This window comes from Macrotis lagotis, chromosome X, assembly GCF_037893015.1.
Source record: "Macrotis lagotis isolate mMagLag1 chromosome X, bilby.v1.9.chrom.fasta, whole genome shotgun sequence".
In the NCBI taxonomy this organism is placed as follows: domain Eukaryota; kingdom Metazoa; phylum Chordata; class Mammalia; order Peramelemorphia; family Peramelidae; genus Macrotis; species Macrotis lagotis.
This window is the reverse complement of record NC_133666.1, coordinates 249,855,680-249,996,469: the sequence shown is the minus strand read 5'-3', so window position 1 is coordinate 249,996,469 and position 140,790 is coordinate 249,855,680. Positions and strand designations below refer to the sequence as shown.

Genomic DNA, 140,790 nt, shown 5'->3' with positions numbered 1-140,790 from the left:
CGTTTCTTTGCTTCAAACAACCAAAGGAGGTAATTTGTAGTTCAAGTTTTTCATTTAGTTTTTAACTAGCTAAAAGCTGAATTCTAAATTTTACACTGAACTATCCTCTTCCAGTCTGCAAAGAGGGCCTCCTTATGGAGGAGTACTATCCTCACTTTGTGCACTTTTGAAGCAGAGCCCAAGGTAAGTCCTATGAAGAAGAGACAGCACGTCTTGAAAAGGAAGTAAGAAGCAAGAAGTAAAAAAGTTTTAGGATGGTGACTATAATCACTCTTTTTCAATATACCTATTTGTCCATTAATTTTCACCATTTTTTATTTGGTGCTCATTCACTAATTCCTTGTTATTCAGTAGTTTCTGACTCTCTGTGACTCTATTTGGGTTTTATTGGCAAAGACACTAGAGTGGTTTACTATTTGCTTCTCCAGTTCATTTGACAATGGAAGAAACTGAGGTAAAGATGGTCAAGTGACTGACACAGGATCATATAGCTACTACGTGGTTGAGGCTGAATTTGAACTTAGGTCCTGACTCCAGGCCCAGTACTCTACCCATTTGCCACCTAACTGCCTTTATTTAACTCCTCAGTTTTTAAAATTACATATTCAGGACATTAATCCTTACTTTGTCAATGGAGGTTTTTCAGGGATAAGTTTTTCCTCTGAGGACTGTTTTAGCAGCATCTCAAAAATTATGTTTTCATCTTATAATAGTTATCTTTCAAAATTACTTTATTTTAACATTTTATTTCTTTATTTTTTGGGGGGGAAGGGGGGGTTTGCAAGGCCATAGGATTAAGTTACTTGCCCAAGATTACATAGATAATTACTAAGTGTTTGAGACCACATTTGAACTCAGGTCCTTCTGACTCCAGGGCTGGGACTCTATCCAGTATACCACCTAGCTGCTCCTCACTTTCAAAGAACTTTTAATTGTTTCTATTTGTTTTTCTGTTTACCTTTGTTATTCATTCAGTTCATAAAGAGAAATATTAAAGTCCCCTACAATTATTGTTATTGGCTAGATTTTTTTTTTTTTTTTTTTTTAGGTTTTTGCAAGGCAAATGGAGTTAAGTGGCTTGCCCAAGGCCACACAGCTAGGTAATTATTAAGTGTCTGAGAGCGGATCTGAACCCAGGTACTGCTTTATCCACTACACTACGTAGCTGCCCCTGGCTAGATTCTTTTTGCAATTCAGCTAACTTCTAACTTAGGAATTAAGATGTTATGCATTTGCTGCATATATTTAACACTAGTTTTATTTAATTGTTTTCAGTATATTCAGGCATAAATACTTTTCCTAATTCTCCTTTGACTTCATGGATTTATTTTTCTTTGCCTTATAACACAACTGTTAACTCTAGATTGTTTGGCATCATTTGATACATAGTAATTTGATTTCAGTTTGTCATATTTATTCCATACATGGGCTTCAGTTTTCTTATGTAATTTCAGGATTCAACAAATTACTGGATTTTATTTTTGTATCCTTTCCTACTATGTTTTATCTTTTTTATTAGATTGAGGATTATTATTAATAATTTATTAATATTGCTTAACTAGCAGTTCAAAGCTGCTCCAGGGAGGCCTGAATCCCACCTGGTGCTTAGTTTTCATTCCCTCAGGTCTTGTTTTGGATCTATCCAAAATTCAAGTTCTGAAAGTTTTTCAAATTAGATTAACATACTGCTTAAATAGATCTCAAACTGCCCTTTTCTTGGAGACCATTTACTGCCTGTAAATGGTGGCCCATCAGGAAAATGCTCTTCTTGGCTGAAATTTATACAATGAATTCTCACAAAGTCTTGTAGGAATCACCCCTTCTTTCTGGCTCTCTTTCTCTACCAAGTGAAAGTTCTTTCTAAAACTATTTTGGGGTTCATTCTCCTGAACAAGTGTTCCTTTCACATTTAATATTATAATTTGAGAGAAATGGTTATTTCTCTCATATTAATAACTGACTCATATGAGGGATCCAGGTTTTTTCCCTATTTCCTCATTCAAAGGTCAGTAAGCCACCTTATCTAGGTGGAATTCTTTCCTCACCATTGTTCATTTTCTTTGACTATACAGAAGATAGATCTTGTAGAGATTTCAAGGTGGGAGTGATCTGACTTAAAATGAATCTATGTCCAAGAGACAAGATCAGAATGTCTCCCTACATTAGAATAAGTCTCATTCAAATTAATTTTCATTCTTTCATTAATTCTTAATAAGAGTTAATTGCTGACTGTTTGGAACACCCATTTTCCAAAGGTTTTATAAACATTTAATGTCTGTCAAGGTTTGTCTTTGGTCTCTGAGAGTGCCACTGACCTCTTTTATTATTTGCTAGTTGTAATTAATAAAATGCTCTGTAGTTAACTCAGAAATTGTCTCAGACTTCTCATATATAACAGATTGTTGTAAGAATATTTTTCCTTCTTTTGTATTGATTTTTATCATTCCTTCTATGCAAACACCTTGATGCTAATTTATTCCCATAGACTTCCCTTCTTTCTCATCTATTTACTTGTTCCATTAAAAGTTCCTAGATTAAACTGTTCATTTTCCTTATCTGTTGCTTCCTTTACCATTTTGATACTTTCTTTTGCCCATCCATATAAAATTGTGATTCAAAATCCATCTTCTCTCATCCTGTCTACTCCTAAATTAGCTTCTGTAGCTTTTTATATTATTTCTTCACACAGGATGTTCATTTATCTTGTCTCCTACCTTATTTCTATTTCCTAGTTTTGTCTAAATTCCATCCTTCTATTTATGAGTTAAATTCTTTTTTTTTTTATTTTTCAAGGTAATGGGGTTAAGTGGCTTGCTCAAGGCCACACAGCTAGGTCATTATTAAGTGTCTGAAACCGGATTTGAACGCAGGTACTTCTGACTCCAAGGCCAGTACTCTATCCACTGCGCCACCTAGCCACCCCATGAGTTAAATTCTTATGTTACTTTTTTTTATGCTTTTCACATGCCTCATAAAAGATAGGATACTGAATCTCAGCTCCAGTTCTTTTCATGTTACTATTTTTCTCCATGTATATTTATTCATTTAAATTTTTGTTTGGTGAGTTACCCTACCCTTTGTTGTGTTTCACTCTTGGAAATACCACTTCATGAAACAAGCGGTGGCATGAGGCCCTATTCAACTTTCTGCCCACTGCTTTTACCTTCCTCTCAAATATCCACTTGCCACTCTTATTGAGAAAATAAAAAATTTATAATCCTTTTTCTGTTTACCTCCAGGATGGGTGAGTTTATATATCTTTTAAAAAAATTTTATTTATTTAAGGCAATGGGGTTAAGTGACTTGCCCAAGGTCACACAGCTAGGTAATTATTAAGTGTCTGAGGTCACATTTGAACTCAGGTCCTCCTGACTCCAGGGCTGGTGCTCTATCCACTGCACCACCGAGCTGCCCTGGTGAGTTTATATTTCTTCTCTTATGTAATTCTTGTTTTTTCTTAAATGGGAAATTTCTTACCAGATTATTCCCATCTTGTCCCACCTCCAAAGGTATTTATCTATTTATAAGGAAGTATGGGATTTAGTTCCCAGAAAAAAATATTAGTTTAGATCTTATTCAATCTCTTCTCCTGATTCTTTAAGATCACCTTAAATTGTCTAAAAAAAGAATTGATTCCATTGCCTTACTGTTTTCTTTTTTTAATTTGTACTTATTCACTTTTCTTGCATTTTTTTTTGTAACAAGAGTATTTGCAAGGCAAATATTCTGTTCATCTTTTTTTGTTAGAAACATCCCAAGTACTTTTCTTTTGTTAAAAGTTCACCATTTTTTTTATTGTTTTAGGTTTGTGGGACATGTTATTTTGAGTTGCAATTTGAACTCCTTTGACCTTTGAAATATCCTATGCCATTACTTTATCTGATTTTTTCTGGTTTGGGATTAATCCTGGATTATGTGACTTGATATTTTTTCAGTGTTGAAGACTATTCCACTGATTGCTTGTGAAGTTTGATGCTGGAATTGAAATACTGAAATTTAACAATTTGGGGTATCAAGAAATTTTTTTTTTCTGGAGAGAATCTGTAGATTGGATTAATCAGTGATTTTTTTTTTCACTAGTCTTTAAGCTACCCTTGTGTGTCTTGTTGCCAAGGTTCAATTACTTTGGCTTATATAGAAAGAATTTATGTATTCTTTCAAAGTTTTTGCCTCTCCCCCCCACTCCAATAAATTTTCTTCCATGTCTGTAATTCTTCAAATCTGTCATTCTCTTTAGTTAGTGACTTTCTTACTTTGGAGACATTGTCTATTATATGTTCTAAATTGTCTGCTCTATGGCTTGTCTTTATTAAAACAGCTGGAGTTCCTTGTTCTTGTTCCAGGATCTTTGGGGAGTCCACAGAATTTTTTTACTGGCATAAAATCTTGGGGGAAATCATTTTCCTTCAGAGTAGATGAGGAAAAGAATAAGCATTTATATTGCACCTACTAAATATCTAGCACTATATTAAGCTCTTTTACAAATATTATCTCCTTTGATCCTCACATTTCCCTGAGGGATAAGTCCTATTATTTTTATCCCATTTTACAGTTGAAGAAACTGAGGCAAGGAGATTAAATGACTTGCTCAATGTCACAAGTCTGTGTCTGAGGTCAGATTTGACCTCAAGTCTTCCTGACTGCAGGTCCAGAACTGTCCATTCTGCCACAAGTTGCCTCCTGAATATAATTTCATACTTGTTTAAATATAGCCTTTGGGGAAATTTTTTCAAAAACTTTTCTTGGTTTGTTTACATGAGTCTTTTGCTTGGTTACAGGCTTGTATTCCAATTTCTTTTTCTTGTCTTGCTGATTTTGTCTGGCCGTTCTAATGGTTTATATCTGGCTTCTCTCCTTCCTTCTGGTTATTAGTTCCTTGCTTCAGCCCCTTTCTCCTACACAAATATTCCACAGATTGGGCATTCTTATTCTTCTTGAATTGGGGTAGGTATAAAATGGAATGACTCAGCTCAGTCACTAGTTAATTTTCCCAGTCATCACCCAGGTTGACAGCCTTTCCTTCATATTCCTGGAAAGATGTTTAGGATCCTTTTGGAGTATGTGAATGTGAAGAAGTCAGATTGTGTTTCTTATCTGGGGAAATCTGGAAAAAAAATTATGTTAAGCCCCTGAAATACACTGCTTATAAAAATTACTTATGTTAGCTTCAAACAGCCCATAAAATGAGACAGGGAAGAGGACATAGTAACTCTAAACACTGGTGTTCTTAGTTGTTATTCATGAGGTTTTTACTTTATCAAGTATTTGTCTTTTTATTTGGTAAATTTAGCTATACTGGGAATACACAGCCTCTTCTTTTGAGGTTTTAGGATAGACAGAAATGCAGAAAGAGCTATTCTACCATCTTCCTTGCCACACTACCAAAGAAATGCTGGTACTTTAATCACTGAACCACCTAGCTACTCTGTTGGTATTGTTTAAATGAAGGTGAACTCTAGGATGCATAACCTTTCTCCCAAATTGTATTCGAATGGACTAAACTCATGAGTTTGAGAGGACATGATATCATCTACCTAGAAGTTCACAAATATGCAGTTAATATGATGGAAAACCCATGGACTTGGGTCCAAAATATGAATATTTTTCTATGCAAACTTCTCCTATACAATAGAAAGCCCAGAAGTCTCCCAAAGTCAAATAGATTATTAACTGTTTTATGGGAGTAGTACTATAAAAGCATAGTAACTATCATTTTACTTGTGTTTCCTCTACAAATCAGTTTTATGGGCACACAACTTGTTGTAACCCATAAGTAGAAATTGGCCAATCTCCTTCCCCAACATCCCTTGATCTTTAAAGTCTTCAAAAAAAACCCTATTGTCTCTGCCTTACTGTGGACTGACCCAGATCTTGCCCATGGGAGATGGAAAGCTACCTTTTCCATATTTTTTTAACTTTCCAAAGCCTCAAAATCTGAATATCTCACAGTTACTTTCTAAAGGCTATTGTTTGTTTTAAAATTATGTTTATTGATAATATGGGTGATCTCTCATTTGCCTTGATAATAGATTTTATTCAAAGTATGTTCAGTTATTTCAGTTATTTTTTTTAAATGGCCCTTAATGTTTTTCAGGTTGACTCACATCTAGAGGTGGATAGAGTGCCAGTTATCCATAGTAGAGAAAACACCCAGCCGAAGATTGCAGAAATCCTCCTTTTGCTTTTGGACTACCGCATTCGATTTCTTCCCACCCATAACTAGCAGGCTTAGTTTCTTCATTGTGTTTCATTTAAACTAAAATTAGTTTTATTTTCCTTGGGCAGACACAGCTGAGAAGCACGATTAAATAGCTTGAGTATGACTGAGCAAGGGAAGAGAATAGAAAGGTGTATGACTGGAATTAAAAATCGACTGAACGTAATACATAAAGTGGACATGGGAATAATTTCCATTGGCTCATTTTTCTTCATGATTGCATGGCAATAACAGCACCACTTTGAATATCATCTTGGGTTTAGAATTGTCTTGTGTCATGAAAAATCCCAGTGTAACCAATTGGATGACAAATATTTGTCCTATGAAATGTAAGCATTAAGGTGTCAAGTGGTATAGAGGTAGATAGACATGGACACAAACAACAGATGTGGACACAAACTGTCTCCGTGTCTATCCATCTCTACCGTCTGACATTGTGGTGAGTATTAAATATAAAATTAAACAACAGATGATGACTGATGAAGTAAGCTTAATCATCTAATTTCTCCTAGTAGCCTTCATTTCTTTTAAATTTTATTTTCCCCCAGTTACATATAAAAACAAGTTTTAACATTCATTTCCAAAACTTTGAGTTCTGAATTCTCACCCTTCTTCCTACCCCAGAATTCCTTATTAAGAAAGCAAGTTAACATTCTTCATTTCTTTCCTATATCAAATAGATTAGAAACAAGGCTGAGGAAGGTGTTGCTAGAATCTCTACATTCCTGATATATCACTATAAAGACAGACAGAAATAAAGATAGATAGATGTAGATAGATCTCAAATTTTAATTCAATATTATTTGATAACTTTTTTATTTAGAAAGAGGATGGGAAGGATCAAATGATTTGGTCATGAGTGTGAATTCATTCAATCACTAGGGAATTCATTCCATTTTGATTATAAAATAAGTTTTAAAGCTCAGGTTGCCCCATTTTTGTGCCTGCCTTTCTTCATCTCTTCAGCTTTTTTTGTTGTCTTACCTGTCCAAGAGGGGTTCTTTATAAATTCTAGGTGGTTAAGGCACCTTAAAGAATGAGTTCCAATATATTAAATACAGATTTGATCAGCCTCCAGGTACTGAATATTGTGGTATTCTCTGACATTTAAGGAAACATTTTGGATATTGGAATCATCTGGATAACTGAAATATATAGTAAATATTAAGTATAGTAATTTAGATATTTCCTCAGAAGCTATTGAGAATACACAAAATTAATTATTCACCTCTACAAAAAAATATACATTATTGTGCTCAAATAACATATTTGTTCTGTCTTTCCTGTTTACTATGATAAACTATTATTTCTCCCTATCATCAGAGGGTCTGATTCTAGCAGCACTTTTCATCTGGCCTGTTTCTAATCTATCCATTGCTACCCAGGGAAGAAATGAAGGCTGCCAGGAGAAACTGGTAATCAAGTTTGTTTCATTAAGTCATCATTCTTTGATTTATATTCAGTACTACCCAGTAGATTCTTGTTCTACAAAATAAAATGCATAGGCTTTGTGGCATCTGTTTTTCACATATCTCAAGAGATCTTTTCTTTTTCTTCAGAACAGTATTTCAGTTGCTTGTCATCCACCGAAGTCTGACTGCCAGCTAAGTGAGAGTGTTACTCTGTTTTCCTAGTGTTTTCCTAATGGTTTTCCTACAGGTTTGGTCATGATTTTCCCCATTTTTTCAGACTTGGTCACTGATCCATAGTAATCATAGGCTGCATGGTGTGTTGGAAAGAGCACTGGATTTGGGTTAGAAGACCTGGGTTCAAATCTTGATACTGTAACTAACTCACAGTGAATTTAGGTAAGTCACTTCTCTCTGGGCTTCAATTTCTTTATTGGTAAAATTGCAGGGAAGAGTAGTTGGACTGTTTCAGGGATTCTTAATTTAGGGGTTTAAAAATATTTTTATAACTATTTAAAAATAATTTTTTTCATTTGTATTCTTATGTACTTGGTTTTATGCATTTAAAAATATTCCCAAAAAGGGCATTTTTTTTTAGATTTTTTGCAAGGCAATGGGGTTAAGTGACTTGCCCAAGGCCACACAGCTATGTAATTATTAAGTGTCTGAGGCCAGATTTGAACTCAGGTACTCCTGACTCCAGGGCTGGTGCTCTATCCACTGCGCCACCTAACCACCCCAAAGGGCACTCTTGATTTCCCTAAGTATGCCACAATTTGGCCATGACACAAAAGAAGGTTAAAAATCCCTTGGATTAGGTGATCTCAAAAGTCCTTTCTAGATCTAACTTGTATGATCCTATATTAATGCCCTTCTCTTAACAATGACATTCACAAATAGAAATAATTCAAGAAAGATTTTTTTCTCAGCCATCCTCTAGAAGAACAATCTTTTATAGAAGTATTTTAAGTTCTAATATTGCATATATCAATACCTGGTCATTTACTGGGGTCTCATTGTTTAACACCATCCTGGTTGGTTTCAGAGTTAGGAAGATGTGGGTTCAAGTCTTGCCTCTGGTGGATCTTGACTGTGTGACTCTGGGCATGTTAAGCTATCAATGATCAGTCACTCTCAGTAATACAAGGAGTTTTATCACTAGGAGTTCCCTACATTGATGTGATCACAAGTCCAAGTCAAAAAAAAATATCACTTAAACCTCCCTTAGACTGGTTCTTTACCTGTCAGATGAAGGGAATGGAAGAGATGTTCAGCCAGTTCTTCAACTACTAACATTTCAATTCTAAGTTTAAATATCACATTCTAGTGAGATAGTGACAGAAATTTCATCCTATGGCCCATTAATCCCTTGTTCATATGGAATGGGCATGTTTGTGGATTTTTATGAACTTGATCACCATTGTACCAGAACTGTCAACCAGGGCTTTACTTTGATGGTCAGAGCATCACCTTCTCAGATCATCTCATACCCAGGTCAAGATGTTCAATCAATTAATCAAGATTCATCAGGCACCTCCTGTTGAGTCAGGGAGGAAAGAGTTTGAGAGAATATCCAAAGCAACAAATCCTGAAGAAGTGAGTACCTGACTCACAAGTTGGGGGTTTCTTGGAGTTATTTGTACTTACCAGTTCACTGCTGGTGTTTCACCGATTAATTGTATCTGACTCTTTTTGACTCCATGTGGGGTTTTCTAGTCAGAAATACTGGAGAGTTTTACCATTTCCTATTCCAGCTCATTTGAGTTGATGAAATTGAGGAAACCAGGGTTAAGTGACTTGCCCAAGCTCACACAGTAAATATCTGAGGCTGGATTTGAATTCAGGTCCTTCTGACTCCAGGGCAAGTAAGCTATCCACTGTGCCACATAATTACAGCCACCCAGATCTTGGGCAGGATAAGTGTTATCATTATTGATGAACCCATATAATAGTCAAGCAGGATTGTCGCCAGATGACTGGCACTATGCCAGAGCTTGTACTCCAAGCAGGAGCCTGGTTCTGCCTGTCAGTTATGCACCACCTCCTCCCCAGCTCTACAGACCAGCCATTGAGCTAGCATGAGTACATAGCTAACATAGCAAGGTACAAGCAGAGCCATTCATCATCATTTTGACCTTTTCCACTTTCCTTCAATGGCACTTAACAATTTTACTTGAACTGACAGGGTTTTTCCATCATTCTTTTTTTATTTTTTGTTAAATTCTCCCTCCCTCCCTCCAGCTCCTTCCTATCCATTGAAAAATCAAGCATAACGATGCCCAACATTTCCTTTTTTATAAAAAAATTTATTTTTCTCCAATTATGTGTAAAAGCAACTTTTAAACATTTTTTTAAAAAAATTTTGAGTCTCAAATTCCCTCCCTTCCTTCTCCCTTTTCTGAGAAAACAAATAATTTGATATAGGTTATAATATGTACAAAGCATTTCTTATTAGCCATATTGCTTTTAAAAAAGACAAGAAAAGTAGAGTGAAAAAATATGCTTCAGCCTGTTGTCAGTGTTCATCAGTTCTCTGGAGGTCGAAAGCATTTTTCATCATGGGTCATTTGGAACTGTCATAAATCATTGTACTGATCAGAATAACTAAGATCACAAGTTGGTCATTACAATATTGCTGTTACTATATATAGTGTTGTCATTTCCCTTTGCATTAGGTCATATAAGTCTTCCCAGGGTTTTCTGTAACCATCCGCTTCATCATTTTTATAGCACAATAGTCTTCCATCACAATCATATGCCACCACTTATTCAACCATTGCCCAATTGATAGGCATCCCTAGATGGCAAACTTTCTAAGTCCAGTCTTAAGGAAATTATGGATTACATAAAACATAAGTACTAAACCTCAGAAAAGAGATGTGGAAAAAGATTTACCATTAGGATCCTTGGCATCCCCGACTGTCCAGTATGGTTTTACCCTCCCCAGCTCTCCAGTATGGTTTGACCCTACTTTCATTTAAGATCAAATGTCACACTCCTCTCTTTGGCCAAGCATTGAACCATTAAGTCAAGATGTCTGGAACCCAGTAATCCTAATAAATGCCTCAAGTTCTCTCCTGTATGCTCGGAACAGAAAGATGAGAGTTATGTTATTTGGTAAAGGCTTATAGCCTCTTTTTCATTTCTGGTACAAAATAAATAATCTTGACTTTGGAATGAGATGGAGCAAGTCTACAGACAGAGCCAGCCACCAGTAAAACAATGTTAGAGATGATCACAATCTCTGGACCGCAGTTTCTAGGGGAGTTTCTGTCCCTGTTATGTATCCTCGATTGAGATGGAGACTCTGCTATGACTACCAGATTGTTGGGGGGGGCAGCTTGATACAATGATAAGAATGCAGGCTTTAGAAACAGAACCTTGGGACAACTAGGAGGTGTTGTGAAGGGAACACTGACCCTGGAGTCAGCAGGGTCTGAATTCAGATCCTCAGACACTTGATACATTCTAGCTGTGTGACCCTGGGCAAGTCACTTAACCCTGATTGCCTCAAAAAAAATCGCAAAAGAAAAAAAAACAAGACCTGGGTTCACATGCTGGCTCTGCCAGAATTTTGGTTTCCAGCAAACTTTGACCATCAGTTTTCTTCTCTAGAAAATAAGAAGAATGGAATAGAGACCTCTGAGGCCCTAAATCTAGACTCATAGCTATAGAAGCATTAGGCTGTAGAGTTTTCCATGACCTAGATGGTGAGAGACATTAAAAGGACAAAATAAAAACCCTCACCTGGCTCTAAACGTTGAATTTGGTTCCATATTTCCAGGCCACATCCTGGAATCTTGGTAGACCTTGTCTTGCTCAGACATCTCCAGCCATGCCCCCACATGTCTTTCCCTGCCCTCATTTAGGTCCCTTTTGTCTTTTTCTGCTATACATATGAAGTAGCTTGAAGGCAAGGCCTGTCTAATTTACTTATCTTTGTAATCCCAACTCCTAGATCAGGACACATCATGACAGTAAACATCCGATAAGGGTCCATATAGCTACCTATCATTTTTGTTGTTCGGTGGTTTCAGTCATGTCCAATTATGAACCTATTTGGGGTTTTCTTTGCAAAGATACTGGAGTAGTTTCTTATTTCCTTCTCCAACTCATTTTACAGTTGAGGAAACTGAGCAAACAGGATGAAGTGACATGCCCAAGGTCACACAGCTAGTCAATGAATGAGACCAGATTTGAATGAGACCAGATTTCAGTTCAAGAAAATGAGACTTCCTGACTCTATATTCTGTGACTGCTCCCACCTGTCCTTGGTTTATGATAGTTTCATGGACTTCCTTACTCCACTTTCAGCCTTCAGTAGAGGTGTTAATTGGGGAGAAAAGGGGAGTAATGGGGCAAAGTTAAGAATAGACCCCCTATCCCACCCCCAACCCTAAAATATTCCAGTGAGATCATAGGCCTGGGAAAACTACTGAGGATACACATGAAAGATTCCCATGGACTAATCTCCAGAATTCTTTCAACATGTCTCACATGGTAGTTTTCTTAGCCACTATACTGGAGTGATTTGCCTTTCCCTTCTCCAGTTCATTTGGAAGATGAGGAAACAAAGGCAAACAAGGCCAAGTGGCTTGCCCAGGGTCACACAGCTGATGAACATCTGAGATCAAAGTTGAACTCTGGAAGAGGAGTCTGATTCCAGGCCTGGCAGGTCTATCTACTGTTCCATCTTGCTGTCACAATAGCATCCTAGCAGAGAAGATTTTGAGATGAGTTTTGTTGGGTTTAGAGGCTCAAGGAGAAAAGAGCTTGCCAAGTAAAGAAACGGATGAGATTTATAGACCGAACATGGAATGAGATCACTGTCAATATGTTTAACTGACAACTCAGATTCAGTAAGGGAAAGATATGACTAAATTAAAAGAAAGGGCCTAAATTACAGGCTGTTTGGATTTGATAGAATGGGCAATTTTATGATATCAATTTCTTTTACCTATTTCAATAAATTGGTGATCCATAATTTCATCTAGTGCTGTCTTCCATTTATATAGTTGGTGATGTCCCTCTAAATTTGGAAGGGTGGTCTTCAGGGGTTGCTCTGGCCAAAAAATAATCTATACCCAATCTGCAAATTTAATTCAGCCAATCATCAATCACCATTTGGTAGCACTGTGTGCCAGTCACCTACCCTGCAGGAGTTTACCTTCTCATGGAGTCACCGTACACACACACACACACACAGACACACACGCGCGCGCGCGTGCGCGCGCCCATACAGAATATTGGAGAAGGAAGGCACTCACACTTAGTGAATTAAGAAAGGCTTATATGAAGCTTTAGTCTTAAAGGAAAACAGGGCTTCTGACTCTTCACCAGGTCTTGACTCAAAGTTTTTCGAGCATAGGAGAACCTTCCATAGCTCCACTGACAGCCTCTTAAGGCTTCTTAAAGCCAGGATCACCTCCCTGTCACAAGGAAGTTTCATTAGTCAAAAGTCAATACAATTGATTAAACAACCCCTATTAAGTGCCAGTTGTATGCTAAGTGTTGGAGTAGAAATACAAATAAAAAGAAAGACAATCCCTACCTTCCAGGAGCTTTCAATCTAATGAAGAAAGGCCACAAGTCATAAAGAAACCAATGGACAGGTAGGTACAGAGCTTGGGAACCTAGAGACTGAAGAGTGGGGCTAGAAGATCACAAGAAGTCCAGGAATGATGGGCTGTTCATGAAAATTCTCCCTTCTGTTCTTTAGAAGTCAGTAATTTGGAGCTTAATGAGTGAAATAGGAGCTAGAAATAGATTCTAATAGTTCCTAGGTGGGTACCAGGCATGAGGACATAATGCTGTCCAAACCAAAGGCAGGATAAATAGTGGAAAATAAGATGATTGTCCTGGGCCACCTCCTTAAATTTTTAAGTTCATGGTTCCATCTTCTGCCCACAGGGGCAGAGGGTAGTGATGAAATATGAGTTCCAAGGCTGATTTGATCCTGTAGGATGATGAGTTTTTCCAATGATGAGATTCCTAGGCTATGATGGAGAATTCAAAAAAAAAATCCCAAAGCAATACAGCTGGTGGGAAGTGAGGAATTAATGGGTTAAATCTAGTCTCCCCGCCCCCCCCAAGAATATTATTTAGTATTTAGTGACTTTTTTTGGTTTAACGAAATAAGAATTTTTTTTTTTTGGATTAGACCAAAGCTTTCTTTCACTCTCAGTGAGAAAACCTTCCAGATGTAGATCTGTACCTATTCTACAATTTCTAGTTTTTGAGACCCTGACAACATAAAGGATTTATGGAGAGTCATTCAGCCAGCTCGTATTGGAACTCGAGGCTTCCTCATTCGAGACCAGATCTCAATCCAATCTGCCACACTGCCTGTCACTTTTGAAGAAATGTTCTTCTGGCTGGAGATGTATCCTGTTCTTTTTTCAGTCCAACAAGATTTCAAGTATTTGTGATCAATTCATTCAGGTGTAAAAAGTAAATAAAACTCAAGCCACTTTCCTCTGCAATTTCCTTGTAAAATGCAGTGGCTGGACAAAACACTGCCAGGCTTTGATAATCCCTGCAGAAAGGCACTGATCCAGATCTCCAGAGCAGGTTGAAAATAAGGCAGCTTGGAATCTCTATGTAGTTGGAGCTCCCTCAGCTGGGGCTGAGCCCTCTAAAAAGATGCAGTAACTATGGACTGCAGCGAGAGAAAAACAGTCTGGGAAGGAGGTTAAATACTCCTCTACTCTCTGCCCAGAGATGAGCAAGGATTCCTCTCTTGGACATTGCTCGAGAGAACTTGTCCAGGGGGGTTGCTAGGTGGATGGAGCACTGACCCTGGAGTCAGGAGGACTTGAGTTCAAATGTGGCCATCTGGCCTCAGATACTTTATAATTACATAGTTGTGTGACCTCGGGCAAGTCACTTAACCCCATTACCTTGCAAAAAAGAGAGATATATAGAGAACGAATTTGTCCTGTGCTGTAGAGACTCAATAAGTGAAACAAGGATAATGGAGCAGATGGTCATCTACCTTGCTTTGGTATATATATATATATATATATATATATATATATATATATATATATTCCAAATCATATTTGAAGCCAGCATCTCAGATGTCAGTATCTGCTCTGGCCTAGGAGAATAGGAACAGCGGTAGCACAATTAGGGTACAACGGGCCCACAGAGTCAGGGAGAAGACAGCACTGATGTTTTCTGTAGACTGGTCCCAGTTCAGTTGCAAAGGCCCTACAGATCTTGGGGACTTAGAGGCTGAAGTGGGGATGTCCAGGAATGATGGTTTATTCATGAAAATTCTCCCTTCTGTTCTTTAGAAGTCAGTAATCTGGAGCTGAATGAGTAAAATAGGAGCCAGAAATAGATTCTAATAGTTTCATCTACAATCATCCACCTTGAATGCATCCAATTCAGTCTGATCTAGAAATCTAAGCGGGGGGGGGGGGGGGGGGGGGCAGCTAGGTGGCACAGTAAATAGAGCACTGGCCTTGGAGTCAAGAGTACCTGAGTTCAAATCCGGCCTCGGGCACTTAATAATTACCTAGCCGTGTGGCCTTGGGCAAGCCACTTAACTCATTGCCTTAAAAAAAAATCTAAAAGGGTCAGGCTTGGTTTGTATTTGGATGGGAGACCAACTGGAATACTTTGGAATAACTTAGTTGGCCACGGTGGGATGGTGTTGCTGCATGGAGTCAGGAAAAGTTCACTTCCTGAATTCAAATCTAATCTCAGACACTTAGCTCTCTCTATGATCCCTGATTGCCTTAGTTTCCTTAACTGTCAAATAAGCAGGATAAAGACAGTGGCAAACCACTCCAGTATCTTTGCCAAGAAAATCTCAAATGGGATCATGAAGCATTGGTATAACTGAAAAATGACTGAACAAATAATATTAATTCATATAAATCTTTCAGTTTTGCACAGCAGCTTACATGTATTCTTGCATTTGGTATTCACAATACTCCTGTGAGGTAGGTGCTAGAATAATCCTTATTTTACAGATAAGAAAACTGAGGCTGAAACAGGTTGTTTCTTGCCCAGTATTACATAGTCCGTGAGTGTTTGAGGATTTTAACTAAAAATGTTGCCTTCAACTTCTAAGGTCTCCCTTCTTGTTACACATTCATACTCTTCAACCAATAAGAAATTCCCGAATATTTGTGATTCTCTTCACCTTCCATGTTTGAAGGTTGTAAACACACACATACATACACACACACACACACGCTCGTGTATGTGTTTATAGAAAGAACATGGGAACCTAGAAATTAGTCTACTTGTTCCTTTTTGACATTTGTATAAAGGTAGAAGCTCAAGGATCTTTCAGAATATCTCAGTAATTAAGAATACGTATACATCCTTTAATGTATAAAAGCAGCTAGGAAAGCTCATTTACATTCCTGGTTCAACTTCATCTACAAATGGTAAAAACAGTGGCAATAGACAGATGCTTGTACTCTGGGCAGACCCTCAGCTGCCTTTGTGAAAGCTGACAAGCTTATAAAGGTGACATTCAACATTTTGCTTGATATTGAGATTTTCTTAAACTTACAAGGCTGCTCAAAAAATTTCTGAAATTTTGCTTTAGCACTTTTCTTCTTTTTAATCCAAATGAGAAAGGAAAAAAAAAAAGACCAAGTGAGTTAGCCAGACTTAACCTAAAAAATGTTCCCCTTTTTTGAGAGACAACAACAAGATTTTCTTTCTCTTCAAAGATTCTGGCCAATTACTGTCAAGTAACATTTTTCTCTTTTAACTACACCCTTTCCTTTTTTCTGCTGTTGCAGTGCTGAAATTGCCAGAGAATAATGCTGCTTCAGAATTGAGAACTAAAGAAATAGAAAATTAAACAATTTGGGGAGCATTTCCCTTCCCACATTGTACCCTGTGCCCAGGATGAACACAGAAACCTGAGATTTATAGACCAAAATATCATGCATTGTACCCAGCAGGGTAGCAGATTGCCAAAAAAAATAGTATTTTAAAAAAAATATTTAAATAAGAGTAGTTCATTGAGTTGTGCCATGTGGCATAGTGGATAAAGTGCCAAGCCTGGCATACAGAAGACCTGAGTTCAAATCTGGATTCAGATACTTAGAAGCTGTGTGACCCTAAGAAAGTCACTTAACCCTGTTTGCCTTAGTTCCTCATCTGTAAAATGAGCTGGAAAAGGAAGTGGCAAATCATTCCAGAATCTTTGCCAAGCAAACCCCACATGGAGTCATGGAGAGTTGGACATGACTGAAAAACTGCTCAAGAGCAACAATTTTTTTTTCTGAGTTTTTGCTTGATTTTTCTTTTGGGAGGGATGGAACCATGAATTCATTGATATAGAGTTACTAGCAAGGAAACTCACTACTCAAGCAATTCAATATCTGCTGCACAAGTTAGATTTTTGAAGAGTTGCATTTTTAGGTACTGAGAAGTTAAAGGACTTGCCCAAGCTTATCCAGGACAGGGTTTGATTTTCCTGACACTGAGGCCAGCTTTTTAGCCACTCTGTCACAGTGTTTCCTGAGATATTTTTCATCAATACAAAAGCAATGTGGTATTAATGGTGGGAGTTGGGAATTCAGAAGTGGGTTGTTAGAGTTTTGACACTAGGATTTCCCCACATAGATGAAATCAGATGTTCTAACTAAACAGACCAGCAGAAACAAAAAAGAAAAAGAAAACTACAGTTCTCACAGTTATTTGGGAAGGAGGAAAGGGAGTATGTTTAATATCTGAGTTGATACTTTTCTTATTCTTTAGCAGAAAAATTCCTAGAAGCAGTTAATTGCCTCAGTGGATCGAACATTGGGCCTGGAGTCAGGAAGACCTGAGTTCAAATCCAGCCTTAAGATACTTACTAGCTGTATCACCCTGGGCAAGTCACTTAAACTTTGTTTACCCCAATTGTTTCCTCAATTGTAAATGGTGATAATAATAGCACCCACCTCCCAAGATTGTTGTGAGGATCCAATAGGGTCATAATTGTGCAGTGCAATATATAAATGCTTATTTCTTTCCCCTTACTTGGAGATTTTTATTGTGCCCCTTCTTGTAGAGATTAGAATAGGATAGTCTAAGTACCCACTCAGTTCAGAGGACATGCATCAAACTGGAAGAAACTAGATCAGACCTTTCATAATTCATGGAGGAATTATTTATTATTATTATTATTATTATTTTGTTTTTTACAAGATGATAGGGTTAAATGACTTGCCCAAGATCATACAACCAATAAGTATCAAATGTCTGAAGTCAAATTTGAACTCAGGTCCTCCTGACTCCAGAGTCTGTGCTCTATCCAAGCCTCCTAAATGCCCCCATGGAAAAATTCTTCAAAAGCAAGAGATGCAACTTTCTGAAAGGAATGAACCCAAAGAAAGGCAACACCTGGATCTCTTCCTAGTGGTATTATTGAGTGTAATGGATAGCATAGGTTCTAGTAAAACTCAAAGGGGAAAAACAAGGCCAGTCAACTAGTATCAAAAACACTACTAGAAACTACATTAGAGGACATACAGAGCATATCTATTTTGGCATTGTTACAAAATACTTTAGAAATATCTGATTATGATGAATATATCAATGAGTATTTCTATAAAAAATAAGCACTACAGTTGTAGGACAATGGAAAGAAACCTTCGAGCTGAGAGTTCTGGTTTCAGATTCTAGCTCTGACACTGATCATGGATGAGTTTTTAAACCTCTCATATCTTGAGTTTCCTCATCTGCAAGACAGATTGTATCGTATTATCTACCTCATAAAGATTTTATGAGAAAAGTATTTTGTAACATTGCTTGAGAATTCCAAGCTATGATTATTTGAATGATTCAAGTCAAAATAACAACTTTGATAAAAAAAATCCTGAAAATTAAGGTAATTTCTATTTATGAATTAAATTAATAATTGCCTTAATTCCTCTTTTATTTGGTACATAGGGCAGTTTTTTTGTTTTTCTAAAAGAGAGGAAAACAAAAAGTCAGCCTGCCCGAAGGTCATAAACCTATAAATTGAGTAGATCTAGATAATGAAAGTTTTTGGTTTAATGTATTTTTGGTTATTGCTTGTGTAATTGAATATTTGTGGGTTTTGATGGCGGTTAAGTTCATAATAAAAATGCAGTGATTTTCAAAAATTTACTGGAGATGTTAAGGAATTTAGTAAAAAGTCATTGCAATTAAACTTTTATTTTTCTTCTCATTAACATTCTTACATTATTTGTTCTTTGAGGACAGGGTCTTTCTTATTCTTTAAATCTATATTCCAATCTAGACAGAGGAATTCAGTTACAGTTGAGAAATACCTAATTAGGTGCCTGGCAACATTTTAACAAGATAATAGGGTAATAATTTCCAAACATTTTTATTACCCTCCCCCCCCAAAAGCAAACTATGCAAATTTTCATAGTTCATAATTCGTTCAAATAAAATTCAGTGACAATTTTTATAATATACTTATCTTACCTATGTGATAAAAATATAACATGCTTAAATATTCATTGATAAACTTCTTTAAAATTTCATTTTTGCAGCTTATTAATAAGTAACTATAATAATAATAATAATGTGGCTTGTTTTTCAAAAGGTAATATCACTGATAATGTGCTATTCATTCTTGTTTGTCCAATAATCCCAATTGATGTTTTGTCTGGTACTACAGAAAACTCCATTCATGCAAATAAGATAAATGGTAGTAAAATATTTAGTTATTTGGTAGATAAACTGGAGAATTTTTTGTTTACTCACAGCCAAAACATAATGAAATTTTTGGGGTTCAAATACTTATTGTACTGTCATAGTGCAGGTCTATCAAACTGTTCATGTTCAGTAAGACCAAATGTATTTTTTGTTCACTACAAAAAAAAATTCATAACCTTGGATATTTTAAAGCATATAATTCCTTAAAATAAAAATGAGTGCCTCTGTAGATTGGTAAAGTGATTAATAAGTGGTTCTATGATTTAATTTTCAAAGCATGTGTTTTCTAAATTGGTAAATATAAAGAAATATTTTATAATTTTATTATCTAAAGCTCTTTTTCATAAATGCAATGACTTTCTCTTTCTGGATCAGAATCTGAATTCAACCTTGCATTGATTTATTTTGAATACGCAGTTGTTCAAAAGTCTGCAAACGCCCAGAGGAAATTTTTGCAATAAAATCTGTTTGCTTCATCATTATTATTGTCTCTATAAGAAATGACAATTTCTTCTTTTAGTTCAAACCTCCTTCAGAATATTTTGGCATAAAAATATAGAATTTCTTGCAACAATATCGAATTCCTGTGCTTTAGCCCTACATCCTGTCACTATTTGACAAAGAAGCTTCTCTTTAAAAGTTTGCTTTTATAAAGGATGATTAATAACAACCTGGCAAAGATGGGTGAGCAGCAAGCACCTGGATGAGTTTAGGTCTTGATGCAGCTCACATGGCCAACTGGTAGAAAGGATGACAAATATGTTTCTGGAAATACCCTGGGGAACTGGGCAGCTCCTTGAATAATTCAGAATTGCACTGCAATGTTCATGGACGAGAACATGGATGCCTAGAGCACAATGTCCTGAGTTTCAACTCTAGATTGTAGTGGGTGTGAGCAAACTGTGTTGCAAATGATTGTCCCCCTTTCCCAGAGTGAACACTTCCTTATCTTCGTCCCTTCTAAAAAAGCACTTTGAGACTGAAAGGAAGAGAGTGTCTGTAATTCATTGAGATTTGACTTTTTCCTCAAACTACCAGTGATTCCCACTCACTTCTTAGAACATGAATGAAAGTCCTATTTGGGGGGTAGAGTGAGGGAGGGATAATAACTGTTTTAGCATCCCATTTGAGATCCTACCAGTGAGCTCTACAAGTGCAAAACTCTCCCATTTTGTTATATTTGAAAAGCTACCAATTAGATTAACATTTTCTCCTGATATTGTATTGCTATCAGTGGACTTGAAAAGTAACAAGTCATTTCTAACATCCCTAATAGATCAGCAACATATGGTGCATATAAGCTCTAGTAAAAACTAAAAGGGGAAAGACAAGGCCAGCCAACTAGTATCACAAGGGCACCACTAGAAACTACATTAGAGGACACATAGAACATATCTATTTTGGTATTGTTACTAAATACTTTAGAAATATATATACCATCTTTATATATGAAACCATCTTTAGTTACTTCTAGTTCATCTATTTGTAATGCAAATAAGATTTTTGTTTCTTAATTTACAGAATCCATTCTGATTCAATAGACATTGAAACCAAATTGTTTCTCTTTTTCCTATTATGAAGAAGCCTAGAATTATATATTACCATCTACAAGTGACCCACATCCTACAAATTCCAATCTTATTCTGTCAAACATATTGATGAGCTATATTGGGATCAGGAGTTAATGTGTGGCCTGTGTACTACTCCTCTAGGAATGATGCTATAGATTTTAGATCATATTTGCTTATATTTGGGAGATAGCTACTGCTCACCGATATTGACTGGTGTTTTGGAGTCTCCAAAAGATGGAGATGGTTCAAGAACTCAAAATCAACACATCTTTCAGCTGAAAAAGAAGATAGAAGTCAACCAGATAACCATGACTTCAATTCAGGGAAGTTGTGACAAAAACAAATTATCCTGCAATGTCAATGTCAGATGACATCTTCAAGACTTCCCACAAGGAGACAGTTTATTGATGTGTGGGTATAAATAATATACATATAAATGTGTGTAAATATATATATTTGTATATACGGATATATACTATAGGTATATATGCATATTTGTATTTGGTGTTTATAAAGGACCTACAAGTTAGCAGACCAATGGTAATTTAACCCTAATATAGTTTTTTATTTTTATTTTTATTAAAGATATTATTTGAGTTTTACAATTTTCCCCCAATCTTGCTTCCCTCCCCCCGGCCCACAGTAGCACTCTGTCAGTCTTTACTTTCTTTCCATGTTGTACCTTGATCCAAATTGGGTGTGATGAGAGAGAAATCATATCCTTAAAGAGAAGAGAAGTCTAAGAGGTAACAAGATCAGACAATAAGATGTTTTTTTTTCTAAATTAAGGGGAATAGTCCTTGCACTTTGCTCAAACTCCACAGCTCCTTATCTGGATACAGATGGCACTCTCCTTTGCAGACAGCCCAAAATTGTTCCCGATTGTGGCACTGATGGAATGAGCAAGTCCTTCAAGGTTGAACATTACTCCCATGTTGCTGTTAGGGTGTACAGTGTTTTTCTGGTTCTGCTCATCTCACTCAACATCAGTTCATGCAAATCCCTCCAGGTTTCCCTGAAATCCGGTCCCTCCTGGTTTCTAATAGAACAATAGTGTTCCATGACATACATATACCACAGTTTGCTAAGCCATTTCCCCAATTGAAGGACATTTACTTGATTTCCAATTCTTTGCCACCACAAACATGGCTGCTATAAATATTTTTGTACAAGTAATGTTTTTACCCTTTTTCCTCATCTCTTCAGGGTATAGACCCAGTAGTGGTATTGCTGGGTCAAAGGGTATGCACATTTTTGTTGCCCTTTGGGCATAGTTCTAAATAGCTCTTCAGAAGGGTTGGATAAGTTCACAGCTCCACCAACAGTGTAATAGTGTCCCAGATTTCCCACATCCCTTCCAACAATGATCATTATCCTTCCTGGTCATACTGGCCAATCTGAGAGGTGTGAGGTGGTACCTCAGAGAAGCTTTAATTTGCATTTCTCTAATAATTAATGATTTAGAGCATTTTTTCATATGCCTATGGATTACTTTGATCTCCTCATCTGTAAATTGCCTTTGCATATCCTTTGACCATTTGTCAATTTGGGAATGGCTTTTTGTTTTACCTAATATAGTTTTGGGGAGGCTGGGTAACTTTTATGTACAGAGTAGTCTGTGTTGGTGGGGGAGGGTCTAATAAAGACAATTCATCACATTTTATTGCCTTTAGTTAGTTGGACTCCTTGGTGAGGAAAGGGGAGAAAAGTGATGGGCATTTTCATAAGATAGACTTCAAGCAAAAGAAACTACCTATCTACTTCAACTTTTTTTCTTGCTAAAATTTCTACTATAGAAATTTCTGCTGTTCAGAGACATTGATGTTCAGAGAGCATAGCACTATAGATATTTAGCCTGACTTTTCTACAAGTTCAGGTTTAAAGAATCAGACATATCATCATCATCATCATATCATACAGTCAACCAACTCAGATGTAGAGACACAGAGGTCAACAGGTCATATCAGACCAATGGGTAGCCACCAGTGGATGGCCATCAGACCAATAACCAGACTAATTTGGGATATTTCCAGGTGAACTAAAAAGTAGTTACAAATATAACCAGATAACCAAAAATTATCTATAAATTATGCCTTACATGTAATTTGCATATTCATTGATGAACATGCTATTTGCTGTATTTTGAGTTTTGCCTTTATCATTTTATCATATTCATTATTATAAAGATTATAGCATAGTAGCATCTGTTTATTAGTTTTGCCCTGTCTTGCTCATTGTTTATTTATATATGCTACTGGTTATATTATAAAGAACTATTGATTTTGTTATTGCTTTATTATTGCTTATGATTATTTACTTCTATCTTATTGCTATGCATGTACTTGTGTACAGATTGTATTCTGCTCATGATTCAGATATTTAAGGGATCAAAGCATCTAATCAAGTCCTATTAGTGTAGCTCAGCTATTTCCAGTCTATGTGTTGCTAATGTTCATTTGTCTTCAATGCTTCTGTGGTATGATTGCCAGTGCCAGGGTAATCACCCTTGTTAGGTGATGCACATGTTGTATCATTATAGACTTCAAGTTTATCACAGAGATAAGGGACTGCAATAATTGCCAACAGTGTATAGAAAGAACTGGAGTGGGGAGAGACTGGAGGCAGGGGGACAAATTCAGGAGGCTGATGTAAGAATTTAGGTGAGAATTGATGAGGACTGGAAAAAAAAGGCAGTAGTTATTTGAGTAGAGCAAAGGACCCAGATGAGAAAGATGTTAAAAGATAAAGAGCAAGGTTTAGTAACTGATTGGATATGTGTGATAAGAGTGAGTGAGACCAGGATAATGCCAGTTACAAACCTAGGAGACTGGAGGGATAGTGGTAGCTCTGATAGAAATAGGGAAATTTGTAAGAAGGGTCAGTTTAAGGGTTAAATATTGAATATTATAAAAAGATCCTGTAGTTAGGAGGACCTGAGTTCAAATCCAATCTCAGATACTTAATACTTAGCTTTGTGTGGGCAGCTAGGTGGTGCCTAGTTCGAATCTGGATTCAGACACATTAGCTGTGTAACCTTGAGCAAGACACTTAACCCTGATTGCCTCGCATTCTTCTCCAGTTGTCCTGATTACTATCTGGCCACTGGACCTAGATGGAGGTAAAAGTGGGGCTGGTGACTTAGCACAACTCCCCCTTACTTAAATACAATTCACATGCTTGTCATGGCATCACCTCCCTGATGTCATGGGCTTCTTCAAAAATGAAGGACAAACATTGCTGATTGTTGATTACTTAGCTTTGTGACCTTGGGCAAGTCATTTAACCCCACTGCCTTGCAAAAGCCAAAAAAAGCGGGGGGGGGGGGTACCTTGGATAGCATTTCACTGGAGAAGATTCATGTTTAATAGGACAAAAAAGGTTCACGTCTAAGCAATGGCATGATAACTTCCCCTTTCCCAGATTTTGGTTTGGCCTCAACAATTTACCTCTCTTAAGTCTTGGGAATCAATTCTCTGTAACAATAAAATCACAGGTTTAGTCCTTGTCCCTATGGGAGTGGGAGAAAGTAAAATAATAGCATAGAAATTCAATAAACAATGAAGGAAACAGTTCACTATTTTTACCTCTAATTTTCTCTGGAAAATAATCTTTCCTTGGTTTCAAATTCTACATTTATGCTTTTTTTTCTTCTTGCTCTCTCTCCCCCCACCTTGTTCCCCTCTTCCCTTTCCCTCCTCCTTTTTCTCCTTTTCTTCAGGCTGGAAGAGTAGTGACACGGGGATATGGTGTGCCCCAAGTTTAGAAACTGTCTTAAGATAGTCTACTAATCGTTGTTCATTTATGAATGTCTTTTTTCCTTTTGACCTCATTTAACTTTATTAAGCCTCTGTCATATTCTTCCTTGCATTTAAGTGACACTTGGCTCTGGAAGCCTATGCCAGTGGAACTCAGAGTCCAAATTCTGCCAAGATGGTAAGTCTCAGAGCACATCCTAGCAATGGGATAGGAAAAAACCTAGCTAAGTTTGGAGACATCCATCGACTGCTGGGCATGCATTTTTCAGTCATTGCAACTCACAAGACCTTGGAAGGCTCATGCTCTGGGTTAACAGAAGGAAGACCCACACTGATAATAACCCAGTTTGCTGGAGGATTGCTGCTTCATTTTCAAGGTACCATGGGCAATATCAGGGCTTTCAGGAGCTAACTCATACTGACTTGAGGGCCAGTTGTTAAAATTAAGGTGGGAGCAATTTAGAAATCAATAAACATATCAGGGATTGATTTATTGTTCTGTTGAATTCTAGTCTTAAGAAAGTGATTGAGAAAATAATGATGCACATTAAACTTCAAAGTGTGTCCTGTTTGCATTTTTTCAGAGAGCTGGTTGTTAAATGTTTACTAGCACACCACTGGCTATTCAAACTCCCCCAAAGGGGAAGAAATAGCTTGCACAGTAATAACTGTGTTTTAAAGTTTGCAAAGTACTTAACAAATATTTTCTCATGTGATCCTCACACCATCCTGAGAGGTAAGCACTATTATGGTCATCTTCAAAATGAGTGCCTTGGTTACATAGTGATTAAGTGCCTGAGGTCAGATATGACCTCAGAATCTCCCTGTCTCCAGGTCCAGCATTGGACCACCTAAGTGCCTAGATAAGATGGACAAGAAAAGACAATAAGAAAATTTCAACTGACTAGCAATAAATGTTCAGGAGTTGAGATCCATGTGAGGTAGAGAGATCAGGAAGGCTTCATAATGGACCAAAGGAGAAGTCATAGTCACTTGGGGTGAGCGAGCATAAATAAAGGCATTAAACTTAGGTCACACAGGAAAAAAGAAATGAATTGGCCTGTGAATATTTGTATGAGTATAGGGAAGTGGCTAGTAGGAATGAGTATTAGAAAAGCAGATTTACTGATTCAGGTCTGCTAACTGATCAATTATAAATGGTTAGAAATATTTAAGAATAGGAGTCATTCTTCAACAATTCAAGTCATTAAGCATTTATCAAGTAATTATTATATGCCAAGTACCCAAAGTATATGAACAGGAAGATTATAAAAGAAGAAATGTTATAATCCTGTAATAGTATTTCTCTATAGGTATGTTTATATGTGTTCATGTGTGTGTGTGTGTGTATATATATACATACATACATATATATGAATTGTGTGAAAGTTTTCCAAATGGCTCACAGTAAGAGACATGCAAATGAAAACAGTTGTAAGGTTTTCACAATGATCAGATTAGTAAAGGTGACAAAAGTTAAAAATGGTAAATGTTGGAAGAACTATAGGAAGACAGCCATAGTAGGGTACTGTTAGTAAATCAAAGAATTGGCCCCCAAATTCAGGAAAATAGTTGCTAACTCTACTAGAAAAGTTGCTGTATATACCTTTTGATCCAAAATGCCATTGTTGCTCATGTATCCCAGGAGAATAATAAAGGAAAAAGTCTCACAAGTTGGTTTCTTTGGGGTAGCATAAAACTAGAGCTGAAGCAGGTGTCCATAAACTAGGGAATACTCTAGGCTAGGGCCTCCTGTTATCACTAGGATAATGTTCAAACTCTTTTTGTCATTGAAAATCTGTCAGAATCTGACTCCAACCTAACTTTGTAGATCAATTGTGTCTCATTAATCTTTCATACTTTGATCTAGCCCTTGTACATGATGTTGCAGTTCCTATCTATCTTTACAACACTATCTCCCATGCCTAGTGGAGAGTCCTTGGAATTCTTAGCTTCCTTCAAAGTTCAGCTCAGGCTTTTCCTCCTATGTGAGGTCTTTTCCTGGCACAACTCCCCCCCCCCCCTTCACATTCCCCTAGTGCCCCTTCTTGAAATTGCTTTGGGGTTTACTTTGTACACGTTTTGTATTCATATCCCTCTCCTAGAGAGGGGAGGGAATACTTAATTTCAGTTTTTATAGCCAAGGTACCTAACACTCTGGTACATAAGTTTAATAACAGCTTGCTAAATAAATGAAAAAACTGTGGCCAGAGAGAAGGGTACAGAATGAGGTATATGTTACCATACCCTTTATTGCTACATTTTGTTTAATGATACTTTGCTATTTTCATGGCTGAGGGTGAGGGGGTCAGTTCACTGAAAGTGAACACTATGTAATTGTAGAAAAAAAGATACTAAAATCATAACACAGGGTATAGGTCAGGGAAAATATTTTTAGGTCAAAATGTGAACTACCTTGAATGGTAAACAAAGGAATTTAAATTTAATACCATAGGCAATAGGGATCCATAGATAGAATATGCCTCAGCTTCAGCATGACTTTTTATAGCTTCTCAAGACAAGATTATTCTGGATAACAATAATGCAAGGTGACTTCAGGACTAACGGAACATCCAGATCCAAAGAAGAGTGAGAGGTGCAAATCTGTAGCAAAGTATTTAATGGAAAGTCAGTGTTCTATCTGGGGGTCCTGTTTAAAATCTTATTAGTAAGCTGAAGTTTTCTTTTCCTATTCCTTTTTTCTTGTTTTTTGCTTAAACTTAGGTTTTCAATGACGATGCTTATCAAATTTTCAGATGACAAAGGTAGAAGAGACAGTTAATGCATTTGAATGACTGTTTTGGAATCCTAAAAGACTGATGAATTGGAAGGTTAGAATCTAATAAGAAATGTAAGAGTATTATATTGTTATTTTCTAATATTTTTTCTTCCATTTGGATTTGATTCTTCTTTTACAACATGATTAATTATGGATCAATGTTTAGCATAATTACACATGTAGAGCCTATATTCGATTGCTTTCTGATAGGGAAGGGGAAGGGAGAGAGAAAAAGGCAAAACTCTAAACCTTGTAAAAAAATGATTGGTGAAAGCTACCATTGCATGTTGTTGGTAAAACAAATTTTAAAACCATTTAAAAAAGAAAAAAAGAAATGTAATGGAGATGAATGTAAAACCATATACATACATACATACATATATATAAATATATATATATATATATATATGTATGTATGTATATATATATGTCCCCAAAATCAATTAATCAGAGAGAGTATGACAGAGCCTTGGCTACATAACATATGAAAAATATGTTGCCTTTAAATTCAATGTGACTTAATAGCTTGACATGACACCCACAAATTGAGTTCATTCTTCATGAGGGTATTGGTAGGAAACAAGATTTTTGGAAATAAAATTCAAGAATTGACCAGCTCTTTACCATGTTACAATTGGCTGTAAAATGTAGCTAGAAGATCTCATTGTATTTATTGGTTGCTAATTACACACTCAGATTAAACTCCAGTAGCTCCCTATTCTCTCCAGGATCAAGTAGAGAATCATCTGGTTGGCACTTAAAGTCCTTCATCTTCTTAGACTTTATTCCTCTCCATGAACTCTATTTTCTTTTTCTTGAACTTGAAATTCCATCTCCTGGTTCTGTGCTTTGGATTGACTGTCCAACATGCCTGGAATGCTCTCCTTCCTCATATCCAACTCTGATTCCCTGGCTTCCTTTAAGACTAACCTCTGTGAGGGCTGCTAGGTGGCACAGTGAATAGAGCACTGGCCTTGGAGTCAGGAGTACCTGAGTTAAATCCGGCCTCAGACACTTAATAATTACCTAGCTGTGTGGCCTTGGGCAAGCTGCTTAACCCCATTGCCTTACAAAAACTAAAAAAACAAAACAAAAAACTAACCTCTGTGAACACAGGTTCAATGAAAAAAAATTGCACTCATCTGATCACTATTTCCATTTCTGTCTCAGCAACCACGACTCATCTCATCAAAATTTTGGACATCTTGTTGGATTTATGTATTGCTGTATGATGCACTCTTTGAGTGAAGTGGGTCATCCATTCTCCTTGCTTTGAGGCTGGGCCTCATGAGACTCATGGACTATATAAACACTTACTACAAATGTATTTTACAAACATAGTTTTTTAATATGTGGTATCCCCAATTGGAATATAAGATATTTGAGGGTTGATGGTGTTTTTTCCTTCTTTTATGAAACATTTAGCAAAATATCTGGGAAATATGGTAAACCCTTTATAAATCCTTATTGACACTCATTGACACTGAATGAGTGTAATCACAGTCAAAATTTTCTGGCTATGTTTTTTCCTTTTTTTATTACTTCATAAAGATTTTCCCAGGCTCTGAGTGTTCTTTATATTTTTCCATGTTAATTTCATTGAGTGCATTATTCCATTACATTAATGGACCATGGTTTATTTAACTTTTTCCCTTAATGTTGGGCTTATAGGTTGCTTCCATTTTATTTTATATTACATATAATTTTCCTATGACTATCTTTGAACAGTTTTTGAAATTATATTTCCAAGCATATTCTCAACAATAAAGGTCAAAATATATTCTACAAGTATGCCATTTTCCCACCAGGGAACAAATGTACTCTTTTTCTATAATCTACCAACACTAAATTTTCATTGTTTTATATACTTTTGCTAATTTTCTAGGTGCAAAGATATACCTCAAACTTATTTTTCTAACGATTATTAACAAGATAATTACTTTTTTGAAAATAGTCTGTGGAGCGGCCAGGTGGTTCAGTGGATAGAGCACCAGCCCTGGAGTCAGGAATACCTGAGTTCAAATCCTGTCTGAGACACTTAATAATTACCTAGTTATGTGGCCTTGGGCAAGCCACTTAACCCCATTTGCCTTGCAAAAACCTAAAAAAAAATAGTCTGCATATCTCTATTTGACAAGAACTATAGGGAAAATTTAGAAAGTATTTTGATAGAAATTTGATTTAGACCAACAGTTTACACATTATAGCATAATAAATTCAAAATGGATCCGCTAACTAAATATGGGAAATTACACTTAAAAATGAAAAAAACAACAAAATCAGCAGTTATGGCTATGACCAAGAGGCACTTTTTTGTTTTTAGTTTTGATTTTTTAGTTTTTACAAAGCAGTGGGGTTAAGTGACTTGCTCAAGGTCACACAGCTAGGCAATTATGTGTCTGAGATCAACTTTGAACTCAGGCCCTCCTGACTCCAGGGCTGGTGCTCTATCCACTGAGCCACCTGGCTGCCCCAAGAGGCAAAAAATTTTTTTAGCTTTTTTTTTTGCAAGGCAATGGGTTTAAGTGGCTTGCCCAAGGCCACACAGCTAGGTAATTATTAAGTGTCTGAGACTAGATTTGAACTCAGGTACTCCTGGCTCCAGGGTCAGTGCTCTATCCACTGTGCAACCTAGCCACCCCTAAAACTTTTTTTTTTGAGGCAAATTCTTAAAGAAAAAAAAATGTCAAAAAAAGATAAACTAGATAATTTCATTTACATGAAATTGAAAAGTTTTTGCATAAACAAAATCAATGCTATTAGGATAAAAAGGAAAGCTATTGATTGAGGAAAATATTTCAGAAAAGTGTAAGATATCCAAAGAAAATAAGGAATTAAGGCAGCTATAAAAGAACCTTGTCCCTATGTATAAGTGGTCAAAAGCTATGAACAGACAACTTTCAAAAGAATTGCAAACTATTAATAACCACATGAAACTGATTCAAATCACTCATTGGAAGAGAAATGCAAGTCAAAATAACTCTGAATTTCTACCTTATAGCAGTATATTGACAAAGAAGACAGGAAAGAGGAAAATAGTCAGTGGTGGAAGGTCTATACTGAGAATTGGTCAAATTGTTCTGAAAAATAATTTGGAATTATATCCCCCCCACACACCTCAAAGTGACTAAATGGCCATATTTTTCAACCCAATACTACAAGAAAGATAAAGACAGAAAGAGCCTATACGTTTTTTTTTAATGTTTTTATTGAAGATATTATTTGAGTTTTACAATTTCCCCCCAATTTTGCTTCCCTCCCCCGCCACGGAAAGCACTCTGTCAGTCTTTACTTTCTTTCCATGTTGTACCTTGATCCAAATTGGGTGTGATGAGAGAGAAATCATATCCTTAAAGAAGAGAAGTCTAAGAGGTAACAAGATCAGACAATAAGATATGTTTTTTTTTCTAAATTAAAGGGAATAGTCCTTGAACTTTGTTCAAACTCCACAGCTCCTTATCTGGATACAGATGACACTCTCCTTTGCTGACAGCCCAAAATTGTTCCCGATTGTTGCACTGATGGAATGAGCAAGTCCTTCAAGGTTGAACTTCACTCCCCTGTTGCTGTTAGGGTGTACAGTGTTTTTCTGGTTCTGCTCATCTCACTCAGCATCAGTTCATGCAAATCCCTCCAGGCTTCCCTGAAATCCCGTCCCTCCTGGTTTCTAATAGAACAATAGTGTTCCATGACATACATATACCACAGTTTGCTAAGACATTCCCCAATTGAAGGACATTTACTTGATTTCCAATTCTTTGCCACCACAAACAGGGCTGCTATAAATATTTTTGTACAAGTAATGTTTTTACCCTTTTTCCTCATCTCTTCAGGGTATAGACCCAGTAGTGGTATTGCTGGGTCAAAGGATATGCACATTTTTGTTGCCCTTTGGGCATAGTTCTAAATAGTTCTCCAGAAGGGTTGGATAAGTTCACAGCTCCACCAACAGTGTAATAGTGTCCCAGATTTCCCACAACCCTTCCAACAATGATCATTATCCTTTCTGGTCATATTGGACAATCTGAGAGGTGTGAGGAGGTACCTCAGAGAAGCTTTAATTTGCATTTCTCTAATAATGATTTAGAGCATTTTTTCATATGCCTATGGATTACTTTGATCTCCTCATCTGTAAATTGCCTTTGCATATCCTTTGACCATTTGTCAGTTAGGGAATGGCTTTTTGTTTTAAAAATATGACTCAGTTCTCTGTATATTTTAGAAATGAGTCCTTTGTCAGAATCATTAGTTGTAAAGATTGTTTCCCAATTTACTACATTTCTTTTGATCTTGGTTACACTGGTTTTATCTGTGCAAAAGCTTTTTAATTTAATGTAATAGAAATCATCTAATTGGTTTTTGGTGATGTTCTCCAACTCTTCTTTAGTCATAAACTGCTCCCCTTTCCATAGATCTGACAGGTAGACTAGTCCTTGATCTTCTAATTTGCTTATAGTATTTTTTATTTCTATGTCCTGTAACCATTTGGATCTTATCTTGGTAAAGGGTGTGAGGTGTTGGTCTAATCTAAGTTTCTTCCATACTAACTTCCAATTATCCCAACTCAAAGAGGGAGTTTTTATCCCAATGAGCCTATACATTTTCAAAATAATAACAGAAGTACATTTGTATTAGCAAAGAACTGGAAACAAAGTAGATAACCAATATTGAGGAGAGGGGGAAATGGCAAAATGAATTGCAGTACATTAAAATAATGGAATAGTAGTATACTTTAGGAGATGACAAACACAAAGAATAAAGAAAACTATAAAAAATGTATTTGACATGATGCAGAATGAAATAACTAGAACCAAGAAAACACATAAGATTACAATGAAAATGAAAAGAACATCATCATCAAACACACCCCAGAACTCTGTGTATGTTGATCAAACTTGACCCTGAAGTAGACTTAAGAGACTGCACAGTCCTTTCCTTTTTGCCCAAATGGGAGTCTATGGGTTTATAATGTATATATTATTAGACACATTTAATGTGTTGGTTGGCTTCAATGAAATGCTTTTGCATTGTTTCTGCTTTTAAAATCTTTGGTTATCTAAAATGACTCACAAATAAGACAAAGGAAAGGAATATGTACAGAAATTATGATATAAAAAAAGGAATTTTTAAAAATGCTCTGTTTATATGTACGGTACTCTCCATTTAGAGCATAAATCTTGCCAGAGATAATTTGTTTATTAAAATATTCTAATTGTAAGCATCTCAGCTGAGAGAAAAATCCAAAGGGACAGAAATCTTTCTAAAACAAGACATTTCTAATTGCAATTTATAACATACCAAAGCAGGACAAAATTTCACAAAAAGGTACAAGGTTACAGCATTCAAGTGAAAGCTCACTGAATGGCTTTTATTCCAAACATAACATTATCACCTTTTGCTGCACCATTCAAAAATTTTCTAAAGCCATTCAATCTCTAATCAATTCCTTTAATGAGTGTCTTTTTCACCCTGTCAAAGGTGAATTTAACCTATCACACTGACAATGTTAGCAAAAAAAAGAAAAATGAGAATTGCTGGCAGGGTTGTGGAGAAATTAATATATTAATGTATTGATGAAGCTGTTATGTGGATCACCCATACCAAGATGTTACTAGCTTGAGCATATATAATCTCTGACCCAGAGATGTTTGTTATACCTATTAGAGAAAAGGAAAAGATTGTGTGTGTATATATACAAAAATAGCTAAGTGACAAAATAACTGGAGGAATGTCTGGACGAATGATGGTATATGAATGTAATAGAATATTGTTTTGCCACAAGAATGACAGAATTGGATTCCAAAAAGCCTGGGAAGACTTGTGAAATGAGTGAAAGTGTGGGAGCCTGATTTCCATAACAACATAGTGAAGACAAACATCTTTGAAAGATCAATGAAAACTGATCAGCATGACCCCATGATTCCAGAGAACTGATGACCTATGACATCCACCTCCTGAGAAAGATGTGATGGATTCAAGATGCTGAACAAGATATACTTTTTTAAGACATGGATAATATAGGGATTTGTTTTTCTTAAGTATGCCTATTACAAGGATTTTTTCTTTTCAGTGAAGGGGTGAAGAGAGAAAATGCTGATTAGTTGAAAAATAATGAAATTTAAAAATTACATTTATCATTAGTAATTTGGAGCATGTTTTCATGTGAATTTGAATTACAAAACTTTTATCAGCTTATTGGAGAATTCACAAAACTATCTTGGAGAATTGCTTTTGGTATCATATGTTCTTACTAGACTTTGAGAGGGAAGCTGGATGCAAATGTTTTGAACTACTCTATTTCTTTTCATTTTATTCAAGCAAAAGCATTTTAATTTACATGCTCTCAATTTTCGATTCTTTTATAATCTCAATGCCCTGTTAAGAATTCTGTCCCTAGTAATATCTGGGAAAGGCACTTGTTTTAATTTTCTAAATTTTTCATGGTGTGAACTTGTCAGGTCACATATCTATTTTGAACTTGTGGTATATGGTTTAAAATATTGCTTTATAATCTAATTTCTATCGAACTTCATTTCCCCTATTTCTAGCAGTTCTTATCAAAAGAGATAGCCAGCCTCCAGTAATTTATGTTCTTAGGCTTAAATGAATTATTTTGATTATCTCCATCTTACTTTAGTCCATTCACTGATCTACTTTTGTGTTTTAATCAATACCAATAATTTTGTTTTGTAATGTAGTTTGAATCTGATAATGCTTTATCTACTCACACTTTCCCTTGAGAGTTTAGATCTTTTGTTCTAAATGATTTTTTTGTTACCTCATCTAGTTAGGAAAAAATACAACTATATATTAAAGTAGTGACACTTTTCATATTAGTTTGACACAATCATGAACAACCACTCTCTTTCCACTTATTTAAATGCCTATTTTTGTCAAATATTTCGTGTTGGCATTTATATAACTCTTGTATGTGTGTTGGTGTCATACATTTTTTAAGTTATTTTGAATAGAGAATCTGTTACTAAGCAACAAGCATTTATTAATATGTGCCAGGCACTTTACTAGGCCCTCTTTCCCAAGAAACGAAAAGATATCAGAGAAGGCAGCATGTACATGTCAGAGGGTGGGGAGACTCTAGAGATCAGGAAATATTTTGTGAATAAAGTAACACCTGAAATAAGCACTGAAATGTGGGGTTGATGAGGAAGTGTACTCCAGACATGAATGACAACCAGGAAGTCACAAAGAAAAGAAATGGGGCATTGAGTAAGGCTAGTTTGACTGGACGGCAGAACGTTTAAGAGCCATTTGTAAGACCAGAAAGACAAATTGTGCTAAATTGTGAAAGATCTTAAATGCCATGGAATTATACTTGATTCTAGAAGAGTTTGCTCTGGCAGCTTTCTGTATAGGTGTTGGTTCTAGGCTTTCAGTAAATCACTTAGGCAGCTATGTAAAAGATGGCTTGTTTATAATTTTTTTCCTTGTTTTAACTGTAAAGAAATGCTAGATTCTTGTGGATTGATTTTGTATCCTATAACTTTGTTGCAAATACTTATCATGTTTTTCTGGTGCTTTCTAAGTACGTACATAATCCAATCAGCAAATAGGGTTGTTTTGTCCCCTTTCTGTTTGACTTTGATTTGAAGCACTCTAACCTATTGGCTATTAGGTAGTTATATCAAATAAGAGAGGAAAAGGAGAATATTTTGCATTTTTGTATGGGAGGTTTTTATTTCTACATTACAAACAATATTATCTTAGTTTTCAATGTTTCTGGTTAAATTAAAATGTCATTTTCATGCCCTTTTTTTAGGAGAGTGCTTAATTTTGTCAAAAACCTTTTTGTACCTATTTAAGTAATTGCAGTTTTGGTGGTTGTATTTAATTTTGCTAATTGCTTTTACTAGTGGTCAGTCAATAAACATCAAATGCCTACCCTTTGCCAAATACTGTGCTAGGCATCAGTGGTGGGTGAATAATCTTTTCAAACCTGTAAAAATACTATTTGATTATAGAAAATTACTTTTTGGGTACACTGTTTACGAAGGGAAAGGGGAAGGCAAAGGAATAAGTAGTTATATAAGACCTATATACAATAGCTTTTTACAAATTTTTCATTTCATCTTAACAATACCCTTGGTAGGTGCTATGCCCCCCCATTTTACAGTTGAGGAAACTGAGGCAACACTTAAAAGTGATTTGCCTAAGGTCACAGCTAGCAAAGCATCCAAGACAGAATTTGTAGGTCTTCCCGATTCTAGATTCAGCAATCTTATCTACTGCCAACACCAGCTGCTATTTGTCATTTCCAATTTCCACTATTCATTATTGTATGTATACTAAAGGATTTCCTTTATTCCTTATCTCTTAATGATCATCTTTAGTGTTTGATGGACTAGGCTCTATTTTGAGAGCAGCAGCAGCAGCACATTCTTCTATGATACCATTCACTGAAAAATTATTTTTCTCTTTGGCAATATGTGGATTGCTGGATTCCTTTTTTGTTTTGGGTTAAGATCTTTCTGCATTAGTCATTTTATAGTTTTGTATATATTCATCAATTCCAATACTGTTATATTGGGTTTTTTGAAAAAAATTAAATGTTTTTTAAATGCTAACTTCAGTATCCTCCCTCTCCTCTCCATCTAGGTATTCAATCCACGCAACAATTTTTTTTTTAAAGGGAAAAAAAATGGGGGCGGCTAAGTGGCACAGTGGAGCACTGGCCTTGGAGTCAGGAGTACCTGAGTTCAAATCCAGCCTCAGACACTTAATAATTACCTTGTGTGTGGCCTTGGGCAAGCTACTTAACTCCATTGACTTGCAAAAAAAACTTAAAAAAAAAGAGGAAAAAAAAATCAGTGCAACAGATTAATACATTGTAAGTCTGGGAAAATGTACATAAGGCCTTAAATAATTGTGGACCACTCACCTCCTCTCATTCATCCTGCTTGACCTTTATGTTGTTTTCACTTTTTTTGCTTATGCATATGTTAACTTTTTTCAATCTACATTGTAGTTCTTGTCTTCTTAGATCTGTATACTCAGATCTTTTCATGCTTCTCAGTATTCATTACAAAATTTCTTACAGCACAGAAATAATTCCATTCATTCTTCATTTACCAGAATGTTTAGCCATTCCAACTGACGAGCATCAACAGTACTGACAGAACTATTTTGTTGTACGTACAAAGGGATTAAAAAATATCTATGCCTTCCTTGGAACATACAGTGAATGATAAAATCACTGGTCCAAAAGTTATGGCCATTTTTGTTGTATTAGTTTCCAAAATGTTTTTTCAGTTCCAATTATGTATTAACATGCCTATCTCACGAACCTCCCAACATTGCCTACTGTTATTTTATAGTTATCTACTGGAGAAAGGCTATTAACTATTATAAACATAATTTATATGTACCAAATTGCTATAAATTTGATATTTTCTTCTGTGAAATTTCATTTTATGCTGGTTTTTGTAAAAGCAGCTTTTGGTTTTATACTAATTTCAGCAAATTTCCATTATTTTTTTTTTTGTCTCATGGTAGGGAATTGATAGTCCACATTTAAAAAATTTTAATATTTAAATTTTTTCAGAGGGACAAATTTTCTTCTGAGGACTAACTTAGCTGCATCCTGAATGTTTTACCATACTGTTTTACTGTTATATTTAACATGATTGTCTATAATTTGTGGTTTCTTTTATTCTTCTCATTGCCAATCCAAAATGGTAGTCCATTTAGATGATTTTTTAAAAAATTAGTTAAGACACTTATTATTTGAAAGAAATGGAAGATTTAAGCTTTTTCCCCCCAAATTCAAACTAATAACATCGTCACATTCCTTGTAAAAGGTGGGATCTAGCACTTATCTTAAAAAATTTAAAAATCACCAAGCCAACCGTTTGTCCCCCCACTAGAAGACAAGATATTTCCACAAAATACTGTTATATCTTACACAAGATTTCCTCTTTGTATTGTGATCCAAGCAATGACTGCTATCATGAAGAGAAACTCAATATATTTTCTGGTTGTATCACTATTAATCTCTTGATTATCCTCCCCCCTACTCTCAATGCCTCTGGTCAATTAATGAAAATATTTTGCTTTGGAGGAAAATAAATACGAAAATTATATTCTATAGCATACTTGACAGGCAAAAATTACAAATCAATTGATGTCACCTAAAATGAAAAACACAAACATAAAGAAATCTTTTATGAGTAAGAAAAACCAAGTAATTCAAATAAATATTCTTTATTAAAGAAAAAAAGGAATATTGTTAAGCACCAAAACTGTATGTTGTTACACTGCATGTACAAGAAGAGAAAAATGACTGAAGTACTTGGTGTAGAATATTTTAACTCTGAAGTCGTGAGTGTAAAAAACATGAAATAAAAAGCAATACAATAATTACATTTGCAGAAAAGTTGCACTAAAGAAAAAGAAAAAGGCAACAGTCAAAACAATTATTGGAGATTTCAAAGTATTGCTCTAAATGCTTGGTTTTTTTCTTTACACTTTGTTACTTAATACTTTAGAACACTGAATATTATTTAGTATCGTAAAATTTGCAGAGTTGACATTTACAATACAATTGACAAATACAATGTGTATTTAAAATGTCCACTCAAATGCAACTGTTAAGGAACTTCTTAAAGCCAAGCTCATTGTGCTAGTGTTTTTTTTTCTTCTACTTTTATAATATTGCACAAAGCTAGTGAAGGGTGGATCAGTTTGCCATTTAAATTTTCATTTATCCAGACAGACTGAAAGGTGTTAGTTTAATTAACCCTAATGAATTGCACTCATGCAAAATGATCTGTAGCTTTCTATTTTTCATAAACTGAATATTGTAGTTTACACTTGGCAAGACAAAGTACAAGAGGCTGTGGAGATACTGTCAAAGGTAAAGAAGTCATCGTATGGGACAGTCTATTCTTGCTTCACGGGGGGGGGGGGGGGAGAGAAAGACTACTTCATAATTAAAGTGACTTCTTTGTGAGAAGATAGAACAGCAATTTAATAATCGACCAGGGATGTGTAACCTGCAGGTCTTCAAAAAATTAGCTTAAATCCTTTGCTTTGGGTATTAGGCTCATACCTTCTTAACAAATTATTAAGTGTGTATACTTGACATTTGTTCAGGGCTTTCTCCACTGTTAACTAAACCACTACTGCCTCACTATCCCCCTTCCCCACACAGAAAAATGCTGTTAGAATCAGGGTCACTCACTGTTAACATCAGAGATAGGTTCTGTGTAGCCACACTGCAGTAGCACTGTAAGGAGTGGGGGGGAGGGGGGGGAGAGAACATTTGTTCAGTGAATTTGGAATTCCTCAAAGTCAACGAAAAAGGATTTGTTTTGTCAGACTGGAATCAAAATTAAGTTCTAGAAGTGCCAAGGTGTAAACAGTGTGGGTCAAATTTAGGAATCTGGAATGAGCCAATTTTTAAAAATAATGCAATAGACAAGATAAACATTTATATGGAGGGTGCATGCAAACATATGTGCATACACCCGCACACAATACACATATACAAACATGTATAAAAATCAATCCAGAAAGTATACTGGCATCTCCCTCCCACCTTTAAAAATCTCTAAATGTTTACATACGTGACAGTTTAGGCAGCAATATAAACTCATTTTATAGGAAAACTTCTTAAATTATACTATATTTATAAGCTAGAAAATATCCATTGCTTCCTTTTATAGAGCAACTATTAGCAGTGACATTGGTCAGTGTGCTTTAGGTAGAGAGCACTTTGCAATAAAGTTCAAAATGTAACTACTATATTTGTCAGTAGTTCTAAATAAATGCAACATGCTCCAACAGTAAGGTGCTTCCACTTTTACCTCTTCTTTTTGAAATAACCCTCACTGCTTTGTAACACATCAATTCTCTAATGCTATCCAAACAGCTTTTTCTTTCATGCTTTTGGGAATTTACCAGAAATAACAGAATATTTAAAAGAAAATAAAATCTGTTTAAAAAGAATATAGAGCCTTATAAATTATAATCTTCTTAATTCAGTGCAACAAAGAGAACAAAGGTTAACAACAGTTAAGCTTAAGGTTCCTCTTATCAATTGGTTGCATTTTAATAATGCACCTGCCAGAGTTCTGAAATATTTTACTAAATGAAAAAAACATGTTAAAGGCAAAATGGCTCTTTACAAAGAGCCAGGTATAACATATGAAACCCCAAATCCCTGATATTGCCTCTAGTTCTTTACAAGTAAATAGCTGATGTTTAGCATGTTAGATTATAAAACTTTAAGAGGGTTTTGTATTTTATAAAAAAAACAATCACAACCAGAAAACTTTCCCCATAAGCTAAAAAAGCTACCTTTATCTTATGCCAACATAACAGATGAATAAAATGATTTTAAAATACATTTTTATGGACATTTATAAAAGCTTTTGTTGATTCTCAATTCCAAATCACTGATGTAGTCCTTCCATTTTGGTTTACTTTTGTTTTCTACTTAGAACTATTGAATTCCTAGACTCTGTGTGGCAGCAGTATGTTCATCATGTCTTAAGACTTTACAGTAAGTGGCCTCATATATCCCATCCCTTGGGTTATCTATTATCATTACACATCTCACTCAGTTTGTAATAAACAAGTGGATGCTTTCAGCTAGATAAAAGTAGAATGAATGATTATAATTTCATGTGATGGAAAGTTATGAAAGAATATAGTACATAGCATCTTATAGTTGGTCTGAGTCTCTTTTCAAAATGCATTTTATAAAAACATTTGTGCTCCAAAAATTTAAGGGATGGAACTTGGAATTATTATTTTATACTACTCACATGCTCATTAAGTCTGCAAAGATATTTCAAACAAGCAAGATAACAATCTTTTGTAAAGCCTCCTAAATCAGGCATCTTCCCATACTATGACAGCACCACCAAGATTGTGCAGCATTAGGAATACTTTTTCTATACACTGTACATGGCTATATATACACAAGTTCATTACTATTAATAGGAGAAATATGTGAAACTTGACTTTTAGGATACTGTAAGGTTAATCGTTTAATACCCTAAAGTCAATGCACACTTGTTTTCCTATTTAAATACATGGCAGCTTGAACTGGAATTGTATATTACCTTCTAATTTTCATTATGGAAACATGATAAATTAACAGTAATCAAACTGTCTGTCTGAATCACAGGTTTAATTGGAGGGAAGTAAATCAGACAACAAGTAGTTCATCAAACTTCTATAAATATAACTACAACATATGTATAAGGCCAGTACAATCAGTCTATATTTTAATGGGGAATGAATATCGAGTAAGGAAAAAAATATAATCTCGTTTTAACTTTTGCTGGGATCTAAAATTTTATGTTTATAAAAACCAAACAATAAATTATATTAGTAATTAATGGAATGAATCAATCATCTTAACATTGGAAGTCAACTTTATATAAGTAATGTAGTCTTGCTGTGACACCATCATTAGGATAATGGCAAACTCTTTAATTAAGACTGCCTTATAATGAAAAGTTTTTGGTACTTGAAAGCAGTGGAAGATGAATCTTCTGTAAGTCAAATTCTACTTTAAATGATATAATCTCACAATGAGATTCCAAGTACAGATTTCTGTCAATTTAAAAAGGGTCTGTTTTTGGTATTGATAAGAGAACAGGATAGGAAGTCCTAGGATGGGAAAACTTGTATCCAAAGGTATAGATGAAACAGGAATTCTTTGTTTTTTCACATATGTTGTTTACAAACCTACTAACTTTAAAAAGAGATAGTATCATTAAACCAAAACTTTTTTTAATTAAAAAGTTTTGTTTCATTGTTGTAGAATACTTTTTTGTTTAAATGTTCTAGGATAACTAAATTTCATATACTAAATTTGTATTACTTATCTGCCTAGGTAAGATATGAATCTGTAAAATGTTGCTTGAATAAAAACAATGCCACTTTGGAAAAAGGTTGTTCACAAGCACTTTTCAAATATTTCTTTAACCTCTTTGACAAACAATACAATTATTTAAATGAATAAGTTTTTTTTTAAAGCCAAGACATCAAAATAGCTTAAGACTTTAAAGATATTTTTCCAGCTCTCCCCAATTCCCCAAATGTTTTTTAAAGAAATGGGGTTGTATGACATTACCATTTTTCATTCATTAACACATGAGTAGTAGTCCACATATAGTGGGACTTTACTATAACACTGTTCTAAAGATCTTATAGGACTGGGTATTGTGATACCCCTTACTACTGTAATAGTTAATCTTTTTTTTTTGTACGGGGTCCAAGGTACATCTCCCTTCTTATAGAGTGAGATTCTACATACGTGTTCTAACTAACTTCAGTAGACTAACTAAAATTCATATTTAGTCTGAGATGCTTAATTATTCACAACTATGAATAGATTAATCTTTTAGTATCCTTTTAGTGCAGTAAAAAAATGCCTTTAAACTACTAGTTTTCAGTTGTGAATTGTTTTTCAGAATGCCAATAAAGAAGAGTACTCATTAAGTTTTACAGACAGTTCAAGTAGTGAATTGTCAGTTGAAGAGGATGTCTATTTTTTGATAGAAGTCACTGTGGAGCATATTTTGTTTTTAAACTGTGGAGCACAAAACCAAATTTATATAGTACACAGATTAAAGTACTGGGTCCCCATTATGTAATTTTCATATGTGATTCCAAATAGAATTTTCATGAATTACAGTAATCAAGTAACAGTTCAAATAGACTAAAAAGAATTTGAAGTTCTATCAAATTACAAAGTATTGCTTCACATAACAAAGTTACACATAAAATTCAAACTACTATAAACTCAGAATTATTAAGAGCTATTTAAAAGCGCATGGAAAGTTTTACTTCAAAAAACAGTATAAGACTGGCTTTCTAAAAATGTGCTGTGTTAAATATATAATGTCTTTGTAAATAAATATTAATATATGTATCTCCATAATTACTCTAATGTCTCTATTAAGATGTCACTTGACATCTTTATGTAATTTGGAGATGAATAAAAATGGAAGTTTAGGGTTAATTTTCCATCTGAATTTCTTATACTTCCTGTTATATGACTACTTGGGTAAACTAGAACTTTGTTTTTTTAAGATGATGTTTAACTGTTTGTAGAATAGACTGATGTGGAAGAAGCTGTTTTCCAAGCAGAAGATTTCTCAGTGTACTGGAAGGGCAGATTTCATAGCAGTCCTAATATAACTCACAGTTATATTATATATATATATATTCGTCTAACTTTAACTGGCCACTCTTATTGATGTAAATTAAAAAAAAGTGCTTTTAAAAGAACTGGAAGGATATCCTAGAGACATTCTCTTCATTATGATTACATACACTGCACAGCTAAAATTCACTTTGCTTATGTACTGGAATGGATAGAATCGTGAAGATGACCTATAAAACGACTTCCCTTTTCACACACTGAACTTATGCAGTTAAGACTGCAGAATCAAACTGCTTACAAATGTTCCCCAAAGGAGTAGGAAGATAATCTTCAACTGTGGGCATTATTTTTCCTCTCAGTGGCTGCTATGTCACCTGTTTTCAAAAACACAAAAACAAAATCACGTTAAAAAAAGAACCTCTCAGAGGAAATGTTTTACTGTCGAATGTTGCATTTATTATTAGATGTGGTCACTGTAATGGGCATTATTAATTGTTATTATTATGAAGGTGAACTGAACTGATTTGGGAAAGAAATTGTTTCCAGAATTTACTGTGATCAAATTAAAATTTTCTTTTCAAGTACAAAGTAGTGCTTTTGTGTGTGTCTGACTTGAGCCTAATAAATAGTCATTAATCCCTACAGGTGTGATTGTTATCACATATTTAAAACAGGACCAGATCTTTTTAAGGAATCATCTAAGCCAAACCCTGATTTTATAGATGAGGAAACTGAAGCCTAGAGCTTAAATGACTTGACTAAGGTTGCATGGATGGTAAGATTTAAACTTTACTCCAAATTCAGTATTCTTTCCATTGTACCATCCTGCCTCCTTGTGGACAGGTAGTGAAAAGATACATTTAAAAAATAAAATAAATCTGAATACATAGGATATTAAAAGCCTTAACACATTTAATTTTTTCTCAGTCAGCATTCTATATGACAGATATGTAATCATAAATGGTCTAAATGACAAAAATATGTACACTGTTTTAAACTTACTCATACAGGTACACTGTGATTAATTCATAACATGGGCTTTAAGGGACAGATCCATTATTTTTATATAATTATGTTTAAGGTTCATGATTTGACCTCTATTATAGTCAAATCTTGGATTTGGTTTTTTAAAGCCAAGATTCTCAATATACCATAAGTTATATTTCTATTATAGTGCACATCATATATAGTTTAACTTATATTTAGTTACTATTTTTTTTTAATGTCTAAGGTCTTTATTTCCTAAAATGGGCCTAGGACAATGCCTTTGCACACAGCACAAAATAGTTTTTTTTTTGAGAAAGAAATTAATGAAGTAAAATGAAGGTAATTTAAAACACCTTTGATAAATTTCTAAGTACTGCATACATGAGAGCTAGTCACATGAACACATATAGAATTATCTAAAAATTATGAATCATTTTGAAATTCAATTTCTAAAAGCAAAGCAAAGACAAAATCTATATGGCAACAGTCCTTCCTACTCAACAAGTAGGAATTATATAAATTACTTTAGGCATTAGCCCTAGGTTTCTTGTCCTGGTGGTACTGTGTTTTCCTCATCTATAAAACAATGTAATTGTATTAGAAAATCTTTAAGGTTCTTTTTAGTGACAAACTTCTAAGCATTTAAATCCAAAACACTATCAACCATCTGCCTGAGAAGCAACAAGATTAGTGGTAAAAGTTGGAAGATCTAGATTAAAGTTCTTGCAGTGCCATTATGTGACTTTGAGCATGTAACTGAACTTCTCAGTCTTAATTTCATTTCTCTGCAAAATAGGACACTAATAGCAACCTATTGATATGTTTTTTGTGAGACTCAAAGAAGAATCGATAGTCTGTCAACAATTCAGGGAAAAAAGTAAGTAAAATGACTTAAATGATAAAATTTGCAAGGAGTAAACTAGGAAACTATTCTTGAGTTAGTTGGTAAAGGAGAAGTTACTGATCAGATCTTTGGAAAATACCATATTATCTTTCCTGTTCCATCATGGAATGGAGGATGATATGAATATAGAATATTGCTGAAAAAGATAGATGCCAAGACCTGAGCCTAAAAAAGCAAATTCATTTAAGAGGATAGAAAAGCTCTTAAGGACTACAAACAAAATGAGGACACCTTACTTGTAATTTTGTTTTCTCAATCAAGAGTAAAATTTGAGATTGAAGAGAACAGAACAAAAATGTTTCAAAGTGAAAGAACACTGGATTTCTAAGAATATTGGGATATGTATCTAATGACTTTCAAATATCTAACAAAGTTTAAGTTTCAATGTCCTCATCTATAAAATAAGAGACCTGAACTTTATTAACTCAAAAACCCTTTCTTTTTCTTTAAGTGTTTTTTTTTTTTTTTTGCAAGGCAGCAAATGGGGTTAAGTGGCTTGCCCAAGGACACATAGCTAGGTAATTATTAAGTGTCTGAGATCAGATTTGAACCCAGGTACTCCTGACTCCAGGGCCGGTGCTTTATCCACTGCGTCACCTAGCCGCCCCCTCAAAAACCCTTTCTATCTCAGTCTATGATGTTATGGGCCCAAGATAATATGGAATTGAAACCCTAAGGGGATTAAGAATTTCTTGTTCTAAATGAATTCAAATCATTTGATACAACCCTAACCAATTAATGCTAAGAATATTTAAAAATTTTATTCTGCTAAGTGACTATGGGTGATTATGGAGAATGGGGCAGGTAACTTTTCTCATCAAAATGTTTATAAAGGATTAACCTAAATGTACTACTACATTCATCTATTATGACTCAACATCTACCTAGAATAAGGAATCCTAAAGGTGAAACCTAGAGGGTTCTGTACTTGGCCCTGTTTTGATCAACATTTTTAACCAAAATCCTCGATAAAGAAAAAGGTATACCATCTATTAAATTTGTGAATAACAAGAGTTTTAAAAAAGGAAGGGATAAAAAGGATATCCTTATTTATTCTCAGTGATTATGTCAAAAAGTTTGTTAATAATACCAAGTAAAATGCATGGGTAACATTAATATTTTAAACAGTGTACAATAAAGTACACTAATTTTCCTCACATCCCTACTACCTCCATCACCACTAAACATTTTTTTTATTTGTAATTACACTCCACCTACAAATCTCTGTGGAAAATGCAGAAGAAGCTATTATTTATTGACTTTGTTTCCACAATCTGTTAAAGATAAACTACTAGGAAAATGACTCTTTGTGAAGGTATTGTTAAAGGTTCAATGCACATAGGAAGTCCTTTTTTCTGATTTCTGAGTGACTGTCAATTTCTTCAAAGTCAGAAACACTGAAAAATTAAAAAAAGAGACAAACCATGCACACATTTGCAATGTGTTGATGACTTAATTTGTAAAATGTTTTTTTCACTTTAAAAAGGGATATCACTAGGGGCGGCTAGGTGGTGCAGTGGATAAAGCACCAACCCTTCAGTCAGTAGTACCTGAGTTCAAATCTGGCCTCAGAGTATTAAAAGGGATATCACTAAAGACAGCATTAATGTAGGGATCATTCAACCTCTGATAGAAAGGTGTTTAAATATCTCAAACTTATTTCTCTGATCCATGGATTTAAGGAATGCATAAATGTAAAAGTTTATGATTCATGACACAATGTAGTGAGAATATAGTAAACAATGTGATTAAACCAAATAATTACCCATCTTTAATTAGCATCATCCTTGCCCCTCAAATAGAAAAAAATAATTGAAAATACTTTAAACAAAGACAAAACCATTTACATGTTAGTTTTCCCAATCTGTGCAAGGCAAACTCTCTTCTTCATCCTCAGATTCTGGTGATGCTTCTTTAATTCTTCGAAGTGCTTCATGAATGCTACGTGTTAGTGGGTCTGTATCAGGCAAAAGTGTAAAGGACTCTCTCAAAACTTCCCTCTGTACCTTCTTCAGTTTCACCCCTTTCCTTATCTGTGCCAAGATGTTATTACTATCATCTTCATCAGGAAAAGGAGGCAGAGTTCGTTGTTCAACCTTTTTCAGATGAAAACTACCACGTTTCAAGGAAGCCAGTACCTCATCCATTGGTGAACTCACTTGGATAAACAAAAACAAAAGAGATAATTAGAATATTCCTAGTCAAATTTTGTAATTTCTAGGATTTCTAAAGATTTTTAATTTTTAAGTTGGCCAATTTGGTCTCTAGTCATACAATTTCTATTGAAGAGCAGCTCCTAATAACTTTCATGGGAAAAACACGAATTCTACTTTGGCTTGTCCATTGCAAAGTAAAGAGAATTAAAGGTTAGAAAACTGTTGTCTTTAGTATGATTATGTCTTAATGATGTCTAATGCATTCCCAAGACAAAGCTTCACATTCTTAAAAGGCTTTCCAGGGGCAGCTAGGTGACACAGTGAATAGAGCACTGGCCTGGAGTCAGAAAGACCTGAATTCAAATCTGGCTTCAGACACCTAGCTGTGTGACCTTGGGCAAATCGCTGCCTTTCAAAAACCAAAATAAATAGATAAAAGAATGAATGAATGAATGAATGAATAAATGAGCAAGTGAATGAGGCTTTCTGAAGTTTACAAAAATCTTTTTCTCAAAAAAAGCTCTTAAGCTAAAGGTGAATAGAATAAATAGCATTATCTTCCTTTTACAGAGAAGAAAACTAAGGCCCTGAAGTTTAATGACTTGCCCAAGTAAAAGTTTATGTAAGACCTAGGACTCAAATGCAGACCTTGTAATTTTAAGAACCATGTCTTTTTCATTATACCACTGATAATGGCTTCTTTCTATAACTGCCCTAAAAATACCTCTCCTTCAGATTGTCATTTTTGTCCCTAACTAATTTAAGGGTAAAACACAATCACCACCTATAATTCAAATTCTTCAGCTATAGAGAACCAAATTCCCTCCCCCTTTTAACTAAAGCAGTAACTACACAGAAAAAACAAAACTTTAACATTAAAGTATATACTGCAGTTATAATCAATTAAGACTCTTTTAAAAGTTCCTCTCAATTTTTCCCATGAATGCAGCCCACATTCTAGCCAAATTTTTACAATTATGGGCAAGAACATGTGAGGGAAAAAGGATTTGGCATTAAAAATGGTAAGAATTGGGGACAATGGCCACATGTAAAGTTAAGTATCATGTTCCTATATCATTTAATGAAACATTTTATAGAAAGGGAAAATGAGGTGAACAAAGAAGCTGCTTTTCTAAGGCTGAAATATCCCCACATCTAGATCTGATCTGGTTACAAACTGAACAAATATTACTTTTTGTTCAGTTTAATGAATGATATTCCTTAACTCAGATAATTTACATGTTCAGTTCTAATCTGTATTTCTTATTGCATCTTCTCTGATCATGTAAACTTTCTATATTTTTGTATCTGTCCTTAATACACTGTTAACATTTCAAAAATATTTGCTAATGGTTGATTAAAGATATCTCTCATTTGTTGAAATAATTGTTTCTCTAGTTATTATTTGTATTATCAATTCTTACCAAACTTATCCTAAGTGAGATTTCTTCTTATGATCATGCTCAAACTCTGTATCTTTCATTTACTAAAATAACTATTTTTCATTCCCAAACTGCTCAAGAATCACTAATCTCTTTCATAAAAAGTAAGAGGAAAATGGAGAACTGTTAATGGCAGTAAGCAATTCCTAAATTTCATGAATCTGACATGAAGGTTTTTTTTTTTAAGATTTAGGAGGAGCTATAAAAAAAAAGTACAAAAGGAATACATTGTTTTAAACAACAGTTTAACTATACTTTTAATGAAAATTACCTCTTCTCCGTTGCAAACCTTCAGCAGTTTTTTTAAGCTTCTTCCTGGCACTGACCAGCTGATTGCTGTCAAAGAAATGTGCTGAAGGGGCACTGGCAGACTTTGGGATTCTCTTTTCTTCACCCTCTACTTTAGAAAGGCCCTTCTCCAGGGATTCTGTGGGACCATCCTTAGTGGTAGGTAGAGGGGGTGGTGGTGGTGGTGGTGGTGGTGGAGGTGGTGGCGGCGGTGGAGGAGTTGGAGGAAGAGGTGGTGGGAGTGGGACAACAGTAATAGTACCTGGTGTCAGGTCATTATCAGTAAGAAGTGGAAGAGGTGCAACATGAGGCAGTTCAGAGGTAACACCACTGGGAGGTAATGAAGTGGCTTCAAGTTGTGCTAATGAAGGCTCTTCAAGATGTGCCAGTCTCTGGGGTTCCTTGGTTTGTAAAGATTGAAGCACCTCTTTACCTTGTTCTCCCTCTTCAGTCTTCTCTTCTGTCCTTAGGGTTACTGGTAGGGACTGGGGCTGATCTACACTGGACACTGGACTAGCAACACTTTTTCTCCTTGCATGAGCAAGTCGAAGTCTTGTTGACTTAAGTATGACTTGTCCAGGGTACCTCTAAAAGAAAATAGTTAAATTGGTTAAATCATGTAAAAGAGAAAATGCTTTAAGTTAAATTATTATTATTATTATTATTATTATTATTATTATTATATTTTCCTGCAAAATGAATCACACTGCTATTTTAGTTACTTGAGCTTGGTTACCCAGATTTCCATTTTAATATTTTCCATTTAAAATCCAACAAAAAATATGAAAATACAAGGAGTAAAAAAAAGAAACAAAATGTATTTACTTAAATTAGCCAACAAAGAACACATAACTATTTTTAGCTCCATTAACATATCCATCACATGACTGTAATTTTAAAATGGAGGAGTATTTGTTTTTTCTGTTTTGCTTTGTTGTAGAAAAGAATGTTTGGAGTTAAAGAGCTCTAATTACATTACAGCTTATTGGATCCTTGCTAAGCAAATATTTGGTTATTTTTCCCAGGAATAACTACAAGGGAATCTTTTTATATAAGCATACTTGTTTTAGAGTACAAACCACTATAAAGATAGGAAACCATCAAGAAGTTCTAGTCACTCAATTACTAAAAAGACTTTATAAGAAGATAATCCCATTTATAATATATAACACTAAGGCTCAAGAGTATTTAAAATTGATATCTATGTCATCAGATTTTTGCTATCTTCATAGATATTTCAAATACCAATATAACCATTTGTCTATGTTTTAGTTTGGCTAAAAAGAGATGCATAAAATTAGTATCTCTGGGACCCATTAGTCCATATCATAATCAGCTTGTTAAACCTGGCATACTGATGTAGGATAACTTCTCTAACAGGACAAGAAGAAAGTGAGACTTATCACTCCAGTCAGGCCATTTCCTTGCCCTCCTGTTGGACTTGTAGGATAAGGTATAAACAGAACAATGGAAAAGTGGAAACAAGAAGATTGAAGAATGTGTTGTGATAATAAGGTAAATATTGACTCTAGAACAATGCAAGGAAAAGAATATACATTTATAATCAAAATAATGAAAAATTATTTATATAGTTCAATTTCACTTGTAATTTTCTAATCACTTAAAAAACCAAGTCTCTCTCTTTTTTTTTGGTAAGGCAATGAGGTTAAGTGACTTGCCCAAGGACACACAGCTAGATATTATTAAGTATCTGAGGCCAGATTTGAACTCATGTCCTTCTATCTCCACTGTGCCACCTAACAACCCTTTAAGAACCAAGTCTACAGAAATCCTAGGAGTATGCATATAATTTTCTTTGCACTCTTATAAAAAACTGTAAAAGATATAAAAGAACTGTAAATAAGATTTTATTACCTGCTTAAATGTGCGAAGTCTGTCTAGTGTCTTCTGTCTTTCTTGGCTAACCCAGGTGCTTTTTCTTTCTTCTTCATCCTGTAATTTTTCTCTCTTCTAATAAAGAACCATAAAATATCAATTAAGATAGATCTTTATTTATGCTTATCGTTAACAGCAAATCAGAGGAAAAATTATAATCACCAAAGTGCTCTGAGCTAATATATTCTACCAACCCAAATGCCCTTTTCAAATACAGAAAAAAATTAGGTCAATAAATTAGGCAGTTTCTAAAAGTATATAGTTTTGATAAAGTGTCAACTTAATTTGTTAATTTAAGTGGACATCTCAAATAACAAAATAGTTCAAAAATAATAAAATAATGGTTTAAAAATAATAAAATGGTTCATATTAGCTGTCACAAGTGGGAAAATGATGTGAATAATATTGCCAATTACATTTTTTTTTGCAAGGCAATAGGGTTAAGTGACTTGCCCAAGGCCACATAGCCAGATAATTATTAAGTGTTTGAGGTCAGATTTGAACTCAGGTACTCCTGACTCCAGGGCCATTGCTCTATCCACTGCGCCACCTAGCTACCCTCCTCCCCAATTACATGTTGATAATAAGCCAATAAATGCATGGCTAGTGCTAAAATAAATGTTTTTATGGGTGATTTTGAGAATTTTTTTCTAAGCATTAAAAATTTCATGATTGCATTTGGAAATAGGATGGAATGGTGGCCTTCCTGATACCCAGTTCTGAATTACCATCTGCCTTATGTGAGCTCATTATTTTACTCTCCCAACTTCAGTCATCTCTGAAACATTTCTCTCTCTACTTATGACCCTGCTTTCTCCTCACTAGTCATTTCCCTCTTCTTAGGACTTGGCTTCTTCATTTGTAAAAAGAAGGGGATGGGACAAGATCAGTGGAGTCAAACTCAAACAGATATGGGAGCCATTACATAAGGATGTGTCTGTGGGCTATACATTAACAGTTTCTATGTTTTGCAATTTTGTTAGATTAGTTATTTGCTAATTTCATTTTAATCTGGTTGTGGATGCACTCAAAATCACTGTGGGTTATGTTTGACCCCTTTGGACTAAATGATCCTGAAAAAGTTCCTTTCAGCTCAGTTGCCAAGTTCTCTATATTCCACTGATAAGACTATCATTGACAACTGTTACCTTCATTCTTCTGCCAATGCAACTAGCTCTTACTGGAGAGTACTCTCATAACCTGATGGCTAATCTCCACCTCTCCAAATTCACTTTTCCTGACAAGCTAAGTGAAAGCTTCACAATATGCAGCTTTCATCACACCACTTCTCTGCTCAAAGATTTTCAGTGACTCTCAACTCCCTGTAAATTTTGTTTCCAAGTAACCTTTCCACTTTAGCTCATACTAATTCCTATTCTATGCCTGCTGACAGTCTTTCTCATCCTGTCCACCTGCTGACCCCTCTAGGCATGGATTTACTATTTATCTCCTGAAATTGTTCCATTCCCTTATAACCCAATCTGAGGGTCATCCAATCCAAAGCTTACCTTAATCCTTCTTGTCCCCATATCCCTATCTCAGAGCATATTGTGGTTGACTCTCATGTGTATTTATTGTAGTCTATCCTGAAAAAAGGAAGACACTACGCTTCCTGTTTTTTTCTTTGTAATCCTAGCCACTAACTGTGCCTCTGTACAAGTTCAAAATGTTGACTTGAATTCAAATATTAATGATATTGGTTTGTATTTTTATTTTATATTTCATCATGTCTTCCCATACCAATGAGACTGAAAGCTTGCTGAAGTTATGAGAGCATTGTTTTATATTCAAATATCCAAATATGAGAGCATATTTTCTATCCAAATACATTGTCACTTTTTGAAAGAATGAATGAAAATTAAAAGGTAATCCAAGGCATTTGATGTGTTTACAATTTCTATATCTGAAGCCCAACCCCATTTAGTTTCCAAAAAGTAGACCCATGACTTCTTTTCTCAAATCTGAATCAATAGAAATAACAGTCATTCCTCAATTGATAAAGTCAAAGGTTATGAACAGGTAGTTTTCAGATGAAGTAATTGAAGTTATCTACAGGCATATGAAAAAATGCTCTAAATCATTCTAAATCACTAGTGATTAGAGAAATGCAAATTAGAGTAACTCCTATCTTTGAGATTGCTAATGACATAAAAGGAACATAAAAGAACATAAAAGGAAAATGACATGGGGAGCTAGCTATTAATCTCTTGGGGCAGCTAGGTGGTATAGTGGATAGAGCACTGGCCCTGGAGTCAAGAAGACCCGAGTTCAAATTTGACCTCAAGACACTTAATAATTACTTAGCTGTGTAACCTTGAGCAAGTCACTTAACTGCATTGCCTTGCCAAAATTGTTTTTACATGTAATTGGAGAAAAAAGCAGACACTTGATATGACCATATATTTTATGTGGCAACAGAGGACATTCAATTTCCTCATTTCCCATAAAGAAATTTCACTCCTTTATTCTTTCTTCCCTCCTATTTGCTAGAAGCAAATTTAAATAATGTCAATGAGCAAAGATCATATAGAAACAAAGCTAAGGTCAATATTAGTCTTCCAGTACTTCAATAACACTCCTTTTTTTCCTCCTTTCTGCTTCCCCCTTTTCAGGTACCATCTCCCTTGAATTCTAGAATTGCATCTCCTTCAATGTCCTCCCAAATTTATCTTTTCTTAATGGCTTTATCCAAGCAAGAATAATAGAAAAAAATCAACTTCTGTCACTATGATTTTTTTTTTGCAAAGTTTTAAATTCTGGGGTGCATTTGGTCAGTTTCTTATCTATTAATTATGGATAATCAAATGACATTTGCCTTAATTACTTCAAATCTAAGAGAAACCTAGGATAAAGAAACTTTTTTAATCCAAGATATGGACAAATGAAAACATTAATGTATTAATAAAACTAAACTCTACCTGAAATCCCACTTGGTAGATTACTCATTTATCTAACATGAAACTCTGCCTATAACTGTACATGTTGCCTGCAATGCTATGTTTTTGTGAAATTAGTGATATTAATAAATGCCTGTAGAATGAACCTAAAATAAAATAAGTTATTAATAAGCATCAAAATTATTATAGCACCAATACTGTAATTCTTCACTGCCAATAAACTAATAATTTAACTGAAAATGAAAAGAATGTAAAATTTGGGATATATTTTTATTAATTTTTAAAAATCATTTAAGGCTTGATTTTAATTGGAAGATTTTTTTGAAAAAGAAATTTAAACATGCTAAATTTTATTTAGTACCCTATACAAAACTACTTGCTTTATACTCAAAATGCATATAGATAGCTACTAAATTATAATAGAAAATATAAATAAAATTTAGGGAGAATGATCAGAATATTAGGTTATAGGACCAGATTAAATCAGAATAAATCAAATAACTTTTTTGCATCAAAGAGTGGAAATAAAAAATACATGATTATATATTTCAGTCAGATCTAGAGCAACAATTTGCAGCATTCAGTTGATTAATTATGGTAGCAAAAAATATCTGATGGCTAACAAATACATGTTTTCTGTGCCACTGAACCTACTGAAATGTGGAGAAAAATAAAACTGCTTTTGAAGGGATAGCAGTAAGGAATGCTTCAGTTGATGATTTCATCATCTCCTATGGATTTGATTAGTGTGATTCTCAAATCTACCATCCCCATTCTAACCTTTCCACTGTCCTTCAATCTCATTTCCAACTGCTTTCCAGATATCTTCAACTGGATGTACAAGCAGATATCTTAAACGCAACATGTCCAAAACTAAATACATTATCTTTTCCCTACAAATCCTCCCCTCTTTTCTGAATTTCCCTGTTACTCTGGAAGGCAATGCTATCTCCCCAGTTCTCAGGCTTGTAACAGATTTTATATACCTCACCCCCTTACACAAATATGCTGCCAAGGCTACTTGATTTCATCTTTACAACCTCTCTTGAATGTGCCCCCTTCATTCGATACTGTTAGCACTCTGCTACAAGCCCTCATTACCTCATACCTGAAATGACAATAGCAATAACTTACTGATTCGTCTACCTGCCATAAGTCTCTCTCCATTTAGGCACCAAAGTGATTTTTCAACAAGGCCAACCATGTTACTTCCTACTCAATAAACTGTGGTTTGCAAAGCCTTTCATATTCTAGCCACTCCCCCCCACCCAATACCCTTTTCAGTCTTTTTATATCTTATAACAACCCTCATCCTCACCCCAAGTATTCTTTGATAGGATTTGATAATACAATCGAACTCTTTGCTATTCTGTGTACAAGCCTCTCTGTGTCTCAGGTACAGGCATTTGTTCTTCAGGCCTCTCTCTCCTTATTTCTGCCTATTGCCTCTCCTGGATTCATTCAAATCTTAGCTAAAATTTCTTCTTAAACAGGAAGCCTTTCTCAATTACTCAATTCTAGTGCCTTTTTTCCATTAATTACTTATTATGTAACCATCATATAGCTTACATATACATATTTATTTACTTATTCTCTCTGCAATAGATTGAGGTAATTTTGCAAGGCAATCAGGGTTAAAGGACTTGCCCAAGGTCACACAGTAAGTCAAAGTGTTTGAGGGCAAATTTGAACTCAGATCCTCTTGACTCCAGGGCTGGTGCTCTACCCACTGCACCACCTAGCTGCCTCCTAGACTGTGAGCTCTTACTTTTCCCTTTTCTTAATTCAGTGCCTGATACTTAAGTTTAATAAATGTTTCCTGACTGATTGACTACCACATACACACACCTTAGTTACAGAGATGCACAAAAGATTGATAAGACTCAATGTAATAAGGGACAGTCTTAAATCAAAAGTCTGAAATTAATTATAGAATTTTAAGTATAAATGAGTTCATTTTTTTTTGGTTGGGGGCAAGGAAGAGAATATAAAGAAGAAGAGATATAATAAAGGAGGAAACCTTTTGATTATCTCTGAAATAACATTCCAAACTACTTGAACTATTTCTAAACTTGGTTCTAATGGGCAGTCGGTGTCCCAGGTAATACAGTAACACTATATTTCAGTGCAGATCAATTGTATATCTGCATTGAATCTTTAAAATGAGAATTTCCTGTACTAATTAAACCAGGTCTGCCCCCAAAGTGTGAAAAATATTAGAGATGTTTTGGAGAAGTAAAATGGTTTAGCAAAATCAGTTTTCAAGAAATTGAGTTAATTCGACTATGTAGCTTTAACCATTAAACAATTACCCAATCACCAAATATGCAACTCACTAGTTGTACTGAATGATGTGTCCTGTATTCATCTTCACTACGAAGACGTTGCTGGAATTTTTCACTATGTTTTGCTATACAGATTTCCTAGAAGAAACCAAAAAAGAACATAAATACAAACCAAGCAAATTTTAACAATTGACACTGCAGCAGTTAATTTTAACCTTGAAATCTTCCCATTCCATGTACTGGCCATAATCTTGACAGGTAAGAGCCCATAAAATTCCTGTTAGTCAATTTCTAGGTAAGACTTCTTTGCTTAGTTAGAAACCAAAATGAAGTTACTGCCTTTATCATTACTAATATTTTTAAAAAAATGGAAATGGGGGGGGGACTAGATTTGAAAATAGAAGTTCCAGGTATGAAACATGGTCATGCCACTTGGACCACATGGACATGGACAAATTACAAACTTTCTTAAGTCTGTTTCCTCATCTGTAAAATGAAGATACATAATACCTGCATTGTTTACCTCATCACGGAGTTTTCTGGGAGGAAGATACACTCCAATACTCTATAGAGCTACATATAAATGTGACTGTTACTGCATGACTACATTTATGAAAATTTGGCAAATAATTAGAAGAAAATTTGAAGGGAAATGTACTATGTAGCTATCATCATCATCCCTTCAAGCTTTTATGTGATAAAATGCCACATACTTCTTGAATAATTCAGTGAATCAATTATCTCATTGATATAGGGCATTACTTTAATTCCTACAAACTGTAGCCCATCTCATGACTGGCCCATGATTATTTTTCATTTCTTTTCATAAATGTTCATCAGAAGTTATAACTGATATGACAAGATATTTTAATACTTCTTGGGCACCAGAGGAAGGGTACCCTTTCATTAGTCCACTTTCCTTTTAAATCATATATGAGATTACAGATTCAGAACTGAAAGAGAGACCTTAGAAACTATAAATCTGACTAAATCCTTTTTGAAATTTCTTTCAGATGCATCAACATTGGTAATATAAAGTATACCACTAATAGATACCTCAAGTCAGTTCCTCTAATGTTCTTTCAGTGACTCTCAATTTTGACCTTCTGGAGTATGAGGTATTTCCTGATTTATAGTCAAATAGTATATCACCAGAATTTTATACTTGCCATTAAAGTGAGGGGGACTTTTTTTGATATTTTACAGAAAAACCTGAGTTTACTAAGCAGGTCGCATAATTTCACAAGGGCTAGTCAACTGGTTCGCTTCTATCTATTCAATTCAAGATTAGCCTAATTGTCAGTCTGCACTGTAAGTGCAGGAGACAATCTCTCCTTTTTTGTACTCTACCAAAGGCATGCATGAATATACATCTTTTCTTCATGCCTGGTTTAATATTGATAATCAGACTATCACATATTATTTATATTATTAACTTTCAGATTATTTTGAGATGTATGACACATAGAAGGGAGATATATTTAATCTTGTTTAACAATAAAACACAATGTAATATTTGCTTATAGCATCTTTCAGATAATTATGTAACCATAAAGATATGGTCTACAAAAGAATATAGTTTGTTCCCTTTTCATTATGTTCATCTTGACTTCTCAAGATATATTTGGAGATCATTTTCAAAGTATTTGTAGAGCTGAAAAAGGAGGCATGTAGATTGGTTGTCACTTAATGTCTTTTTGCCTAATTTACTTTGGTAAAACTATGTGCTATTTTTTCAACTTTCTATTTTATTTATATTAAAAACAGATAACTCAGCCCTTTTCAAAATTGTGTCACTTCTAGACAGATATTACTCCCTCTAAAATAAGCAGTCCAAGGAGGAATAACAACAATAAAAATTATTCAGCACACTACATATTATCTTATTCAATCCTCATATCAATCTTGTGAGGTGAAAACTATTAGCCCAATTTTAGAGATGAGGAAACTATTATGTGCCCAGTGTTATTTAACTAGTAATCTTGAGGCAGAATTTGAACCCTGACCTTCCAAAACCCAAGTCTAGTACTCTATCTAACTCAACAAAAGTGACATAACTTGAGGCCCACCTACTGAAATGCACCTACTGAAATCCACTAAAGGACTTCAAATGAGTGATAATCATGTTTAAAAATTGTTCCAAATCACTATGTAAGAATGCAAATTAAAATTAATCTGAGGTTTCATCTCACCCCTAGCAACAAACTGGGCAAGAATGACAAAAAATGGAATTAGTCAATGTTGGAGGGACTGTGGGAAGTCAGACACAATATTTACACACCCTTGGTTTAGTTGTGAAGTGCTCATCTGCTCTAGAAAACAATTTAGAATTATTCTTTTTAAAAAAATTAACTAAACTGTTTAGCTCTTTTGGTGTATAGATTCTATTATTAGGAATACACTACAAAAACAAAAAGAACCTATACACCAAAAAATATGCAGTAGCAAAGAATAAAAATAAAGTGGGCACTCTTCAATTGGGTCACAAGAAGAAAAAACAATGGTCTTATGAATGTAATGAAACATTACTCTAACATTTCTTACTGTAAAATAAGAACTGTGAGAAATTCAAAGAAACATGAGTTAGCAATACACACACACTCTGGTACAAAGTAAAGATAAACTAAGATAAGATTAATGATACAAATAATTAACACTTAAACTAGATCAAATATTGTGTTTATATAATAAGTACATTTTTCTTTCCTGATAGAACATAAAAACTCCTAGACTTTTTGCCTTTATGTCCTCATTTCCTAGCAAAGACTACTATTAAGCAGAGAATAGGTGCTTAATACTTATTGATTTTCTTATGATGGCCTTTTAGATTATGCTCAGGTCTGCCCTACTGTTAGAATTAAATATCAAGCTTTTCTAGCCCTGCCCTTAAGAACCCTAAGTCACCTCCATGCCATGATGAGCAATCAAAAGTTTTGTGAAGGTAACAACTATCAAATTCTAATTCAGAGTTATATTTACAATTCTATCAGCCAAATATGTCTGCTTATGAGCACTTAAGAGAGCAAATGATAAATTGTTTAAAATCCTATTTCTCATACAAGCTATTTAAATAATGCAGCAAATAAAATACCAATATTCTATTCCTTCTATGTGTTGTGCCACTCTCAAAGTCTGTGATAAATTACTTTTATAAACAAAAATGAGATCATAAATTTACTCTTTGGGCTAATATACTATATCTTATACTTCTAACTTGTTTCTTTTAGGACAGCTGACTCAACCAACTCTTATTAAATAAATGCCACTGAAATGATAACAAAATCTACTTGCCAAGCAGTAGCTTGCCTTCTAGCATATTTTGCCAATGGATGCTATGTGTTAAAAGATCTGTTAATCTGTTTTTTGGTGGCAGATGATTACAGGAGATTCTGAGCACATTTTTAATAGCACAAAGTTTTCAGCCTAGAGAAGACAGTGAGAGAAAGGCAGAGAAGCTTGACAGTCAGCTAAAGGAATAAGAAAAGTTATATAAAGGAAAACATGTATATCAAAAAAGAATAAATACAAAACAGGTTTCTTTTGATAATGCTGATCTTAAATTCCCTTTCAAAAGTTAATGTACTAAATCACTACATACAAAAAGTCAAATGAACAGAAATACAAAATATCACATACCAAAAAATTATCACTTGCAAGACTGTACAAGTTTGGCACAAGAAACAAAACATAAAATTGTGTATCCTTTGAAACACAACCTTTATTAACAATACTCAAGAGACTACAAAAGTACAAAATAAAGATAAACTAAGATAAAATTAATGAATCAAATAATGAAAAGAACACTAAAGCTAAAATAAAATATTGTGTTTATACAGTAAGTACATTTTTCTTCCTGATAGAACATAAGCTCCTTGACTTTTCATTTTTGGGTTGATGTCCTCATTTGGAATCCTTGAGCATCATTAATAGGAGTTGTATTTTTTCAAAAAAAGATTAGATTTTTATGCTGATTTAACATCAGTTGTAATCACTATCAGGCAAAAAGATAAAATTTCCTATATATGTAATATGTACATATTTCATCACTGATTCTGAATGAAGAGAAGGAATACAATGCTTTGCTAATAAAAATCACATTCTGAAGGTTCTAGTAAAATATTACCAACTCAGGGGTGAATTTTCCTCAATTTGATTAAGTCAATATTATTTTATGATAAAAAAAAAAACATTCTAGGGGCAGCTAGGTGGCACAGTGATAGAGCACCAGCCTTGGAGTTAGTAGGACCTGAGTTCAAAGCCGACCTCAGACACCTAGCTGTGTGACTTTGGGCAAATCACTTAAACCCACTGCCTTAAAATAAATAAAATTTTTAAAAAAGACATTTTAAATTTATTTGAAAATTGGTAATCATCACGAACAATATTCTTTCAGTAAGTCAATTCACAATAAAACCTAAAACTGGACATGTGCAGCTCAATGGGCAAAAAATCCAGTTTAAACATAATTGCAAAATCAATTTTATTTTCAAGCATACTGAAATTGTTGGAAGAATAGAAACCCATATAGGACACATTGATTTTTTTCAGTGTTGATGGTAGTGGTGATGATTATATGTTTAGTACTTAGCAAAAATTTCTGGGAATTCTATGAGAACCTACTTTGTAAGATGAAATAACCAGTAGTTGAGATCTGGGCCTTAGCTGTATCATTAACTAGTAGTATGATTTTAGGGAAATTGTTTAAATCTGTTTCCAGTCTTCACTGGAAAAGGGTTTTTAAAATATCTAGTCTACCCTTCCTCAAAAAGCAGTTAAGCAGATTAAATAATTCATGAGAGGAAAAACATTCAGGTAGGACCATAGAAATAGAAAAGACTATGATTTGTGACTAAATATAAATTGTTTCTTTTACAATATTTGGAATTGGTTTTAAGGAGCTTAAACATCTTTCCCATTAAATGTGTTTAAAATATTTCCTTACCAAATCATTTTTTCAATATTTAATGATAGCCATTTCCAAATTCCAAAAATATTTATTTATATATATGTATAAGCCAAATGGGAAGCTCAGATTGAGATCTGCTATGCAAGGTCCTTAAGACCAGGTTCTAATAGTTCTATTTATCCCTAGTAGCTATCAAAGAGAAAGTTCTAAATAACTGCTGGATGAAGTCAAATCAATAATTATCAGAGTAAATGACAAAAATATCATATACTCTAGTCTATGGCTCTAGAAAGCTTTAAAACATTTAAAATGATTGTTAATATATTGTATTATATTTAAACAAGCCCAAGACAATTTAGAAATGAAGTAAGGATTAGGGTCAAGAAAAAGTGATCTTCTATATCCTTGAGTTCTTATAAATCTCTATTTCTTATATACGATTATGGTATTTAAGAGCTGGAAAGCACCCCAGGGGTCATCTAGTCAAGGTTAGAAGATTAGATGACTTATTTAAAGGTCACATATGTAAAGGCCTTACCTAATTGTAAAGAATGAGTAAATGCCAATCTGTTTCAGTGTTGGTTTCCCTACTATTTAGTTATTTTCCTTGTGGCTGTTTCAAACTCCAAAAAATGCTTAATGACCCACAGCATAAAAAAGCAACACATTTACTTTGCAAAATAAAAATGTTCAATTTTCACAAAATAAGATAAAAAAGAGAAATGAAAGGTATACAAAAATTCCAAAGTGAGAAGGCTTACATGAAGTATTCCAAAGAACAACTGAACTTAAAGAACACAAAAGCTACTGAGCAAGAAACTAATAACAGCAACTCAAAACACAGTAAAGAAGACTACAATGTGACCCCTTGGAGGAGGGTTAGGAATAGATATAAAGATTTTTATTTCTAAACATATTTCTTAGGAAACTATTAAAATTTTAATATTTGTAATTATAGTCTGTGACAGACTAATAGGCACATAACATGTAGCTGAAATTAAGCAGAGCCTAGTGGGCTAAGCAAGAAATCACTGTCATTTTTCTTTTATTCTACAAAAAAACAACTAAATTTATTAATTTTATCAAATTAAGTAATAAAAAGATAACTAAGCTTCAGGACGTTTCAGTGTATGGCTATGGAAACCATGTTATTTAAGACAGTATTATATATTTAAAGAAAAATTTTAAATATGAAACCTTTTTGTTTCTGAGGTAGGCTTTCTTGGCTGAAACGCGCCCACGCCTTGCTTCCAATTGCCGTGCTTTCTGTTGAAGTTTCTGCAGCTCTTCCCTCTGTAGATGTAGAGATACTGCCATCTCTTCCTTTTCAAGCATTGCCTCCATGCTTTCGTAAGTGTCATAATACACTACTTCATCTCTTTTTTCTGTTATGAAAAATCAATAAAAGGGGGGGGAGAAAATATTTAATTTAGATCCTCATTAATCCCACACCTGTGAAAACTCTGACGTGAGTTAAGTCAAGATTTACATTTACTCTGTCTAGATGATGTGGCTAAGTAAATCAATTAACTCAAGTTAAGATTCTGGAGAGAAAAGATGATCAAATATTTAAAACATTCCTCACTCTATATAGGTAGTGTCCTAATTATAACCATTTGAGTGAGGCCTCTTAAGTATTAACATTTTATCAATGGTTAGTCCAAGTTAATTTATGCATTTTATTTAGAAATAAGACAAACTACAAGAATAGTTCAGACTCTTCTTTTTTTTTTTAATTTTTATTTAGGGCAATGGGGTTAAGTGACTTGCCCAAAGTCACACAACTAGGTAATTATTAAGTGTCTGAGGCTGCATTTGATCTCAGGTCCTCCTGACTCCAGGGCTGGTGCTCTATCTACTGCACCACCTTGCTGCCCCCAGACTCTTCTTTAAGGGCCTTCCCTCATTCCTCTTTATTTATTAGTTTTAAACAGGTCTAAACTTAAACTGAAATAGTTAAAAGAAAATCAGTATGTGATGAATCCTTTATTAATTTTTTGGTCTAATTCCACAACTCATAATTTAATCTAATTCCTTAATTTATAATCTCATATTGCACTGGCGAAGCTAATTTCTTTTGCTTTATTATATAAGTATATTTCAAACTCTGAACACCTCAAGCTAAACGATTCAACTTCTTACAACTTTCTAACTTTGGGGTTTTTGACCTTTTTTGTGTCATGGATCCAATGACAATAGAGTAAAGTCTATATAACCCTTTTCAAAATGCTTTTCCGTGCATACTAAACTACAGTTATCATCTTTCTCAAAGTTCATAGAACCCAGATGAAAAAGCTTTTGCAAAGGTATTTTTCTGACTGTTTAATTAAAATTAAGGTTCTTTGAAGAATCTACTTCAAAATCATTACACCACAATCTTATATCTGACAATGCAGAGTATGACAAGATTGCTTTTGTTTCTTTATGTAGTATTTCTATTTATGCATACCAATAATATAGAACTTTCTGATAGCTCTGTAGATGATTTTTGTTAGCTTATTTTAACATGATATCCTCTTGTTTATGTTATTTTCTTTGAACCTCAACAAAATACAACAAGTTCTGATTAATCTAAATTAATTTTAGAATTTATACTCATCTTTTAGAAGTCCATCCTATTTCTCTTTAACTTCCTCAACTTGGTTTTACTTAATGATTGTGTGCTCTATATTCTATCATTTAATTTCTGGACAAAATTTGTACACCTTGGGCTTCACTCTTCAAATGATAATTGTTTTATTGGTTCATTATTTCAGTTGACCCTAGACACAAAGCCATACCAAGTCATCCAGTAGTAGAATAATGATCTACTCAACTTTGTTCTTTTTTTTCCTTTTGGTTTGTTTTTGCAAGGCAATGGGGTTAAGTGGCTTGCCCACAGCCACACAGATAGTTAATTATTAAGTGTCTGAGGCCAAATTTGAACTCAAGTCCTCCTGACTCCAGGGCTGGTGCTCTCTAATCCACTGTGCCACCCAGCTGCCCCTGATAAAAGTCTTGAAAATCTAAGACTACATGTGTCATTTAGCACCTAAACTTTTCCCATATATCTATCTTATCTCCCCACTTTCTTGAGCAAAGAAAACACAGTATAAAACTCCTCATAATTAGTATACTGTACTACAGAAGATGTTCAATAACAAAATGAAAGCCTGCTGCTTATTTACTATTGTATCCCCCCATCTGTACATGCTGAAACTCCTTAGTAGCTTTCAATAAACAGCCCACTTGGATCATACTGTAGTAGTATAAAAGACAGAAGTTACAACAGGCACAAATTGTTTTTCTCTTAATGAGTAGCATTACCATTTTTTTTTAAGCTAAAGCTAGTGAAGGGAACAAAAATAAGCAAAAAATTATAAAACAAATAACACTTAGCTAAAATTATTGCATTTGAGTGATCAGACACAATTATCTTTTCAGCTAAGAAGTTTGAGGTGGCTTAACTACTTGGACCAAGAAAAAAGGGAATGGGCTTGGTGTAGCAGTAATTAAGGCAAGGCATGAAAATATCCTTTTCTGAAATGAGGAAGGTGACAGTGGAAGAAGAACTGGAAGTATAGAAAAGAAGCCTGTGATAGAAGTGAGAAGTATAACATAAAATGGGCAAATATCCAAAGTCTATGAACTTTTTTATATGGGTTGAGTTTAAACATTGTGCTAACAAAGTTACAGGTTTTGATCGACATTTCTTCTGCATGATCATATTCATACGATATTAATTCATGTTAATCATTTTATAAGTGTATGCCTCAAAGATAAATTCCTGGAAAATCAATTCACAGCCTAAGCCCCACTGATGGGTCAACAGTGTTATCGTCATAAACAAAAGTATATTGTGATTGTGAGCCTCATGCCTCTTTTGGTTCTTAACACAAAATAAATGAGTAGGATTGCTACTCTTACTAAAGAGTTATCAAATTTCAACTTTAATAAATTGTTATAATTTACATATATATATATATATATATACATATATATACATATATAAAAACTTTAAATATTTTCTTTTTCTATTTCTCCTAAGCTGATCTACAAAGCTCTTATAATATTAACAATCTTTAAAAAAAAAAAACCTGAACTTAAGAAATACCAAATTAGTATTTCCATATAGACTAAAATGTTATATTTCATGTGTATGACAATTTATTTAAAAACTGTCCTGATTGTATTTCATACCAACTTTTCTTCTGGTTTAGAAAACATTTCAAATACTGAAAATTTTCAAGTGAAAAATCTGATTCAATTAGAAAAAAGTACAGTAAACAAGAGACTATATACACAATCAATAAATAAATAAGTTTTTACTTTCTATTCATGTGCTTAATATGTTGCTACACTATCTGCTTTGAACCAACAAGGGAAAAACTTTAATTACAAATAAAAAATTTTTCTCAAGTACATGCTTTCTAAAAAGTCCATGTTACTAAATTAAATTTTTTTTCAAAAAGTTTAACTCAAATGAAACTTCTAAAAAAAGATGCAAAGCTACTAAAAACAAACTATTCATCACATCTTTGGACAAAGTCTTTTTTAAAACATTAATTTTGCTATAATTTTCTTATCTTTTAACTTAGAAACTCAGCTGTTACCTCAATGTCCCTCAATACTTACAGTTTAACAAGCCTATGTATATTTATAGGAGAAAATGTCCACTTATATATATACCTGATACAAGTCTCTTGATGCTTTCAAGTTGAGCTGTTAGCAGCAATTCCTCACATTTCAAGATCTCAAACTGTACTTCATACAACTGAAGCTGAAGATCATAATAATCTGCTTCTAATTGATCCAAAAGGGCAATGGCTTCTGTACCACCTTGCAAACTCTGCATCTGGATAGAAAAAGAAAAATAATTGTTGTGGCATGACAGAGTGTAAATTTTTAAATCAAAAATTCATCCTAACATGGCAAAGTAAAGAAAAGTTATCTACATAATTATATAAGTAACACACACACACAAACACACACAATTCTTATCTACATAAGAACTTATAGCTCAGGAAGAATCTTAAAAGATGCTAAAAAGCATTAAATAGGTTTTGGTGACTAGAGATGTGAACTAAGATATATGGCAACAGTGACAGCTACTTTGCTGCTACTGTCTCTACCCACAGACTGAAAAACTCCTTCCTCTGAGCACAAAATATTCAGTCAAAAATAAGAATCAGCTGCCGCAAAAGGTCAAATTAGCTGAGCAATATACTGACATGGCAGTTTGCATGAAGTCTGTATGCAAGGAGTTGAATTATTAATGAAGAGGGGGGGAAGCTTGATTACAAAATATCACAGGAGAACAATCTTTATCCTGGAGGATTATTTCAAATTCTGAGCAAAAGATGGAGGGTGTTGAGAAAAAAAAAACAGCAGATGGCCAAAGAATAGAGAAAAAAACAGAATGAAGAAGATATCTGCAATGAAATCCTGTCTCTTGGAAAAGTTCTTGGTTCCAAATCCTCTACAAGAAAAAAGCCAAGTTTTCTATTTAAAAGCAAAAGGAGACTAGGTACTGTTATTTAGTTGAGGTTACTACTAGTGATTACAATATGAGAATTCAATCATAACAAATATTATCAAGAAGTATTTGAAATCAGCAAAAAGGAGAAGGCCACAAACATCTCTGGTTTCCATTATGTGATTCTGAACTCTCCAGAGAAAATTTATTCCCTTGAAAAGGCAGCTTCTCATGAAGCTAAACTTGATACATTTAAGTGAAGAATCATACAAAACTGATATTCTAATAATGCAATTACTGAGAGACAACTTTGACATTGTGGACAGCAGAAAACCAAGAAGATGAACATGAAGCAGGAAGATGAGGGAGCATTCACCACCCTTCCAATTTTTCTCAGTCTCATTCTAAATTCATACAAAAAATTATATTGGTCATCCATGTTGCACAAAGTTTTTATTTATGATTTATGACTGTTACTTCTAATTGGATCATATATTCACCATGTGGTTTTTATATTTAATATTAAGCCAGTCAATATCCTGTTATGTTAATATAACATTTTCATCTGAGGTGGCATGGAGATAAGGAATTTTAAAACATGGCTTATATTTCTGGCATAGTACTTTTGGTATGCTATGATTGCACAATGTCAGGTCACTGTTAAATCAGCTTCCATGTCTAAACAAAGAAAATATCTCAGATCTATCTATCTATCTATCTATCTATCTATCTATCTATCTATCTATCTATCTTCTATCTATCTATCTATCTTGGCCTGCAAAATGGAGGGAAGGTAGTGGTGGAAGAAGGGAGAAAGGAATAATTAGTTTCAGCTCAGGATTATTTCTTGTGGATACCTGAGGGGTAGATCACTCATGTCCCATATTACACATAACTCAGAGATTACCTATGAATCTCTGAAATACAGAATTTAAGATTGCAGTTTCAAAAGTGTTTCTTAAGACAAAGTTTTAAACCAATAAACTTATTTTGGAGATTGACAAAAATAGTTTCTATTTCATTATCTGTGAAGTTATCTCATTTCATTAATTTTGCATGTTTTATTACTTCTTTTATTGTATTTAAATGGTTTAGGTAACCAAAGAACAAATGTTCAAGACAGTTAAAAAGGAACTAAATATCCATAAAGTCAATTGTATATCAAGCATGGCAGTAAAATAAAAACCCTCAGATTTTTAGATTATCTTAGGTTTTTTTGCTTCTGTAATTTTTTTTCTATTTGCCATAATGCATGTGACAAGAAAATAGTTAACGGAAATAATCTGAGAATGAATACACACACACACACACACACACACACACACACACACACACACACACACACAGTAAATCTCAGAGGAAGGTAATCTTAGAAGAATTTGCACTTGGGAGGAATTGGGAAAAATTTTTCTAGAAAGTGAAATTTGAACTGAATCATGAAACAAAGAAATCAAGTCAGACACAAAAAGAAAGGATTCCAGGTAAAGAGTCAGCTAGTAAAAGACCCAAGAGATAAAATGTGAGGAACAGAAGGCCAATGAAACTATCTTAGACATGTGGAGGAAAGTAACAGTAAGAATAATAAAATGTTAAGGGATGAAGGAGTCACACTGTAAAGGGATTTAAATATTTAATAAACAATTTTGGAATTTATTAAATAGAAGAATGACTTAGTCAGGTCTGCACTTTAAAAATTATTTTAGCAGATGAATGGAAGACAAACTAGAAGAATACAGCAACAGTTCAAGTGTCTGATGATCAGGGCCTGTACAAGGGTGGTGGTTTCTGAGTGTAGAGAAGAGGAGTACGAAGGAATAAATAACAAGTCCTGGCAACAGACCAAATATGTGCGGTGAGAGTGAGGAGTTGAAGATGAAATCTTAACCCTATATGAGCAGGAGGATGGTGGTGCCTTAATATCAATAGAAAAATGGTTGAAGGATTTCAACGGAGTTCAAGGGAATTGCAAACTAAATGACCACATGAAAACATACTCCAATCATGGAAAAAACAAATGTAAAACAAATCTAAGATTTCTTATCGCAACAAGTAAACTGAAAAAGATTGGAACAATGAATATTGGAGGGGTTGTGGAAAGACTGCCACACTGAAGCAATGCTGGTGGAATAGCCAAGTGATCAAACTGTCCCAAATATTAATTTGGACTGATGAACAAATTATAAATAAGCTAAAATTAGAAGGGAAATAGTTAACTGGGGGGAAATCTTTGCAACAACTTTTTTTTTTTTTAAGATTAGAAGTGGTCAGAATAGAACTGTAGCATTCTGTCCTGGACTCTTCTTGGAGAGGTTTGCTCTGGGGACTTCTAAGACACTTGATTCAGCCAGTCCCTCATGGTTTCTCATCTGCAAAATGGGAGCCCTGTGAGCTTGCTGAACTCCCAAGGGTGTTGTGACTTAATTAGTGTGAAGAAAATTTTTTAAACCTCTCTAAGGAAGGGCTCCATGCAAGGCTCATGTATTATTATACAGGGAAGCTCCCGCAGACAAGTTACAAGGGAGCAGAGTCAGAAGGAAAAGGTGGTTTCAAGCTCCTTCGCAAAAAGAGATAAAATACTTTCTTGGCTTCTTCAAAATGAGAAAATTGACAGGGAGCAGAGTGTCTTAAATGAGTGTGGTAATGCTGCCATTCAGAAATAACAAGCAATTGCCATAGCAACTCGACTCTTCCTTGCCTGACATCCCATTCTGCAAATTAAACACCAACACCCACTATTCTGTTACAGCTGCAGAAGACTGTTCACCAGAGGCTCGAAGTTTGACAAACAAGCTGCCTGTAGGCTTGCAAGCCAAGGCTGCTCAGCTGTTAGGCCTACGATGAAGAGCTAAGTCTGTGAAAAAATTCTGTTCAGTGCTTTAGGATCATTGTCCAGATGAGGAAACTAAGGCAGACAGAGTTATATGACCTGCCCAGGCTCACACAGCTAATAAGTGTCTGAGGTCAAATTTGAACTCAGGAAAATGAGTCTTCCTGACTCCAGACCTGACAACTATCTACTTCACCACCTAGTTGCTCCACTGGAGATGGAATGATCATTGGACTCCCTCCTTATAGTATTAGTAATATTAATGCAAAGTCTTACAAGAGTTCAGAAATGAACTTCACAAGCTCATTTTGTAAGATTAAGGGTGTATGACAATGTATTAATACAATTAAGGATTTCAATAGTCTGGAAAAATCTCCATGAGTCAATGATATGTTATGCCATCCAGAAAAAAAAAGCTATAATGATCCTGAACTACATCAAGAGAAGACAGCTGTACTTTGACCTCATCAGCCCACAGCTAGAACAGTGTTGACAAAGAGTTTGATAATACAGTGAGTGTACAAAGTAAAGGCAACTAGAATGGTGAAAAACTTCAAAATCAGTGTTTTGAAAAGAGCTGAAGGAATTCAGGATTTTAATTGATAGAAGACTTGGTGTTTGGAGAGGGGAAGGAGAATTAAATATTCTGCTTGGCCCCAGAAGAATAACTAGGAGTCATGGATGGAAGTTTTAGATATGCAGATTTAGACTTGATGTAAGAAAAACTGCCCAAAGATTACAACCCGAAAGAGAACAGTAGGCCTTTGGGCACTGTAAGCAAAAGTTAATTAGTCCCTCATTGGTTATATTATAGAGGGGATTCCTTCCAATTGTATGACAATGGTTTGACTAAGTATCCTCCATTATCTCATGTAGTATCTTTATTTTAGTCTTTATTCTTGGGAAGGAATTCTAGAACTCTAACTCTAAACAATTTTTAAAGTAAATCTGTTAAGTGTATAATATAGAATTGATGAATTAACAAAGATTAGGGAATTCCATAGGTAATATATATCTAGATTTTAGAAAATCACCTCTCAGAATCTCTCATGAAATATTTAAGGACAGTATGAAGAGATGAGGGATAAATGATAGTATTGTGATAATAATTAAAAACTGGTTAACAACCAAATACAAAATGTGGTCAGTTAATTGATCATTACGAACTTGCTGAGGCTGTCTCTTTGACCTTCTTCCAGTTAAAATATAATTAATTAGATGAAAATATATATATTAAATTTATCAGACATGCACATGAGAAAAAGTTGAAAGTCAGTCAAGCAACATTTTAAGTTCTATACTAAGTAAATGGCAGAAAGGAAAAGCAACAATATCCTGATAATGACAGAATCAGGATTCCAAATTATCTTAATAGGCTTAAATTAAAAGCCAAATCCAATTAAATGAAATATGTTTTAATTCTTAAAAAAAAAAAAGATTAGAAGTGGTTTGCCCAAGGCCACACAGATAGGTACTTATTAAGTGTCTGAGGCCAGATTTGAACTCAGGTACTCCTGACTCCAGGAATCTATCCACTGTGCCACCTAGCTGCCCCCCAGCAAGTTTTTTTGACAAAGATTTCACTTCCAATTTACAAAGGAGTTCACTGAAATTTATAAGAATAAGAGGCTTTGGCAGAGCCAAGATGGTGGCATGAAAGCAGGAATTCCCAGAAACTCATTTCCCAAAAAACTCCAAAAGCTGTCAAATTATGACTCTATCCAAAATTTAGAAGTGTAGAACCCACAGAAAGACTTGATAATACAATTTCCCAGTCCAAGTCAACTAAGAAGTTCTGCAAGAAACGTCTATTTCACCAAGACTGGGGGTGGGAAAGAGCCAAAGTGAAGTTGGCACCTAGATCCCTGGGGGGGTGCCTGGGTTCATGGCAGACCTCCTGGCCCACAGACCACTGGGAACAGCTTGAAGGGATGGTGAGAGAACTCTGCCATACTAGAGTGAGGGCAGAATGAGTTTTGGCCTCAGAACAGTCCTATGGTAAGAACCTGGAGCAGGAATCAGGGAAGCCAACCTGCATCTCCAGAACACAGCCCACGGACAGTAAGGGGGTCAGAGGAGATTGAAGAGGTCTCTCTGCTCTCCTTGGGGCAGGACTCTGCTGTTTGCCCACACTCAGATCAGGTTACACTTTGGGCTTCCATACTAAGATAGATAAGCAGGGACTCTCCTCATAGCTCCAGAGTGGTGGTGGTGGGGGCTGTGCCAAAGTATAGGCAAGAGAGTAGTCACAGCCTCTCATAAGACCTTGGAGGGATTGAGGACCCACCCCCCCAAGCCTTGGAAGTGCTGTAAGTTAGTCTTTGGCTGAGGAAATGAGTAAACAACAGAAAAAGAAGAATCTGACCATAGAGAATTACTTTAGTCCATGGAAGATCAAAACAGATACTCAGATGATGACAAAATCAAAGCTTCCATGTCCAAAACCTCCAAGAGAAATAGAAAATGGACTCAGACTATGGATGAACTCAAAAAAGACTTTGAAAAGCAATTAAAGGAGATAGAGGAAAAATTGGGAGGAGAAATGAGAGTGATGCAGATAAATCATGACAACCAAATCAGCAGTTTGGTGAAAGAAATACAAAAAAATACTGGAGAAAATAATATGTTAAAAACCAGTTTAGGCCTAATGGAAAAAGCAACACAAAAAGTAAATGAGGAGAAGAATGCCTTAAAAAACAGAATTGACCAGCTGGAAAAGGAGATGAAAAAGCTCTCTGAAGAAAATAACTCCTTCAAATGCAGAATGGAACTAAAGGAAGGTGATGACTTTGTGATCAATCAGGAAGAAATAAAACTCTTCCATAAAAGTCAAAAATTAGAAGAAAATGTGAAATATCTTATTGGAAAAACTGACCTTGAAAACAGATTCAGGAGAAATAATTTAAAAATTATTGGGCTACCTGAAAGTCATGACCAGGAAAAAAAAAGCCTAGACTTCATTTGTCAAGAAATACAGTAAAAATTCCCTGAGATCCTAGAAGCAGAGGGTAAAGTAGAAATTGAAGCAATTCACTGATTATCCCCTGAAAGAGATCCCAAAAGAAAAACTTCCAGGAGTATTACAGCCAAATTCCAAAACTCCCATCAAAGAGAAAATACTAAAAGTTGCCAGAAACAAGCAATTCAACTACCATGGCGTTATAATCATGGATCTGTCAGCATCTACATTAAGGGCTTGTAGGGCTTGTAATATGATATTCCAGAAGGCAGAAGATCTTGGTTTACAACTGAGAATAGACTATCCAGCAAAACTGAACATCCTCTTTCAAGGGGGAAAAGATGGATTTTCAAACTTTCCTACTGAAACAACCAGAGCTCAACAGAAAGTTTGATCTCCAAGTGCAGGACTCAGTTGAACAATAGAGAAGATGGACAAGAAGAACTAATTATGAGGAACTTAATGATGTTGAATTGTTTGTATTCTTGCATGTGAAAAAGATACTAATAATTCCTATGAACTTTCTCATTTATAAGAGTAGTTAAAAGGAGCATATATAGACAGAACATAGGAATGAGCAGAATATAATGGTATAGGGGCGGCTAGGTGGCATAGTGGATAAAGCACCAGCCTTGAAGTCAGGAGCCTGGGTTCAAATCTGGTCTCAGACACTTAATAATTACCTAGCTGTGTGGCCTTGGGCAAGCCACTTAACTCTATTGCCTTGCCAAAAAAAAAAAAAAAATGGCTCAGAGAGGAAATAACATACACATTTAATAGGGTATAGAAATCTATCTTACCCTAGAGAAAAATGAGAAGAAAGGGATGGGATGGATTGGGGGGGGGGGGGGGGAGAGAGAGAGAAATAGGTGATTGAAAAGAGGGAAAATCCTGGTCAGAAAACTCAGATACAACACACTTTTGAACAGGGACATGGTGAAAGGAAAGAGAGAGAATAGAATAAATGAGAATAGGCAGTAACAGAGTAGAAGGAAACACAGCTACTAATAGCAATTGTGGGAAAAATATTGAAGCAACTTCTTTGGTGGACTTAAGATAAATAAGGCATAGAGACAGAGCCATTGGAATGTGAACAGAGACTGAAGTACAATTTTTTTCTCTCTCACACTATTCTTGAGGTTTCTCATTTGGGGGAGGGGGTTTGTTTACTCTTACAACAAGATTGTTGTAATAATATAAAATAAATAAAAGAATAAGAGGCATTTTATAATTGATAATTGATCAAAGAATAAAAGACAAAGAGATATCAAAAGCCATATAAAAATGTTCCAAATCATTAATAATTAAAGAAATGTAAACTAAAGTAGGGTTTTCACTTCACATTCACCAGATTGGTCAAGTTACACACACACACACACACACACACACACACACACACACACACACACACACACACAAAAGAAAAGCATTGGAGAGGTCAAGGGGCCCACTGTGAATAGAGCTGTGAAATGGTCCAAACTCTCTGGAAGGCAATCTGGAACTATACCTCAAATCATTATATTATGTATACTCCTTTGACTCAGCACTTCCAAGACTGGACTTATTCCCCAAAAAGATCAAAGAAAGAGGAAATGGACATATGCACAATTTTTTTTTATTTTGTTGTAGTGACAAAGAACTGAAAACTATGGGGGGTGTTCATAAATTTGGGAATAGGAAAACCAAGTATATAGTAGAGTTAGTTCTTCTATAATGTAACATATGTGTTCTCAAAAAATATCACACCTTGCAAAATTGAAAAATTAAAAAAACACAAAACAGTAAGGGCAAAATGGGTTGAGGGAAGAACAATGCTCAAAAACTTCACTGACAAAAAAACTATAGGGTTCAGAGTCTTGCATGAACTGATATGGAGTAAGATGAGTTGAAAACACAATTTATACAATAACCACACTGAAAATTTAGGAATTATGATTAATACAATGATCAAACATAATTACAAAATGGTTGATGATGCATACTCATACCCTCACAGAAATGATGGATTCAAGGGACAAAATGAAATATAGATTTTTGGATATGACAAACTTAAACATGTATTTTGCTTTTCTTCCTTTTCAAGGGGGAATGGAGTGGGAAGAGAAAAATAACCTATCTAGTCGTGGAAAAAAGTGACTAAATTGTCCACACTCTTTGATCCAGAAATTCCATTACTGGGCATGTACTCAGCAAATAAAAAAAAAATTATTAAGAAAAGTACTCTTTGCAGAGGCAAAGAACTAGAAGCCCATCAATTGGGGAAGATCTGAAAAAATTATGTATATAAAGTATTTTGATATAATAAATGACAAGCATGAAGAATTTGGAAAAATCTGTAAGAACAAATGCAGAGTGAAATAAGCAAAATAAGAACAGTAGTATGTAAAATGATTACAACAATGTAAATGAAGAGATCACTACAAGTTTAACTGTTGAGTAATGGAAAAACCAATGAAGATTAGTCAATCAGTAAACATTTATGAAGAAGCAGGAATGATGTTAAACACTGGGGATTTAAAGGAAGGCAAAAGACCATTCATTTCTCTCATTAGACTTGTCAGTTCTTTGAAAAGAGAGAAATAGCCAGACAGACAACATGCAAATAACTATAAGCTATATTCAGGATAAATTGGAAATAATCAACAGAGGCTTCTTGTATAAGGTGGAGTTTTTAGCTAGAACTCCACTGTTTAAATACAGATGGTATAATTCATCACAGATTGGAGTAGGGAGGGGTTAAAAGAGAATGTGGAGGTTGCAAGCCTGGGGGAACTGGATACCATCAACAGTAAAAGGGAAGTAGTCCACTTATTAGCTCTAACATTTCTGTGACTTTCAATCTCACATCTCCAACTGCCTACTGGATAGCTAAGCTGAAGATTCCACAGTTACCTTATGTGGCCAAACTAAACTCATTCCATCTCCCCTTCTTCCTCCTCTTCTTCCCCTCTTCTCAACTCCATGTATATTACTCCAAGGCTAGGGAAACTATACACCCTTATGTCTACTTTTTCATCTCTTTATAATGTTAATAAGAATGGACTATGCCAAGAATTTGCAATGAGAAACTGGACAAAGCAGACTCACACCTAGAGACAGTAAGGGAAGTTTGCAGAGATTTCTCTGCTGTTTGCCTATACTCAGATATTGCAGTCTGGATTTCCACACTAAATAACGAAGCTGGATCTCTCCTTATAGCCCCAGAGCAGAGGGCAGTACTGGGTCACCAACAGATCAAAGCACAGGCTAGAGAACAGAAGACCTTGGAGGAATAAAGGTCCCAGTAGGATGTCCCAAAAACCAACCCCAAAGCCTTGGAAGTGCTGTAAGTTAGTCTTTGGCTGAGGAAATGAGTAAACAACAGAAAAAGAAGAATCTGACCATAGAGAATTACTTTAGTCCATGGAAGATCAAAATACATACTCAGACGATGATAAAATCAAAGCTTCCATATCCAAAACCTCCAAGAGAAATAGAAAATGGACTCAGACTATGGATGAACTCAAAAAAGACTCTGAAAAGCAATTAAAGGAGATAGAGGAAAAATTGGGAGGAGAAATGAGAGTGATGCAGAAAAATCATGAAAACCAAATCAAAAACTTGGTGAAAGATATACAAATAGTGAAGAAAATAATATGTTAAAAACCAGTTTAGGCTTAATGGAAAAAGCAAAACAAAAGGCAAATGAGAAGAATGCCTTAAAAAAGCAGAATTGGCCAGCCAAAAAAGGAGATAAAAAAGCTCTCTGGAGAAAATAACTCCTTCAAATGCAGAATGGAACTAAAGGAAGCTGATGACTTTGTGAGAAATCAGGAAGAAATAAAACTCTGCCAAAAACGCCAAAAATTAGAATATGAAATATCTCACTGGAAAAACAACTAACCTTGAAAACAGATCCAGAAGTAATAATTTAAAAATGATTGGGTTACCTGAAAGCCATGATCAGGAGAAGAGCCTAGACTTCATTTTTCAAGAAATAATAAAGTAAAATTGCCCTGAGATGCTAGAAGCTGAGGGTAAAACAGCAATCGAGAGAATTCACCAGCCACCCCTGAAAGAGATCCCAAAAGAAAAACTTCCAGGAATATTATAGCCAAATTCCAAAACTCCCAAATCAAAGAGAAAATTCTAAAGCTGCCAGAAACAAACAATTTAACTACTGAGGCTCCATAGTCAGGATTACACAGGATCAAGCAGCATCTACATTAAGGGCTCGTAGGGATTGGAATATGAGATTCTGGAAGGCAAAAGATCTTGGGTTTACAATCAAGAATCAACTACCCAGCAAAATTGAACATCCTCTTTCAGGGGAAAAGATGGACTTTCAAAGAAACAGGGGACTTTCAAACTTTCCTATTGAGATGAGTAGAGCTGAACAGAAAGTTTGATCTCCAAGTACAGGACTCTGGTGACGCACAGAGGGAGTAGAAGAGAAGGACTAACTATGAGGAACTTGATTTTGAATTGTTTGTATTCCTTCTTGGGGGGGAGTGGGTTTATGTTCATTCTTATGTTTACTCTGGGGAGGAAGGGGGAAAAATGATAGAATTCAGAGTCTTGTAAAAAATGATGGGTACATATTACTATTGTATATAATTGGAAAACAAATGTTTAAATGTTTAAAAAAAAAGAATGAACTATGCCAAAAGGAAGTACAGTATGAATGAAAATTCAACAGGAACCTGTCAGGCTTTCACAAGTATTACCCAGTACAATAGAAGTGACCCATGAGAAAGGTGAAGACCATGTAAAATCCTACTGTATTTATCATTTGTTAAGAACACTTTCCCATACCAAAAAACCATTCAAGGTAGATATGATAACAAACTGGAGCTGTCCAAAATGTTACCCACAGTGCAATTTTATGCAGCCCCCTATGAGTTTACTAAATGCTTTAGTAAATGAAGCCAAGCTACTGCAGAGCTCTCTCTTAAATGTCAAATCAAAATACATTGTCTATTCTTTCAATAAAAATTTTTAAAAGTAAGGTTGGACAGCCCTGACATAAACCATAACCTTGCAAGATATCTTCCAACCAAATGTCTTTTCTTTTGTCCTACATTTCCTGCAACTTTTTATTTGACAATGACAAAGAGAATCTCTATTATTTCCAAAACAGAGATATTTCTCATATAGTCTATGTATGCTCTATAACTTCTAAAATTTCAATGGTGTCAAATGGTTTTCCAAAAAACCCAAAACAAACCATCAAGTCAGTCGTCTATTTTTTTAACCACCTGGAAAGTCTACAACTTGGAGTAACACAAAAAAAATCTAAGATGATAAAACTATAAAGTAATTATAGTACACATACATTCTTTCACACATATATGAAGACAAATATGTTGTACATTTATGAAAAATGTAGATTCAAACCTCCTCAAGGATAAAGATTTCTTTTTCTTGTTGTCATATTGCCAATGACTGGTATAGTGGCCTATTGCTATTTAAATAATAAATGGTTGCTGGATTACACTGTAGTACCCTAATTAAAAAAATAGAATTAAGCAGCCATTCCCAAAGTTCAGATTCATCCCAATTCTTTTCCAGAACATTGGTCATAAAAAGGTATTTACTGTCCTACTCCTGTTACCATTCTCTAAAATTTAGTCTGAAAACTGTGGGGGGATTCAGGATATATGAAAGGGAACAGGAAGAAAAAGAAGTAGCACTAGTGAACGTGGATAATAAAAATTTAAACAGTGAAACAGAATATTGCTGGTGTCAGTTTTGAAATTTAAAAAAATTGCTAGGGGCAGCTAGGTGGCGTAGTGGATAAAGCACCGGCCCTGGAGTCAGGAGTACCTGGGTTCAAATTCGTTTTCAGACACTTAATAATTACCTAGCCGTGTGGCCTTGGGCAAGCCACTTAACCCCGTTTGCCTTGCAAAAACCTTAAAAAAAATTGCTTCATTTAATATTTGAAGATTTGTTTTGTTTTCAAATTTTCAATTTTGTTATGTCAGAGAAGCTAAGTATTTTAACTAAACACCTTTATAATTTAACATATTCCCTAACATTTATGTAGTCTTCCAAAAACTAAATTAACAGGAACCTATTACAAAATCTGTCTGCACAGCATTCATATGGGATGGGCTCAATTTTCATTTTCCTCCTTTCATGAGTAAAATCACCTTAATAACTATAACACACAGAAGACTGACAAAACCAAAAAAGGAGTGGTTGGTAATGGGTCAATGTCAACTTTTTCAAGATCAAGTAAAGCATACAAAACAGAGAAAAGTATGTTTACCAAAGCTGTTTACCACTTTCATGGATGATATTCAGAATATAGCAAAAACTGAAAAGGGATGTGCAATAAATGTTGAGGTCGTCCAAGTGCTCCTGTTTAGATGACATTGTTCCAATTGTTCCTAAGCTCTCGACCACCGCTGACCCTACTAAATGTACCCACAGCTACTCAAATAAGTAAAGCCTCTCTAGTTACAGAAGGAAAACTTAGGAAACTAAAAAACACTTTTGTCCAGATTATAATAATATATGGACGATATATTGTTATTAAATATACTGTTATATGTTAAATGGACAATCCACAGAGTAGGTCCACAGTACAGGTTTCTTAAACAGATGTCTCAAACAGTCAATGAAGAGAAGGGGCTGAACTGCTTTTGGGAGACAACATAATTTTTAAAAATATTCATGCTTCTGAAACAAAGGCCATGTTTAAAAATATTACAATTCTTTTTTTTTAGGTTTTTGCAAGGCAAACGGGGTTAAGTGGCTTGCCCAAGGCCACACGGCTAGGTAATTATTAAGTGTCTGAAAACGAATTTGAACCCAGGTAGTACTCCTGACTCCAGGGCCGGTGCTTTATCCACTGTGCCACCTAGCCGTCCCCAATATTACAATTCTTAAAGTAATGTAATACTGAAAAATATCGCATTCTCAGACTCTGAAAAATGAAAGTAAGCAGGACCCAGAAAAATACTACATACAATGACTACTACAACAATGTAATAGAAAAAACAACAACTAAACAAATGAAATTTAAATGGTATGAAATAAATAATGACCCATTTTGGCCGAAATGAAGAGATATGAGAAGGTATCTCTACTCTTGTTACTGTAGGTGAGGGACTATGGATTTTTTCTTTCTCTTCAATTATTTGTTATAAGAGATGGCTCTCTGGGAGAAAAGGAAGGATTAAATTGAGAAATGTGTAATATAAACACAGATGATAATAAAATTAACTTTAAAAATAATCAGTTAAAGAACCTGGGTTCATTTAGACTCAGGAGAAAAGTAAAAGTATTGGAAAGAAATTAAAATGGGTCTGCTTAGCCAGAGTGCAAAAATGGTCAAACACGTGGAAAAGGCAGAGAAGTTAATGGGGGGGGGGGGGGGGGGGGGGGGGGGAAGAAAGGAAGCTCATTAAGACACAGTTTGGACTAGGAAACCTCTTAAGGTACTTTCTAACTCTGGGATTCTGTTATTATATATGGCTTGTTTGATCAAAAAAGAACAGTTTTCTATGCAAGGAAATAGATACAGAATGATATCAGAGTAATTAAGCTTTACTCATTTTTCTAAATGGAAATGTTTCATCATTTTAATGCAATGTTACCTCTTCTTTTAAGGCATGTTTCTTCTGTTCCAAACAGATTTCTTTAGCTCTCATCATCTGCAAAGTTTCCTTTGAAACTGCATATTGAAGTTTTTCCATCCTTTCAGCTGCTGCAGCCCATGATGCTTTGCCAAATTTTTTCTGATCTGCTCGCATTCTATCATACACAGCTTTAGAAAGACAAATATAACAAAAATTCAACATGCATCCTGCTATTAGAATTCTGACAATATCTTCTGGATACCACTGACAACTTATTTCAAAAGAAGAATATGAATATCAAATATTTCAAGTTACTAGGGTAATTTAAAAAAAACTCCTCAAAAATCAAAACAGGATTTTCCCTCAATATTTCAGTCAAAACTAAAGGTAACAGAAGGTTATTCTTCCTGAGGCATTCTATTAAAGCAAACATAGTCTACGATTCACCACTTTTATCAATAGTGCATTAATGTGCCTATTTTACTGAACTCTCTCTCTCTCTGATATTTACCATTTTCTTTTTTGTAAGGAATGCATTCTTAAACGAGAGACAATTACATAAGAAATGTAAAATTGAAAAGCTTGTGCACCAACAATATTAATGCATCAATAATAAGTGTTAGAAAAAATACGAACAAATAATAATATGCTGATATAAATTTAGAAAAATTCATTCCCCAATAAACAAATGGTCAGGGAAATAAAGTTTTCAAAGACAATTTCAAATTATAAATGACCATACTGGAGAATGCTACATATCACTGATAAAAGAAGTTTAAAAAATCAAAACAACGTCATGATTTCACCTCATCCCTTGCATATTGACAAAGATAACAAAAGAGGGAAACGGCTAATGTCAGAGAGATATGGAAAGGTAAGCATACCAATCATTCTGGGAAGCAATTTTGAATAATAAAAACAAAGTGATTAAAATGTTCATTTCCACTGACCAAGGAGGTCGGTCACTGATAAAGGTCCCACATATATCAAAATATTTTTAACACTCTTTGTATTAACAAAGATTTAGAAACAAAATAGTAGCCCATTGACATAACGTTTTCCTTTCATTTATTTGAAAATTTTTTTGTTTGCTTATTTATTTAATAATCTTATCTCCTCAAAATTCCTCAAAATCTCTCACATGCCTCCCACTAAAGGCTAAAACAATGACACAACATACATTTATGGTACTATGACTTTATGTTTTTTAATAATTAGAAGATTATAAGATAAATGGTGTTTTGTAGATTTAATGAAGTATTTCCTAAACAAATGATATAAAAATGTAGTGGAATATTATTGTGCTATAAGAAATGATAAATATAGAGGAAGCACAGGAATATTTATGTAAGTGATGCAAAGTGAAATAAGAGTCAAAAAATAAGACCTCAACAATGTACATGAAATGAACAATCATAAAAATCATAAAACAACCAAAACTGAATGTTGGTGAATTTATTTTTTAAAAAAAAGCATGGGGTGGCTAGGTGGCATAGTAGATAAAGCACCGGCCTTGGAGTCAGGAGTACCTGGGTTCAAATCCCGTCTCAGACACTTAATAATTACCTAGCTGTGTGGCCTTGGGCAAGCCACTTAACCCCATTTACCTTGCAAAAACCTAAAAAAAAAAAAAAAAGCACTATTCCAACAAAGAAAAGAGAATATTCCTTTTTAAAAACATGGGCTTGGGGCGGCTAGATGGCACAATGGATAGAGCACCAACCCTGGAGTCAGGAGTACCTGAGTTCAAATTAGGTCTCAGAGTCTCATATACTTAATTGCCTAGCTGTGTGGCCTTGGGCAAGTTACTTAATCCCACTGCCTTATCAAAAAAAAAAAAATATGGGCTTCATAAGTATTGAAAATTGTATATGTTGTTATTTTTTTCAATGTACTGATTTTTCATCCCTCTTGTAAAAGAAAATTCTTAAAGTACAAATCTGGGTAGGATGAGGAAAACAAATATTAAGGTACAACTCAATATGACGGTGAGTGTGTGTGTGTGTGTGTGTGTGTGTGTGTGTGTGTGTGTCTAGGGTTGCAGTACAGAAAGGTGGAGAATCCTGTACACAAATTTAGAAGCTCTGTGTTCAAGCAATGGCTATAACTTTTACTAATTAAGCAAACCTAGAAAGTCACTTAAGCTTTCTTGTCCACAGTTTCATCATCTGTAAAACAAAATAATAGTAATACTATCCTGTTCTCAAGGGTTTCTAAAAGAAAGCACTTAGTACACTTTGCATATGTTCACATACATCTTTCCTGGTTTTCTTAATTCCTATTTTTTGTAATGTATTTCTTGCTATATAATAATTGATACTCAATTACATTTGGATATCCAAGTTCAGACAGACATTCCCAAGTGAGGAAAACCCAGTAATCTACAATTCTTTTCTATCACCCAAGTGCTAATCAATATTTGGTACAAATCAGACCTTTCTTTTACCTACCTGAGGAATAATAGGCTCATGTGATGTTATCACTTGGTCAGGAAGTATAACAAGTTTAGTCATTTGTCTTGTATAATTCTTTTTTTTTGGCAAGGCAAATGGGGTTAAGTGGCATGCCCAAGGTCACACAGCTAGGTAATTATTAAGTGTCTGAGACCGGATTTGAACCCAGGTACTCCTGACTCCAAGGCTGGTGCTGTATCCCCTATGCCACCTAGCTGCCCCGTCTTATATAATTCTAAATTGATATAATTCATATTTCTAGCAACAACAAAAATTTTTTTCAAATAACTCTTAAAATGTCTTTAAACATAGGTTTTAAAAGAAATTTCCTCTTGAATATTTCATTGAGTTTACATTTTAATAAGGAGAGACATCACAATATAGCAAATACAAGTTATGAAGGCCTAGATTCATGTTGTTTTTGACACATATTGGCTTGTATAACACAGAGCAACATAATTAAATTCTTAATATTCCAGACAACATTTAAGACCATAATTTGCAGAGAAAGTGCCATTTGCATTAGGAGAAAAGTTGCTCACTATGAGTTCCCTAAATGAAACAACAAGTTGACTTTTTTAAGTTTATTTATAACAAATAAGGAAAATTAATGATTGCAGTCCTCCATTTCAAGTAACAATTTCAAACTACTAGCTCAATCACAAGATAAGAAAATATTGCTACCTATTGCCATTATACTCACATTTCAGGAACAGAATCTAAGAGGGAAGAACATCCTCTTAATAGCTCAAGTTATAAAAAAGTCATGAAATAACAGTATACATCGTAATATACCTTTTTCACACACACGTATATAGGAGCCCTGTTAATTAAGTTTGGTTAAGTGGCTTGCCCAGGCCACACAACTAGGTAATTATTAAGCATCTGAGGTGGGATTTGAACTCAGGTAATTCCTGACTCCACAGCTGGTACTCTAACCACTGTGTCACCTAACTGCCCCCCTAACTCATTTTCTTGTATACGTTTGGTGCTTTACAAATGTTTATTGAAGTGAATAGTATTTTTTTGAAAACAGAAAAACAGACAAAATTCTTTAAACTTCCTACTTTATCCCAAGAAATTTAAAAAAAAAATATCACCACTGAAATTTGCTTCTATAATATTGAAGCATTTAATCAAAATACTGAATAAATTTTGTAAAATATTTCTAAATCTTGATCATGTCACTTCACTGACTAAAGATCTTTCAGAGGCTATTACCTAGTACACTTCAGTGAAATAGAAATTCTTTAGCCTACATCATAAGACATTCTACAATCTACCTAAATTAATTTGAATTTTATGGCAGTATTTCAACATTCTATCCCTCCATACAGTATTGTCCCCCCCAATAGAATGTGAGCTGCCTTTTTTTTGTCCAATTCCTAGAATAGAGTAGGCACTTAACTTCAAACTTGGATTATAAGTGCTTAGAATTCTATAACTGAATAGACAATACCTCCACATTCAATGAATGCAACCCTTCCTCATCTCAACCTCTCCCTAATCTCCCTTATTTCAACCTCCCTTTAAGGCTCAGCCCTTCTCTACATCTCTCTATTCCCCTACATAAAATTAATTTTTACCCCAACTCAAGTATTCCTAAAACAATAATTCTTAGGATCTGTGAACTTGCTTAATTTCACTGTTTCAATAAATGATTTATTTTATAGTGCTATGTATTATATGCATTTAAAAATTATTCTTAAAAAGGGGTCCAGAGGTTTATTTACCCCACCAGACTGCCAAAAGGGTCCAAGATACAGAAAAGACAATGACTCTCTTGCTTCAGTACTGTCTTCTCTTCTGTTCCCTTTCCTTATCTTGTTTCAGCATATCTGTATACATGGTACTCCCTTCTCCCAAAGAATGTAACACTTCTTGAAGACAGGGACAAACTAATTTTGTCATCACCAGTTCCTAGTATAATGTCATTTACATTAGTAGTTGTTAATAAATGACTGCTGGCCTGAAACAAAATCCAATACTGGTGGTACAACTATTTTTAAAAAAGTACTAAAAACAATTCCTTTATTTCAAATAACCCCTAAATTCTAGAGAGTTCAATTTAGGGCTAGGTGTTTGAATTCTAGGCAGCAAGATTATCATATGAGAAAGAAGTCTCAAAGCTGAGAGAATGGAATCCAATGTCTTCAGGAAAAACAAATCCTATAGACTTTTAGAACTTTATATATAGTGCTATAAAAAAACTTTTGTTTAAAAACAATTTAAAGTACAATTTTACTTTGTAGCTTACCTTTTTGAGCTTTAGCTGTTATTTCAAAATATTTGACAGTGAGATCTTGAATAGACAATACAGCCATGTGAGCTTTGCGTTGCCAATCAGCATCTTCTTTCTGGAGACTTTCAATTCTGCGGGGCCCTAGATAATCATTCTCCATGGAAATCTTTGGAGAAAAACAAATAGTAGTTGAGAATCTTATATTCACATTTCTTCCTTTGGTAACACCTAAACATTTAGTATGAAAGATAATGAGTATTTAATAAAAATGGGATAGAGGGCTTTTATGTATAAAAGCTATCCTAATCAACGTATTAACCTGACTGACCACGTGCAAAAATACCTGAGTAGAACTTTTCCAAGTAAAAGCTTACAAAATATTCTTCAAAATGTAAACTGTAAAATGAGTTAAAGAAACAGCATATTAACTTTCTCCAAAAGTATATAAAGGGGGCAGCTAGGTGGCGCAGGGGATAGAGCACTGGCCCTGGAGTCAGGAGTACCTGAGTTCAAATCTGGCCTCAGATACTTAATAATTACCTAGCTGTGTGGTCTTAGGCAAGCCACTTAAACCCATTACCTTTCAAAAACTTAAAAAAAAAGTATATAAAGACACAATCTGAAACTATGGCCAAAGGGCAACAAAAATGTGGACAAAAATATTCATAGCACCCCTGTCTGTCATGACAAAGAATTGGAAATCAAGTAAATGTCCTTCAATTGGAGGATGGCTTAACAAACTGTGATACATGTATTAGAAACCAGGAGGGATGGGAATTCAGGGAAGCCTGGAGGGATTTGCATGAACTGATGCTGAGTGAGATGAGCAGAACCAGAAAAACACTGTACACCCTAACAGCAACATGGGGGAGATGATCAACCTTAATGGACTTGCTAATTCCATCAGTGTAATAATCAGGGACAATTTGGGTCTGTCTACAATGGAGAATACCATCAGTATCCAGAGAAAGAACTGTGGAGTTTGAACAAGACCTTTAATTTAGGAAAAAAACCTGATATCTTATTGACTGATCTTACTACCTCTTATACTTTATGTTTCCTCCTTAAGGATATGATTTCTCTCTCATCACATTAAATTTGGAAACAATGTAAAGACTGGCAAATTGCCTTCTGTGGGGGTGGGGAGGTGGGGGGGAGAAGTAAGATTAAGGGAAAAATTGTAAAACTCAAAAATAAAATCTTTTTTAAAAAGTACATAAAGACCTCCTTGAGATCACTATCAGATAAAACAATACTAGCTTTGGAGAAAACCGATTTTACAAAGTCCATTAGTGTCCTTATACACAAAAAGAACAAGACAAGATGAAGGACATAGTCAAGTATTAAAAAAATTCAAAATAAGAGTACTGGGCTGGAGTTATTAGGTGACACACCACAAAGAAAATAGGAGTCAAGACAAGACATAAGATTCAAATAAGTATAAAAGAGAGAACAATAATATTCTAAGCAAGAGTTAAAATATGAACAAAGGTATAAATGGAGGGTGAAAAAAAAAGCTGTGTTTATATATTGTGGGGTAAGAATTAAGTACATGGATATCAAGGAAGGCTCAAGGATAGGGGATAAAGATAGCTAATTGACAGCTTGATGGTCAGTTTAGAGTTAGTTCAATTTAAAAGTCATTTATTTAGCTCCTGCTTTAGTTCCTAGAAGCCAGGAAACACATTGCAAAGTGAAAACCTTGAAGAATGATAGTTTCTAAGATAGTTTCTAAGAAGGTGCCAGGAATACTGATGGAATACTGATTAACCCCAAAAGACATCAGCTTTTTTTTTCTGTTGTCCCCTAGGCTTATCCAAACACTCCCCATCTCCCAAAGTCCCAGAAAGGTCTACTTAGTTACCCACTGGGTCAGTGAATTCTTCTCCAGGACCCAGCATACCCCATTCCAACTTGTATTAGTCCCCCAGAGTACTCAGTACACCTACTCTCTCCCTGCTACTTCTTCAGTACTTCTTGGATTTCCATCCCATACCTCCTGGGGCTTCTACTTGTTATGGGACCTCACAAGATATAGTTCCATCTACCACAAAGAAGAATGCTGAAAAGTCTAATCACTTCTTTCCCTGAACAGATCTCTCCCCAACCACCAATAGTCTGCCTGAACTCATTCCATTATAGTTAGCCTAACTCCCTTCCCCCTTGGACTCTTTCCACTTCAGTGACTTGTGAATTCCCCATCCCTAATTACCTGCTTCCTTACTCACATTTCCCCCTCAATTCCTATTCCCCCCCTTCTCCTAGGTCTGGCTCACTTATTCCACAATGTCCTGGTCTCTAACATATTCCTTTCATCCTCTTCCTTTCTCAGTTCTATCTCCCCACAGGATAATGCTTTCCTTGCCACTCTTCCCTCACCGACAACACTTTCTCTCCTAAACCATCACTTTAAAGTTATAGTAGAATTTGAATAATATTTGCTTCCCATATTTCAAGTTATGATTCTTCTTCTAGACATACTCTCCCAGTTTGCCAATGTCCTTTATCTGAAAGAAAATTCCTTGTTAGCTGAAATTATTTTGCCTTAATAGAATTCCTGATACTTTCTAAGTGCTTAATAAATGCCTATTGACTAACTAAGGCTAAATAAGGGAGGACCCTTATTTCTCAACCACTCATTAATATATTTCCCTTTTGAAATAACTACTTCCTCAAATGTAGGCTCTCTAAGGAAAAGAATGATTTACTTTTGTTTTTTTATTCCCTGTTCAGCCAAATATCTATCTTGACTAGAGTGAGTACTTAACTGAATTGAATCCCATTCCTGCTTTCCTCCCTACTGCTATACTCATAGAGTATTAAGTAAAGATAACAAAGTAGGTACTAATATAAATATAAATTTACAAGGCAATGTCCCTTGCCTCATGTTGTATACTCATGTTGGGCAACTGTCTGGCATATTGTATGTGCTTAATAAATATTTGGTGGGGCAGCTAGGTGGCGTAATGGATAAAGCACCAGCCCTGGAATCAGGAGTACCTGGGTTCAAATCCAGTCTCGGACACTTATAATTACCTAGCTGTGTGGCCTTGGGCAAGCCACTTAACCCTGTTTGCCTTGCAAAAAAATAAAATAAAATAAAATAAAATAAAATAAAATAAAATAAAATAAATATTTGGTGACTGAAAGAACGAAATTTGCCTCTTAGCATTAGTCATCTATCAAAATATAACACAAGGGCGCTAAACTAGAGATAACAACACGGTCAAGACCTGTGCTTCTGGAAAAGCACTGTTGAATGAATGGAGGATTGATTAGAATGGAGATAGATGTTAGCCAGGCAGACCCAAGCTGTTACAATAATCTCCAGTAGGAGGTAATGAAGGGCCTGTAACAGGGTGATGGAAATGTCAGGGGAAAAGGGGGCATAGTTGAGACATATTGCAAAGGCAGAATCAACAGGTTTTGGCAAGACAATCAGTATTGGAAGGAGGAAGGTGTGAGAGACTTTGAGATAATATCCAGATTATGCTCCTAAAATGTTACCTATTATAATAATAATAGGAAAGAGTGGGGGAACAGGAAGGAATTTTAATGGGAAAGACAGTGAGTTTGGTTTTCAACAAGTAGAGATTATGAAGTCTAAAGATCTACAGGAAGATATTAAAATGCAAATTAAAACCACTCTGAGGTACCATCAGATTGGCTAACGAAATAAGTGGGGCAGCTAAGTGGCACAATGAATAGAGTATGAGCCCTAGAGTCAGGAGGACCTGAGTTCAAATCCAGCCTCAGATTTAATAATAGCTTAGCTGTGTAAGCTTGGACAAGTCTTAACCCCATTGCCTTAAATGAATAAAAAAAATTAAAGAAAAAAGAATGGAGGACAAATCATCATTATCATCAAAAGGAAAATAACAAAATGCAGGAGATGTGGGAAACCAAGAACACTAATGCACTGTAGTTGTAATTGTGAACTGATCCATTCTGGAAAACAATTTGCAGCTATGCAAAAAGGGCTATAAAACTGAAAATTCTTTGATCCAGCAATACCACTACTAGGTCTGTATCCCAAAGAGATCAAAGAAAAGGGAAAAGGAGCCATTTGTATCAAATTATTAACAGTAGCTCTTTTTGGGCTGGCAAAGAGTTGGAAATTGAGCAGATGCTCATTAACTGAGGAATGGCTAAACAAATTGTGGTATATGCTTATGATGGTTGTGAACATATGAATTTTATACACATACATGTGTAAGATATATATATGTATATATGTGTGTGTGTGTGTGTGTGTGTGTGTGTATAAAATATGTTCTACTGTGTTTGTTTTCATAAATATTGCCAGCACTGGTTTCAATTGGCTAAAGATAACCATAAATTATGTTCTTAGGCTCTTTTCACAGGCCGAAATTGAATTATCCTAAAATAAATCAATCAATTACAAAAACTAGTATGTTTTTAGGGAATGTTTCCACCTCTGGTTTATTGAACATGAGAATGCAGGGTTAAAGTTTCTTCAGCCTTGGTGTTTCTACCAGCAGCAGCCCCTTCCCCCTTTTGGAGCAGGCTGCTCTCCCTTGTCTGAGAAGTGATTGGCAAGATAGAAACTTTAGATTCTAAAGCTTAGACTGACAAAAGATTTTTTATTCTGTGTTTCTTTTCTTTTTTTTTTTAGTTTTTTTTTTGCAAGGCAATGGGGTTGAGTGGCTTGCCCAAGGCCACACAGCTAGGTTATTATTAAGTGTCTGAGGCCACATTTGAACTCAGATACTCCTGACTCCAGGGCCAGTGCTCTATCCACTGTGCCACCTAGCTGACCCTGTGTTTCTTGTATCTATGTTATTTCTCTATGATTGGTCCATTTTTCTGAGCTGTCCACCCTTCACTTCCCCTTCCCCTCCCCACTCCCCTCCAGAATTCTGGGCCCTAAGGATTTTTTCATCTTGCCAGTCAGGAGTTGAGTTTAAACTTTTCCTTTCTCTAACACTTCTGAGCTCAATTCTTTCCTCATTCTCTCCTCACTCTCACTGAAAAAAAAATTGTCTCCAAGTCCCAAAGCTCAGTTTTAAGCCTTGGAAGGTGCAGAGACTGTGTGATCTAGAGTGGAATTAGGTTTCAACATGAGCTAGTTGCCACTGGATCTGCCCATCCCATACTAGGAGCCACATAAATAAAACTTGCAAGCTTCAAAATTGTGCTGGCACATAACTCGTTCCTGCCTCAAGAAAAATGGGCAAAGTTAAAAAGTAATTGGGTGTGAGTGGAATATCAAATTTGGCATTTGAAGGTTTAAGGAGTTAAAATTAAGTATTGATCAATGTAAATTACTTTATGAACTGGAATGTACATTGTAAAAATTGGGTGGTCTGCTATAAATTATAAGAGGCTCCTATTCATTCTATAATAGATTTCTGTAGATTAATTTTTAAGGTCTTGTTCGTCACCATACAATTAAGAAAGTAACTTGAAAAAATGCTTTGTTGTTACTTTTGTGAATAACATATGAGAACAGAACTATAATTTGAATGCCCCAAGGTTGTGAATTGTCAAAATATTTTAAGGGTCAAGAACATCTTTTAAGTTTTTTTGTAGTTTTAAAAAAATTGATTTATTTAAGGCAATGGGGTTAAGTGACTTGCCCAAGGTCACACAAGCTAGGCAATTTTTAAGCGTCTGAGACTACATTTGAACTCAGGTCCTCCTGACTCCAGGGCCAGTGCTCAATCAATCCACTGCATCACCCAGTTGCCCCAGTATTTCTATCTTTTAAGGAATATCTGAATTGTAACGAATCAAGAGAAATAAAGTGAAAGTTGAATCTGGAAGACTTGTAAAGAGAATAATGAAACCTGAGAGGATAATGAAAGGTATAAAAAGACTGAGTTTTTGAACCACAATTAAAGTACTTTTAAAATGTAAGAATTTAAGCAAGTTGAAAGAGATAAGACACTGTTTTGACACTGTTTAAATTGATTATGCAAGTCATGCAACTTGATTTGAAATTTAGTTGCTTTTTAAGTATAAAGAACTGTAAGCGAAACTGATAAGCTATGGATTCCTTCTGGAATTGTAGAATCAGATTTGAACTGAACTAAGATGGAGTTCATAAAAGTGTGAGGAAATAGGGTGAATTGAATCCTATCAGCCATCAGATGGCTGCTTTTACAATCTTTGGCAATGGAAATGGCTGTAAACAGTGAATCTCATTAAAAAAAATAGCTCTTGTGAAGAAAAATTAAAATTATAAACTGAGCTTCTGTAAAACATTTGAGAACTAGAGTGAAGTATAATTAAATTCATTTTACTCACAGTTTAAGTATGGTTACTATAGAAATAATTTCTGTAAGATATCAAATTGCTTGTCTTTTCAAGATGGGAGGGGTGGGAAGAAGAAGAGAGAATTTAGAAGTCAAAATTTAAAATTTAAAAATGAATGCTAAATTTTACTTGGAAAAAATTTAATGAAATGAATTTTTAAAAAATTAAAAATTTAAAAAAAGCTTTACTTTTTTTAAAAAGTCCTCTGACACCCAGTTGGATATGCAAGATTGTAAGTCTGCACAGAGGCTAGGGAAGGATTTGAGAATCATCAACACAGAGATGCTAAACTTAAAAGAATGAAAACTGATGAAATCACAAGGGAAGTAGTATAGAAGGAGAAGACCCAAAAAAACCCTGCTGGTTGGAAGATATGATTTGGCTAAGGCTCTGAAAGACTGAGGAGTGGTCAGATAGGTAGAAGTTTCTTGAGAACAGTATCCCAGAGAAAAGAGCGTGTTCAAGGAGGAGAGAAATTAATTAAAAACTGTAGAAAGGTCAAGGAGGATGAAGACTGAGAAAAGGCCACTAGATTTGGCAATTAAGAATCTCTGAACTTTGGAGAGGGCAAATTTGGTGGAAAGATAAGGCTGAAAGCTGGATTCTAAAGGGTTAAGAAGAGAATGAGAAGAGGCATCTATTGAAGATAATCTTTTCCAAGGAGTTTAGCAATAAAGGGAAGGATCAAACAAGAATTTTTTCTGATTGAAGGCAATATTGGCTTGGTTGTAGGCAATAGGGAAAGAACTAGTATACAGAGAAAGACTGAAAGTTAGTGAGGGGGAATCACAGAAGGGAAAAATTTGTTGAAGTAGATGGAATGAAATGATATTGCTTGAGCAGGTGGAAGAGTTAGCTTTGATAAGAAGATCAACTCATCAATTGAGGCAAAATGAAGGAGATGATGGGGTAAATGACATATGAGCGATATAAGATGAGGAAGAGGGGAAAAAGGAGGTCATAATGAATGATTCCAATTTTTTATAAAGCTAGGTTTTCAGCTGAGAGGGTAGGGGTAAGGGGGACCCATGAGAGACTTGAGAAGAGATGAAAAAATCTGGAAGAGCTGCTACAGAAGGGGAGATAGTGAGGTGATAAGGGAAATGCCTAACAGCATTGAGGGCTCACTTCAGCTTATATTACATAAATTTGTAGTGAATCCAATCTGTACAGTTGCTTTATTTTCTTCATTTTCATTTGGCAACAAAGTTAGAGGGTTGGAGTTAAGTTGAAGGTTAAGGTTTAGTGTAGCTCATTTGGTGAAATGATAATGAGGCAAGGGACTCAAGGAAATAAAATATATATGTCACTGGGGCTTGGCAGAGAAGATTCATAACTTAAAAAAACAAGACCCTGAGAGGGGTTTACCTTAGAATAGAGTAGAAAGAATAGAGATTTTTAAGGTACACGGTATACCACTCTATATTAAGAAGATATACTCATGTAAAGAAATCAAACTGGGGAGGAGGTTAATATGGTTTATAATATACTTCAACTTTGATGATGAAGACCAAGTGAAAACAATTCTACAGAAGTAAGAGTAGTTCAGCAACAAAAAGATTACATAAACTGTGTTAGTTCTGGGAAACTTCAACTATTGAGAAATCTACTGAAGCTCCCTTTCTCTTTGCCAGTTGCATAGCAATTAATAATATACTGACTTGCATTACTGTTAACATCATCCTTCAAGTTGAACAACCCAACAAGAGAAACAAACTCTGTCCCTGATTCTCACCAATAGGGATGAAATGGTTACTTAAATGGAAATGATGAAGAAATCAGTCTTCAATTGAGAATGAATAGAATAGCAGAGGAAAACTTAAGAGTCTGATGTGTACTCGATTTTAGGAGAGTAGATTTCAGAGTTCAAGAAATAAAGAATTAAGTAGGATTCCACAGAATAAAATTGTATAGTTAGCAGGTAGAGGAAACTTTTAAGAATGAAATTCTGAAGGCATAAAGAAACAATTCTGGTGAGGAATAAAGGGGAAGGTCTTTGAAAAGATCTCAGGGAACTCAACAACTAAGATGGAATTTTAGACAGAATCAACAGCAAGTAACGGAACCTTGGCAATTGCCTAGCTGTGTAACCTTGGGCAGGTCACTTTAACTCCTTTGCCTTGCAAAAACAAAAAAATAAAAAAAGGAGAAGAATAAAGTATTCTAAAAAAAAGAATAGTATCAGGAGAGCTAAACTGGAATGAGATAAAAACTGGCAAGAAAAGTTAAAAACAACAAAGGGGATTTTAAAAAATCCAACTTTCATTGAGGAAAATGTTAAACCATAGGGTGGATGGGACACTAACAGACAACAGCAAAAATAAATGGCACTTATAAATTTATTTTACTTCAGTTTTCTCTGACATCTTCACTCAATGCATTAGAAAGGGCAGAACAAAATTAGTCGACTTCAGAGTGGAAATTCCAGCTAAGAAAGAAGAAAGTAATGGAGTTACCATGCCTTGCTGAACTAGATTCCCAGGGGTACTGAAATAACAAAACAAAAATTGGCAGATATGATTATTATATTACTATCAGTGATAACTGAAAAGCTATGGAGAAGTGAGAGATCCCAGACTGGGAAAAAAATGGGAAATGTTATCTTATTTTTTTTCAAAAAGGGAATAAAGAAGGCTATAAACTATAAATCAGACTACAACTTCTGGCAAAATCAAAGCACAAATGTGTGTGATTTTGCTAAGAATACTAACTGGATTTTGTAGAAGAAGAGATGAGACAAACATTGCTGAAAAGTAATAAAAGTAATAAATTGCTGAAAAGTAATAAACCCCCTATATTAGACTGAGGCTAAAACAGACAAAAATGAGGGAGTATAGAAGGAAAAGGCAACCAAAACAAGGTAGTCTATTAACCCTCCATAGCAGGAATGATACTTCCAAACCAGGCACTGGCTTCTCTCCTATATTTAGACAGAACTGAAAACTTCAAAGTGATACTAGGAAAGGATATATACACCCTTGGGCAGGTCTTAAATAAGACTCCTTAAATAAGTCTCCTCCTTCTGACAGTACAGATATTTAGGTACTAATCAATCAGAAATCAGAAGGTTTTAGCATTGAGGCTTCCAGGAATGAGAGAGTCTAGCAAGGAGGTAGGATTTGAAGGATCAAGTATGGCTAAGATCTAGTTTCTTTTTTTTTTATATTTAGTATTCATGGCTATAATAGTAATTGTGATACTACTTTTACCAATTTACAGATTTAGTGCCACGCCAATTAAACTACAAAGGAAATATATTTTGTAAAACCAGACAAAATAACAACAAAATTCAACTGAAAGGACACTAGTTGCAGAATCTCAAGAGAAATGATGAAAAAAGAATGAAGTAGGAGGCATATTTTCTGACCTTCAATTATTAAGTAAACTAGCAATAATCAAAATATTTGGCACTGGTTTGGAAAAAAAATCAGCAGATTAAAAAATTATTAGAAACAGTGGAACTCAACAGCCCAATGTTCAATAAAACCAAGGGTACTTGAGGAAAACTCTTATTAAACAATAACTGTTGGAATGGGCTGCTTCAAATTATGGCAGTCCCCTTCACTATAGATTTTTAAGCAGAGGTTGATGCTTATTTATAAGCATCTGGTTGTCCCCCCCATCCCCCCTTATGAAATTCTTTTCCTCTTAATCTCCCCTTCTAGCTTCCCAGGTTCTTTAAGTCTCAGCTAATGTTCCAGCTTATACAAGAAACTTTTCTCATTCCTCTTATTGCCCTCCTTCTGAGATTACTGCCAATTTATCTTGTGCATACTGTTTTGACAGAGTTGTTTAAATATTCACTCCCTCAATTAGACTGTGACAATGGAGACTGATTCCCTTCCCCCCATTTTTGTATCCCCAGGACAGTGTCTGGAACATAACAGGCTCTCAATATATGCTAGAAGACTAATTCTATTATTTCCCTATTCTGATGACGTTTGTCTTTCATTCTCAAAGAAGACCAAGACCATGACATGAAGGAGGTGATGCCATGACAATGAATTTGAGTGAGGGAGGTGCTGTGCTAAGTCACCAACCTCACTTTCTTCTCTAGAGCTACCTGGGTTCAGTGACCAGAAATCAGGACAACTGGAGATGCCTCTGGATGTGAGGCAGTCAGGGTTAAGTGACTTTCCCAGTGTCACACAGCTAATAAGTATTAAGTGTCTGAGGTTGGATTCGAAGTGTCCCCCCCCCCCATTCTAATCTCAATTCAACCTTCTTATCTCACTAACAGATATTTCCCTGATATTTATGGTCCTTTGCAATGCAATCCTACCCAAACGTATTGGACTACTCAAGCATCACTTGTACATATCACTAAGTCTCTGATCAAGATGTTTCCAAAGTCTGAAACATTCCACCTTACCCAATTCCAAATGATGAAATTAAGAACAAATGAATACACACACACACACACACACACACACACACACACACACACACACACAACCAACTTTTTTTGAGGGGTCTTGGTTCATAGTTCTAGTCGAATTGCCTTCCTGCTCAAACTTAATTAGTTCATATTCAATATACAAAAAAATGATCCATGAAAAAAAATTACTTGGTATAAATTTTATGAGTTTTGAGTGGGGAGTGAGAGAGATTTCTGAGTAAGTAGTCATCAAGGAAATGACCAATGACAATCGCCTCCTTAATAATAATTAACTCCCAACTCCAAGTATTTTCACTAGAAGAACTATTTCACCATACCTGGAACTATCTCCCACTTCATCTCCATCTCTTGGCTTCCTTCACATCCCAGCTAAAATCACAACTCTTGCAAGTCACCTTTTGAAATGCATGTTAATGGTAATATCTTTCCTTTGATATTGTCTCAAATTTAGCTCACCTTTATCTAGTCTGTACACAATTCTTTTCCTGTTGTGGTTTTCCTATTAGACTTTGGGTTCCTTGAGAGCAGAAACTATTTTTTTTTTTGTTTTTCTTTGTATCTCTAGTGCTTAACACAGTGCCTGGCATATATAGAAGGGGCTCACTGACTTGACAATTCAGTTTCATATATAATTCCCTTTTTATGTTCTGGGAATACTTGATTTTTAAAAAATGCTTAAGCTCAGAATCAAAATAAAAAGCACTCTAAGCAGCAAGAAATAACAAAGTTAAATCATGATCTCCAGAATCTTTGAGAGCCAAGGATAATTTAGTAACTTCTGAAATCCATGGAGCAGATTGGCTAGGGTGTTATTTTTAAGGCACAGAGCAGTTATCCTGAAATTGTAGGATAGATGTAGGAAAAAACGAAATTTTTCCAAGTTACTTTCCAAAATGTTTTTATAAACTTCCATTAGTTTTAACAACCTATAGAAGATACACTTTCAACAGTATAAAGAACAATGGCAATAATGCTATCAGGCTAGATTTAAGGTTTTGTAAAAGTCAGATTTTGCACAGGGGTTGAGGTTAGAGTGGAGGTGGGGATGTAAACATACCATATATCAGGACTAATGTGATAATATTCTAAGCTAACTTTTCCTCCATGTTGGCTTTCTCAATAATGCATAAAAATAGTTATAAGGTATATTACATTTTAACACTTAACTGCTCTTATTTTTATCACTGACAATTTATTAGCAGAGTATATCAGAAATATCATCAGCACAATGTATATCTACTAAACAAACGGAAATATTTTTTACATAATGTAAATAAATAAAATTTCAGTAAATTTAAACTGCTCAGAAAGACCAAATAGCAAGTCTATGGGATGAAATAGTTTCTATTGCTTTAGACTAGCCTTAAAAAAACACACTTTTGGGGCAGCTAGGTGGCGCAGTGGATAGAGCACCGAACCTGGAGTCAGGAGTACCTGAGTTCAAATCCAGTATCAGACACTTAATAATTAGCTAGTTCTGTGGCCTTGGGCAAGCCACTTAACTCCATTACTTTGCAAAAACCTAAAAAAATAAAAATATTAAAAAAAAATTTGGTACTTGTCTATTCTAGAGGGTAAGAGACTAGTCCCCAAGGACAAAAAAATTCAGGATTTACAGTCTTCTTATTCCAGAGTCAATGCTCTTTCCATTGTCCCCTGGAACCTCACTACAAGTATTACTTCCACTTTTACATTCTAGGTGCATATGGCTCAGAGTGGTTTAGTGACTCGATTCTCAGTCAAACAAACAGAACTGGAAGCAAAATTTGAACTTAGCTCTTCATCATTCCAAGTCCAGAACTCAGTCCACTATGAAACAATGCCATTTCAAAAGAAATGCTAGTTTTAAGAAGTTAAAGTGACTGATGACTAAAAAACTTCAAAGACCACAAAAACATTATCAAAAGATGATAAAACTATAAGCATATTTTTACCCATCATTATTCAAACAAATAATTAAAAATCCCTACCAAATTGCCAATTTGTATTTCCAAGAAAATTTTATTTTGATGGAATTATTGGCAATTTATTAAAAAAAGAAATTCATGTATTTAGTTCAAAAATCTAATGAGTGGTAGAGAAGATAAGTAAATTCAATTGGTAATACTTGCACTGCAATAGATCTGTTCCACCATATCTAAACATGAAAACTGAATGCCATGGGGATGAAATTTTGCGATCTCACCAAATCATTCTCATGACTGTGAACTCTCCAAGTACAAGGAATTACTTAACAACTGCCTCTTGCTTCACCCCCCTCAAGTCTATATCAAGGCAAGGTGAGGAGACAGGAAGGTGAGAAGGGAAGGAAAGCTACAAAACTGACTGATGGCAATCATTAGTATCAAATCAAAATATAAGGATATTTCAAACAATTCATGCAGGATACTTTAAGAGACAGAAAAAGTGTACCTTTATCTGTTGTCTTCTCAGCATTGCAAGTTCCCGCATATCTCTAAATGGCTGTAATAAGTACTGGTATAATTCAGTTGTGGCTTCTGCAAGACTGCTATATGCTTCATCCTCCATCTGATATAGGTCAAGAAGTTCCACCATACTCTCTGTGTTCTTATGTTTTTCTAGTAACTGAAAAGAGAATTGGAAGATTTAGAGGGTAACGCTGAAATGTCAAAAGGAAGGAAGCTTTTTACGTGTTTCCTTACAGTACCTTAAAACAGCACTCAAAATTCCAATAAAATGAAAAGTATGCTTTTACTAGCATATTATGCTACTAATATGAAAATCAATAGGTAAGAAAGTTGCAAAATTAATTTTGACAGTTTTCAAGCTGGTCTCTGTTCTTCTAATTTTACCCCTATCTCAGTTCATGTTTCAAATTATATCATACCAGAATAATGTTTTCAAATTATTTTTACCAGGACACATTTTTATGACTCCTTATTGTCTATCTAAATTCAAACTAGCAAAAATGATGCTACAATATTTAGTCTTCCTTGTCCATATCAAACTTAATCTCTTACTACTCCACAAAGAAGACCTACTGTGCACTATTACTGGGAATGTTTCCTGTATTTATTCACATACCTGAATCCACCTCTGCTTTTGTCTACTTATTTTTTTTTTACAAGGCAATGGGTTTAAGTGGCTTGTCCAAGGCCACACAGCTACATAATTATCAATAAGTGTCTGAGGCGGGATTTGAACTCAAGTACTCCTGACTCTAGGGCCAGTGCTCTATCCACTGCACCACCTAGCTGCCCCTACTTTTGTCTATTTATTTGGAAGGCTTTGGAAATTAGGATTTAGTTCAAGACTCACCTTTCAAGAAGCCAAATAACTTCTTCAACCAAAGCAGATACTTCTCAAGAACTACTTTAACTGAACTAGATCACTCCCCAGTCTTTATTCATATAGCTGGAATTACATTATCATACATGTGTGCCCCTCCCCCAAAAATGCCTCTATTTTTCAGCCCCCTCAAACTTTCAATACCTAGTTCAACACCTAGGTTTGATAATCTGAAAGAAGTATACAAAATAACTAGATACATACACATTAAAAATCCAAATCAGTTCAATTACTAAAATCCCCAAAGAAAAAATTCCAAAAGTTGCTTTGTCAAGCTATCTTCTGAAATTTAGCCCTAGGCAATAAGTTTATCTCCTATATGCATGAGTCTAACTTAACCCAGATCCAATTCTGAATTATCAAGGAATTTTAAATTAAAGTAAAATGCAAGAAAACCTGTAACATTTACAAAATGTTTTTGTAAGATTTGAGTCTGCTGGTTTTTTGTAATGTTATAACCTTTACTCTTTATGGTTTTGCAGTTCTCTTTCCATTTACACTATTCCGTTTCCTTGGATCTGCTTACTTCATTCTGCTTATCAGTTCATTTAAGTCTTTCTATGCCTTTCTGAATTCGTTATATTAATAATTTCTTATAGTACAGTAATATTCTGTAACACGTATCAAAATTTCTCTCTCATCACACCCAATTTGGATCAAGGTACAACATGGAAACAAAGTAAAGACTGACAGATTACTTTCCGTGGTGGGGAGGGAAGTAAGATGGGGGGAATTGTAAAATTCAAATAATATCTTTAATAAAAATTAATTTAAAAAAATTTTGTTTAGTCTTTTCCCAAGCAGTGGGCATCTACTTTATTTTCAGATCTTTGCCAACCCAAAAGGTGATGCTATAAATATTTTCGTGTATGAGGTTGAGTGGGGGAGGGAGAGGGGGGAACCTCCTTGCGTTGCGTCTAGTAGTGGAACTCTCGGGGGTCAAAGGGTAAAGACATTTTACTGATTTCATTTGCCTAAAACCAAATAACTTACCAAAATGGTTGTATAGATTCATCAACAATTTTAGCATGCCTGTTTTTCAACAATCTCTCTGTTGTTGTTCAGTTACGTCCAATTCTTTGTTACTCCATTATCTCATGAAGTCTGTTCAAACTCATGTTACTTCCCTAACAGTATCCATCTCATCCTTTGCTGTTCCCTTCCTTCTTCTGCCTTCTTTCTGACTCTAGAGTCTTCCAAGGAGTCCTGTCTTCTCATTATGTGGCCAAAGCATTTAAGCTTCAGTTCAGTTATCTGACCTTTCAGTGAATAGTTTGAAATAATTTCTTTAAATACTGTCTGATTTAATCTTCTTACTCCTTTAAGACACCAACTCTCATAAAAATAACTATCTACATCTTTGACTATAGGTGATATCTCTACTTTATACTCTCCTTTTACATCCTCAGCAAAAGGTTTCTTAATTCTTCAGATTGCCATCAGACTACAATCGTCTACATATGTGAGGTTGTTGATATTTCTCCTGGCAACCTTAATTCCACCTTTTGTTTCATCCACCTTGGCATTTCCAAAGATGTGCACTGCATATAAGTCAAATACATAAAGTGACAATATACAGCCTTGGCATACTTCCTTTTCCAACCTTATATCAATCTGTTCCAAAACTTTGCTTTTTGACATGCATACAGGTTCCTTGAGAGACAAGTAAGATGATCCAGTACTCCCATCTCTTTCTTGTTCCAGTGCATAGTCAAAGGCTTCAGAGCAGTCAATGAAGCAAAAGTAGATGTTGCTCTGACACTCCTTTGCTTTCGCCATTATCCAGCAAATGTGGACATTTTTGGCCTCTAGTTCCTTTCTCTTGTCAAAAATCAGTCCAATTTTTCTGGCTAATTCTTAGTTGACATTGTTGAAACTTTTTGCAGAATCTTAAGCATTAACTTGCTGGTATGTGAAACTGGTCAGTAATTTGAATATTCTTTAGCATTTCCCTTCTTACATCTCTAGATTTAGAACTGATATTTTCCAACCCGGTAGCCACTACTAAGTATTCCAAATTTATTGGCATACTGAGTGCAACACTTTTAACAGCATCATCTTTTAGTGTTTTAAATAGCTCAGCTGAAATTCCATCACCTCTATTAGTCTTAGTATTAATAATGCTTCCTAAGGTCTACTTGACTTTATTCTTCAGGATATCTGGCTCTGATCATTAATCATATAATTGTGGTTATCAGCAATGTTTAGATCTCTCCTGTATCTCTCTTCTTAATCTCTTCTGTTTCTTTTTATCATGTCCATTTTTGTGTGAAATGTTCCCTTGATATCTCTAATTGTCCTGAAGAGATCTCATCTTTCCCATTTTATTATTTTCTTCTATTTCTTTGGATTGCTCATTTAAGAAAACCTTATTTTTTCATGCTATTCTCTGGAATTCTGCATTTACTTGGTATATCTTTTCTTTTCACTTTGCTTCTTTCCTCAGCTATTTGTAGTCTCATCAGACAATCATTCTGCTTTGCACAAGCTCTCCAACATTTGACTACTGCTATCTTTTGTCAACTTTGCCAACTTTCCTGGTGTGTGGTGAAATCTCAGGATTGTTCTAAAGTTCATTTCTCTTGTTATTAGTGATATGGAACATTCTTTCATGTGATTGGTAACAGTTTGCAATTATTCTTCTAAGAATTATTTATATCTCTTCACCATGTGTATTGGGAAATAGTTTCTGGACAGTGGGTGTGTTTCTATATAAAAATATATAAACACATGTTTGTATGTATGTATCTGTGAATGTGTTTATGTGTGTGTACACACACACATATGCTATCTGGGATGTGGGTGTTCAAGGAAGACTAGTACTGTGGTGTGAGGGTTGTTTTCCACTTTTGATGTCCCCCTGAGTCATCAATAATTCTTACCTGTGCCACCAAGGAGCTGCAGCATGCACAGCAGCCACAGCCCAGTAATCCATTTCAGCAGGTGGGCTAAACCAGATTGAGGGTAACCAAGGGAATCTCAAATTTACTGGTGAATAGCAAGGGGTGTCTACCTCAAGTGTGTGAAGTCTCGCATTGGTGGAATGGGTGGAAGAGAACAATTCATTCCAATGACCATGAAGCCAACTGAAGCAGGTGCTGTGGAGACGTTGGAGCTTGGTAAGACAATGAAGACGCCACTGGTGGTGAGTGGAATGGTCTTTTAAGAAGTTTTTTTTAAGAAGTTTTTGTAGATGTTTTTTGTGTCTTGAGCACCACACGTGTGGGATTCAGGGTTGGGTAAGGAGACTTTTTTATGGCACCTTTTCTAGTCCATTCCTCGTATCTAGAGGTGAGGAGTATGATCCTTAAAAGGGCTGCTCAGTCACCCAGGAGGCTGCCTAATCCCACTGCTGCTTTTACTAGGGAAAAGACCATATGGCCTGGGCCACCTGTTTGTGCAGGGTTGTGCCTACAGCTCCCACTAGCCTTTTGCCACAGGTCTTTGAGGAATCTTTTGTTGTGTGCATTAATTGGATTTAAGTGAGGCTGAGCTACAAGATGTCATTTGCCTCTCTCTCTCTCTCTCTCTCTCTCTCTCTCTCTCTCTCTCTCTCTCCCTCCCTCCCTCCCTTCAAAGTCATCATGATCCAGCATAGCAAGATAGAGTCAAGACGGTGATGCCTCCAAATGCAGTGGGGATGACCTTGGCATCTTCATTGTCTTACCAAGCTCCAACGGGAACATGTACATACTCATAGACAATACAAGATCCAATAGACCTGAAGGACAAACAGCTATTGCTGTAAGAGAATTCAGCAGGTATGGTATCCAAATAGCAGCCCTGAGTGAAACAAGACTGGCGAATAAAAGCCATATGACTGAAGTCGGAGATGGATACATGTTTTTCTGGAGTGGCCAAAGTCTTCCATTTACCTAAAAAATTCACCTAAATTACCTAAAACTTCCTGGATGCACCCTCAGAGTAACCACTGGCATTTAATAGACTATGTGATGGTAAGGAGAAGAGACAGACAGGATGTGAAAGTGACAAGGGCAATGTGTAGTGCAGAGTGCTGGACAGATCAGACTCATCCTCTCTAATCTGAATATTTATATTCAACCAAAGTGGTAGGCCCAAGGCAAAATGAAATGAAAAATTAATGTCAAGAGATTAGAGTGTCTCTCTACGTGGGAACAATTTGTTGTATTGGAGGGAAACCTGAGCCAACATACAGATGGCAACAATGGAGGAGAAAAAGAGTGAGCAGCTTTCAAAGATCTGCCTCTGCTCATATGGGTCAGAATATTCATAAACACCAAGACTGGTTTGATGGAAATGGAGAAATACACAAGTTGCTAAATGAAAAAAGAACTTCACGGAGTTCACTAGCAGGATAGTTCAGGCATTTCTAAGAAAGCAGAATTTAATTCCATCAAAAGTACAAGTGAAACTTAGGGATGCAGGACTCCTTGGCTCAGTAAGAAGGCAAATGAAATTCAATTTTATCCAGAAAGTAACAAAACAAAATGCTTTTATGATATCCTGAAGGCTGTTTATGGGCCAAAGACATAAGATCAACTACACAGTACTGAGGGAACCACTGTTTAACGAAAGGGACATGATCTATATATGCTCCTTCTAACAAGTTCTTATAAATGAAAAAGTTCACATGAGTTATCAATATCTTTTTCCCATGCAGGAATACAAACAGTTCAGTATCATTAAGTTCTTCATAGCTAGTCCTTCTCATTCACCTCCTCTATGATTCACCAGAGTCCTGTATTTGAAGATCAAACTTTCTGTTCAGCTCTGGTTGTTAATAGAAAAGTATGAAAGTCCCCTGTTTCATTGAAAGTCCATCTTTTCCCCTGAAAGAGGATGTTCAATTTTGCTGGGTAGCAGATCCTCAGTTGTAAACCAAGATCTTTTGCCTTCCAGAATCTCATATTCCAATCTCTACGAGCCCTTAATGTAGATGCTGCCAGATCCTGTGTAATCCCGAGTATGGAGCCTCAGTAAGTTGAATTGTTTGTTTCTGGCCGCTTTTAGAATTTGCTCTTTGACTTGAGAGTTTTGGAATTTGGATACATAATATTCCTGGAAGTTTTTCTTTTGGGATCTCTTTCAGGAGCTGACCTGTGAATTAACTCAATCTCTATTTTACCCTTCTGCTTCTAGGATCTCAGGGCAATTTTGCTATTATTCTTTCTTGAGAAATGAAGTCTATTCTCTTTTCCTGGTCATGACTTTCAGGTAGCCGAATAATTTTTAAATTATTTCTTCTGGATCTGTTTTCAAGGTTGGTTAGTTTTCCAATGAGATATTTCACATTTTCTTCTAATTTTTGGCAGTTTTTTTTATCCTGATTTCTCACAAAGTCATCAGCTTCCTTTAGTTCCATTCTGCATGTGAAGGGAGTTGTTTTCTTCAGAGAGCTTTTTTATCACCTTTTTCAGCTGGCCAATTCTGCTTTTTAAGGCATTCTTCTCCTCATTTGCCTTTTGTTTTGCTTTTTTCCATTAGGCCTAAACTGGTTTTTAACGTATTATTTTCTTCAGTATTTTTTTGGTGAAAGATACACCAAGCTTTTGATTTGGTTTTCATGATTTATCTACATTGCTCTCATTTCTCCTCCCAATTTTTCCTCTATCTCCCTTAATTGCTTTTCAAAGTCTTTTTTGAGTTCATCCATAGTCTGAGCCCATTTTCTATTTCTCTTGGAGGTTTTGGATACAGAAGCTTCAATTTTGTCAGCATCTTGAGTATGTTTTGATCTTCCATGGGACTAAAGTAATTCTCTATGGTCAGATTCTTCTTTTTCTGTTGTTTACTTATTTCCTCAGCCAAAGTAATTTACAGCACTTCTAAGGTTTTGGGTTTTTTTTTGGGGGGGAGACCCCACTGGGACCTTAATTCCTCCAAGGTCTTATGCTCTCTTCCTGTGCTCTGGTATGCGGATGCCCTCCCCTCCCCTCCCCCTGGCCCTGGAGCTGTGAAAAGGGTCCCTGCTATCTTAGTATAGAAGGTCAAACTGAAACCTGGATCTGAGTGTGGGTAAACAGCACAGTCCTGCCTCAGGAAGAGCAGAGATTTCTGCTGTCTCCCCTGACCCCCTTACCGTATATGGGCTATGCTCTGGAGGTGCAGGCTGGTTTCTCCTAATTCTTGCTGCAGGTTCTGTGACCAGTGCTCCTCATTCCACACTCATTTTGGTGTAGCAAAGTTCTCTCACTGCTCCTTCAAGCTGTTCTGATAGGGACATGATCCAAGAGAGATGGACTGAACACTTCCACAGTGTTCTTAACAGACCATCATCAATTAATGCAGACTCCACTGACCTTTTACCTCAACCCGAAGGCATTCAGTCCTTAGCTAAAGTTCCACCTGAAGAGGTTTTTGAATGTCATTAGGCTCCTTTCAAGCCATAAAGCATCTGGTGCTGATTCTATCACAGCTGAGACCTGCAAGGTGGGGGTCCACTGCTCATCCAAAAACTGAAATTTTTCAGGTTATATGGCATCAAGAGGTTATCCCCCCCCCAAAAAAAAAAAAATTTAAGGATGCCTCCACTGTCTATTTCTATAAAGGTAAAGGGAACAAATTGTCCTGAAACAATCACAGGGGCTATTTCTCTTTTAGTCATTGCTGGTAAAGATTCTTGCCAGAGTCTTTCTCAATAGTCTGATCCTTCACATGGAAGTTGGTCACCTTCCTGAAAGCCAATGTGACTTTAGAAAGGGTCATGGAACAGTCAATATTGTGTTTGCTGCCTGACAACTCCAGGAAAAATGCCAGGAATGGCACAGAGGTCTGTATGCAACATTTGTAGATCTGACCAAGGCCTTTGATACCATCAGTCATGAGGGTTTATGGAAAATTAAGCCAAATTCTCAGTCCATCAGTATTGTACCTCAGTTTCATGATGGCATGCATGCCTGGGTTCTGGATAGTGGATGATGCTCTCAAGATTTCCCAGTCACCAATGGCATGAAACAAGGTTGTATCCTTGCTCCCATACTCTTTTTAGCATGATGTTTTCAGTCAAGTTATCAAATACTTTCACTGAGGATGAACATACTCCAAGGTCAGCTACCATAACTGATAGAAAGATTTCAACTTGAGGGGTGGCTAGGTGGCGCAGTGGATAGAGCATCAGCCCGGGAGTCAGGAGTACCTGAGTTCAAATCCGGCCTCAGACAATAATTACCTGTGTGGCCTTGGGCAAACCACTTAACCCCACTGCCTTGCAAAAAAAAAACTAAAAAAAAAAATTGTCTTGGGATGATTCTGAAGATCACCTAGCAGGGGAAGATACCAGACATTGAGGTCCTTTATCAAGCTGAACTGCCTGGCATTCCAACATTACTACAGGGAGTGCAATTACGATGGGCTGGACAAGTTGTTAAAAGGCCAGATGTACATAGGGCAAGTGCTCATAAGGGGGTCAGAAGAAGTGATACCAAGACACCCTGAAGGCTACTCTTAAGAACTTTAGAATTGATTGTACAGCATGGAAGACACTGGTACAGGACCGCCCAGCATGGCATGCCCTCACCAGTGAGGGTGCTGCTCTCTATGAGGAAGGCAGAATTGAAGCAGTTCATAGGAAACATGAGATAAGGAAGTTTAAAGCACCCACACCCACTTCAGGTATTCACATGAACTATCTGTGCCCAACCTGTGGTAGAGCGTTCTGAGCTCGTATAGGTCCAATTAGCTATAGTCAGACACCCTGTAATTTGTCTCAAACAGTGATGTCAGTTTGGTCTTCTTCAATAATGAGGGACAAGAACTAACCAACCATCTATACTGTCTATATCTTGAATAACAAACCCTTATCTGAGAAATATGATATTGAAATTTCCCCCTCAGTCTACCACCTCCCTAATCCTAGATGTATTATTTTTGTTTATGTAGAAGTTTTTATTGCAATGTGTCTCTTCCTTTTTTAAGGTGAAAATATATTTTCTATGCTCTATAATATTAAGGTAACATGTCCATTTTCAATTTATTGTGCAAAGTGTTAGTTTAAGCTTAATATCTTCTACCTAACTGCCTCCCATCTTTCCCAGAAGATTTATCAAATAAGCAGGTTTTTTCCTAAAAAATTTAGGTTTTTCAGGATAAATGAGCTGATTACTCAATTCTATTTTTTCTGATACACCTTTGTCTAGTCTTTTCCATTTATCTACTTCTCAGCAATAACAAAACAGGGCCTGCTGTTTTATAACAGTTTGAGATCTGTTGTTGTTTCAATCACATCCCTATTTAAAGTTTTCTTGGTAGAAATGCTGTTTCTCCTCCATTCAGACTTTTAAAAATTTTCCCTTGATATGTGAGACCTTACTCCTCCCCCATTAATTTTGTAAAGCATTCCTTTGAGAGTTGATTGGTATTAGTATTAAAAATGCAAGACAATTATTATTCAAAAGCTTCATAGAATTTGCTTGTAAACAGATCTGGTCTAAAGTCCCCAGAAGTACTCACTGCAAATTAAACAAAGTCTAAATGCTTTAGAATTGGACATTCAAAAAAATCCTCTATAATTTGAACCTTTCTAGAAAAATGACTGCTCCTCAAATACTCCACACTCTAAACAAACTACACCAAAAAAGTATTCTTCATCTATACTCAATGAACTTTTCATGAAATGTTTGATTATTTCAACATCATTATTCTTTTGTAATACAGTGCATTTAATTTAATCTAAAAGCACTGTTCTGAAAAGGGATTCCACAGTAAGGCCCAGGTCACAAAAGTAGGTGAAAAACTTCTGAACCAGAGTGTCTGCTTTTCTGGATATTGTTCCTTTTCTCCTCTCCCTCAAATGCACTTGTCACACCCAATTGTTCAAAGCTCCCCCCTCTCCAGATTTTAATCTGACAGAAGACAGACACTTTTCAACCTGGTGATTCCAGCATCTCACATATCTTACAAAAAGCAGGTGCTATTTCTGTCACACCAAAATCAGATGCTCAATCACAGCTAATGATTTACAAGGTTGGATTTGGAAGGTTCTCAAGGGTAAGAATCTGAAAATGACAGAAGAATTTGCTATGGACACAAGAAAAGTCAATCCAAGTGGTTCATTCACATCTAATTTAGGGAACAACATGCATAAAAGGCTTGTCATAGAAAAATTTAATATTCAAATTGCTAAGTCTAGGGCATTTAAACTACTTCAAAAACAGCACATTTAGACTTCTGGCCAAGATGGTAGAGAGAAGACAGGCACTGTGTTAAGTGCTCCTGATGTCCTCTCAAAAACAACATGAAAGAAACCTCTCAGCAGAAACTCAATCAACAAAACCCAGAAAAAGCAGCTAGGAGAAGAACACCTGCCAACAAGGTCTATCTCAGGGGACTCAGTTCACCCACAGTCCCCTGAGATAGACAACTGAGAACAAAGACCACAGAGCAGGCACAGGGACCGCAGCTGGGGGAAGCCAGAGGACTGGCCTCAGACTGCCCTCAGCCACAGAGGCTTAACCAACTTTAACAGCAGAATCTTTGACCGGGGGTAGGAGAGGTCTGCATGCCTGGATATCATCCAACTCCCTGTGGGACCCAAGCTCCATACTTTTAGGAAAGCATTCTTCTAGGAACAAACAGAAGACCCCTATACCCTCACCCCCTCAAGCTCAAGTGTGGACTATAGAAACTTCCTCCCTCAGGGCCCAGCCCACTATTCAAGGTCAAAGCAAACCCTACTGCTCTTCCTCACTCCCTACAGGATTGGGAGAGGGCTTCAATCACTCCAGAGAAAGCAACCAGCACCCTCTACTGGCTGGCTGTTGGAATTACTAAGCCAAGTGAACAAAGTCTCTAGGGTTTTCCAAACCAAACCTGAGAGCCAGCCCCCCCCCAACACAAGATCCTAGGAAAAAATGAAGAAAAGCCAGCAAAAAGGGTGATCCATAGAGAAATTCTTAGAAGAACCAGGTTCTAACTCAAAGAGATCTAGCACTTCTGAAGAGAATATGAACTGATCTCCACAAAGAAAGACTTCCTTGAAGATATCAGGAAGGAGTTTAAAAATCAATTGGAAGGGGCGGCTAGGGGGCACAGTGGATAGAACGCCAGCCATGGAGTTAGGAGTACCTGGCCTCAAACACTTAATAATTACCTAGCTGTGTGGCCTTGAGCAAGCCACTTAACCCCAAATATGGGGTTTTTTATGGGGTTTTTATGCCTTACATAAACCTATAAAAAAATCAATTGGAAAAACTGGGAAAAGAAACTCAAGAGAAAATTAACATCTCACAACAAGGAAACAAATCCTTGGAAAATACAACTGAACAAATACAAAATGAGAATAATTCTTTCAGATCCTCAATTGGACAAATGCAAAAATAAAATAATTCTCTCAAAACTACATTTGGGCAAATGGAAAACTCCACCAAAAATAGAATTGACCAATTGGAAAAGGGGTTGCAAAGGGTAAATGAAGGAAATTATTCTCTAAAAAAAAAAAAGAATGGAATCTGTGAAAACTAATGACTAAGACCTATTGACAATAGGGGGGGGGGGGAAGGAGGAGGTTAGAACCACCTGAATCTTCTCGTCAGACTTGGCTTAAAGTTAACTTACATACCCCTCAGTTAAGAAACTTATCTTACCTTTCAAGTATTAAAATAGGAAAATGGGGGGAAGGGGAAAAGAGAAAGGGAAAAAAGGGGAAGAGGGTCGATAGAGGAGGGAAAACACCCTGAAGGTGGCGGTATTCAAAAACAAAATAGTGGGGAATATGGATAAAGGGGGGAAATACAAGTAGAGAAGATAGTATAGAGGGCAATAAATAGTGATTATAACATTGAATGTGAATGGGATGAACTCTCCCTTAAAATGTAAGGGAATAGCAGAGTGGATTAAAAACCAGAATCCTGCAACTATCCTTCTGATGAGAAACTAATTTGAAGCAGAGAGATACATATAGAGTAAATGTAAAAGATTGCAGCAAAATATACTTTGCTTAGGCTGAAGTGAAAAAAAAAAGTAGAGATTGCAATCCTTATCTCAGACAAACCAGCTGCAAAAATAGATAGCGTTAAAAGGGATACGGAAAGAAACTATATCCTCCTAAAAGGCACCATAGACAATAAAGTAATTTCAATACTAAATATGTATACAACCAATGGTATAGCATCCAGATTCTTAGAGGAGAAGTTGAAAGAGCTACAGGAAGACACAAACAGCAAAGCTCTACTAGTGAGAGATCTCAACCTCCCACTCTCAAGTTTAAAAAAAAATCTAATCAAAAAATAAACAAGAAGGAAGTTAAGCAGGTAAACAGATTGTTAGAAAACTTAGATATGATAGACCTATGGAGGAAACTGAATGAGGATAGAAAAAAACTAAACTTTTTTTCTGCAATACACAGCACTTACACAAAAACTGACCATGTACTAGGGCATAAAAACCTAATGATCAATTGCAGAAATGCAGAGATAGTGAATATGTCTTTCTCAGGTCACAATGCAATAAAAATCATATGCAATATCAGGCCAGGGACATACAGACCCAAAACTAATTGGAAACTAAATAACCTCATTTTAAAGAATGAGTGGATCAAACAACAAAGAATTTATTATTTCATCCTAGATAATGTCAATAATGAAACAACATACCACAACCTATGGGATATACTCAAGGCGGCAGTCAGAGGATATATTATATCTTTAAATGTTTACATGAATAAATTAGAGAAAGAGGAACTCAGTGAACTAAATATGCAAGTAAAAAAATTGGGAAAGAATAAATTAAAAAACCCCAATTAAATACCAAATTAGACATTCTAAAAATTAAAGGAGAATTTAATAAAATCAAATACAAGAAAACTACTGAAATAATAAATAAAAGCAAGAGCTGGTTTTATGAAAAAATAAAATTGATAAACCTCCAGTCAATTTGATTAAAAAAAAAGAAAACCAAATTGCTAGTATCATAAATTAAAAAGGTGAACTCACCACCAATGAGGAGAAAATTAAAGCAATAATTCAGAATTATTTTGCCCAAATCTATGCCACTAAATTTGGCAATCTAAGTGAAATGGATGAATATTTACAAAAATATACATTACCCAGATTAAATGAAGAGGAAATTGAATACCTAAATAACCCTATCTCAGGAAAAAAATTCAACAAGCCATCATTGAACTCCCTAAGAAAAAAATCTCCAGGGGCAGATGGATTCACAAGCAAATTCTATCAAACATTTAAGAAACAACTGGTACCAATTCTATATAAAATCTTGTGAAAAATAGGTGAAGACAGAACTCTGCCTAACTCTTTCTATGACACCAATATGGTGCTGATACCTAAACCAGGAAGAATTAAAACAGAGAATGAAAATTATAGACCCATCACCCCTGATGAATATAGATGCAAAAATCTTAAAAAAAAAATCTTAGCAAAACAATTGCAAGTTATCACTAGGATAATACACTATAATCAAGTAGGATTTATCCTAGGAATGCAGAGTTGGTTCAATATTAGAAAAACAGAAAAACAGTTTAATTAATTTTATCAATAACAAACCTATCAAAAATCGTATGATCAGGGTAGCTAGGTGACGCAGAAGATACAGTAGCTGCCCCGGAGTTAGGAGTACCTGAGTTCAAATGCAGCCTCAGACACTTAATAATTATCTAGCTATGTGGCCTTGGGCAACCCCACTGCCTTGCAAAAACTAAAAAAAAAAAAAATCATATGATCATATCAACAGATGCTGAAAAAGTTTCTGACAAAATACAGCACCCATTGCTACTAAAAACACTAGAGTGTAGGAATAAATGGATTGTTCCTTAGAATAATAAGCAGTATCTATCTGAAACCATCAACAAGCATTATATGCAATAGGGATAGGCTAGAGGCATTTCCAATAAGATCAGAAGTGAAACAAGGATGCCCATTATCACCACTGCTATTCAATATTGTATTAGAAATGTTAGCCTCAGTGATAAGAGAAGAAAAAGAAATTGAAGGAATTAGAATTGGGAAGGAAAAGACAAAACTCTCACTCTTTCATCCATGACATGATGGTATCCTAGAGAATCTCAAAAAATCATCTTAAAAACTATTAGAAATAATTAGCAACTTTAGCAAAGTTGCAGGATTATAAAAATAAACCCTCATAAATCCTCAACATTTCTATATATGTGACTAGCAAGATACAGCAGAAAGAGCTAGAAAGAGAAATCCCATTCAAAGTAACCTTCAGACAAAATATCTGGGAGTCTATCTGCCAAGGCAGACTCAAAAACTTTTTTAAAACAATTACATAACACACTTCTCACACAAATAAAATCAGATTTAAATAACTGGGCAAACATCAACCACTCATGGATAGCTGGAGCTAATATAATAAAAATCACAATTCTACCAAAATTTAACTACCTGTTTAGTGCCCTACCAATTAAAATTTCAAAAAATTAACTTTAATGAGTTAGAAAAAGTTGGAAGTAAATTCATACAGAGAAATAAAAGTCAAGAATTTTCAGGGATTTAATGAAAAAAGTGCAAAAGAAGGTGCTTAGCCTTAACCAGATATCTAAAATTATGTTATAAAGCATCAGTCATCAAAACTGTCTGGTTAAGAAATAGAGTGGTGGATCAGTGCAATAGGCTAGGTACAACAGCAGGAAACAATTATACTAATCTGTTTGATAAACCCAAAGAGTCCAGCTATTGGGATAAAAACTATTTGATAAAAAATTGCCAGGAAAATTGGAAGTTAGTATGGATTAGACCAACACCTCACACCCTACACCAAGATAAGATCTAAATGGTTACAGGATTTAGACGCAAAAAATAATATTATAAGCAAACTATAAGATCAAGGAGTAGTTTACCTGTCAGATCTATGGAAAGGGAAGCAGTTTATGACCAAGGAAGAGATGGAGAACATCACTAAAAACAAACTAGATGATTCTGACTACATTAAATTAAAAGGCTTTTGCATAGACAAAACCACTGCAATCAAGATCAAAAGAAATGTAGTAAATTGAAAAATAATTTTTACGACTAGTATTTCTGACAAAGGACTCATTTCTAAAATATAAAGAGAACCAAGTCAAATTTTCAAAAAAACCAGCCATTCCCCAATTACAAATTGTCAAAGGATATATACAAAGGCAATTTACAGATGAGGAAATTAAAGCAATCCATAGTCATATGAAAAATTGCTCTAAATCATTACTTATTAGAGAAATGCAAATTAAAGCTTCCCTGAGGTACTACTCACATTTCCCAGACTGGTCAATATCACCAGAAAGGACAATGATCAATGTTGGAAGGGATGTAGGAAATCTGGGGCACTAATACATTGTTAGTGGAGCTATGAACTCATTCAACCTTTCTAGAGAGAAAATTATGAAATTTTGGGTTATCTGACATGGAGAATACCATCTGTATCCAGATAAAGAATTGTGGAGTTTGAACAAAGACCAAAGACCTTTAATATAAAAAAAATTTGTTATTTCATTATATAATTTTGCTATCTCTTATACTTATTTTTTTCCTTAAGGATATGATTTCTCTCTCATCACATTCAACTTAGATCAATGTATACCATGGAAACAATATAAATACTAACAGACTTCCTTCTGTGGAGGGTTGGAGGAGCGAAGCAAGATTAGGGGGAAAATTGTAAAACTCAAAATCTTTCTATGAAAAGCCCACTACATTTCTTTCAGTCTATTTGTTAGACATGGTAAAAGGGTATGATATGCAATTAAGACAACTCCAACTTGACCTTTTAAATAAGCAACTTAAGGTTGAAAATTGGTAAATGCATATAGGACATTAAGTTGTTTTCAGGTTTGCCAAGTGTTATATTTACATCATCTCATGTCATCTTAAAACAAACTCTGATGTAGGGACTACAGTTATTATTTCTATTTCACATAAGCTGAAACTAAAGTTCAAAGGGATTCAGACTTAATCATGAACAAACAGCAAATGAGCCTCAAAGTCAGAATTCAAATGCTGACCTTCTATCTACAGGTCTTCTGGTAGCTTATCTATTGTACATGCTTCCTAAATAAAATAAGATAATGAAAGTCTAATATTATTTTCTTTGTAAGTTTAGCCAACATAAATTTAACCCCTCAAGAGGAAAAGAAAAGGAACTTGGAAATCATGTCAATCAGCAAACATTTGATTCTTTTGCAAAGTAGATAGATAACTGCCCCAAACACCAATGATTATTAATTTGTTATATATGAATAATATATAGGATTACATAGAATTATACATTCATGTTATATAATAAATAAAATATATTTAGATAAACTCATGCAGAAATGGACAGTGAAAGACTACACAGTATTGCTTCATAGAACAGCAAGAAGCAGTAGAAGGAAAAAACAAGTTTAAAGAAAGGTTGGCAAATAACCCAATTAAACTATACAAGGATGAAACTAAGGAAGACAAAGAGGAAAACTGTTAAAGATTTATCAAGGTTATTACTATTATCAATTTTTTTTCTATCAACGAAAATGCAACTATCATGTTTAGATTTTAACACCAGTCTCTAATATACTATACTTCAGAAAAAACAGAAAAGATGATAAGGAAAACAAGACAGAAAAAAGTGATTCAGTATAAAAAGCAAAGATCTATACCAAAAGTAGCCATATTATATCTATGAGAGGAGGGCATTGTGTGAGGTGAAAGACAGTGTATATTATCACTAAGACAATATATATTATTATCACCAAAAAAATCAAGAAAATATCAATAATTTCTATAACTACTTTGTCATCTCTACAAAATCTGAGATTTTACACACACACACACACACACACACACACACACACACACACACATATATGTTTAGGGTGCTCAGTAAAGTATATTCTACATCAGAAAAGATGTGTTTATTGTTTGTTCACTATTAAAAATAACGTTTGATTTATTAAACAGAATTGTCACTTTAAAGGTTCTCTTCAACAAATTTCTCCCATATAAACTTTCTTGAAAGACTGAAAAGATATATATCAAGCAGAATAGCAAGAATTTAAATTGACAAAGGAATTGTCACTGTCATGGAAGATATTCCAAAGAAGAGCCTAAATGTAAAAGGTATTCTTCCTATGAATGGGGAAAGCCAGGCTCTCACTTACAGATGACACTATACAGAGTTTATCAAGACTAAGAACAGTGTAAAATCTCCTAAATGAGATCTATAATCATTCTTAAAAGTGTTTGGTCTCACTTAACTGAATGAAAAAATGATTGTTGTCTAGTTCATAACTTACAGAAGGATGGACAGGCCAACGAGGCAGTACATAAGAACATATTATGTTGGACAGGTTCTATGAAGGAATGATCAAGTGGGTCCCAAACTGTTGTTAATCAGTGCTTGCTTTCAGGCATTCCTAAGAACTTGGGACATACAAAAAAAGCAATGAGATAGTCCATACCCCAAAGTGGTTCATATCCTAATGGGATCTACAACAACCTTTCCCCTAATTTATTATTTAGTTCTGGACTACCTATTCCATTTATGGATACTTCATAACATTTTTAGAAAGGGAAAGGAGGGAATTAAATAGGTCCAGGAAAAACATCAAAGGGTTAAAGATCAGAACTCTTCAGCTGCTTGAAGGTTCTGGGTCATTCATTTCATATCAGTCTACTCTAGAATGAAGGAGAAGCTATAGGAAACTGATAATTGCTGATGTAGGACAGTCAAAATTCAGAGTGTGCCTGAATGATCATTTTATTTTCTTTGTGGTCTGGTAGGAATGCCGAGATGCTCAGTCAAGTGTCACTCACTGAGGAAGTTAGGGCAGTGTCTTTGAAGCTACTACAGATGACTGAGACAATAACATGCATAACTAAAGGCAAAAAGCATATTCAAAGGATAGGATGACAAAAAGACAAGTAGTCAAATTGAAAAAATTTTATTAACTATTAGACTGAAATACTTTTTCTTACTTTTCCTCCAAAATTCCAAAGAAGTTTAAGACTGCTATCCTTTGATTACTTTAAAATGTATTATATAAATAAAGTTCAGGGGTACCAGCCAGCATAGGCTCTAATATTTAAAATGTCTAAAGTTTCAATGGTATACTATAGTCCTGGGACAAGTAAATGAAGCTGGAACTCTGTCTCAATGTACAAAAATAAAAAATTAATGATGGAGCTGTTACAATGATTAGCAAGCTATCTCTGGATATAAACCACTAGCATTTCGTAAAGAATTCTTTTCTATTTAGAGAGGCAGCCTGGTTTAGTATAAAGAATAACAGATCTGGAGTCAGAAGACTTGGATTCAAATGTCCAAAACACTATACACTAGCTATGTTGTTTTGAGTCATTAATCCTCAAAGTTATAGATGAAGAAACTGAACAAGAGAAACTAATAATACTTGTACTTCACACTCTTCCGTCCTCTAAGATCAAACAACTAAATCACTCTGTAAAATGTAAATCACTGTATAAATGTCATTTATCACTACCAGTTAAATAGTGAACCAACTCTTTCAATGTCTATAAAATGAAGTCATGAGTTGAAATAGAACTATGGCTCCTTTCAGCTTTAAATCCTATGATTTATCATATAATTCTAAATTCTACCTTAAAGGAAACATTTCATTTACTGAAGGTTGCTCAAAGACTTCAGGAATAATAAATAAGCATACCAAATATTGAAGAGAAATAAATGGCAACAGACATAACAATACTAAGACTTTACCTGGGTTATTTCTGAGTTTATGCATGCTGCTCTTCCTAGGGTCACACAAATCAATTTTCAAACACTTTGCCTGTGACTCCTCTTTTTAAGTCATTAAAGGAGAAGTTTTATGGTAAAGAATTTGGAAAATTCTACTTATTTTTATTTAAATTATTTTATGTTTACCACTTCAACAAATGTACACCCAAATGACAAGAAATTAAATTGTGTAACAAAAGCACTGATAAAGTACAATAATTTACAAAAATAGTTAATATATTCATAATATAATTCACACACATAGCTCATTTACAAAAATGAGGAACATTTTAGAGAGCAATTATGTAGAAACGGAACCTAATACCCTTGTAAACCAAGGCTCACAGGATCTCAGTTAACACTGTTAATTTATTAATCTGTCTTCCTTGCTATTAAGTTTCATGCTTTTCCAACAAACAATTATAGTTCAATTGGTTGGTCTCTTTTAGCTAACATAATATTTTGTATTCTGCTAACAATAATAGTGAAACTGACCATATTCAGTAAATAAGAGAATACAGCCAATAGAGAACTATATTACTTAAGAACTAAATTACTTAGTTACACTGAAAGTGTAAATTAATTTTGTTAATGTACTAGTTGTTCTATGAGTACTGACAGGATAATTTTAAGCTGCAATAACTATTAGATTCCTTCCATCTCTAAGATTCTATGAATATATTGATAACAAAGATTTTATGGCTATTGAAAGGGTTATAATAAAAGAGAAATAAACAAGAAGAATGGGTAAATTAGAGTTAACAGGATCAAATTGTCAGGAGGGTACTGAATTAAAGTTATAGAAGAGTAACTGGGAATGAGGGTTAAGAGGGATGAATTTATTTTAAAAGAAGTAAATGAACTGCTGCCCAGAGGATACTAAGTAGGATATAATAAGGGACAATGTCCCCATGAGAACTGGTTAAAGAGGATCCTTAATCTAAAAGGGAAGACTTAGGCATGTTAACTGTCTTCAAATCTTTGCAGATCTGTCTTATGGGAGAACATTAAGTTTGATGTTCCTTGGTCCAAAAAGGAAGAAGCAAAAACAAGTATAAGATATAAAAAGATTTGGTATAAAACTTCCTAATAATTAGAACTACCCCAAAGTAGAATGGACTATCTCAGCAAGTTCTGGGTTATCTTAATTTTTGGAAATAGTGAGTAGAATTAGGGGTAGCAACTTGGCCAAATTCTCCCAACATTCCTTTCCAACAACTTTAAAATAACTGTTCATATCAAATTTTGGAATGACAGAGCCATTTTCCCAGTCTAAGACAACTTAGGAGGGCTGTCTGGAGAGTTCTGCAACATTAGGGTGGGAGCAGCTTCAGGACTGGCCTAATTGGCCAGAAAGTGATTAAAAAGGACCATCTGCTGCCACTGGATATAGCTGGTACTGACTGGCAATTTTATTGACCAGAAGTTCTGGGTTGTAGTTCCATGGTAGAGGGGAGTGCTTACACATATTGCTGCAGGAGAACAAAGGTCATTCCTAGGTAAAGACCAAAATCCAGACCAAAGAAAGCAATGACAACACCTCTCCCCATATCGTTCCGAAACCTTGAAAGCACCAGAAAGTGGCAGACCTCCTAGAACTAAGTCTGAAAACAGCAGGAAAAAAAAAATACCTGACCCTTGGAACAGTATCTCAACTTAACCTAAAGTGCAAAGTCAAGAAGCAGACTAGAAAAATGAGCAAACAGAAATATAAACTTGATCATGAAAAGATATTATGGTGGCAGGTAAGATGACCAAGACAATCTCAGAAAAAGACATCAATATGAAAACAGCTACAAGCACAGCTTCAAAGAAATATGCTAACTGGAGCCAAGCCCAACAAGAATTCCTGGAAGAGTTAAAGAGCTAAAAGTGGTAGAAGAAAAACTGGGAAAAGCAATGAAAAGATAATTAACAGCTTGGCTAAAAAAAGGCACAAAAAAGACAGGAAAATAGCAGCTTGAAAATAACAATTGGCAAAATGCTCAAAAAGGGCACAAAAACCCACTGAAGGAAAAAACTCCTTAAAAAGCAGAACTGGTCAAATAAAAAATAAGTACAGTGAAGAAAACAATCCTTTAAAAATTAGAATGGGGGGGCGGAGCCAAGATGACAGCAAAAACGGATCTCCTCTTAGGCGCTCTCTCATAAATCTTTGAAAGTAAGGACTCTAAATTTTCGAGAGATAGAACCCATAGAGGGACCCAGTGAGGCAGTTCTCCTACTCAAGGTAACCTGGAAAAGAGCAGAAAGGCTCTGCCCCCCCCCCCGCCCCCCCCCCCCCCCCCCCCCCGTTCGATGGGCAGCCACCAGAGGTAAAGCTGTGGCTCATAGCAGTGGGGGAGTTTTCTGACCTATGCCCCACACCGGCACAAATTGGGGGAACAGTGGGGGACCTCTGCCAGAGTGAGCATGTGAAGCCCAGCACTCAGGGAGCAGCATGGCCAAGGCAGCCCAGATCCAGGAAACAGAGAAACAGGCAGAGCTGGTAAGCAGGAGACCCCAGAGCATGAGCCCATTGAACCTAGGGAGGGGAGTGAAGAGAGAGATTGCAGAGCTCTGCCCCTGGAACAGGACTCTGGGGCTCTGACTACATTCAGATCCTGATCACAGTCTAGGCCCCCCATAGAACAGCAGCGCCCCCCTCAGCCCTGTGGCAGAGAGGGGAACATATGGTCATTCACAGACCAGGAGGGAGGACAGAGCCTCACACACTGAGACCCTTGTGGGAATGTCCCAAAAGCTCAGGAAGCACCCCAAAACCAGGCCCAGGCTGGGAAAATGAGCAAGCAGAGAAAAAAGGGGAACACCATTGAGAAATATTTTGCAAATGAGCCCAAGAAGGATCAAAACACTCAGTCAATTATTACTATTATTTTTTTAATTTTAATTTTTTTCTCTCCCCTTTATTGTTCAAGTTGAGTCTATATATTTTTTGGGGGAGGGGGTATTTTGTTTACTCAAACAAGAATATTTTATTAATGTATAAAAAACATTATTTATACAAATGAGAATAAATAAATATTAAATATAAAAAAATGAACCAAGGGGAAAAAATAAAAAAAAAATAAAAATTAGAATTGGGCAAATGAAAGCTAATGACTCTATGAGACATCAAAAAATAAAAGTTAAAAAAATGAAAAATAGAAGAAAATGTGAAATGTCTCATTAGAAAAAGAACTGACTTGGAAAGTAAAGACTATGAGACATCAAAAAATAAAAGTTAAATAGAAGAAAATGTGAAATGTCTCATTAGAAAAAAGAACTGACTTGGAAAGTAAACTCAGAAGAGATAATTTAATTATCAGACAGCCTGAAAGTCATGAAGAACCTCTACATCATATTCTTAAAAATTATCAAGAAAAACTATCCCACTATCTTAGATCCAGAGGGTAAAATGGAAACTGAAAGAATCCATTAACTGGCTATTGAATGAGACCCCAAAAGGAAAACTCCCAGAAATATTATAGTCAAATTCCATAGCTTCCAGGCCAAGGAGAAAATATTTTAAGCAGCCAGGAAAAAACCCTTCAAAATTCATGAAACCATAATAAAACCATAATAAAAGCTCTCCTAAGATTTAGCAGCTTTTATGTTAAAGAGGAAGAAGCCTTGGAATAAAATAGTCCAGAAGGCAGAGGAACTAGGATGACAACCAAGAATAAACTACCCAGCAAAACTGAGTATAATTCGGGGGTGGGGTGGGGGAGCCATTTAATGAAATAAAGGACTTTCATGTATTCCCGAGGAACATACCATCAGAGCTGAATAAAAACTCTAACACTCAAACACAAGGCTCAAGAGAAACATAACAAGAAACATGAAAGAGTAATCATAAGGGACTCAGTAAATGTTATCATAGTAGCACTTTTGGTTAACAGTGAGAAAGTTACAGAAACAATGCAGGTAAGATGGACCTGAGAAGGAATTAAGTAAAATTTTTTCTTTCTTTTAAAAGCAAAAGCCCGGGGTGGCTAGGTGCTTCAGTTGATAGTGCACCAGCCCTGGAGTCAGGAGTACCTGAGTTCAAATCCAGCCTCAGACACTTAATAATTACCTAGCTGTGTGGCCCTGGGCAAACCATTTAACCCGGTTTGCCTTGCAAAAAGCAAAAAAAAGCTTAAAACTTTAAAATTTGGAGGCAGGTTAGTGGCAAAGTGGATAGAGTACTGGCCCTGGAGTCTAAAGTACCTGAGTTTAAACCTTAACTTCACTAGCTATGTGACCCTGGACAAATCAATCCCTATTGTCTCACGGGGAAAAACAAATTAAGAATTTTGCTTTCTATAGTCATATAACAGAAACAAAGCAGAATTTCCTAAGTCATCTCTCTTCTTTCTCATAAATTCTTTTGTCTTTATTTCATCATCTCCCTGCCACCTTTACTAATCTCTTAAGAGACATCTCACTCTATCACACAACAGAAGCTGATTTTCCCTAAAACATTTATCAATAACTCAACTTTCTAAAGGTCTTAACATAATAAGGTACTTTCCCCTTAAACACCATAAATACAAAATATATACAATTTGAAAGATCTCTTCTTTTCCTAGCTGGATTTTTGCTCAGATGAGTCAAGTTGACTTTTTTCCTTGTCTTATTTTCCCTTTCACATTAGAAAATTAGTTCCAAATAAAGTACCAGTGTAATCTCACAGATTAAATGAACTCTTCACCTATCAAACTCCCCCCCCACCCCCACCCCTGCAACTTTCCTACAATAAACAGAAAATTGACTCTCCTCTAATCTCCCATTTCCAGGTCTTTCCCCCATTCTCCTTTTTAAGGAGTTCCAATAAGTGCTCAAATGGTAAATAATTATTCTCCTACTTGAGAGAAACAATGTTGAGTAGAGGTTGATTTTGGCTGGGGAAGTAGCCCCTTAAACTAAATCCAAAATTAGAACTTCAGAAGTTTACAAAAAGCCTCAACAAGTCGTACAGTCATCCACCTTCAACCGATGACAAGATTATTGGCTATAACTACTCTTTTATATTCAAGAAAAATCAATTAACCTTTTAAAAAAGTGCTTGACTTTTGTTTAAGTACAGAATGAAAATTAGTATGTGTCCAGTGGTGATTAATCTACTTTCAGCAACTGTTATAAAGAGATAACAAGCTAATACAGCTATTTTGGTAAATAAATTAACAATATAATTACCTGCTATAAAACAGACTATAATCAAAGAACTGATTTCTTTGTAAATTATCAATGTTATAGATGACTCTATTTTACCTTCTCTGAATCAGATCATTCTTTAATGAAGTATTTTATATATAATATGTGTATAAATGAATAAAATTTAGAATTTAATCAACATTCTTCTTTTAAATGAGATCTCAAAAAAGGTAGTCCATGCGTTCAGATCCCTTAAAACAATCTAGAAATACAGTTTATATACATTAAAAGGTAAGGGACAGAATATATGCTTAAAGATTTTTTAAAAAATAGCATATATGATAGTATGTTAAGTTTAAAAGGACTTTATACAAGGTGGCAGATTCACCAAGGGCTAAAAGGGGGCATGCATTGTACAAGAGGTGATATTTAAGGCGGATCATCATGAAGGAAGGTTCTGATGAGATAAGAATAGAGGACAGAAATGACATTTATGGAAAGGTAAAACAACTGAACCAAAGGCTCGGAATAAAACGTCTACAATAATCTCATTATTTTATGGAGATCTGTCATTCACATTCATACCAAATTCATTCAATTTTTTTTAGTATCAAAATGATGTCACCATATATAACAATTCCAAACCTGATACAGCCATTAATCTATTAAGTGTAAATCAACTGGTAAATTTACTAGCAGTAGTTAAGACAACTAAATATTTCATCTCCAAAAAAGATGAACCTGCTGCAATCCTTTTCCTAAATTAACTACTCACCCTTTCTAATCTGATCACAATTCAATAAATAGTCTCTAAATATTGAATCAGTCCGGTTTTGCATTTCCAATTTAAGGAACCTGAGGTACCTCCAAGGGAAAACATTTATTAATGGACAAGTCATAGAACCATGTTTGCCTCAGTTTCCTCATCTATAAAATAATCTAGAAAAAAAAAGCAAACCACTCCAGTATCTCTGCCAAGAAAACCCCAAATGTGACTATGAAGAGTTGGACACAACTGAAACAATGCAATGTTGAAGATCTGGTAATCAAACTTCAAAAACTCAGCTATGGTGAAAGCAAAAGATTTAACAACCCATACCATATTCTCACAATTTCTAACTTACCTAAAGAGAGCATACTACAAATATTGTATTTTATCTATTTAGGAGAATATTAGTTAAAAAAATTTAATAAGTCTTAAGTTCACTGCCTTACCATTAACATGTCCCCCAAATTCTTGCAAACTTGATTACACTTATACTCTTTCCTTCCATCTCAAAAGTCAACAACAAAGTCCTGTAAAATCAAACTATATTTTATTCAGTTCTTATCTTTTTTGATCCTTCTATATATGCTTTCATTGCTCTACAATCTTCTTCCTTAATATTAATACTTAACTCTTTTGGATTCCAGGACCATACTCACTCTAGGTACTTCCTGCTTCTTTAACTGTTCCCTAGTACAGTTTCATTTTGCCTCTCCCTACTCCCACAGCTATGACTTCAGGATTCTCTCTGTCCCTTACTCATGGGCTTCAAATAATCACCTTGATAGCTTGAAATGAACTTCACAAAAACTCCATCTCAGGACCTGATTTCTAGCTCCAAGATTCAGACTTGCCTTTTTAAAAACAATTTAAACTTAAATACAAAATAAAAAAAAAACAACCCCAAAACTGCCATGTGCACAGCAGAACAAAATATAAAGCAATAAATTTCCTTTTCAAGAAAATCTATCTAATGCTAAACATTATGTTCAAAATTATCCATCTTTGCTTACTTAAACCTACACTAAACACTTTTTATTTCATTCCCTCCTTCCTCAGAAGGCTACAATGAATAGGCACAAACACATGCCCATACATATACATACATATTTCATATACCTATATAATACACACATATATAGTTATATATACATATTCAGAGATACCAGTCATCATACACATATATATTCAAATGTATAGCTGTAAGAATGTAACTATGTGAACGTAATTTTGCTATCTCTTATACTTTATTTTTCTTCCTTAGGGATACGATTTCTCTCTCATCACATTCAACTTAGATCAATGTAAACCATGGAAATAATGTAACTAACAGACTGCCTTCTGTGGGGGATGGGGGGCAGGGAAGCAAGATTAGGGGAAAAAATTGTAAAATTCAAAATAAATTAATTTAATTTAAAAAAGAACGTGACTGTGAATTTCCACTTAGCTGTTTCTCTGAAGGCAGATAGCATCTTCCTACATAAATCCAATTATTTCCATATTTTTCTAAATCTACCACTTCATTATTTCTTCCATCACAGCAATATTTCTACCTTATACTACATATCTAATTATTTTAAATAGTTTATAGGCTCACTTATCAAAATCTTCTGAGCACTTCTACCCACTATCTCAAAAGTTCCTTCAAACTTTAAGTCTTTGATTAGTAGCACTAGTAACTCATTTATGTCCAGAATAAAATCATTTATCTTGCCTCCATTATCCTATCTCAAATAAATGACATTACCAGTAAACCCCTACTGGGTCATATCAGAATAATTTCTGTAAACTCTTCTAATAGTCTGCCTGGCTTTCTTCACCTTACCTCACATCTCTTCTAAATCTAACTCACACAGAGCAGTGCCAGGTCAATCTTCCTAATATATGTCTACCTATATTACTTTACTACTCAAAAACTTTCACTGACTCCCACTCTTTACAGTCTGCCATTCAAGGATTTCCCCATAGCTCAATTCATGTATGCTATTTTGTAGCCCATTGAAAATACATCCCTGAAACAATGTCTCCTGCTTTCCTTTCATACTTGTTCAGTGTTTCTGAATGTTTTCCTCTGACATGTAAGACTGATAGTCTCTGTCCTCAAAAAATATATTTTCTAAAGGGGGAGATGATATGTAAGTAACTAGATAGTATAAATTAGATCAAACTAATTTGAAAGGGGAAAGCATTAGCAGATGATATAAGTTCAGAGAAGTTGGGATTTGAATTGCATCTTGAAGGAAGGCAAGTAAACTAAAAGGTAGAGATGGGGGGGGGGGGCGCCAAAGCAGTGCAAACTCTGTATTTGAAGAACTGTCACTAGACTTTTGTGGCTAGATCATAGAGTATATGGTTGGGGAATAAAATGTTGAGGCTAGAAAGGTAGGAAGGGGCTAGGTTATGAAGAGCCTTAAATACTGGAATATTTTATTTCTTTAATCCTAACGGTCACAGGGAACCACAGAAAGCTCACTGAGCAAGAAGAGTGGCATAATCAAGAAGATGTAGGATTAGACACTTTCTCCAAAACTCCCAACATCTCAAATCTCTACAATATAAGAATTATGCACAAGAGATAAAACCATGTAGCTGCCTCTATGGCCTAAGAAGTAGCAAAGTAACAAACTGATGGCTGAATGTCTCACGTGGTCTGCAAAATATCCAGAATATTGCCCCAACCAATTTAAATGTAACTGAGAAATGTTTATTTAATACAACATAGATAATGTTAATTTGAGGGGTTTTGTTTTATTTTTTTATTAAATATTTTGAGTTTTACAATTTTTCTCCCAATCTTACCCCCCCACAGAAAGTCATCTGTCAGCCTTTATTTTGTTTCCATGTTGTACATTGATCCAAATTGAGTGTGATGAGAGAAATCACACATCCTTAAGGAAGAAACAAAAAGTCTAAGAAATAACAAGATCAGACAATAAGATATGTTTTTTTCTAAATTAAAGGGAATAGTCCTTGAATTTTATTCAAACTCCACAGCTTGTTCTCTGGATACAGAGGGTATTCTCCATTGCTGACAGCCCAAAATTGTCGCTGGTGGTTGCACTGATAGAATGAGCAAGTCCATCAAGTTTGAACATCACACCCATGTTAGGGTAATTTGAGGATTTTTAAATAAAGATGCAGCCTGTTTTCATTTGAGTTGGACAGGTTATTAACAATCCAAAACATAACTGCATATTAGTTTCATCCCTAACAACCTCACTTAGCACCCTCCTCCCCTATCAGTCACAAGCTCTGGAAAAACTATAAACTGATGCACTCACTAGCTTTAAACAGAGTTCACATTGACCAAATGGAACTGGTCAGTTGAGATCCTAGGGGGGCAGCTACTACTCACAAATTACTGTTTATACTTCATTCAAGAAGGGGACCAGTGTCATCAGGAAGGTGATGTCAAGAGAGTCAAAGAAGTGAGGAACCAAAAGAACTAGGACACCAGCCTGTGTATGATCCCTAAGGACTGAACAAAGAGAACTGGAATCCTGCTAGATCCAATTCTGTCTCTCTAGAAATCTCTTGGGGAATGGGGTAGTTAGGTGGTGTAGTGGACCTGAGCTCAAATCTGGCCTTAGACACTTAATAATTACCCAGATGTGTGACCTTAGGCAAGTACTTAACTCAATTGCCTTGCTCAAAAAACTAAAAACAAAAAGTGGGGGGGGGGGGGGAATCATCACCAGATAATATTAAACCTTCCCTTTGGGCAGAGAGAGGTTTGAATCCAACCTTGAGTAAACTAATGTCAAAGGGGAAGTATCCAGAAAGTGAGTAACAGAAGAACATAAGAGAAAAATAAGAATAAAATTATCAGACATCTCTGATTCAATCAGATTGGGGAAGAAGGTCTGGATTTACATTCTGTTACTTATTAACCTGGACAAGTCATTGTACCTCTATTTTGTACCTGTAAAATGAAAGGGGTTCAATTTTGACATTTAGGACCTATCTGATTGTGGGAAAATCACTTAAGTTCACCTGGGTCTCAGCTTTCTCAACTGTAAAATGAGGGGGGTTGAACAAAATGATTCTAAGGTCCCTTTCAGTTCTAGATCTATGACCCAATGAACTAAATAAACTCTAAGGTCCCTTCCAACTGTAACATTTTTCAAGTCAGGACAACGAGACACAAAACTACACACACACACACACACACACACACACACACACACACACACACAAAGTTATGTGTACAGAATGACTTAACAGTTACAGATGATTCCAAAGTCAAATTGTTGACTGTGTATATATGTCTAGAATAGATGGACTTTAAATGTTTCTGTGCCACAGTTCATGGTTCATAATATGTAGAAGTCAATGAATTTCTTCTCAAATAAATTTTTAAAAAATTAAATATAAACAATTACATTTTGATATTTGGTCTTCCAGATGGGTAATTAATACACTGATTCTATCCCTTCAGCATCTTCAATCACTCATCCCTAATTTGATCATGCTACTAAGAGAGACATCACAATATCAAGTTTCTATACTTTCTCAAAATCAGAGAGAGTATTATCAATAACCAATGATTTGGGGAGATCCAGAACTTCCCCTTTTTCTAAAATCTTCATTTTAAAATTCAGTCTCTGAAGTAGAAAGTTCAACTCCATCCAACCTTTCAAGAAATTTAATCTAAGGTGGAGAAGGAAGAATAAGTTTTTTGATTAGATTGCCCAAGGCTGAGCAATTTAGAAATAAATGACATAATTAAAATTACATTCCCTCAGTCCCTCAGGAACCCACTCCCTTCTAGGACAAAGAAATTGTGAGTCCACTGCCATGAGGGGTCTTTGGCATTCAAGTGTGTTATTAACCCTTTTATTAATAAAATTATTAACATAATGATTAACTATCCAGAAATTAAGTCTCTAGAAATTTCTAAAAGTCAAATTAGGAAGAATGTAAAAAAAGAATTAGAATAAATACAAAATTGAAAACTTAAGTTATCCACAGGTAATTCTAAAACAGCACACGATTTCAGTTTTTTTTGACATGAGTTATGCAGCTTTCTGAATTCTTTTGCAGAGTCCGGATCCATATCTGCTAACAGCAATTTTAAAGTTTAAAAGAAATGAGGTGGGGGACGGAGCCAAGATGGCGACAATAAAGGATCAAGTCTTAGGGACTCTCTGATAAAACTCATAAGCTAAGGACTCTAACTAAACTTTCCAGAGACAGAACCCAGAGGGACCCAATGAGGCAGTTCTCCTACTCAAGGTAACCTGGAAAAGAGCAGAAAGGCTCTGCTCAACCGGGGCTGGAGGGGCTGCCGCCCAGAGGGGCGGCCCACCACAGCGAAAGAACCTCAGCCTCCCGGAGGCAGTCCCAGGGCTCTGGAAGCCCCGGCTTACAGCAGAGGGGGAGTCTCCTGAGCTGCACCCTGAGGAGCACCCGGCACAAAGTGGGGGAACAGCAGGGGATGAGCAAGCAAGTGGAGCCCAGCCCTCAGGGCACACAGCTAGCAACTTGGTCTTTCTGCAGCCCAGACCAGGAAACAGAAGCAGGTGGAGCCCGTAAGCAGGAGCCCCCAGGGCATGAGTCCATTGAGCTGAGGGAGGGGAGTGAAGAGAGAGAGAGACTGAAGAGCCCTCTGGGGCTCTGACCTCATTCAGATCCTGATTGCAGTCTAGCCGCCCCCCCCCCCAAGAGCAGCAGGGCCCCCCCCACCTCAGCCCTGTGGCAGAGGGGGGCGCATATGGTCACTCACAGACCAGGAGGACAGAGCCTCACACACTGAGACCCTTGTGGGAGTGTCCCAAAAGATCAGGAAGCACCCCAAAACAGGCGCAGGCTGGGAAAAATGAGCAAGCAGAGAAAAAAGAGGAACACAATTGAGAAAATATTTTGCAAATGAGCCCAAGAAGGATCAAAACACTCAGTCTGAAGATGAGGAAGCACAAGCTCCTGCATCTAAAGACTCCAAGAAAAACAGAAATTGGGCTCAGGCTATGACAGAGCTCAAAAAAGACTTTGAAAATCAAATGAGGGAGTTAGAAGAAAAACTGGGAAAAGAAATGAGAGATATGCAGGAAAAACATGAAAATGAAGTCAGCAGCCTAGTCAAGGAAATCAAAAAAAATGCTGAAGAAAATAGCATGCTAAAAACCAGCTTAAGGTCAAATGGATAGAACAGTTCAAAAAGTTACTGAGGAGAAGAATGCTTTAAAAAGCAAAATTGGCCAGATGGAAAAAGAGATAAGAAAACTCTCTGAGGAGAACAAATCCTTCAGACAAAGAATAGAATTCAGGGAGATTGATCAATTTGCCAGAAATCAGGAATCAATACTTCAAAACCAAAAAAATGAAAAATTAGAAGAAAATGTGAAATATCTCATTGAAAAAATAACTGACAGTGAAAAAACAACTGATATGGAAAACAGACTTAGGAAAAATAATTTAAAATTTATTGGAATACCTGAAAGTCATGATCAGGAAAAGAGCCTTAACATCATTTTCAAAGAATTACTACAGGAAAATTGCCCTGATATCCTAGAAGCAGAGGGCAAAATAGAAATGGAGAGAATCCACCGACCCCCCCCCCCCGGAAAGAGAGCCCAAAAAACCAACCCCTAGGAATATCATAGCCAAGTTCCAGAACTCCCAAGTCAAGGAGAAAATATTACAAGCAGCCAGAAGGACACAATTCAAAGACAATACCGTGGAGCTGCAGTCAGGATCACACAGGACCTAGCAGCAACTACATTGGAAGCTCGCAGGGCTTGGAATAGAATATACCAGAAGGCAAAAGAGCTTGGAATGCAACCCAGAATCAACTACCCAGCAAGGCTGAATGTCCTCTTCCAGGGAAAAAGATGGACTTTCAGTGAACCAGGGGAATTTCAAATGTTCCTTTTGGAATGGCCAGAGCTGAACAAAAGGTTTGATCTTCAGATACAGGACTCAGGTGAAGCATAGAGATTGGAGGAGAAGGGGAAAATATGAGGGACTTAATGAGGATGAACTGCATGTATTCCTGTATAGAAAAATGACACTGATAATACTCATATGAACCGTCTCAGCTAATAGAGCAGGTAGAGGGAGCTTTTATAGTTGAAGCACAGAAGAAAGCTGAATTCGAAGATAAAATATGGTGTAAAAATGGAGTTAATAGAAAAAAAGGGAAATGTAATGGGAGAAAGAAAAAGGAGAAGGGGAATAGGCCAAGATATTTCATATAATAAGACTTTTCTTTATTATAATGAGCTATTGCAATGATATGGAAGGGGGGAAGACAAGGGGGAATGAGGGAAACTTCGCTCTCATCAGAGGTGGCCAGGAGAGGAAACAGCATATATACTCAGTGGGGTATAGGCATTTGGAGTAAGGAGAGGGGGCGACAGGGGGAAGGGGGGAATTTGAGTGATGGAGGAGAGGATGGACCATGAGGGGAGAGTGTTCAGATATAACACATTTTCTTTTTTACTTATTGCAAGGGGCTGGGATTGGATGGCCTGTCCAGGACCACAGGGCCAGGTGGATTCTGGGCCTAAGGGGTGGTATGGGGACCCGGGGCTTCTTGGCCCCAAGGCCAGGGATCTGTCTGTTGCGCCACTCAGCTACCCTACAGCAGAGTCAGAGTGAAAGGAGAGAGAAAATATAGTACATGGTAGTGGAGAAATACCAAAGGAGGGAGCTGCGATCAGCAATGGCAACATTGGAAAAATATGGAAGTAACTTTTGCCATGGACTAATCAAAAAGAATGTGATCCATGCACAACAGAGTTATTGGTGTTAGAACAAAGACTGAAGCACATTTTTTAATATATTATGGGGGGGGGGTGCAGGGCAAATGGGACTGGGTGGCCTGCCTGGGGCCACATGTCAGGGTGATCCTTGGGTGTCTGAGGCCGGATTGGGACCCGGGTGCTCCTGGCTCAAGGGCCAATGCTCTGTCCACCACCCAGCCACCCCTACTATTATTAGTATTTTATTTTATTTTGGGTCTTTTTTTTCTTTTTTTTTGGTTTCTGCAGGGCAGTGGGGATTGGGTAGCTTGCATGTCACACGACTGGGTGATTGTTGGGTGTACGGGGCCGGATGTGGGCTTGGGTGCTCATGGTTCCAGGGCTGGTGCTCTGTTCATTGCACCACCTGGCCATACCTACAATTATTACTATTATTTTTTTTAATTTTAATTTTTTTTCTCTCCCCTTTACTTTATCGCTGAAGCAAGTCTATATTTATGGGGGGGAGGGGTATCTCGTTTACTCTTAAGAATATTTTACTAATGTAAAAATAACATTAATTGTACAAAATGAGAATAAATATTAAATTAAAAAAATAACGAACTGTGAAAGAAAAAAAGAAATGAGGTAAAGGCACAGATGGAAGGATTACATAACATTTTAAACTTTACAAACACTTTACATGCATTATCTCAACTCACTCTCATAATAACCCCTATGAGTTAAGCAGCACAAGTATTATCATCATCTTTATTTTACAGATAGGAAATTGAAAGTTGGAAAGTTTAAGTGATGGTCACAAACCAAGAATCAGAGGTAAAATCTTAATTTTAGACTTCCTAACTCCAGGTGGAGGCTCATATCCACTAAATTAGGGTACCAGAAACTAAGGTCCTTTCTTGAGCTAAACTGCTAAGTATTCAAATTCTACTGCAGAGTGTGCAATTCCAATGGACTGGTCACATTGCTGAATGACAAAAGATTATTTTATAGAGAATTCACTTAATTGGGGGGGCTGAAATGGAGATCAGAAGGAATGATACAAGGATACTCTCAAGATCTCTTTAAACAATTCTGGATCAACTGTGAGACATGGGAAACACTGGCATAGGATTACCCAGCATGGTGTGCTCACATCAAAGAAGGTGCTATATTCTATAAACAAAGCAGAATAATAGTAGTTCAAAAGAAACATGAAATGTGGAAATTTAGAGCCATGTCCACTCTAATGTTCCTATGGACTATTTGTGCTGTGGTAGATAGTCTACTGAGCTTGGATCTGTTTGATTACCCATAGTTGGACACAGTATGTCATATCATTTTAGTTCTTTTTGAGAACAAAGGATAATAATCATATCCATTGATGCATAGATGGTGCAGTTGGATAGAGCACTAGCCCCGGAATCAGGAGGACCTGCCTTCAAATCCAGCCTCAGATATGTACTAGCTGAGTGACCTTGGGCAAGTCTCTTAACCCCCATTACCCCATAAAAACCTTAAAAAAAGAAGGCATCACGCTCTAATGGGAGTTTCAGAGTTCATCAACATCAATGGAATTGTTTATATGGTACTTGAAGGTTTGCAAGTGCTTTTCAAGCATCATCTCACTGTATCCTTACAACAACCTTGAGTGAAGGAGGCTATCATCTCCATGTTACAGATAAGGAACTGAGACAGAGAGAGAGGGAGAGAGTAAATGACTTACTATGAGTAACAGAGCTATTAACTGTCTGAGACTGAATCTGAACTCAGCTCTACCTGACTCCGTGTCCAGCATGCTATCCATTTTGTCACCTACCTGTCTTCCAAGTTCACAATGGAAGCAACACAGTTACAGATGATGGAGTACAGTTAAGATGAAAATAATGGAAACTGTGTAAAGAATGTTGAGCTAGTTTGTTAGAGGAGGTGCAAGTTCATTATTGAAGGTAAGGGTATGGGCTGAGGTGAAGACGACAAAGTCAGGTATTCAACACCTAAAAAAGGTTGAGGATGGGAGCCAAGAAACACATGGAACAAGTCATATAAAGAGATGGACTGAAACTCAAAGGTGGAAAGATTGAAGTATTGGGTGCAGCAAAGGTGATAGTAGTAATAGCCTCTAAAAGTAACTGTGGGAATTAAGGGGGGTATCTGACTTTTCCTGGACCAGAATGTCAAGGAAATGAAAGAAACTACAAACAACATGAGAGGCTGTTCAGGAGTAACTAACAATTTTGTGTCACAGACTACTTTTAATCATATTCAAAATAATTCAAGTTTGTTTCTCAATAATATTAGTGTTTGCTAGGGGAATAGTCTTAGATCACATCATTTAAGAATTACAATAACCAGAATCATATGATTTAGAGTAAGAAAGACCTGAAGCAACTAAAGCCCTGAAAAGGTCCAAGGTTACTCAAATAGACAGTAAGCTGCAAAGCTAGATGAGAAATAAAAGCAGTATCTTATTGTTACTATCCTTTCTACTACATGAAACTACTTAATATAAACTAATATGAACCCAAACAAAAAATTTAATGGTAAGTTATTCCAATATCTTATTTTATCTCCACCCCCAAGTATAAATGACAAAGTTAGAAATAGTTTTCTAAAATTAATTTACATAATTTTTTCTCTACCATTTCAGCTTAAATGAGAATAACCTATCCAATTTTTAACAAAAGACACCAAAAACACTCAACACAAGAAATTCTCCCTAATGATTTCATCCAGATTTTAATGAAGAAAGCCTTTATTGTACACATAACCAAACCCCCTAAACAGTGATAGATAGAATTTGAGATCATAAGAAACAGACTAACTTGCCTCCAGTTCTCACCCCTAAATTCACCAAACCTATAAATAAGGAGTTGTCTCTTCTAGTCCTTGTGGACAATAGTTTGAAATAGCCGATATGACTAGTCTCTAAGAAGTAAATTATATAATATGGACTGAGAATAAGAAAATTCAAATTCTAAGTATTGACTTCATTTCATGACCTTAGCAAGTCTAATTTTTATTTCCCTGGATCATGGTTTCCTTATCTATAGGATGAAAATTGGATGAATGATACTTGAAAGTCCCTCATTTCAAGCTCTAAAATAATTTCTTTAGGTTCCTTTATCTATAGGAGTGAGGCAAATAGTATGTATGTCCTGTCTTAAATGCTTTAAGTACTTGTCACTATAAAAAAACAGAAGCACAATGGACTGTGAATCAGTATCTCTCAGATTTAGGAAATTAGAAAATACGAACTGAGAAATGAAACTATAAGAATCGAATCCCCACAAAAAAGAAATGAAAGGATCTTAGTTTAAATTTTGGATACTACCTCAGAGCTCAAAATATGCAGTAGAATGTCGTTAAGATTACTAGAGTTTTTAAAAACTGTCTTCAAAACTGGATGGTCTTCTAAAAAAGATTTCACTTATAATTGTCACATAACTGCTTATTTATACAAAGGCTATCTGTTCTCAAGCAGTTTGAAGGAAAACAATAAAGAGATCAGAGAATGACCTGGAGAGAAGGGTGAAAAAGAAAAGCAAAAAAAGGTCTTTGAAGAACTTTAGTAGCCAAAAATCGATTTTACAAAAATAAGCCTAAGTAACTATACCCCTAAAGTTACTAAACTGTTGCATACCTCCAACTCAGCAATATCTTTTTGTCGTAAGGAGTCCAAGAAAAATGTCCCATATTCCAAAAAATATTTAGAGCAGCTCTTTTTGTGGTGGCCAAGAACTGGTAAGGTTGTTTGTTCATCAACTGGATAATGAATAGCTGAAAACATTATGGTATGTGATACTATCCTGCTTTAAGTGAGAGGGGAGAGATGAATGAAACCTGGAGAGACATGAATCGATGAATAAAATAAGCAGAAAAGAAGAACTTATAAACAATACCTTAAAAAATGAACAACTTTAGAAGTCTAAAGAAATCTGATCGATATAATGATCAGCAATGATTCCAAAAGACCAATGATGAAGAATGCTACCAACTTCTTATCATTGTTGCAATGGACTGAAATATACATTTTTAGAGATGTAAATCTGTTTTGTTTGACTATGCAGCTATAAGGATTGGGGAAGAGGGAGGTAGGAAGGAGAAGAATATGCTTGTTAGTCGAAAAATAATCATTTAATTACAAATAATAATACTAAATAACTGGCCAAAAATAGAGTGAACCACAATATTAAGTGTGATAAAGAAATGCAAGCATCTTGGGGGCAGGCAGTTAAATTGAATGAAAAACTAAGATGAGTATCACTTCTATTCTGATACCCTCTACATTTAAGAAATTAATGGTCAGCAGTAAGTATGATAACTAGAGAGATTTTGGACACTCTACTATACTATCTAGGAACCTAGCAAAATCAAATTTTACTCCTCAGTCTGCTCTTATTGACTGTGAATTAGGAATGGGTACTCAAAACAGCATCTTGTCCTGATTCAAACTAATGAATTGGATTGGTAATTCAACTTATTTAAAACTGTTCAACTCAGAGGAAACTTTGCATATTGTATTACTACTTACAATTCTTTTCTATAAACTAATAGCTTTGTTATTTCATCCTTTTAGTTTATTTTACAAAACTGTCATAACATTCTGATATACACTTGTGAAAAACATCATAGCATGGAATTGAACTGTAAATTTGTAGCTAGAGGACCTGGGTGGATCATAGTTCTACCATTTCATACTATATATGATTAAGACTTTCCTTTTCAGTAAGCTGTTGTGAAGAACCAATATATTTATAAAGTACTGTACAATCCTGAAAGGGACAATTTATATAGATATACAAGAAAACCAACACCCCTCCCCCACAACGGTAACTGCAGTTCTGTGTTGTCATTACTCATTGTCAATATTCTCTTCTCCTAACCTCACGTGAAAATCTTAATGAATTACATCAATGCCAAATGTTAGGTAGCATCAGAACTAAAGCAACAATATTCAATAAATACTATAGTGAAGGTGCACCTTCTCTTATCTTTGCATTATGCTGAATATTCCCAATCCTGTTTACTAACAATAGAAAAATCAGTTGAGTCTTTGTAATCAGAAAATGTGTTGAGGAAACTGGTTTCACACTATGAAATAAAACATGCTAAGAAATGAATTTCCTTCCCCTCAAAAATTTCATAATTGATTTACTACACAAAGGTATATCTGAAAAAAGTATAGATTACCTAGTTTTAGCCTCAAAGTTCCACTTGCAATTTTCTTGTAAGAGGCTAAATCAATTCTGAATAAAATCATTAAATAAAAGCTAACCTCCAATAGCAAATCAAAAGTTTAAGCTTCTTTCAAATTGCTCTTTGTTCCAACAGTAAAGAAACATGTGCTAATCAAATAAGATAAATGTTTAGCAGACTGCCTGGCCCAGAGTAGGCAGTGTCTGATACACTGCAGCTCCCCTTTACCCCTTATCTTTGTAAAAGTACTTGGGACCATAGGACAAAAGTCTTACCTCTTTGCTTCACTTTTTGCTCTTATCAGTTTTACCAAGTGTACTGAAGCTTACTTGAGTTTTACCAAGAAGCTAACATAGTATTTATTTCAGTTACTTGAGTAACAAGCTGAAATGTGCTTGTCTAGATGAGAGACTGGAGAGGTTGTTTTGTATACAAATGATTGTTTTAAATGGTTACAGAATAGGAGGAAACACTGTTCTATAGTAATAGGAAGAGCATTGGTTTTCAGAGTCAAAAGACCTGGGTTTCTAAATCCAGGTTCTATCACTCACTGCTCGCTGTGTGACATTAGGCGAGTACCATATAGTCCATGCCCAAAACATCAGTTTCAGACAAATGTTTCATTAATTTTTTTAGTGGTACCATTTTTCTTTCAATTATTTCTTCAACATCTAGCAGAGTACATAGTAACTTCCATTTGGGAAAAACAGAGTCAGAGGATAAACTCACCTTGTAGCAAATTCAATGTCCAATCTCAGTTTAAATGTAATTTATATTACTTGCAGTTACTATAAATGAAGTTATATGAAACCTATTATTCTCAATCTGTCATAACTTGCTTACTGCTACCAAAGCATAGAATCATAGATTTTAGATTTGGAAAATATGTTCATCAGATCATTTAGTCCAACAGAGATTGAGTAACTTGTGGAAGCTCACATAGTTATTAGTGTCTGAATCTGGATTAGAACTCAGATCTTCCTGGTCCTCAGCTACCACTTCAAGTACAGAGTATCTTACAAAAGAGGACATGAGGAAATTATGGTTGCAAAATTAAGTATTCCATCAACCAACTCTAGAAATCTGGCTCCTTACTCCCAAAAATCATTGGTTCATTGCTATGTTTTTGATTTTAAAAAGACAAGATATACAAAAATCCAAACTTACTAAATATAATTTTGATGTGATGATTCATTTTATAAAAGGATTTTCCAGTTTCCATTAAACAATTTGCTCTTGCTACATAAATTTTGCATAAAGGGAAAATGCTTGCTCTAAATTCAAATTCTAGAATTTTGCTAAAAATATTTTAAAGTATTTATAATATAATAGCTTCTAAATTTACTAAAATTAAAATAGTCACAGAACTGTCTGGTCCTATTCAGAAAATTCACAGGGGAGAAAAGGGTTACAAAACAATGGAAATAGCACTGAGCTGGAGTTTACAATTTAGTTGTACAGATTATTCTATTTTTAAAAACTTCAACCACTTTACTGAACATTTTAAACAATAAAAGGTGTGGTCTACAAATAACAATCCTTAAATGAGTGGGAAAATTGAACACTGCAAGGACAGAGACTAGAAAATACCTAAATGAGAGGCAACATTTTGTAATGGAACAATACTGAACTTAGGAGTCAAAATTGGATTCAAGTCTCAATCTTTAACACTTAATAGTAGTTGAGTGACTTTTTTTTTGAGTGACCTTTTACAAGTGAGCTCTATAAGATGAAGATAAGAACATTTACAACCACTTACACATCCCAGATGGGTGAGAACACTTTATAAACCTTAAAGTCTGTAAAACTGTGAGTTCTGACTAATAATTAGGAATAAGGGTAGGGAATGGATTTGTGATTTTAGAACCTTACTCCACCAATCCAGACTGGCACTTTATCTCTTTCCAAGATACTGAAGGAGGTAATTATTTCCCCAGGTTTCACACAACCAGCCAGTAAGAGCAGGGGTGGAACCTAAATCTAGGTAGTCATTCCTGGCCTCCACATTAATTCTCTAGAAGCTCTCATATGCCTCAAGGATAATTAAGCTTGATTAAAATTACAGTGGTACAATGGGAAGAGCACTGGTCTAGAGTCCAAAGACTTTGGTCCAAATCCCCTAGTGATGATCATTACTCACTGTGCCATAGACACATACACAACCTTCCTAGAACTGTTTTTTTTGGTCCATAAAATGATGGGGTTGGGCTAAGATGGACTCTCAAGTCCCTTCAAATTCCAAATCTATGATTTATGACCAATGGGGTTAGAAAGGAGGGGAGGGAGGAAGGAAGTTAGGAAGGAAGGAAGCCTAAGTTAATAACTACATTTGTATCTTTGTACAACTGGTATATATCCAAGGAAAGTATTTGATTTATCATATCTGGTTTTAAAACCAAGAGTAAATTCACCAAATGAAAATCAAATAGAAGATTGAGAATAAAGAATTTCATGGAAATAAGCTAATAAGGGCTTAAAAGAATTGAGAGACTTCATTATTTCTCTGGGAGTTAACTATTATTTGTAGTTAAAACTAATGATGAGGGGCAGCTAGGTGGCTCAGTGGATAGAGTACCAGCCCTGTAGTCAGGAATACCTGAGTTCAAATCAGACCTCAGACACTTATTACCTAGCTGTGTGGCCTTGGGCAAGCCATTTAACCCCATTGTCTTGCAAAAAAAAAACCAACTAATGATGAAAGAGCTAATTATGTGTACTGCCATTTCATAGTAAACAATAGTTTTAAAAAAGATTATATAATTAATGTCCATTAAATTTATAAATTGGTATTTCCTATTACTTATTTTAGACCTTGTTTTATACAGCACCAAAATCATGAAGGGACCAAAATGCAAATAAGTGGATAGTCCCATAAAGAAAAATCAATTAAACTTGAGTCAGCATTTAAATCTCATTCTGAAAATGTTTTGTTTTTTGGACTTTACCTTTCCTTCAAAGAAAAAAACTCATTTTTCAACTGTCCCTCTCTATGTAGCACAACTGTCAATTCTGACCCAAATTTACTTCCTATAAAAATTTAACATCTTCCTTTATCTTAAGAACATTTAAGTAGAAGACAAGCAGTTGGCAAAATATCAATGTGAGCTCATGGTGGGGGGGGGGAGAATTAAGTATGGCAGTTCTGTAGTATTAGGGGGAAAAAAACCATATAAAACTTTTGGTTACATCTACTACCATATCAACAGTAATCAAAAAAAAAGTCATAGAAAAGGAGGAAAGACCACATACAGTAGCAAGAGAATAACAAAATGAAAAAATACTGAATCTCATCATAAACAAATTGCATGTGATCCAGCACAAAATTCAGTGTAATGCAGGTCTGTTTTAGACCTAAACCAAAGGGATTCAGTTCTCAAAAAAGTGCCTTATAATTCTGACTCATCTTTAATAATAGAGGTTGGTGCAAGCAATTGCATGGAACTGCTATGCTCAGACCCAAGCAATGCTTCAAACACACAGATGAATGAGAAATTTTTCTAAAGATATTTTAACTCTAGCAAAAATTTTAAAAGTGTACAATGCAGAGAAGAAAAGTCTTATTTGACTTAATATCAAGATTAGGTATCATACTAATAATCAAATGAAGAAACCTCTAGTTATAGGAAAGCACAATAAAATTCAAAGATGCTCTTTTTATTTGCTAAAATTGAATGTGGGTAAATTGCAAAGATTTAAAGAGTAAGAATTCTTTTGAAAATCTATCTTAATTTTCCATTAGAAGAAACAAAGAATTCATAATTTAAAAGTAGTTTAAATTCAAAGTTCTATCTGATGAAAGCACATAAAAAAGGTTAGAGATGAATTATTTTCATGCCCCAAAGAACTCTAGAACATGTGTTTGTTAAAACTTTTTCTGGTTTATTCCTAACATATTTCTATCATATAATTATTGGTATGTCACAAGATGTTTCAAAATTCGAACATTAATATCCTTTCCTATCTCCTTAAAGCTGAAGAGCTCAACAACCTAAAAGGGAACAATTGACACCCGAGTCCCTACCAATATCTGAAAAGGACTAAGTTCCTGAGATCATGCTGCTTCTTTATGTATCTGGTCAGCCAAATTATCTGAAAATAGATGTACAGACAATTTACTGAAACTATTATACAACAGGCCAAAAAAGAAAAAACCTTGAGGAAAGAAGTCCTGACATTAGGAAGTTACTAAAGAATAAAGTCAAGAATATAGCTTGTATTCTACAGGTTGTCAGTCCTAAACACCTAACATCCCTTTGGTATAGTTTAAAATTGTAGACAATGGTAGAGGCAGAGGAAACCTTAAGGAGTAACCTGTCTGAACTTTTTGGAGTTTTCAGACCAACATTCTAAGGGAGATTAATTGAGGCCCAGGAAGATCGTCATTCCATCTCCCTACTGCAAGTCTTTGAAAAAAATCTATCTGCCTCTCAGGCTTTGAAGGCTCTACCTCCTATCTTTCCCCTCTAGAATCTCCTAGCTCCCTTAACAGTTCAGTTCTAGTACCAGATCATTTTAAGAGACCCATTCTTCCAGTTAATGAACCTCTCCTTACTACTGCTAATTTAGTGTGAGTATCTGTACTTATATATTATTAACAGGCACGTGACCGTGTTGTGCCTTCCTCGGGAAGATGTAAACTCCAAGAAGAATGTCTCACTTTTTGTATTTGTACTGTTAGGGCTTGGCCTCAAACATAGGTGCTTATCAAAAAAACTATTAACTGATAAAATGACTTGAAGTTGGCAACAACAGCTAAGCAGTATCAGAACTAATACTAGATCCGAGAGACCCATCCTCTAACACACCATACTAAAGAAAGTTTCCAGGTTACACAGGAATTGGAAGTCGAACAAGGGCTTTTCCAAGATGCTTCCAAATGCCAGGAGACCGCCGCCAACTGTTCCAGATGTTAAGAGCCGGAAAGCATCTTCAACATCATTGGACAATGAGGAAACTGGAGGCCCAGAGAGTCAAGGGCTCATGCATTCCTCACTGGGCCTCTCTTCCATTCATCGGTGGGCCCATAGTTCTCAGCGGTGTCCTGGCTAGGTGGAGACTGAGCCGGGCTCCAACCCCCACCCCGGCCCTCCCAACACTGAGCAAGCATTCAGCCTCTGGAAGCCTCAGTTTCCTCATCTCTAAGACACAAGAGCACTCCCCTCTGAAGGGGTTGCTGTGCCAAGCGGCTGGGGAAGGAGCGCTTTGCAAACTTCCCGGGCGATCAGCCAGCACTTCCTGCACGCTCCTTTCACGCTCTAGCGGCCCGGCGGCGCCCCCCGCCCCGGGGCCCGGCCTCACCTCCTGGATGCGCCTGCGGGCCCGCTGCAGCACCTCCTCGTAGCCCTTCTGCCGCAGCTCGCTGAGGCTCTCGTAATACTCCTCCGGGTCGTCCGTCTCGGTGAAGAGGACCTGGGAAAGGATCTTCCAGCCGCAGGTGTCCAGAGCGTGGCCCAGGTACACCTGCAGCTGGTAGCAGAGGCCGTCCACCTCCTGCTCCGACATCTCGGGGGCGCCGCCGAACAGCACGGTCCACATGCCCGAGGGCTCCTCGGGGAAGAGCGGCAGGCAGGGCTCCAGCTGCGAGTTGACGGAGCACAGCTGCTGGTGCACGGCGCGCAGGTCCTGGAAGGAGAAGAGCCCGGCCCAGCTGCACTCCTCGGGGGGCGAGTCGGGCTCGGCGGGCGGCTCGGGCGGCTCCGGCGGCGCCGCCGCCTCCTCCTCCTTCGCCAGCTCCAGCACCTCGATCTCCTCGGCCGCCGCGCCGGACGCGCTCACCACCCGCACGGACGACGGGCCGGGCGCGTCGGCCGGGGCCGGGGCCGGGGCCGGGGCCGGCCCGGCGTCGCCCCGCGGATGCGCGCCCCGCGAGGCCGGGCTGCGCCGCGGGCCGGGGCTCCTCCGGCCGGCCGCCGGCTCGCCCCGGGCTCTCGGGGCCGGCTCGGGCCGGGCTCGCGGGCCCGGGCTGTCGGGCGCCGCCGCGGGCTCCCGGGAGCCGCTCCTCTGCCGCTGCGCCGTGCGGTTGTGGCAGGTTATGGCAAACTTGCCCTCGATCTCGTTCCAGGCCACGATGAAGACGAACTTGTGCTTCTCGCGCTCCTCGAAGACGTGCGGCCGAACGGCCACCCAGTCCGACTCCAGCGTCTCCTCCAGGGCGAACGACATGGCTGGGCCCGCTCCGAACCCCTCAGCGAGCCGGGCCGCCCCCCTCAGCGGCCGCCATCAGCCATCTTGGGGCGGCGGGAGGGCCGGGGGGCCCGGGGGGCGCCGGGGCGGGCCCGGGGGGCCGGGGCGGGCTCGGGCGCCGGGGCGGGCTCGGGGGGCCCGGGGCGCCGGGGGGCGGGCCCGGGGGGCCGGGGCGGGCTCGGGCGCCGGGGCGGGCCCGGGGGGCCGGGGCGGGCTCGGGCGCCGGGGCGGGCTCGGGGGGCCCGGGGCGCCGGGGCGGGCTCGGGCGCGCTCTCTGCGGCTCGCGACGCGGCGGTTGCTCGGCTCCGGCCGCCGAGGGAGACAATGCGCGTCGGCCGAGCAGGTAGTTCACATGGTCACGTGTGCCGGGATCTGTTTACAAGCGCCGG

At 35.8% G+C, this 140,790-nt stretch overlaps 1 protein-coding gene across 1 annotated transcript; it reads right to left on the bottom strand.

The window, feature by feature from the left end:
• Positions 1 to 37,603: 37,603 nt before the first annotated feature.
• JMY (junction mediating and regulatory protein, p53 cofactor) lies at positions 37,604 to 140,507 on the bottom strand. Its single transcript, XM_074202411.1, has 11 exons — positions 139,517 to 140,507; positions 96,896 to 97,069; positions 83,821 to 83,971; positions 79,129 to 79,298; positions 64,970 to 65,135; positions 61,499 to 61,686; positions 55,447 to 55,533; positions 50,193 to 50,288; positions 48,301 to 48,904; positions 46,279 to 46,589; positions 37,604 to 42,914 (listed from the first exon to the last, which is right to left on the bottom strand). The coding sequence occupies exons 1-10, from the start codon at positions 140,378 to 140,380 to the stop codon at positions 46,282 to 46,284; spliced, it is 2,808 nt and encodes a 935-aa protein (XP_074058512.1). The 5' UTR covers positions 140,381 to 140,507; the 3' UTR covers positions 37,604 to 42,914; positions 46,279 to 46,281.
• Between the last annotated feature and the right edge of the window lie 283 nt (positions 140,508 to 140,790).

What these genes read in the sequence shown, in the direction of transcription:
- JMY (XM_074202411.1), bottom strand. Translation starts at nt 140,380, where the DNA reads ATGTCGTTCGCCCTGGAGGAGACGCTGGAGTCGGACTGGGTGGCCGTT. An exon ending in CATCAAGAGACTTGTATCAG is followed by an intron (nt 61,687 to 64,969) that starts GTATATATATAA and finishes TTTTCATAACAG; the next exon opens with AAAAAAGAGATGAAGTAGTG. An exon ending in CCTACCTCAGAAACAAAAAG is followed by an intron (nt 55,534 to 61,498) that starts GTTTCATATTTA and finishes GGTTTCTTCTAG; the next exon opens with GAAATCTGTATAGCAAAACA.